We start from the raw sequence: 108,954 nt of genomic DNA, 5'->3' as shown, positions 1-108,954 counted from the left end.
GACTTCGCTGTTAGGTTTGTCTTGGAGGGCAAGATGAACAAGATTTATCACCCGAATGTCTATGCCTTGAAGACCGTGATCATGGAGGAGTGGAACAACTTGTCCTCGGACTTCATCAAGCCAAGCTTTGCTTAAGCTTTTCCCCGTATTGAAGCTTCCATTCAGAATGGAAGGGCATATATTGCATAAAAAATTTAGAAAGTTGTTAAATTACCAACTTTTGCGTCAAAAGTTTGACATAAAAATGGCAAAAAATAAAGATACGTTGAAGTGAAAAAGGTATTTAAAATATTCTAATTTTTGAGAAGTCACCCTGTATAATATAAAACAAAATATGATTATAAATATTCCAGTGCAGCAGCTTCCCAAAACATGAGAAGTGATGGATCCCAATCTAGTACTCCAACGTCACCTTTTTTATAAGCATCAAGTACTCCTTATAAAAGTGTATGATATACTCCAGCCCTCAGGTTGTACAGGTAAAGTATTTGGTCCCAGGGGTGTTTAAACTTCACAGGGTGGGATTTCTAAGCATCAATGATCGTTGTAATTATGTAATATTCTGGCAATCAAACTACTGAATGATAAACAAATTCCAACACACCCGCATCCCTGTGCATAAAAGACTTATTTTAATATCATATAATACACTACGGCCGGTTCCTTGATGCTCAGGAAGGTGGCGGCAAAGAAATTTAACATACCTTGCAGCCCAGCTTTTCACCTGCATAACACCGGCAGATTCACATATTAGAAAGGGTCTTTGGCGCTTACAAACCACGGTTTTACCACTCTACGATATTACCCCAACTTTTTTACCACAATCATTCTACCGTACAATGCCAAAATTACCTAAAACCGTTTTAATAGCCTTATTTTATAATTTTAAAAAAATACCTAAATTTATTTAAAAAATATTACTTATAACTTTGATGCAGTTATAGGTGTAGGACATACTAAAGAATAAAGGATTGCTAAATTTAATCGGGTTAATAATTCTACATGTTTTAGGGGACTATAATTTAAATTTTGCTTCTATTTATAATTAAGCTAGGGAGCATCAATATCGTTTTGGAGGGACACAGCCTCCTAGCACTTACTTTTAGCTACGGTACTGTTTAAACACATTTCATATTTGCTAGTAGCTTCTTGTAAAAATATTAATATTCAATAATAAATAGATTCGAGTTATGAATAAGTTGTCTTAAGGAGTATGATGGTCTGGAAAAACTTACTGTGGGATATTTTTCAAAAATTACACTATTTTCATGGCTCAAAAGAATTTTTGGGATGATTTCACCTTTTTGGGGATGCTTCTTAAAGGAAGAGCTGTTGTTGACAGTGTTTCAATAATAGAGATTCAGAGCCAAGGCCCAGTCAAATTATTGGGAGCCATTGGGCAAATTAATCACTTTTGGGGAATAACATCCCCTTAAGGAGATGTCTTTGAAGATAAATATCCTCAACCAGACTTTGTGTATGATATGTCAAAAAAAATTAGTTATGTAGGTGAGATGTTCAATAAAAATAAAAATATTAATTTGACCTACCTCAAGGAATTGGAGATGCCAAGAGTTCTTAAAAACTTACAAGTACATAGAAGGCAGATTGGATCGAGGAATAGTTTTTTTTTAAACTTGCATAAGGGGGCTAATAAGTTGAAAGATTCGGTTCTTAAATCTACTAAAAACAGCCCCATTCAATAGAATATCAATTTTATTATAATAAAAAACATGTATTCTTTATAAATTTAGAAGTGCGAGGTCTTCCTTACCAGGTGATATTTTAGATTTTGTATAAAAGATTTGCTATTTTTATTAAATTTACAATTCCAAGTTTTAAAAATCATGTAAAAAAATAAGGAACTTAAAAAAAAAAAAGATGAAGTAGCACAAAGTTCCACCTAGGTACAAAAAAAACCTACTAAACAGCTCTCAAAAGTGTGGCCTTAAATGGTGTAAAAAGAATAATTTACCTGCCCTGTGACATGCCTTTCTTCGCAGTAGAATGTATCAGGTGTATATGCCAGGAAAAGTCCACCCAAATGATTGAATGCACAAATGAATCCTGACAAAGTAGAGAGGAGTAGGGCACAGATTTGCCATCGTCCAAAAGAGCCAACAATATCTAAAATATTATCGAAGGAATATTTAACATATTTATCAAATGCCACATCAGTTTGAATGATGATATTCCTGCTGTCAGTAGACATAGTGTCACAGGACAACTACTAATGAATTATAAAAATTAATCACTATTTTGTTGACTTGTGATAACTCGTTTTCACCACTTCTCATCGAGAGAAAATAAGAATTTGGACTTTTTAATTTAATAATAGCTTTTAAACTATATTCACTATAATTACCAATTTTGCCATTACTTATATGGAACATCCATTCGATGCTAAATATTCTTGCTAAATATCAATTAATATAACCCGTTTGTTGTCATTGCAAATTTATCGAGATATTACAAGTCTACAAAATGATTTTTCCTTTAAAACGTGTATTTTATTTTTCTTGACTTGTAAAAACTTTAGTATTAAATTATAATTGTATGTTATAGAAAAGAAAAGAAATTTCAAGAACTATCAATTTATCAATTTAATAGTTGGATTAAATAAATAATTGTTGCCATATTTAGTTACGAAAAATAATAATATTAAATAGACTTAAACATGGCTATATGTAAGTAAAAAATGTATAACAGTGGCATCAGGAAAAGTGCCTCGGTATAATTGCTTGCTTTAAATAGGACATTGGATCTTTGTTATATAAAAGAAATTATACTATAAACTCATTAAAAGTATTGTATTAAATCTTCGAATTGAGTATAAATATGTAGCTTAATACACAAAAACATCACACACACATTGATTATATATTGCTTTAAAGTTGTATAGGTACTACAATAAACACTCGAGCAACAAAAATACGTTGCTGCTTTATGCAACTATTAATGTACTTACTCCATTATAAATGGAGCATACAAAAATATATCTTATGGTTTTGGGTAATGCACAATAATGTCGAAATATAAAAATATATAGGTGCATCATTCACAGATAAAAAGGTTACTTTTCAAAAAAGTTTGTGCCTCTACGGTGTGGATCATGACAGTAGCACCTGCCCATAGGGATTTCAGGTCATTGTATATCGTTTTGCCATTTTGTGATGTAGTTGGATTTTGATAGCTGGCTGGGGTAGCAGACTCAGTTCAGAGAGACCGTTCGTTGCGTGTGGATAGTTGATAATTTTTGTATGACTTTGATTTTCTTGATTCCGTCCCCAACGACAACTCGTGCCTTAATAACTTTGAGGTTTACTGCATGTCTCTTCCAATGTATGTTACTTAACAATGTATGGATTTGGTTTTCTTCCAACTGTGCGTACTAGTTCGCCAATTCAGAAGGCAGTTATATGTATATGCCCTTGAGGACTCGTGCCTTCGGACAGGTCATTATGGGATTCAAAAAAGAAGAGGTCGACTGTGTGGTTATGTCTTTTGCTCTTCATTTGCGTTGTTGTAGTATTCGCATATCGTGAACATGACCTTTTTGGGGTAGTGAAATGACAAGTTCTTTTCCTAAAATACCTGAAATAACTGAGTTATCACAAGTCAATAAAACGATATCTGTTCCAAATTGAGTTCTCACAAATCGACAATGGGTTATAACTTTTTTATTATAGCTAATTTCAACGTAATTCTCACATATAATAGATATCATCTTTGCTCTCAATTGGGATCCTACATTGGATAAGTTTTTAACTACAATTTTATTCTAAGAAGAAAACAGTTTTTTTGGTCTACAAAAACGGCTATAAAAATCATTAACCTTTTTATAAAAACGACGACCACGAACTAAATTTTTTCCTAATTTAGTAGGCTAGGAAAAAGCTCTTTCCTCAATTTTGAGGTACCGCATCAGTTAATCATTTATTCTTATTACGTGGCTGTAGAGTTATTCATTTTACTCTCAGCGCCTCTTAGTTGAGAAATTGTATTTATGAAACTGATTAAGTTTGGGAAAAAATTGATCATAGGGACTTTGTTTTGTTTAAAAATGAACAAAAAGATACGAACGCCTGAACAGAATATTTTCAAAAAAGAGCAGCTGAACAGAATATGTGCCACTTGGTTCAAGCTTTGATTCTTAGGTAAAAGATGGAGCAAATAAAAGAACGCTGTTGAAAGATTTTTCTATTAATTATTCAATTTTGTTTCTATGTACTAGCGTTTAGGCGTTTAAAAATGAATGGAAAGCATGAATGGAGTTTATTTGGCTCAATATGCATGCCAGGGATAAATAAGTCGGGGAAAAAAGGGACAGACGCAATAAATATTGATTGTTATGGAAATATGTTTATCCTAGATCTTATAATCAAGGTTAAGTGTGTAAAAATAAGAATAAATAGAATACTTTGACTATTAAAAATTTCTCCAGGTACTACAGGGAGCCCAAGGTGAGAAAAGTCTTTATACTGCAAGATCAAGGCGAGTCTCAAATCTTTTCTCACAAGTCCAATTCCTATAATATTTTTTATCAAGTCCTCGAATATAAATTGTGTTCATTTCATGTCCATATTGTTATTTAGTGTCCATAATCTTAAGGCTCTTCTTGTGTTTATTACACTAATCTACAAAAAGACAAAAAATATCTGTCATGGAATTTAAGAACAGTTTGACACCAATTTAAAGAGTGATACATTCAAATCTGGTCTCATATTTTCTCTAACACATTAAGTTTTTGGGATATATGTAAATAAGGGATCTGTGCAAAGGGAAAACTAAGTTTAGTGATTAGAAAAGGAAAAATGGTTGTAGCGTGTGCTTTTTTTCCCTCCTTTTTATTCATTATTTAAAACGGTGGGGTGTTAATTTCTCCCTCTGAAGTAAGTATTCTCCCCTATCTTTGGTATAAATTATTTTAAAAATGCATAATAAAATAAATAATTATAAGTTTAAATAGCATTTCAATATTTTGCCTGAACTATTTAAAATGCAGAATCTATTTTCCCCAATTTTTCCAGTCATCCCTACAGCTACATCTCTCAGAGACTTGGTAGGACCTGAGTCACACTTCTTTTTGACGCTCTTGGATTGAAAAGTGACTGGCTCATTACACCAGTTGATACATAGGAAAATAATGAAAACGATAGAACAACATGCGGGATGTTGCTCAAAGAGGTGTAAAACTCATGAGTGACTTTGTAACTTGGATTACCACCGACCAAGAGCAGAAAAACTGTTTATTTATAATTGTGGAATACCACAGAAATAAATATACTAGTTGCAAGAAATCTAATTTAAACCATTAAGAGTCAAAGTACTTCTAGTATGTTATATTGTATTGTTTTTTAGTATAGAGCTATTAGTTTTGTTCAAGGAAAAAATTTATTTTTTGTATTCTATTTTTGTATGGACATACGTCAAGTTAATAATAACTTAGAAGAATATCTAAAAAGTCAGGGGAAAAATAAATAAAAAAGTATTTTTTAATATCTTGGTTAAAATAATTAATAAAATATTCATACAAATTGAATCTCCGTATATTGGCTTTGATTTGATACCCATATTAATACTTTGCGCTAAGCCATTGGAAAGCAATAGTCAAAAGAATATAAACAATCACGTTTTTTGCCGTTTTTTAGAGCCATCAACAATAAATTTTCAAGGCCCATGCGGTAGGCAAGACCACGTTCTAAAATCCAAATGACTGGTATATTTAGTTTTTATAGACCTTGGAGAGCAGGAAAAAGTCAAATATGAAAAGTTTAATATTCTATCAACATTGTGTTTTTCATTGAAGAATATCTTAAGCTCTTTATTCATTACTAGATTAGTCTACACTTTCATATTTTTCTTTATTTACTTCGGATCATGAGCATAAGGAGAGTTCAAAAAAGTCATAACTAGTAACGATTAATTTCCTACATATCAGTGTTTTGTATTTATTATTATTCAAATAAGTAAATACATATTACTGAGGAATAAAAAAAGAATCTTATGTTGCTTACAAAAAATTGACTTATGATGTGTATACCTGAATAATGGCGATACTTGAATAAATATTTGCATTGATTTATTATTTTACCAGATAAACACACTTTAGGAGCTAAATAAATATTTACTAATTTGTACTACTTTGCCATTTTATTCCTCATATTCAGCTCTAGACTAACAGTTTTGTAGTCAACATTTTCAAAAATATTACTATTGAGTTTTTGTTTGATTGCTTAAGAAATGAAATGAATACACTTAAATCGACTAATCTGAAATTAACTAGAACCTATAGATTCTAAAATAAATCATTGCAATTCGAACTCAATGAATGACAAAAATCAATCAATCAATGAATTGAAATGTAATTTAAGATACAAAAATAAATTTAAAAGAACCATTTGGATATTATCATATACATATATATTCACATCCTATCTCGGAAAAAATAATGGTCAAATTTATAAGAAGTATGAGTCCAGAGTATTTAATTCAAAAATGATTTGAAATTTACAACAAATTATAAAAAACATCGATATTTCCTTCCATTGCACAAGAGATCAAAGAACTCTAGTAAAGATTACGAAGTGAAATTATTGATATATGTTCCCTTTGTCTTTGTTTAGGAGCTGGTAAGTAATCATTCTCCACACAAATTATCTTGAATTTCATGATAAAAAATGTTGCATACAAGAATACTTTCATTTACTAACTGTATTTTTCAATGATAATGATAACAAAGGATGGGAGGTAAAGGGTTTGGGGAGTAGATGGCTCGGGGAGTGAAATTCTAGAGTGTAAAAGAACGGGGGGAATTACTTGTTTGGGGATTAAGGGACAGGAGGGGATATATTTATTGTTCTCGTTTGATGCATGCACATTAATGTACGTGGAATATCAATTCATAGAAGCAAGTATTCAAGGTATTTTTTTGAGTGTCAATACATGTTATAAAAAAGCAATCCATTACACAATGTACTATCTATAGACAGCCTTCCCCCTCTCAAAGTCCCACGCAATGATCCTTCGATGTCCACCAAAATAAGAACTAACCGATTCAGACGTGCGCACAACTATGGAAGAAACAAAAGATATAAATTTCGAGTTCCGAATGTACTACACTGGCACATATTTACGTTAACGGTTGAAGATGTACGAGACCTTTCACCGCTTGGAGGCCATCATTGCCCTAAGGGCGGCTACATTAATAATTAAGACACACATCTATTTATAGTATTAATTTTGTTGAAATTCGGCTGTAAATAAAAAAAAATATCTTATTAAATTTTAAAATTCATAGTGTTCAGATTTTAATGGATCACTCGGTAAATTTTGAGTTCCCCATATACTGCACTGTTACATATGTACACTCATGAAGTAGATATACAAGGTTCTGCTTTGCATCAAACCTGTTTATAGCTCCCTTCACTGCACATGCCTTTTTCAATATCCTCTGCATCGCACTATTGGTGAGAGCGCTTATGACTTAGACTGTCTAAACATTACATAAGATTATAGATAATTCAATATTCCTTACTTGTTTTAATATTTTGATAATGTAATTTATTTATGGAGTTGCTTGAGCAATAACCCGTTTATGCAGTAAAGGAGAATGAAAAGGCCCAAAACCGGTAGTCAATTTTTGATTCATAGAGTGGGATAGATAAAGATTAAGGATGGGCTGAATGCATATTATAATAACATGTCGATGTGGAATTGATTTTAAAGATTAATGTAAATGAACCAAGTTGGGTCTGGTTGAGTTGACACTAGTGTTGTGTTGGTTCTTATTTAGAACCGAGGACCACGATCCAGTCTAGTCTGGTCCCATCCACTCCAATTCCACTTGTCGGTCCTTAAAGAACGATCCCTTGTGTTGACATTGAGGGTAGATGTCTTAAAAACATATACATTAGGTCTTATTTGTCTGAATAAACCATATACATTTTTAGGAAAATAATTACAAGGGCCGGTTCCAAGGATTGACAGTCATAAGGATCGGTCTACCGACTGTACTAGAGTTGACCAAATGAATAAGGATTAACACAATACTAGTTGAAACATAAGCAGACGGATTTAACTTGTTTCACATAATATGAAGTGGTGAAAAAACGGGATCTGGACAGATACATTTTTTAATTAATTTGGCTGCTCAAAAAAGCAACATTTTATTAGACATTATTGTTCTAAATTGTTAACCTTGTCGATATCTTAATATTTGAGGATAAGTGTAAATCAGCTGTAATGACTTTTTATTTAATTAGTTACACTCTGTTATAAAAGGAAGAAGATGAATAGTGATGTAAATTGTGTTTATTTTTTAGCTGGCCCTTTTTGTTTGGTATTGGATATCTGAAGAATTAATTTTCTTTACCTCAGCTATTGTCCTTATTATTTAACTCCTGAGTATTGAACTTACTTTCCTAATTAGATTCATTTATATTCAAAACCTGATTGTACATTCCTGAGTGATCATAAAAGACGGAGAGTAACCTCGAGGATTTGTTATGGAGTTATAATTGTAAGTCCTTGTTGGACTTCGAGCAGAATTGAGGATCGACATCGGAGTAGTACTTACAAATGTCCCTGTTTATTACATTAATCCTCCTCCCTGGACACAGGGAATTGCAGCTAATTTAATGAAACGTCATGAGCATTATTCCTTCTCTCCTCCAAAATATTCTTCAAATTGTCAGGGTTACCATGTTGCTTATCGGTTTCTTTTATTAATATTCCCAAAATACACACGATTTACATTACTAGATATAAACACAAATCCCACTCCATATCTAGAAAGGAAATTAGCAGGAATTACGGGGTTGATGATTTTCAATTCTACTCTGAACTCAATAAGGATTTAAACAAATAACTCATCAATAATTCCTCAATCCGAGTCGTCGTCTTTCATGCCCTAATATTTTCCATTTTAAAATGCTTAAAATTTACAACTCTAGTTAATCCCGTAGCATGTACACATGTCCTATGTATTATTTTGCCGAAAGTAATATGCCGGGCTATAATCTCAATTTGCTAGGCCTCGAGCTCCCTCTTAACCTTGCGAACAAAAGTCTCATTGAGTCCCAGAGTTCGAGAAATTATTATGTTCGCGTTCCTAGTGTTTATTCTAAGGAGGGTTCCATATCTTTTCACATATTTAGGACAACGAATTCGTCAATTGATTCAATTTATTCCAAGAGGTAGAAGTTTGAACAAGCTATCTAACAAAAGCAAGAATCAGCTCCCTAGGTTCCTACGTTTCTCCATGAGCTCCATAGCTTTCACGCCCTGCATATATGAAGAGCTATTCAACCAATATACAAGATTGCATGACGTGACAAATACTCATAAATTTTCACATTCTACGTTTTCGATCATACAATGATTAGTTGCCAGAAATTAGCCAATAGAATGTATTGCATATATGTGACCACGATAGTTGTCATATGATGTCATTCCTCTTGTAATATATATTTTATAAAATCATCGCTGAAATGAAGCTTGCCCATATGAATGTCCCATTCCCTGAAAATAACCTTACTCAAATGAGTGGACACGATATAAACAGCTGTATCTCGTTTGTTATGTCATCTGTAACGTCCGTCAAAACAATTTATAATTACTCAATAAATATTTCCGCCTGGAGTGATTGAACCGAATAATTTGGGTCTTGGAATATATTTTTCAAATTAAAATAAATTTTGAATTTACATGAATAATACAGAGGAAAGTACTGCTAGACTCGCTCAGATCTCTTCCGATGAAAAAATGATTTTGATTTCTTCAGGTCCTCGTAATTATCAGCTAATGGTATCCCTTTAGTTTCAGGGAGAAACAAGAATGTGACGGAGGCAAATAGGAGTAATATACCAAATATTACTAGAGGAAAATCTTCGTGAATATCCGTTCCAATGTCCAAAATGAATGTACATATGGCAGATCCAACCTAGGGATATTTGATTAAATGAATTTGTCAAAATACCACATATTTTAAATCACTTTACCTTACTCCAGCAATCAAGGATGGAAAAAGCTTGGCTTCGTACATTGGTTGGAAATACTTCCGGAGTGTAGATATCAATGAAATAAAAACAGGCTATTACAAGGCTCTGAAGAATTCCATAGACAATTATTCGAAATACGTCGTATTGGAGGAAAATGAAAGTAACCCCAATGACACCAGTGAGGCCATAGCAGCATAATAAATATGGTATTCGCTGAACCTAACGATACATAATATAACTTTGATCATTCAAATATGGTTCTAGGTCGAAATTCCCTGAGGACATGGTCGACACGTCTGAGATATTTTGACACTCTTTTGGGATACGACTTAATTAGGCTAAACTGTAAAAGTTTTATCGCAGGTCTTTCTATCTCAAAATTGGAGACTGTGAAACAGGAAAGTTGAAACTCAATTACCGCAACCTTTTAAATGATAGGGAAATAATCTCGCTAAGTGAAGTTAAGGGAATTTATGCAAAGAACATATTCTTGAAATAGGCAAAGGATCTCAACTTTTCGAGATATTGGGTCCATTAGCACATTGAAGGATTATCAAAGTATTTGGAAGGTCCCGTTATATGGAGGAGGTAGTGAGTTTGTCTCGTTGGAGTTACTGGGGGAAGGACTCGTAGTTGATCCGTGGAATGAGGGATAAGGCCAAGATAAAAGTCCTAGTGCCTTACATGTGAGATGTAATCTCCTCCGTCCTCATCCCTCAGTCCACGAATCAACTGCAAGTCCCTCTCCCCTGATATTTCATAGGAGACAGCGGGCCCTTAATTATTTGTATGCTCTTTAAAGCTTAAACAAAATAAGCTGGACTTTGAGCCCTCTTCACAATAGTTATCTAAAAAGTTGTTCATAATAATTGAAAATGCCTGATTTCACGTAATACGGGTTGAATAAAAATGTAAAGATTAAATTAAGTACAAATCAATAAATCAAATCAAATTTTCCAATGGTAAAAAATATTATTATCCTTATTAAATAAGTATTGAACTGTGTATCAGGAGGTTTCGTATTGATACCTACATTAGAGCAATTTAATTTTCTTCTTTTTTTGTATTTCGATTATGGGTACTGCGGAAAAGTTGTCATAGTATGAAAATTACCTATGCAAAAATTACATTGTCCTAAGAGGTTATCTTTGGATCTCACATTACGAAAAGAGACTAAATCTCTTTACTTAGTTAATATAGATACTTATAATACATTTTAAGTAATTTTGCAAAAAAAAGTTTTTCTAAACTATAAAAAGTAATTAAGTTTTTTTTTCTGAAATTGTCTCCTTTTTAAAAAAAAAAATGAGAAAAAAGTTAGCAAGATTAGATGATGATCCGTGTATTTACATTCTCAGAAAGGAAAAATCAAATTTTTCAAATATTTTTCTTTCTTATTGATCCATAGGATAGCTTTATAAAAAAAATATTTTTTTTACTCTTTTTATATGTTAGAATCTATCATTATTAATAAATCTAAAATATGGATCAATGTTGTATTTAAATCTTTATTGACGAGGTATGGAACTTTTGTCTCCTTTTAAACTTTGAACTAGACTAGCGAAATTGGAAAAAAAAAATTGAAAAGTATACAGAACTAACCTACATACTTCTATACCCCTCACCAGCCTCACAATATATTTTTAAGTATGGGTTCAGTTCCAATAATACTACCTTTTTGAATATGAAGAAGCCGACTAAGGCAGCAAAAGCTATAAGGAGATCCTTATAGACACATACGAGGAAAATATTGAATGGGATGAGTTTGGCAGCAAAATGGATTCCATAGCTAGATGTTCCTATGCAAAAAAAGGGTATCATAAGTACAAGGAATCTTCTACGAGTTTCTCCATCTTCCATTAACGGAAGAACCTTTTTGAAGAGACTCACTCCTGAGTTTGTATTACTCTTATCTTCATCTTCTTCCTTGATTGAGCTCCTGAAATAGTTTTTCAAAATGAAGAAATAGAAAATTCATAAACTTTTATATTTAGTTATATCTTTGGAAATAGTTATAATCATAAATATATCATAAATCTTACATGGCATGTCTTGCGAGATCCTCAAATATCCGCAAGTACTCTGTGGACTCCAAATCCACGCCATTAAAGGCAGCAATCCTTCTGAGTGACTTATCAGCTTCCTTTATTTTTCTATTTTTCAGAAGCCATCGTGGAGATTCACATACCCAAAGGTGCAAAGTTGAGAGGAGCGCTATTGATGCAAATGCGATTTGAATATTCCTCCAATCACGTAAGGCATAGCAAATACCCACCATGAGCAGACTTCCAAAATTCCAAGCCATGTTCATGTGGAGTCCAGCTAAAGATCTCATTTCAATATTCACAGACTCCATAATGAGAACAAATATGCTTGACCACATCACATGTGCAGATCCTCCAACAAGGAATCGAATCATTATAAATAGGTTGTAGTCATTGCTAAAAGCTGTGATGAAGCTGGCAATGCAGTGGAGTAGAGAAGATCCGAGGAGTGTGGTACGTCTTCCAAAATGATCGGAGCAAAATCCTCCAACCAATGTTGCCACAACTATCTAAGTGGATTTCATTTTAATAATATAAAAGCGAAATCTTGTAACAGCTGTAACTTACCCCAGCCATGTATGTACTTTGTATCAGGTGTAGATATAACTTGTCCTGGCAGACAAGGTTGAAAGTTGTTACCAGAGATGATGACATTACATTTTGGCTGAAAATCCATTTATTACAATGGGTATCATTACTCGACTCACAGCCACTCTGAAAGCAAAAAATTGAACTTTATTTTAAATAAATATATTTAGATTGATAAAAATCTATCTTAAGTAATTAACATATCAGCATATACATAAGATGTCTAGCTAAAAATATTCAATAAGTGTTCATTGAATCTGCATACAAACAATTGCCCCAGAAGAAATTCAACGAAAAAATAATACACAGTAAAACCTGTATTAAGGGGTCAGGTAAAGGAAACTGCTTAGTGAAGGTGGCCTATTCAACCAGATATTCTATTTTGTAAACAATTAAATGTTTAAAAAAAAGATATGGTCGCTTAGTGCGGTGACACGCTTAAAACAGGCCTCCCTTATGGTCTGAACAGAATAGCAACATTCAGTCCTTATTACTTTGAAAATACCAGAAGTTTTATCTTTGAAGTCAGAATTTTGTTTTTTCATTCTGGTGATCGAAAAAAGATGGATTACTACTACGAACACTTTAATTCAGTCTCAATGGTATGTATAAAAACAGTGACGAAATCAATAAATCAACTGCGAAAACGTAATTCCTTCATGGCACTTTTGTTATAGTGAAATTTGTACTCACAACTTAAATGTGTACTTATGAATGAGGCCGTTATACATTTTCGTCGATTAAAAACCTATATAATACAATCAACATAAGACACAAAATATTAAGATGTATTTTTAAAATTGTCAACCTCACGTCGTAGACAAAGAAAACAGAAAAATGGGCCGTAAACATCCAATATTTAGACCTGTATTTGTGTCCATCTTTTTAGTATTCAGTTCAAGTCGTAGTCCTCATGTTCTGAGATTTTCTTGTTCCGGGTACAATTTATCATGCTCTGGGGCCATGGGAAAATAAGTAATGTCTGAATGTAACTGTCTCGTCTAAGGCAAGATATCCTTTCCTGCAATTTATTCTTTAATCTTTGACGACATTTTGGGACTCAATTTAGTTTGTGAGGCCTTAGTGAGGTTACAAAGGAATAAAAGAATAATAATGACAGCTTTGGTAAATAAGAACATAAATTAAGGCAAGGAACACTTCGACTGATTCAGGTAACGGCTGTATAAAGCTGGGAACTCTTTTATAATAACATATTTGAGTCTCATATTTTGAAGTTCAAAGCTATAAGGTCGTTTTCTGGTGGAGCATTGGGCAAAGTAGCTAAGTATACTTATGAAATCATAGTTCCACTTTGCCTCTTTCTTTTGCCCTACCCCCCCTTTTCCCCTTTTTTAATTTTTGATTGATTAACTCTTGCCTGACTACGTCAATTTCGTGGGTCACTGAGGATGCTTTTGATCTTTGCCCCATTGACTCACAAAACCTTTAGATCCTTGTTCGTATGAAACGCCTTCTGATCTTCACTTTAACTTCATTTTCAAAGGATCTTGCCTCATTCTAACTCACTCGGTGGATCTCATCTTCTTTAATGGAAGGATCGTTCATTGTGTAGATGTTCCTTTACTTGAAAGATAAGACGTTGTTGTGTGAGTAATATGTCTGCCTCTGTCTCGTGAAGAAATAGAATGAGATTAATTCTGATAGATCAGTCGTATTATTATTATTTGATTTTCCAGATCCAGTTCCATATCTATTTAAATTTTCAAAGGGTCTACTATTGTGATAATTTTGCTCATAATCCTCATTTTTTTCACTTCATCGATAGACTCAGAAAACAATGCTAATTGAACCAATTCTTCTGTCAAACACAACAAACGCAACCCATTGCTTTGATAGCCGCTCATGACAATGTAAGCGGTATATTTTATATTCTAGGACAGTATGAATTAGATTTATATCATTTATAGGAGGAGAAGTTGAAGATTGTGCATTTATCCTACAAGAAAGATAACAACATACAAAGAAATGTATAAATTGAATTAGTTTTTTCAATTGTACAGAAAAAAAAACCAGTTTACTGGGGCAATGAATATATTTGACCTGATTGCAGTATCATTTTAATTGAAAATAACATTTTTGCTCTCCAGGTCTTGGGTTTTTTTTTTTTTTTTTTTTTGGTTTTTTTTTTTACAGAGTTATTTTACCAAGATAGAAGCATGTGAGCTGAGTTAATTCCTTCATGAATTATCAAATTCAAACATGTGATTGGAGAGTGAAACAGTTATTATTATTTTTTTTTTATGTGAGTGTTTTCATGTTGTTGTTTTTTTTATTCTAGGTATGTGAAAATAGCTCCACAAAGTTTATATTTTGGTGCAAAGATAAATTTTATTTTGTCTTGATATCTTGAACAATATTATTTTCTTCCTCAGACTGTTAAACATAATTTTCTAGGCATTTCTAGGCAAGAAGGGAATGGTTTCTTTCAGTTTTTAATACAAATGCAAAACTTTTTTAGTGATCTAGTTTTCTATCAATAAGAATTTTAATACAATTTTTGTACTCATCTTTATTTCTTGGAATGTTTTTTTTTTTTTTTTGTTAGGGTTAGACGGTATTTTTCTGAATTATAGAAACGTTATATCTTATTCCTAACACATGGTATTGCTTCATATTTCACTTTTCCGCTCACCCAAGGAAATTTTTCAAATTTAGGGCGTTTAATGTTTGCTAATACTAAATAACATAACGAAACTTTTTTATAGCTTGGAAATTTTGATCTCTTCTGTTGGCTTAAGACTTATCTTTTCCATTCTGTACTAACTGATTAGTATATCACCGATGCTAATAATCCTTTGTTCTTGTTTTTCTAAAAAATATGACATTGAGAAAACTTGGCAGAAAGGATTTTTTGAGGTATAACACTGATCTAAAATATCTATGTACCAATATGTACTAGATATATGTCATTGTCTAGCAAGATCAAAAGAGGTTGGGGCCGAGCGATCATTTAATGCCTTAATTTTTAATTATATTATTTTCCGATAAAGAATTCAAATAGACTCAATTCATGAATAAGTTATGTTTGAGACTCAACTGGATGCATAATTGAGTGTATGTAGTATAATTGCCACACTCAATTGATGAATGTGTTGAAACATTTTTGCTTGAGATAATTACTTTATGAGAGTAAATCGTGTTTTCTTTAACAGTAAACTACTTCAAATTTTCTTAACAAAATAAACAAAGTTATTATCTAAGTATACACAATTCATATTTTGTTTAAAAATTGAACAAATAGTTGGTACGGGATAGCTCTTAGTTTTAAAGATATTTAGTCGCTTGCCCCTATTTATTTAAAAGTATAGCTGAATATAAAATATTAGGTTTCAGTACAGGGTGTCCACGATAAATTGGAAATACTTTAAACTTCATCCAGATCCATAATGTGGATATTTGTGGTTAAATCATACTAATATAAAAGGTTGCGTGAACAATACACTATAACTTCCACCACAATTGTTTTGACAACAAACTATAGTCATCATGGAACAAGCAAGGAGAGACGCCATCCTCGAATTGGCTCGCGCTGGAAACAAGCCCTCTACTATCTACAAGCTTCTTAACTACCCCAAGACCACGGTGTACCGGATCTTCAATGCCTGGGAGGTTGAGGGGAAGGCCTGCCGAAAGGGAATTCCTTGTCCAGGTTGGCCAAGAACCGTGGAGTGAGCAAACAGCTGGTCTCCAAGGCTGTGAATGAGGACCTCGGGTACAGGTCATACCGAATTGCCAAACAACACATGAAGGCCACCAGGCTCACCAACGGTAAGCGTCTCCTCAATGACCTGAAGAGCCATGGAGGAAGAATCCTCTTCTTCTCCGACGAGAAGAACTGGACTTTCGACAGAAGCTACAACGTCCAGAATGGCAGGTGGCTTGCCAAGGAGATAGAAGAGGTCCCTGCAGTCTTCACCACAAAGTTCCCGGCCTCCGTGATGACCGTGTGTGTCATCTCCAGCACCGGTGAGGTGATGCCTCCTTTCTTCTTCAATCCCAAGGAAAGGGTTAACGCGATAAGGTACTGCGAAGTCATGGAGGAGTTCGTCATCCCCTGGATGAAGGATACGGCCGTTGGGAGGGAGTTCATATTCCAACAAGACTCAGCGCCCGCACACATCGCCATGAGGACCACTAACTTCTTCAACTCCCCCGACATCACTTTCTGGGATCGCAACACCCGGCCCTCCAACTCACCCGACCTCAATCCGTGTGATTACTACTGGTAGGGAAGTTGGAGAGAGAGGTGTGCAAGGCCAGCCACAAGAGCATCGCGGCCCTGAAGGGCTCCATTACGAGGGAGTGGTATACTGTCGATTCCGCGGAAGTCATCAGGGCATGCAAATCCTTTAGGGGCATATGGGGGCTGCTGAGGGAGAACATGTTGAATAAATTTATTGTTTAATATCATGTCTAACTTTTTCATATTAACAAATACACTCCAAATTCCATTTTTATCAAGCAGGTTGAATTTTAAGATAGTTCCAATTTGTCGTGGGCACCCTGTATGTTCAAATAATTGGAAGAAGAGAAGCTTAGACGTCATAATCCTTTATTATTGAATATGTTATCAAGGAAATTGATAATTGATACACTCTGGTTCGAGCAAGGACATCGACAGGAATAACTCCGATGTCGATTCATAATTTTTCTCGGAGTCAAACTGGGACTTACATTTTTAACCAAGGTTGAATCTTTATCCGTCAAAACGGTTCAAGCAGTTCCAGTTCTTGAACCCCTAAAATCCAAACCGACAAAGGTGAACCGAGACCGGAACTAAGACCGCAATATATTCCTTATCGGTCTCAGTTCTTTCGATCTCATTTTCGTTTGTTGTATTTTTTTGGTATATTTATAACCTTTTAATATTGTATCTCCATAATTTTATGTAAATGAAATACGTCGTTGCCTTTATTATATCACACAACCTTTCCTTAAACAAGGAAACTGAAAACTGTTTGTATCTAATATCATTTCCTTGGCCCAAATTTTATTGCAAAGCCTCTTGTTTTAAGTGCCTGCTTTACCAAACTGAGCATGTATAAAAAAGAACCGAGATCGAAGACCGGAGTCGAGACCGATAAAACTGAACCGAGACAAAACCGAAACTGGAACCGAAACCGTTGAAATAAAAGAACTAAAACCGATAGAACTGCCGAATCTGGCCCGGGCACAACCTTGCTTATAAGTCCCCCAACAAATCATCAGTGCTAATCTCCATTTTCATGAGCACAGATCTTAGTGATTACCTTATTCTTGGATGTTCTCTCTTCAAGCATTAAATAATAATGATAATAGCTTTAGAAAATAACCTGTTAATATATCACTTTTTGGTTTCTTTTTTTAGCATACCGGGAAGTCATATTTTCTACGACTATTCGGATAGTAATCATCAAGGCAGAACTGGGAATATGTATTTGCAAAACTGACACAACGACTTCAGATTCAACTCGGACTCGAGATTTGGTATTCCAATACATCCAGGGGTATGTCTAGAAGAGGTGGTAAAAAGGGACATTGCCGCCTTCATTGAGATATAAATTTATATCAAAAATAAGTTAAATTATCCCTTATCGTACCTTCACATTATTTATTAATAGCAAAATTAAGTTTATTTCAAGTGAATTGTAATTATCAAAGCAAAATACCACGAGGTGAAACAAAAACCAAGTGATCAATATTTGCCTGAAATAGCAATCTACACAACACTTTTTTTTTCTTTTTTTTTCGCTAAGAGTGTTGAGTATATTTGAACATAACTATACCCATAACTAGGGATGGGTATTATTTGTGTAAGAGGACGAGGAGAAAGAGGGAGTGAGACATATGGCATTACTGGATTAAGACCAAATCAGCTGCCTGTTATTTGATTTTTATTTGGGAGGGGGCGGGGGAGAAAATGAATAACTGCCATAAAGAGGAGCCTCTTCTACATTTTAAGTAGAATTATTGAAGGGAAAGTATTTTGATTGTATTTAAATTCATATATATACAATTTTATTATGCATTTTAAAATCAATTTACATCAATGAAAGGCGATAATTCTTCTTTGTGAGAGAGATATTAACACACACACGACTTATAAAATAATGAACAAAAAAGAAAAAAGAGCACACGCATCAACCGTTTTTCTTTTTTTAATCGCTTTACTTAGTTTTTTCTTTACACAAATCCCTTCTTTACCCATAACTTATCACTGCAAAGTGAATAAAAATTGAATACATTAAGAGGAAAAAGAGATGAAATAAAAAGTGTATTCTTGCTAGAGAAAAAAGGTTTCATGTGGACAAGGAACCTACGCTATATGGTTTATAGACAGCTATTACTGTTATTATCCCACTTGGTTGTAAAATGTTGGCACCAGCAGCCTCATGGAGTATCTTGGTTAGAAAAAATAGAAATTAACTTGGAATTTTTGATAATTCTTGTTGTTGCAAAAATAATAGTTATGAACCACTCTTGAAAAAATAAAATAGACCAATTTTGAGAAAAAAATACTTTGTAGAAACATTTTATTTCTAAAAACAAAACAAAAACCATCAAAATATCGATGGAGACCAAATGGATTATCAAAAATATGAAATCATGGGGAAAAAATGAAGCAATAATTGGGGAATTGATGGAAAAAGTTTTAGAAAGAATGGAATGGCAGGAACCAGTTTTAGAGAATAGCAGATTCGCATATATATCAGATAGGTCAATAAAAAAGAAGATATTATTCATGGAAGAGGTTTTTGATAAAAATTTTGAATTTACGGCAAATCAGATTATGGAAAAGGAAAGAATTTTAAAGAGGGTGGTTTTTAAGAGAAGAGAAATTGGCCCTAGGGATCGTTTTTTTTAAGTTTAAGAAAAGGATAGAAAACAATAGGCTGAGAATGCTTTGAGTGGGAAAATCAAAACAAAATCAATTTCTAGATCAAATCAAGAAGAAGAAAGATTTAGCTTTAATGCCTCGGTCAGGGAGATAATAAGAGGCCTTCAAAGGATTTCAGACTATCCATAATTTTGGAATGAAGTACAGAGTAGTTATTAACCTTGGGCAGTTTATATGGTAAAACATCAGAAGAGAGAACATTTTTCTCCTGTAAATAATCACTGGAGATATACAAAAAAAAAAATATTCGAGTGTACGGACATAATTAATATAATGGTCTAAGTGATTGAGTATTGTTGTTGTTGTTTTTTCAATTTTAAATTGCATCTTGTGCATAAAGATTTTCTTATCTTTATACCGGCCCATATCAAGCAGAAATTAATAACATAACTGCAACAAGCTCTGTTATATAAATTTAGATGCACAAGAACACCATTGCCTAAGGATTTTACTGTAATATTGAAGAATATTGTATTTAATGTGTTAAAAAATTAAAACTAATGTTTTTATAAAATAATAAGTTAAAGTATAGTTGTGTTTAGGTACAAAAAATAACAAAAAACAATACTTTCTATTAAAACATTTTTTTGTTAAAAATGAACAAAATTATTTATCAAACAGACATTCTATTATTTTTGCGAAAAATTAAAAAGGCTGAATCTTATTTTGACCAAAAAATCTATTTATAGCAGAATTGGAAAAATTGAGATGTCAGCCGGAAAATTTGAAAAAAATATATACAAAAACCCTCTAGAAGGAAAATCCTTATCGTTATAATATATGAGATGGATTTTAAGGCCTAATATAGGATATCGATTATGAATTTATAACTCGTACTAACGACTCAAAATCAAGTCGCACTTAAGTATCCTTCAACTTTGATTAACTTCAGACTCGACTCGGATTCCAGCAAAATTATTTGAAATTTTATAATGACTTTTAAAAAATTAAATTACATATAATTTAGTTTACGAATCAAGATCCTAATGGGATGGATGGGTATTGAGGATTAAGGATTGAGCAAATCAGATCTATTCTCGGTTTAATTTTTAACACAGCAACTCCAAGATCGTCCTCCATTTTAAGCCTCTATCTGTATTTATTTTTGATATAAGTTAATACGGAAAATGTCTTCTCCCATAAATAAGTTGAGCCAAATGGTATAAGTAAATCTAAAGTTGCAGGGAGTACTCATTCATTACAGAAATCCAGAATTTGTCAGGTGTTCTAGAAGTCAAAATCTGTTTTTAGTGTTTGGTCACATAAAAGTTCGATAAGCCCTTCTTCCATTTCAGACAACAGATTATTAGCTGTAGCGGTAAAAGGAGACCGTATCCAGTTATGTTTTTGTGGAGTACTATTTTCTGGTAAATACTTGAAGAGACTTGAGCTAATAAGTAATAAAGAATTTGAACGTTTCTAGATTCATTGTGTTGTCTTCAACAAATTCGTAAAGTTCAGGCGAAAAAGTCCATATGCCCTTATTGATCAAGCTCTCCAATTTACGAACAAAAGAACGTATTTTGTCATTGAGAGACAATATTCCTTGGATTTTCTCTCTGAAGTGAGATATTAAAAGAATTCATTTGATCAAATATTGAGGAAAGATACGTTAGTTTTGTAACCCAGACAGATTCATTTAGTTGCTCGACGAGTGGAGATTTCTGATATGTGAAGAAAATGCACACCTCCTCCCGTAGTTCGTAGAGTTGCTTTAGTACATTCTCCCACGATAGCCACCTTACATCTGTATACAACAGCAGACCCTCATGCTGAGATCCCATCTTGTTGCACAAAGTATGTAGTGAACAGTCTTGTGTTAAGTGGCCGTGATTTTATAAAGTTATTATAAAAACAGCTCTTAACTCTACTTTCAATGCTTTAAATGCAAGGATTTCTCAGTGTATTATACAATTAGTAAAATAGGCGTGAGTTATAGTTGTCGTACTTTCAATCCTTCATTCTTTCCCCAGAATTGCTCCAGCACCATTTGTGCATATTGATATTCACTGGGTCAAAAAACGTCCCCTTGTTTAGCTTCCTGTTCAAACTATTGAAAATATCCTCTCCAGTACGAACTCCCTCATGCGAGTTCAAAAACAGCATTTCTTCTTTAAGTTTCCCATAAAAATATATTTGACAAAAACAAGAAAATTTACTAATTTGGAGATGATGGTAGATTTATCTAGTTGTGAAGAATACTTCTCTACTTTCAGAACTTCAATTAATTGTCACTTAATATCCTGTTCAATGTCGTTGATGTATCGAGACACAGTCTAAGAAAAGTCTAGGAAAGAGCTGTCAAAATAATTTAAATTATATCTAAGACTACAGACTTATTCATTTATGAGTGAGCACCACCGGCAGATTAATAAATCAATCAACGATAATTAAACTGTTTATGTGTGTCAAGGGTCTATAGCGTATGCATTATATATTTCACACAGTTTCTTTTGTTTGGGGCATGTGGCCTGATATTTAAGACCATCCTCGGTTATTATTTTATTGTATGTATTTTTGTAGGAATATTAAATTATGCTCAAATAATATAAAAAAAGCGATAGGTATCAATTATTTAGCAAAATTTGGAGAGACATTATACATCCTCAAAGGTTTAGTTATAAATGAGGTGCCCTCACCTAAAAAAGGGCTACTTTGTTAGTAATAAACAAAGACTAGTTACAATAACATGCATAAAGATTTCTCGACTTATTGCAAATGCAATTTTCATTTTTCTTTTTCAAAATAATAAATAGACCTCAAAAGTGTGGTCTTAAATGGTGTAAAAAAGAATAATTTACCTGTCCTGTGACATGTCTTTCTTCGCAGTAGAATGTATCAGGTGTATATGCCAGGAAAAGTCCACCCAAATGATTGAATGCACAAATGAATCCTGACAAAGTAGAGAGGAGTAGGGCACAGATTTGCCATCGTCCAAAAGAGCCAACAATATCTAAAATATTATCGAAGGAATATTTAGCAGATTTATCATCTCCCACAGGAGTTTGAATGATGATATTCTTGTTGTGAGTAGACATAGTGTCACAGGACAACTACTAATAAGAAACTGTGTAAATTGTATAAACATCACAAAGAACAACTTTTTCTCTTTTTCTACGAGGATGTAAAGATAAGTTGCTCCCTAAAAAACGAAGAAATAAGTTACAATATTAAATATGTGGAGGGAACAATGATGTCTCTACCATGAATCTAAGATTTATATTAGCACATAAATCCACTACTTAACTGAGAAACGTGCCACATCATATCCAAAATGTAATAATCAAAAATTGTGGAAAAAAGTAAATTATTAGGGGCATGTGCAAAACATAGAATGTGAACCTGATTGACATTTTTTGTTGTTGTATATTTTTAGACATAAAAAGGTCAAAATGTAGATATAAATTTTCCATTTTAGAGGGGCTCTGCTCTCATAGAGGACCCTACGCTGTATAGGTTTTTAACAATATATATAGTATTTTAAGAAGAAAAGTTATTTTTTGATTTAAAACTTTAATGTAAAACATAAAATGTTGTACATACAACTATTGATTCAAGTATAAAAATGCTGTAATGATCCCTACATTTGCAAATTTTGTATGATAAGTTTGAAAAAGGATTTAAAAAAAAATTATATTCCTGGGTGAAAAAGTAATTTTCGGGGTAAAGTATTTTTTTTTTTTTTGCCAGAAATTAAAAATTATTTTTTCTAGACTGCTTAAAATAAGCTTTGGCATCCGAAAAGTTGGGCTAAAAGAATTTGACATACCCCCCTACTTTTAAGGACTGACAAGTGGGAATGGCTGGATGGGACGGGCCTGGACCGTGATCTTAAATAAGGTTCAACACAACACTAGATATAGCCATAGGAGGAAATCCAATTTCATAGTTGGTGGAGGAGACTTTTATATTGGAAGTTTTTTAAAAATATGTAACTATAAGGGGAAACTAGAGTTTTTTTATATAGAACTAACTTGATTAATTTTTAGATTATATTAAACATTGATGGTCTTGTCAAACTATATAAGACTCTGACTCGAATAAATAATTTTCCCTACAAAAAATATTTGAAAGAGTCCTCTAGATCAAGTCACAAATTGAAACAATTGTGAGAAATTTTATTAAAAAATTCTCTGAAATCTAATTAAGTCTTGAGGCTTAACTTTCAAGTCGTTAGTTAAGTCTATTCAGATGAAATGGAGTTGCAAGTCTTTAAAATATGAACTTGGTAGTCTTTACACATGAGACAAGTGTAAATACTATAGAGTTCATATTTTGTATCTTACATGCCTTCCTTCCTATGACACGTCTTTAATTTATTGTATCAGGCAACCTTTCCTTCAAAAACAAACATTAAAAGGACCCAAAATCAGTTGGTTGTTGGTCAAGTATCTCAATCTTACCAACTACTACGTACTTTTCAGCCGACTTGTTAAATAACTTGACCAGTTGTACAACCTGGACAGGACGCATGTGGCTTCTAAAAATAAATAAGTTATTACTGTCTTCGATTGTATTTATTAATGTGAAATTGTAAGCCTTTATTGTCCTCAATACCAACACTGTTATGAATAGTGTTGTATTGGTCCTAATATATTTAGGACCGGTGATTAGAACTGTCGGTACATGGAATTTTTCATAAAAATATCGATGGTTTACTTAGCCGAATAAGATATATGAAAATATGTATTAACCTTATTACACTTATGTTACAAAAAAATATTCTTCTTTTCATTTCTATTATAATAAAGCAAGCCATTTCTGTATGTATATAAGAAAAAATGTCACAGGATACACTGTATATAGATATATAAATAGCATGAACATATTTTGATCTAAGAAATAACAATCTAGCCGTATTGATGAAATATTGCAGGCGTGTGCATATAGTATCGAACGTGTATACAAGATGCACTATATAAAGTGTTTCCTGATGTATATTGCAGGCTCGTGCATGTAGTAGCAACCGATATACAGGGTGCACTCTATATAATGCTCCCTGCAGGGGAACAAGCTCCAATCAAAAACATCATCTCTGATGAGAAATTCCTGTTGGACAACTCATATGAACTTTGTACAATTATATAATTATAATATATGTCGTAGTTGTAATTTTATATTGTAAAAATATGTGAGACAAATCACCAGGGGTAAATATGTAGGCAGCAAATTTTCCAATGGTAAAAATCTAAAAGGCAAAAATACCTAGAACCCATTTCTTTATTGTAAAGTAGGTACTAAGATACAGTTTGATACATGCACGTAAAAGCGCACCTGCAATATAAATTTATGGATTTTTTTTCCCCACATATTGTAACTTTATTCAGAAACGAAATAAACGAAATGCTTACAAAATTGCATAAAACATAAAATTTTAAACTTAAAAAAAAAACGATGGTAAAAACAAGAAAATTATCAAACTAAAAATAAAGATAAAAAACAAACAGAAGAACAATTAAAAATTAAAATAACGTTAGTGGGATAGTCTTCATTTATTTGAAGAACTCGCCCATATCTTTAATTACTTCGATATATAACTTAATAATGGGGATGACGTCTGTAAGTTTTGGGTCCTTCTTAGTCCTTTTTGAATATATTTATTGTTGTAATAATGGCGTTGACCTTGCCTTACCCCTTTCCCACAATAGTTTCTTAAAAATTTATCTTTACCAGTTGCTGCTCTAAAATTATCTAGCAGTCCATACGAGATCCACTCATATGTTACACTTAAAGCCTGCAGCTCCAGAAGAGATTTCAATAATTAATTAAGGTTGAGTGATTGAAAATAATTCATATTTCGATATCTTAAAGCATAAACAATTAGTTATAAAACAAAAACAAACCTGAGCACTTTTGCTTACGTATAACTCGAGAAAATGACAGGTCAACTTGAACGACGATTTTCCATTCGTTCACTCCATGCAGTTGGGAGTCTCCAGGACCATTGTTTACCCCATCAGCAAGTTCAAAACGCTGGAGAGGAAGAAGGACTCTGTCAAAAAGGCCAAACTGAATACGGATGAGTTACAGCATGGGTCAATCTTCACAAGTCCATGTGGGCCTATGCTTGAGATACCGGGGTTTCACAGCAGATTGCCCATAGAGCTATCAACCCCGTCAGCAAGTTCAAAACGCTGGAGAGGAAGAAGGACTCTCAAAAGGCCAAACTGAATACGGAAAGTGAAGAAAGAGCCTTTTGAGTGTGGAGAGGCCAATTTTGACACCAACAATGAAGCAACCTTATCTCCTCCGTTGCAAGACTCTTTTGAACTCTTTTTTGAAACTTCACCAACAATGAAGCAACCCCCCCATACAGCCCTCATGCTAACCCCCTCTACTACACCTTTTGAGTGTTTGTCGAGGGCGAGGGGAAAGGATGCAGTGTCCGTCATCCAAACACCGAGGCCCTCAAAGCCACTGTCAACCAGCTCTGAGACACCATGACAGAGTACTACATCAGCAGTGGGTACAAGGCCTTCCACCACGGCTGGAAGCCAGCATTACTTCAAAGGGCGTCTAAATTAATGATTAAGAGAGCTCAGACACACATCTATTTATAGTATTAATTTTTTTGGAAATTCTATTGTTCATTTAAAAATTAAATATCTTATGTTGATTCTTAAAATTTAAGTGTTCAGATTTTAATAAACCACTTGATAAATTATGAGTTCCCCATGTACATTAGAATGTGACATATCTACATTCACAGTAATGGACAACCAAGGTTATGTTTTGAATCAAATATGTTTATGGCTCCCTTCACTGCACTTGCTTTTTTTCATATCCTTTGCATCTCACTATTGCAGAGAGTGCTTATGATTTGAACTTATTAAACCATGCATAAGATTATGGATGATTCAATATTCCTTACTTGTTTTAACATTTAAAGAATTTAATTTATTTATAGACTTGCTTGAGTAATAACCTGTTTATGCAGTAAAGGAGAATGAAAAGGCCTAAAACAGGTTGTTTATTTTTATTTATGGGCTGGGATAGATAAAGATTGAGAATTAGCTGAATGTAGATGTTGAAGTTGACTTTAAAGAATAATGGAAATAAACCTTATTGTGTCGGGTTGAGTTTAGACTAGTATTGTGTTGGTCCTTATTTAGAACCGAACACCACGGTCCATTCCAATCTGGTCCCATCCAGTCCAATCCCACTTGTCGGTCCTTAAAGAACGTAAAATTGATCCCTCGTGACGTCATTATTGGTAGATATGTTCATTGGTCTAAATATGTATAATACATCTTATATGTACAATATATATTCCAATTGCCAATTTCCATTCACACACTCCAAGCAGCTGGGGTTATTCAATATCACCGTCTATGCCGTCAGAAAGTCAGCTAAAAAGCCAAATTGGACCGGGAGGTGTTAAAAAAAACATCCCAGGTCAATCTCCTCAAGTCCATGAGGGCTCATGGAGTTTATCACCAGACTGTCTATAGAGCTATCAAAAAAAGGGGTGGCACTTTTCACACGAGCAATGAAGGAAACTCACCTCGTCTGTTGCAAGACTCGTTTGAATGAGTCTGCTGACATCTTTCAAACTTTTTTTTTCAGACTTTTGTCCCCCTGCAGCCCTGATGCTAACCCCCTTGACTACACCTTTAGGGTTCAATTCGAGAGGAAGGGCTGCAGTATCCAATCACCAAAGCCATCATAGCTACTGTCAGCCAGTAAATGGACGCCATAACAGAGGACTACATGAACATATTGTGAATTAATAAATTATATCTTGTTGAAGTTTAAAATTCAGAATGTTCAGATTTTAATTGAACACTCGGTACGAAGTTCAATAATCATAGCTCCAAGAGAAGGAAATATACTTAATTTATATGGGCTTCCAAGACAATTCAGATGGAGGAATTATCATACTATAATGTTTAATCTTAATCAGTACAACTCCATTTTTTTTATGGATACATTTTTTTTAAAGTCCAGAATGGACACTTGGTAGAATGCAAAATTCCACCCATAGTCATTTTCCTAAATGAAATAGCATTTCTTCATTCTGTTAAAATCAAAAAATATGCGATCTTGAACTTTTGTTGTCCTCATACTTTAATATGTGTCGTATTTATATTGTGTACCACAAAGAAATGACTCCAGCTCTGTATCTCAATTTGTTCAAAATTGATGGTCGATAATGATCTTTTGTTTGACTTTGATATTTAATCTTTCCTTCGCTTCTTTGCTAAATCTTTATTAAAACCTACGTAATGACACCAGTTTCAGCTCTTCCCCTCAATATGTTCGAAAGTTATTGTTGATTTTCAAGTTTTAACGTTTTGTGCTACCTAGACCTCAAAATTTAATTTAATTACAGTGATCATTTATGTATAATCTTCGTAACAAGTTAGATCAAAATCAATTTGCAACTTTGGTTGTATTCATGGTGACAAACAAATATGGAATTGTCGTAAATCATTGACAACGCGCTCGGGAGAAATTATTTTCTTGAACTCAATGTGCGTAAGTTCACGCTCAGGTGATTCCTAGAAAAATAAATATACTTTATGCATATGGACTTCACACAAGATTCCTAGGTTAGTTGGAGTACTATAATGTCTACTTTTACTAAATCAGTGCAACTCCATCTATCCAATTAAAAGAACATTTAAACAAAATTGAGGTAAAAACATAACCGACATTCAACTTCGTTAGCGGAGGTAATAAAGATGGGTACCGAGCGCTTACGTCACGGTGTTACCTCACTAATATAAAAATATACTATGGAGTGAGAGCCAAATTGCCTTAGCTCAAACATTTACATTACAGAATGAAGCTTGGAAACTCCATTCTTCCATTATGAATAATGGTATTTTTCATTTTTTAGAATAAAATGGACCTGAGAAATTTATTTCAACACTCTAAATTTATCTGTTTTTAAATGCTTACACTTCTAGGATGACATATATACACAAACAATCTAATATATTTGTATTTTGAGTGGGTTTTTTAATTGGCACTCATCCCTGATACAGTGCATTTGGTCGTCAGCTGCTTTTTTCCCCTGTCTTTTTTCTCAAAATTCAAAGTTTATTCATTTATCGCATAGAGCCCATCGAATAGACGAGAAAATTGAACACAAATATAAACAAAACACAGATAATAAATACCTGCACACACAACTTGACACATATATATAACACACACGCACAAACACAACAAAGCAAACCTGACAATATATATATATATAAAAAGACCCATTGGAAAAATATAACACATAGAAACAAAAATAATACAAACAAATGATATCACAGCGTAATAGTTAAAGTTCAGAAAACAGATTGCCTGTTGTTTATATAATTCAAACTCACTAAGAGCTATTTTTACTATTTCAGGGAAGTGCCATGGACATCAATGCATGGAGTCGAATAAGTTTTGATGTGTTTCGGTGGTTCCTTCAAAACCGTGTGGAAGTTCGTGTGAAGTAGAATTCCATCCAATCCTCTTCAGTATCCTGTTTCCTACGGCTTCCATGGTTTTATTCAACAGCTTTTATTCTTATTAGTATTTTGAACATTGATGAGCTCATTTGAAGCTTTGAACAATTTCCAACAAATATTGAATAATACTTGCAGAGTTGGTAAGAAATGTCTATCTACCACCAATTCATTTTGCCCCTTTTCTCCTGCTTTATTTTCGAAGGAATAGTTGCGTGATCCAATAAAGTTAACGACATCACGTGTTCCCAACATTCCAACATTTTATTTCACAGACAATTAACTTTCCTTCTCACATAACCTCCATAAATATTTTGAATGGAACTGCTTTTGGAGCTCAGCCGTGTTTCTTCTTCTTATCACTATACTTAGTTTGTCCTTTACACACATCTCCTCTTTAATTATAAAAGATCATATTTGAGGAAAAATTAATTTCGTATTTTTAGCTTTATTTCAATGCTTTATAACAAGTCTTACAATCATCCAATTTAAGCCACGTATGCCCTGTTTTGTTTGATAACTTGTTGCCAACGGGAATCCAACTTCATAATGCCCTTGTTGTAGAAGCCCTTGTCCCTTTTGGCAAAAAACTCGGACATCCAACTATCAAAGGCCTGTATTAAGGCAAAATTTGACCCTTAAGCGCGTTGGCTATAGACAGATACAAGTATATACTAGGTCCATACTGTAAGGTGTATGCATAATAACTTCACATCTGAGCTTCTGGCGCGTTATCAAAGATATGTACAGCCTGACGTTGTTTTGATAATGTCTTGTTGGCACCTATGCACCAATGCATGTCACATTAGAGGGAAGACTTGAGCGGAGGAAATAATTACTTGAACCACTATTGTGCAAAACGAACCAAAAGATTATCGACCCCGTATACATCCCAAATTTAATTGGTCGCTTTTGACAAATATTTTCCATTTGAGATAGTAAAAATGTAAAATATGGTGAATTTCTTCCCCTGACTTTTTGCAGGCTGTGACGTAGACGCTGATGTCCTCATTGATACTGGACCACCATAATTTAGATCACGATATGGCCTTCATTTTCACAATGTCACGGTGCGCCAGGTGCAATTCCTCCAATACCTTATGTTGCAGAGACTTTTGACTACCAGCCGAATACCCACCACAGCAACTCATTCTTGATAGAGAAACAATTCCTTTTCCTCAAGAGAAAACGCATCACGAATCTCAGTCCCTTTGACATGTTTGATTTTAAAGTTGAGCATAGATAACTCGATAGCAAAACGAGCTAGTCTTGCAGTGACAACTTGCAGAAGTTCCTTCTTCGGACTCATGATGTCTTCCAAGTACTTGTGGTCAGTCCTGATGGTACAAGGACGACGGTGTTTACATCTCTCGAACTTTGAAAGGATAAACATGATCGGTATGAGAATATTTTTTCTCAGTCGATTTAATATAATTACATACATTATACAGTATCCCTCCCTCTTGTTAGTAAAATATATTCATAACTATAGATGAAAATAATATCATCCGCAGGTATGTTTCAAAAAACACAAAAATTAAGGTGGTCACCCTGATAATTTGAAAAATATTTGGGAGATGAGCAGCTTAGTTGTCATTAAGTTTCAAAATGATTTATAAACTATTGTCATATTTACAAGGCTCTTGTGGAAAAGTTTACAATTTTTTTAACTTTATTCAACATGAATCGAATGGAACAAACTTAAGGAGACTTTATCTGTTAAAATTTCGAGACAATATAAAACACATTTTCCTGTCGTGTTGTTATATTTTGAGTAGAATAGTCCTAAATGTTTTTACAAATAGTATTACGTACATCGATAAAGTCGTACATTTTGTTTGAAACTGAGCGCCAATGGGATAATATATAATAAAAGGAAGGATTAAACTGGTTGAACTTGCATCCACTATCTGCTTAAGATTACATATATAGTCCACTTCTTGAAACTTAATTGTTACTAGCGATTGAGCCCGGTATGGCGACGAGTTATTAGGCGTCGATAAACATACCAATTTTGCAGAAATAATATAAAAGATAACACTGCAACAAATCCTTGATGTCACTCTCCATTTTTCATGAGCACTCTAACACGGATCTACTCACTCAATACTTAGTAGTGATGTGTCGCTCGCAAATGAAACGGCTCTATGTGCCAGCTATTTGAAGTGAACGACGGGGCTCCCCACCAATCAGGAGCCAGTTCATCCGAAATTATGAATTTCTTGCCTTTTTGTTATAAAATTTCTTCGTCAGGATTAAATTTGAAGTGAAAATAGGAGGAAATTTTTGGGGGAGATTTCTTTCCTACAAAAATCATTCAAAAATTTTTCTGATAAAACTGAAGATTAGTTTAGGAGCCGAAAAGCCGGTTCTCTACAAAAAAAACCCGGAATTCCCATTACTAATACTTAGACATATCTCCTCAAGAATAATAAGATATTGAGAAAAAAGATATCAGTATGATTTGATGAGGCAGGGAGTCCTTTAGCTCGCTGCTGAGCCTCATTTAAAATCTTATATAAAGTATTTCTCGCTTCTTTAATTTTGTTGAACTAAACGCATGCGAGATTTCCTTTATTTTATACAGTATTTATGAATCAGTTTAGAATATCTATTTTCATACAATAATAAAGTATTTTATTTTTTACTCGCTAGATGGCTCTTACATTGAATCAATACTACGTGTTAAATACTTTTTCACGATAGTAGCCATGTTTTTTGCAAAAAAAAAAAGAGATGTGTCGTTCAATTCAGTAAAATTGTATCAACTCCTTGAATACTCAAATTGTATATCATGGTCACATAATGAACTTCCCTAATTAACTTAATAGAACATCCTTTTAGATTGAAGAAAGCAAGAGTCGATTCGATTTTATTTTAAATATCCAGGAGGAGTGTATGATTCTGTTAAATGAGTATACATACGTAAGATGATGATAAGATTTCTCGGCCTAAAAATTTTTCAACTAGATCTGACCAATTTTTGACTTGCATATTTAAATAAGGAAAAGGATCACTAAACAGTAAATGCGTCTCTTCTTACAAGATATGATAATACCAACTCAGGGGCGTCCACAAGATAATATTATCAGGAGGAGGGGATAGATTTTAGGAATTTTTTTGAAGACAAAAATCCAAATAATATAATTATTGGAAATAAAAAAATATTTTAAAATGTATAATTTTTGTAAAAAAATTCTACACTGTTCAGAAACTTTCAATTTTTTTTTTTAAATATTACATTTTTGGAAAAACAAATACAAAGATCTACTGCTGTTCACAATTATTATTATTTTTTTCTGGAAAAAAAATTGAAATATTCGATTGGCGACAAATTATATTCGTTCCCACTTGATACATAACAGAATCTATAAAATAGTTCCCCAAAATTCCTGGAATTCAACATTAATATTCAACGAGTATACTTTAAGGACTCAGATTATTTTCCAAATCTTTTCTAGATCTTAATAATTATAACTCATAAAGTCCAGTATAAATTAATTATAATGCATCCAAGTAATGGCCACAATCAAATCTAAAATGTTAATATTTAACATCTTAATCTTAAAAAAATACATTGACGGAGTACTTCATATCCTCAGAACAAATTATTATGATTGTAAGAAAATGTGTTAAAAAATATAGAGTATTAGTTTTTGATACAAGGTCAAGTCCCTATATCTTAAGCTCAAATTGAGTCTCAACTCGTTAACTTTGAACTCAAGTCAAGTATCAAATCTTCAAAATATAGAATAAAGTCCACTTTGAGTATCCAGACCAAGTCCCAATCTCTGCTCAACACTAAAGAATCCTTGAAGTATGTAAAATATTTCAATTTCACAAAGAATTTAGATAAGATCTGGATATCGAGTCAGAGCTTAGAAATCTTTCAAATGTAATTAAACAAGTAGCATAATCTGATTTTTTCTCTTTTTGAGACAATAATGATCATAATTAGTATGGTCTTTCGTCCAAATCCTGAACATTTATTTTTGTTCATAAGATTAATTTTTTAAATTGGCCAACAATTCCAAAAATAATTTTTAATTAGATGAAACTTTTATTTCCAATTAAATTTGTGACACTTTATGAGTAAGAATGATTGTTATATTTTATATAAATAAGAATAAAATGTAATTGAATGGATACAGGATGTCATCCTATTGAATCAAAATTTTTGCAATGGCGTCCAAGGAGTGGGCTGAAAGGACTGTAGCCTCCCAAAATTAAAGTTATTTTTGCTTTTTACAATAAATATTTGGCCTCATTCGGACAAATTATGCAGTTTTTAATATTTCATTTTTTTCAAAAAACTCTTTTGAAAAGTTTGGATTTTGGAAATTTTTTTTAGCTGAATTTTTTCCAAAAAATTTTAATTTTCCAATAAATATAATTTTTGAATTTTTTTTCAAAAATATAATTTTTTAATTTTTTTCTACAAATAGCTTTGGATTTTTAAAAAAGTTTAAAGTTTCAAATTTTTATCCAAAATTATATTTTAACTGTTTTTTCCAAAAACCAAGCAGACCTTTTTTTGTTGCAACTTGTACAAAAAAAAGTAGATAGTACACAAAATCTATATATTTGTATATTTAAAATATTTTTTAGTTATAATGTATAAAACAGAAGCTATTCATATTTGAATGGTTCCCAACATAATATGAGCTAATTCAAGCAATCAACATTCAGAACACTAACAAAGGAAAAAGAAGTAGAAAAATTGACAGCTGAAAACAAAATAAAATGTAAGTTTATATGTAAGTGAAGTAACATGACACAGGGTTTCCAAAAAAAAAAAAAAAAAAAAAAGAGTCCGACCCTTAAAATATGTGGCTAGACAATGTGCAACCGTTACACCTCTCACTGAGAGATGAATATATAATTAAGAGTGCATTTTATGAAAATAGATGACTTAAAGGCCATATCAACCCTATAAAGTTCAACCCAGAGACAAATAATATAAGTTATTTGACTATATTTCTCAAAAATAAAGATTTTAATTCTACGTTTATGGATAAATGTAAGAAATACAATGAAGAAATAATTGAATATATTGTAAATATAAAATCCGAATATATATAATATAAAATGTACTACTTGGAATAATTTCAAATAACATTACAGACTCTGGATGTGTAAATGGGTTAAAAATGGAATCAAGGTCTTAATTTTACAGTTGTACATTTAGAAAAGCAGGTCTATTCTAAGATTAATTTTGGACACAGCAACTCGAAGTTCATCCTCCACGTTTAGCTCCGATCTGTATTTATTTTGGATATAACTTAATACGGAAAAGGGATTTTAACATAAATAAGTTGAGCCAAATGAGGTGGGCATCGAGCGATTGGAAGGAAAAGACGGGAGTTATTCATATGGTACTATTGATTAAAGTTATGGTTTTGGAGGATAGAATGTCACGTTATTCTGGTATGAAAATGAGAATCTTATACATTTCAAGAGTGAAGAGTGAAGAGTTAATATAAAAAGTAGTTGAAATTTTCAAATTTAGGAGTCCCTGATTTTCTTTGTGAAAATCATGAAAAAACTTCCAAATTTCTATAATATAACAAATATATAAATATTAACAAATATTTATAAAAGTCGCTAATTATAATAAGTCACACAATGAGTAATCAAAAACTTATGAATCACTTTACCCGTAGCAGTAGATTACTGGTAAATTTATAAATTAATGTATTATAACTTATATTTGTGATATTAAGTTAAAGAAGTATGGGTAAAATAAAAAAAACACAACTAAAAAAACGATTAACTATTGCAAGAAATATTAATCATAAATTTTAATAGTAGTTATACACAGAAAGTCAAACAAATTAATAATGACAAATTTATGCGAAATTAAAGTTATTAATTGTAAATATTACAAATGGATTCAACAAATTATTAGCAACAAATGTAAATTATATATATGCGAAAATATATCATTTTTATACGGACATGAATTTACTAATTAATTATTAATATAAATAAAATCTGTCTTTTACTATTATATTTCAATTTTTTCAAATTTAAAGCCCTTTGAGACCATTCAGGAAGTTGTTCTTGTCCATATTAAGGTAGTTTCTTAACACCTTATCCCGGAGATTATGAACATTGTCCACATATGATAATTCTAAATTTGAAAAAGTAGTTGTTTAATTAATTGTAAGAATAATTCAATAATAACTTACCCAAGTCTTTACCGAAAGAAACTGAGGTTAGACAAACTCCTAGCACGCCATTTCAAGTTAAGGTCCCTTTGAGACCATTTAAGCAGTTGTTCTTGATTATATTACTGTATTTAGGAATAAATGTAATTTATTATAAAAAAAGTTATTTGATAAATCCTTACTCTTGTGAATCTAATATTTAATTATTCCATTTTATAATTAACATATTCTTGACACTATTTACCGATAAACACGACCTTATTTTGGTATGAATTGCTCTCTACATGCTGAAAATCCTGTTTAAGTTATAATTTACAATATGTGTATTTCTGTAAATTATCTTCTCAGAATTTTCTAGGTCTCGCAAATCGTTGAACGCTGGATTTTCATCTAAAAATGTATTTAATTTGATTTTGAATAGAGTCCATGAGCTACACAAGTAATATGTTTCAATTGGAGGTAGCTTTTTTTTTAGGTATTCCCCCGCTTTTTTACAATAGGACGCTCCATCCGTGATTAAAACTTTTAAACTACTTTCATCAAAGTCCAAATCAAGAGTTTGTTGTATACTATGAACAACAAAATTTGCAAAAATTCATAGCATTGACAACATTTATGTCTATCATATTGATTAGATAAGGACGACCCAAGAAACGGCCATTCAAAAGACCCATCAAGAAAGTTGCCATTGATAGTCCTGGGTTGTTTTTAGTCTCATCAACAGCTATGAAGATATCCTTATAGCCAATGATTTCTTTAATTTTGGAGATTACATCCTTTCTCACAACCTCCATTAATCTATGTAGAGTTCTTCTACTAAGGACGGTTCTATCGGCATATTTCTTCATAAACTTTGAGAAATTGGGGTTCTCCACGGTGGAAAAAGGTATGTTACATGAAACAAACATCTTTAAGAGGTCCGTGTTAAAGTTAAAATTCTCAGAATCATTATGAGTCAAATGTTGTTCGTATTCGTTTATATTCTCGATATGGAACGAGGACATTAAGTGTCATTAGACTCTGGATGGGGGACTGTAAGATTACAGTTTGGTTGTTATCCGGTAGGAAACTTCAAATTTCATGGCCTCCATTAGTTTCAATCCAGAGGTAGGGACAAATTTTGTAGGCATTTCAGTAATTTTATTGTACAAAGGTAGGTGGCATACTATAGATTCTTCATTAGAGGAATTGTGACCACAGCAATGATTTGAGAAAGAATGAATAAATAAGAAAAAAGAGAAAATAATTTAACAATCGTTTTTCCTTTTCTAATCTCAAAACAGTAATTTATTTGACATTACCCTTGAATAGACTCAACATGCCCAGTCCAGTAATAATTGGTGAATCATATAAATTATAATGTAATTTTTTATTAATACTGACAATCTTGACGTCATTAGTATCAATGACGTCACTATTACTCAAGGTCCTGGATAATAATTATTAATTATCCACTACCTTGCTATTACTAACTAACCAAACTAACAGAAGGATTCCATCGACGGAGGACATATGCCTTTAGATTTGGAGATTTTGATGTAATCAGAGAATTGATTTTATCTCATCAAAATAAGTTCATAAATGTATAAAATGATTTCTTAAACAAAGCAATGGGATCATCATTTAATACAATTTCGAAGGTCTTTGAAGATAATGTCGTACAAAGTAGAAACTATGATGAAGTAGCAACTTTCGTTTGATACTATCTTTCTCTTGGAGATTGAGAGTTGAATATAAATCATTCCTCACAATGTATAGATTTTATATTTTATGAAATTGTTAATATTGAGTAACTTACTTCGAATGATAAATATGGCTTCTTTTAAAAGAAAAGATAGACTAAATAAGTCAGAATTTGTTGTACTATCGTATGAAAGAGGGCTTCTGACCAACTATCTATGTACACCTTCACTGATAATTAATATGAATGCCATCTGGGGAATGAATTTATGAAAAGCTATGAATCAAAAAATGCACTTCAAAATAAAAATCAAGATTATATTCTTCTGTATCATTCAAGAGAAAAAATTTTTTATTAAACTTTTAAAATTCACCAACATAATTTTATAGTTGAAATCTCTGAATCTCTTTACAAAAATCATTTTCAAATAGCTATAGTCCTATCATTTTCTCTACAAATGGAGTGCCTTAGCATCGTTTTTAAATATTGCAACTTAAATAATGTTAGTATGATCCTAGAGACCTAACAAAATCAACATTCAACAAAAAAAATACATAAAGATACCTTATAGGCTAAAAAGAGTTAACGATCCAATTCAGTGGAGTCTACCAAACAATAAAACACGAATCCTACTTATAATTTCCTGGGACATTTAATCTACTAATATCAATAACTAATTCTCGTTATGTGAATTAGATTGGATTAAAAACAAACTAGATCCCATTAAGTATTCAGATGATTTGGTAAAAGAGATGCCCAGGAATCAATTCTCCAGTGCAATGTTTGTTCTATTTCGAGTATGAAGTCGCAGTTTAATGTAAAATAAGGAATAATCGAATTGGATTCGAGTTGCAGTTTCTTATAACTTGCGACTTGAATTAAACTTAATTAATATGTGTCTCAGCATGTTAAGATTCTGATTAATAGATTTTACTCGTCCAAGAAATAATAATTGTAACTGGAATAAAATTATATTGAAAAAACGCCCTTATTTGAATGAAATGTGGAACAGATGTTATATAAGCTAAGCTAATCTTTCAACACGTCAAATGTTAAGCTAATCTATCAATATAAATTTTAAAACCAAATATGTTCTAACATAACTTTATATAGATCCTCGTGGATATGTTAATGATAAGTGTATTTAAAAGACTCTTGGACAAAATTACAAAAAAGGAACTCTATTTATTTGTTATAATTTACAGAACAAAATATTATACAAATCCACACAAAATAGATATAAACAAGAATAATTCTTTTTGATTTAAACTTATGTATAACTCATAAGTTTCTTCTTTAATTTTCTTCTCCAACATAGGAAATTATTTATTAATAACAATTGTTTTACAGCAAATGGGCGGATTCCGTTTCAACATATAAAAAAAAAGATCTGAAACCTATGTATATATATATATATATAAAACATAATTGATTTTCTCTACAATAGTTATAATTATAACAACTGAATACGATAAGTAATTGAATGGGAGGGAATCTTTTTAATATTTTGTTATTTACTTAACTTTATCTCCTCAAGATATATAAAAAAAAACTCGTCTAGGAATGGAGAAAAATGCAACATAAACAATAATTCCATGCGAAGAAAACCTTGATTCAGAGTACCCAGAGTTGCATATACCTACAATTAATAACATAATAAATAAATGCCAATTGGTCATAACCATAATAATAGTACACAGAAATGCAGTGAAATAAATGTGAAAAAAAAGTTAAAAAGTAAAGTTGACTTTCACGATTCGACTCCCATATGTGCTATGTTTGGAAAGGAGGGAAAATGCATAATTATGTGGCAGTAGCTGCTGTTTCAATCTTTTGGCTACCCGCGCTCAATCCAAAACCAAATCCTTTGGGTCCAAAGTTTTTGCCATAGCATGCTAATAAAAGAAATAAACCAAAATAATTAATTAGTAACTGATAAGAAAATCCAACATACCTTTGCAGAAAATATCTCCATCACGTTCACACAAATTGGATGAGTCCACTCGCTTATTACAAATATTACAAGTGAAGCAACTCTTGTGCCAGGCCTTTCCAGCACCTCTCATCAACTCAGCTATAAATACCTACATAGAACATTCAAAATATTAATTTCCCCACATTACTAAAGTATGAATTCAACTTACAGATCTATTACAACGAGGGCATATTTCAGCACCTCCCCATTTGGGAACTGGCTTCTTGAAAGGCTTAGCATCGGAAGTTTTATTCACAGAATTACCATTGGCCTCAGTCATCACCCGTCGAGGAGCAATATAAGCCTCTGCTTGATGATCTACTTTGTTCATATTTGTTGAATATCCTTTGCCATCATCCATGCTCAGTGTTCCGGCACCTCCTCCAAATCCGTATCCCTTAGGTCCAAAGTTCTTACGGTAGCATGAGTTGCAGAACATGTCTCCATCATGTTCAGTTATGCTTCCAGAGTCCAACAGTTTCTTACACTTGGCTATAGATAAAAAATACATTCAAAACAATATTTCCCTGTTTTCCAAAGAGTTTCAAGGTAAATCAAAGGGTAATATCTTAGAAAAAATTAAAACCATTCATACACAAAGTAAAAAGGCAGCAATCTCTCAAATTAAACTTCTGTATTTTTGTAATTTGATATAATTATACAATAAACAGAATATGTGAATAATGAAATTCTTTTTCTTCTAACACCAAAGTTTTGATGGAAAATCCTATAATATGAATGATACAAAGTGGCTCTACCAGAAAAACAAAACAAAAATATAAATATATATATGGGGACAGAACATACAATAATTATAATAGAAGTTAAAAATAAGTAAAGTAAATATCCAAACCATCCAATGAAGTTAAATTTCAAAACGTTCACAGACAATTAGGATATTTGTTTAGCTGCGTGTTTGTCTGACATCATAACTTGATGACGAAGACACTGTTTTTTGGGTAATAGTTGATAGAGAAGTCCCTTGTTAGTGTTCAATATCCAATGATTATAAACGTGGAAGGACTTATCATCAATATCCTTTCTAATAAGTTTAATAGCATAGGGCTCTTCCCTCATGGTGGAAACAGGGACTTGCTCCGGAGTGGAACAAATTCTTTTAAATCTAACTAAAAATCTGACACAAAGAATAGCGATCCTAAAAGATTTCTTCGCATTAAATAACAAAACTTTATTGGACACAAAGGATTCATGCTGTAGGGCCTCTTCAATAGTGAGTCTATCCTTTGGATTGACGGTCAGGAGACGCTCTATAAGATCCTTAGTTTCATTCGTTATATTGTCCCACTCTGAACAATTTTTTGAGTATTTACCCTCCATAATGGATCTTATCATGAGGAGCTGCTTGCGATGGTAAAAGGGCGGTTTACCCACGCACATGGTATACATGATGACTCCACATGCCCAGGCATCCACTTCAATATTATAACCAGTGCATTTGTTGCGATCCACCATTCCCGCCATAAGGACTTCAGGGGCCAAATACCCAGGTGTTCCACATGTCTCAAAAAGTCGATCCGTATGCTTAATCTTTCGTGCAAATCCAAAGTCCGTTAATTTCACTATATTATTATCATCCAATAAAATGTTTTCTGGCTTTAAATCCCGATGAACAATTCCCAGTTTATGACAATGTGCAACGGCCTCGAGAATCTGCTTAAAGATGATTTTACACTTTTTTTCAGAGAGAATGACAGAGTTATTGAGGAAATCAAAGAGCTCCCCCTTGGTGCAAAGCTCAAAAATGAGAAAATAGTGAGGGCTGGAGCAAAAGACTTGATGGAGAGTCACAATGTATTCATGATTACTCACAACCTTGAGAACATTAATCTCAAGCTGCACCTGCTCCTCAATCGATCGACCCTCAGCATCCACCAGATTCTTGTCATCAGAGACATCCATGATTTTCACTGCATACTGCTTTCCGCTCGATTTTTCCACACAGCGCCTCACAACGGAGCTAAGGCCCTTGCCCAGAACTTCCATCGTATCGTAATACTCGTAAAAGTCATCCTCATCGGGCATGGCGCTCCCATTCCGCTGCTCTTCAGGGGGTACCTCATTCCCATCCTCGATAAAGTTATAGAAATTAAGATCGTTTTCTGGGAGTTGCACCATGATGATCGATCTCCCTCAATAGTATTCCAAACTTGTGGAAGAGAATCTTCCTTATATTCCCACCCAACCAATCAGGCAAGGATTTTCCTCACTTTTTATTTATTTAAACGTTGCTTTATTAAAAGTCTTAGGAGCTGCAATTCACGACACAACAGAAATTAACTCAACTGTCTAAAGAGTGAAGGAAATAAAGTTTTACGTTTCAAAGCCTCATATACGATTTCATCACATGGCATAGAGGACAAAGTGCAGAGAAACTCCGCCCCCACAACTTCAAAAATTGTACAAATGCAAGCTTTCCCTTCCAAAATGAAGATTTTGGCAGGCCGGAACACTAGACAACAGTCAACATAAGTCCTGCTCCAAGAAACACAACGTCAAAGTGTCTGCCGAATGAAAGGAGCGAGCAACAGAAAAGAAGAAAACATTAAATACCTAAATGCAATCCTATAGTATTGAAATTTGTATCACGAATTAAAGATAAAACACGATATTTAAGTAGATATTTTAAATACTTATATTCCGCTATTAAACTGGATTAAAGCTGTTTAAAAGCATTACAAAAGAAGGCTGTCAATTTATCTGGACACATTGCTCTTCTAGGTCTTTATATATTTTTTTCCTGCTCCGGATTGGGAACGAGCCAATGTCTCCTTCTCTCAAGCCTACAAATATTAGTAGTGCGTCGACAACACTTCATCCATCGCTAATAATGTCCTTATTTATTCAGTCCAGTCTTAGGACGGATCCTATTAATTTTTTTCTTCATTATAATACAAACATACTATGATGTTGTTACTTTATTATACAATTTTTACCTTCTCTAAGAATCGACAAGTGGGACTAGCCTGGATCGCAGTACTATGTCCGAAATATGGGCCGACAGCAAATTAATCACTAATATAATGTCTAGATGGGCTAAAAGTAGAGACACATAACAGTTAACAACAATAACAATTGCTGTTATCGTTCTTTTTTTCGTCATGCGAGTGTGATGCTATTATCTTACTCAGGATGATGAATTCCAGCCTAATTTTAGCATTATTTATTTCAAATGCATAACAAATATACGTATGTGTTAAATATTATTTTACAACATTTTCCCTTAACCACTTATGTTTAAAATTATGAAGGTTCTCCTTTCAATGGGGGTAATATATATTTTCCACCTTCAAAATCATATAACAGGGAGCTGATGTTATTAAGGGCCTTAATTCATTTAGTAGTAGTAGAATAAGTTTTCCTCGCAAAATGCTCATCTTTACTTATATAAACAAAATTGTAGGTTCTAAACTACGAATATGTATGTGTATGAATGGTATAAACATTTGCAATAAGACACTTTTAAGTATATACAACATAGAAATGAGTATAAATAATTTAAGGGGACAGAGGAATAGTAAAACATGTTATTTTATTATTGTTTAACTCACCACAGACAAAGCAGAGCTTGTGCCAACTCTTTCCAACAGCTTGTTTCTCTTCAGCAAAGTATACATTTTTGGAGCAACGTGGGCAGATTCCAGGCATGATTCTTGCTTCAAATTACTTTTCCGTATTTATTTATTTCAAGTCCTTTAAATCAGCGAATGAGCGAATTGACAGAAGGGAACTGAAATAAATAATAAATCAAATGATTATTTGAAGCCTCGCGAGTGAATTATGAAGAGTACATAGAAATATTATTGAGAATTTGAGGAAGAAAGAGGAGAGTAAAAAGTGACTGTGGGATCCCAAGCTTTGCTTCTACATCTTACAAAAATATTGCATGTGAATATTATAGAAAAGTTGATTGATTTGCACTTCAGGGCTTACATACCGAGTAGTGAAAACTCTGATTGAGACGTGGGCCAAACATAACGTACATTAAAAGGATATCTCCTATCGGCCCTTAAAAATTTTCATAATAGTATCGATGATTTATTTACACTAATAAGATATATATCAATAAAATTGCACATTTCCAAAAAAAAAACATTAATTTTTCCATTAAAATGCATTATAAAACAAATGATATTTTTACTTCGGTTTATAATCTATTCGATTATATATATTTAAAATAAGGGGAAAAAACCTAAATTACTTCACAAGGGATAAATATTACCTTCTTTAAGAACTGAAGCGGACCACGGTCATAAATAAGGACCGACACATCACTAGTTCTCATACATTCAATACCCTTCGAAACAGATTTCATCATGGGGAAATAATGCTGACTCAATCGTAAATATTCCATAAGGAGGAACGGTTATAATTATTAGTTATAACTATCCCAAGTAAAAACGGCCTGATTCATCACACAGTTATGACATAAGGATAGCTAATTTGTATATCGATATTTAATTTAATTCGTAGTAACAACAGTTTGCTTTCCCAAAAATTTTATATGATTTCTTTAATAAAAGTGACTTTTTGCATCATATCATTTTGTCCTAGGATTGAAGATGCATTTGAAAATATTTGAGGTAGAAATGTAAATATAAAAATTTGCGGTATGTTAAACTTTTTTACCGTCCAACATTTTCCATTCACAACGGATGTTTTTCCATCATTCATAAACATCCTTATTAGTAGACTAAGGATTTTAGAAAGATTTTTTTGGTCAAAATGAACAAAAAATAACATATTTAAGAAATGAGCACCAACATATCAAAATTGAGGAATTTGTTATATAACTAAAATATAGTTATATAAGGATAATTTACAATAATGAGTCTTTTTTATGTTAATAATTACGATTTTATAAAAAATTTATTCCGTTAATTTTTGCCTTGGGTCAGTTTTAGTAGATTTAAACATGTTAAAATACCATTCAACATCCATATTTGTAGTTGAATCAAATTTGAAGTTGACGAGACCTCCAGGAGTCTTGTTAGAAGGAGTAATCTCATCATCCCCACCACTTATTATGTGTCAAACCTTTTTCATTAATCGAAGATCAGGATTCTGCAATTTTGCAAAACAAGTATTTCTCCATTTTTGGACAAATTTCTCCTTCCTCTAAATGAATGTTGTCAGAATTTGATTTCCTCACAAATTCAATCGTGCAATCATAACCCTCATTTCATCATATACATAGTTTTACCTCCAAAAAGAGAAGTTTATGAAGGAAGTGGATTTTCCCTCCAAAAAAACATCATCCAAAGCTATTGTTTAATTAAACTGGAATCCAAATTTTCTATATTAATTTCATACCAGTTTAGAAAAATGAGCAATTTTCCCACACGAAAAAAAAAAGGCAAAATGAACCATTTTTTGAGCCATTGCTCACAAATCTTAAGTCTGCTAATCAGTTAATTTACAAAGATAAATGACTTAAAATAATTATTTGTTAATTCTTCCAACGCAGAACATATCCTTAGAAAGATGAGACTTTAAAACATATGAGATTGAATTATAATTTCAAAGACGACACTGAGTGATATATAAGTATATTTTTTAATAAGTCTTGTATAAATATTATATCATGACATAATCCTCGGGAGTGTGTCTCATTTGTCAATATTGTCTTCCTAAGCAAGAAACTACTAGAAGCAAAACATGACATTTATTTATGATAAATATTTGTCTGTTTTCTGTTAAACAACATAATTTTTAAAATCAAAACAACTACATACGAACAAAAATGACTAAATAACAAACAAGTCTATGAAAATTTCTCTTTGAACCCCCGGAATGATGATGGATTGAGCAATTCTACCCATTTAAGCAGAAGAAAATCTTTCCACCATAGTACTAAAACACTCACCTAAAATAGAGTAGTTTATAATTATTTTTCTAAAAAAAAATTTACTAATAAATCTAATATGTATAAGAGACGGACCCCCAAATATATTGGAATAACTCTTCCCCTCCCCCCTCTCCCAACACCTTTTCAAATTGTATTAACATTTTTATTTCGTACCCCCCTCCTCCCGTGAATCATTTACCGAATAAGATAATCAATTCAAATACATTTTGAACATAGATAACAATAATTAATATAAGTGTATCACGAAACAGACTATATTGTATCTCGCAACCTTTCCATAAAAAAGAATTAGAAAAGAAGCCTCAAAATAAGTTACTAGTAAGTAGTTAGCAAATAAATTTGATAATTTCTTTGAAGCCCTGTTTGATTTCATGTTAGTGAGGGATAACGATGTGGTTGAAATTATCTCTTCATAATAACATGGATGCATTAAACTTTGGATCTATGTCGTGTCTATATCCGAGTAATACTTGCATCGGATTACAAAAGCAAAATAAGAAAGCAATTAGTTAACTCGTTTACATATTTATATAAATACTTTCATACATAGTGATGAAAATTGTTAGCATTTTAGGCATGTTACAACACAAAATCAACATGGTAATCCTGACGTTTTGAAGAATATTTTGGAGGAGATTAGCTCCTCTATTATCATGCTTTATTAGATCAGCTATGCACAAGAAGAAGAGGGGGAGAAGGAAATAAATATGGACATAGGCAAGAATTATACCGATGACAATTCACAATTCTACACTGTGTAGAACAAGGGCTTACAATTAGAACTTAGCAAAATAACCTCAGGATTACAAATTTTTCGTTCCGGTTTTGTATATAATTGTATGTAGTAGAGAAGGAAGTTCACTCCTTCAGAATTAAAACATAATGGCTACAGCTTAGGAAAACAAAAGACACTCTTCCGCAGTGATGGATAAAAAATGAACCTGCCTGTATTTAAAAATAAATCAAAGCTGAACTCAGTGTATTTGAAGAATATTTAGGGTGGAGGGCAGCTATGCTGTTCTATTAGATCAGCTACAAGCAGTCGTGAGGAAATAAACACAAATCAAGGACATAAGCCCTGGAATTACTCTGACGTCGATCCTCAATTCAACTTTGAGTCCACAAGGACTTAATTAACTCCAAAATAAACCCTTATTATCTACCTTTCAAGATCACACGCACTAGGGATTACTTTATACTTAGATGTTCAGTCTTCAAGAATTTAATGATAATAACAGCTTATGAAAAGAAAGAATCATGCTCAGATTACCAACTAGAAAAAGACGGTCCCGCATTCCTTGGTACATATTGTATACCCCTTTACTTTTGAGTTTGTCAATTTAAAAAAACAAAGAGGGCGAGCAAAATAAGAATGTGAGCGATTAATATAACAGCTCCTGCAGTAGAAAAAATAAATAAAAACAACAGAGTGCGTGATGAAATAATCCTCACTAATATTTCGCAAAATTTACATCTATACAATCCAAATATCTATATATGTACGTACAATGAACATATGTAGGTAATTACTTGTGATGAAATGATCCCAAAAAAAATCCCGATGCCGATTCTGATGCAATTCTAGTAAAAAGTTAACAATTCCAATTCTTTAATTTATCAAATGATAGCTAAAAATACCCTTTTGCTTTCAGGGGCGTCCACAGGATTATATATATTCACAAAAAATTAATTTTTTGTTCAATTAAATTTTTTTAAGAATAAATAATTATTAAAAGAAAATTAAATTTTTTTGGAAATTTTTAACAAAAATTAAATTTTCTAGTAAAAAGCAAAAATTCCTTTATTTGTTTTTTGCGGGGTGGGCTATTTTTGTTTATAACTTAAAAAAGTAATAATTAGTTAAATACCAGTAATAAATAAGAATTGGAATCACAAATTATTCATTATTTTCCCAATGCCGATTCCAGCAAAAACACCCGAATCTCCGATTTCGATTGATCGTCCCATCACTAATAATAACACCATGTTTGCCATATTTTGACTTCTTTCAAAATTACATTTGTCACACAGATGGATGCAGCCTTAATTATAGTATCAGACTCCCTCAAAAGCAGATGCCATAGTGTAAGTATGCATGTATATGCATAATTCCAAAAACTTGCATTTTTCATACACAAAAATGATTTTAAATGGTAGATGGCGGGTGCACCTTAAATTATTTACAACTCAAACAAGGTTAGAGACATCATTGTGATAAATTTTGATTCATTTGTCAAGAAAGCTTGCTAAAAAGATCCATATATTAAGTATGAAAAGAGAGTCAACCAAAGAAAGAAATTTTGTAGTTTTATTTAAATATGAATCGTCTCACAAGATTGCTTTGAGTGATTATAAAGTTCCTTCAGTTGAGGCCAAATTTAACTCACAAAATGAGCGGATTTAAGCAAATAAAATCAGAATCAGAAACCAAGGCCTTTGATCATAAAAAAAAGTTTTTTTTTCTCTTATTAAAATACTTTATCAAAATTGGGATTTATAAATAACAAAAATATTATGTCAAAAAAAGTCAAACAGTCCCGCACCCTTTGTTGGAAACGACCCGGATGACGTCACTATTATAAAATTTGCTCCTTATTTCCAAATAACTTTCAGTGCCAGTGCCTGGGGTACTGTTAACAGGTCCAGGAGGATAAACCTTATCTTTATGCTCTCAGGGGTAAAAAATTAACAACGTTGAGTAGTGGACACCATTTTGGAGAAAGATCTCCTTCTATCAGCCAATTTTCATTACAGCAAAGAGATTAATACTTTCCTCTCACACGTCCAAGGTAGCAGAAGACTAATATCTATGGATTTTGGAGCTGCAACGTTTTGCTCAAATCCAAATTTGGATGTACAGAAAACAGTTGACCTTTCTCTTCCTTAACAGATTCCAGGCTAAAACTTCTGCAAAAGGAGACCATTTTGCAGAAGTTTTAATTACATGTTGATGTAATATCCAGCAGTATTCATAAACTTTTTTAGGTTTCTAATTATAGAAATAAAACAATTTTATACAAGTATTCATTTGACTATATGTATGGCCCACCCTGTACTTATTCAATTATTTTCCTGTCGAAAGAGATTGAATTAATGTGTTCACAATATCTACAATATAAGTACATATGAAAGCAAGGACAGTCCATATATATATATGAATACATTATACACTATATAGGGAGCAAAAACAAAAGAACTTACATAAAGGAGCCATTATATATATAATGTTTTAACCTTAAAGAAGGTTCATTATCAAACAAAGGTGGCGGCGAGAAGAGTAAAAAAAATAATTTCAAGTTCAAAGTTTTTTTTTGGAAAATAATTGAGTGTAAGATATCCAGTGTTATGCATAGCAGATAGGCCTAGGTTAAGGTTAAAGATTACCCTTTATAATTAATGCAGTGATTTTTTGCTCCCATATATATTTTGCAATGATAAAATGAAAATATAGTAATAGGCCGAACAGTGCGGATAATATCCTCCACAGATATAGCCAATGGTTGATTTAGAGATTGTTAAAAGACACCTTGTATTGACGAGTGCAACGAACTATACATATATATTTTTCTATTCACAAAAGTTGTTGGTCAATTGTGAATTGTATTACATCCAATGGGCCATAAGAGGAAACCCCGAACTAGAAGGGGTTTGATTGACGTCACAGATTGCATCATTAGCCGTAATCACCAATATGTTAGGGGCATCTAATTGATGTACGAATTGATTAAATAGGGACAAGGAGAAACTTGATCGAATGGCTTTAAAAATGAGAAAAAAACCTTAACATTCTTATAAAATACATATAACGTATGAATTTGCTATAGAGCATTGCCATATGTCAGTATTGTTGATGGCGGCCATCTTGTTAGCTTTAGTGACCATATTATATGACTTGGCGTAAAAGAAAAACAGTGATAACTTGAAAAAAATAAATCAAATAATAGACACTGAAACCCCTGTGAAATGATCAGCTTGTTACAATTCGTTTTAGTTTGAATTGATTAAAGATGAGGAAAGTAGGACAATTAAAGAACAAAATATTATTCCTTCTATTGCAATTACATATTTAAAATTCGTAATAGGGTCTGATAGGTCATAGAATTCTAGAGACCTGGCATAATCCCACATAACTTTTACTCCCAAATGAGGGAAAATAAAAGAAGTAATTGGTTGAAAGGGAAAAAAGAGTCTACGTCATTTATTACTCAATTCCTTCATGAGGGGAAGGAAAGAAAAATAACCTAAGCTGCATGCGTGATTATTCCATATGTCTAAAGTTCCATGGAATTAAATTAATACGAATAAATCTCAACATGTTTTTCCTTAATTCACCTCTTGACAAAATTGAGAAAAAAATGACGTTGATTCTTTCCCCCTTTTTTATCAACCAATCACTTATCTTATATTCTCCACATGTGGAAATAAAAATGCTGCGTGATTATTCAAGTATTTTTTCCTTAATTGGGATATAACAACGAATCTCCATGCAAAATCCTAAGACTTGGCCTCACCACTCTGTATCATAGACGCGCCATTATTGATGGGATTATGCTCCACCGAAGTGATAACAAACATATCAACCTACTTCCCTCACCCTGAATACTTAAAAAAGGCTACCTCTTCCACAAACCAGACTCTCTGTTCACAACACTATCTACCTCCCAAAATCAAATAGAGACATTCTCAAGCATAGTTTTTATTATAGATCGGCTAGTCTTTGAAATTTTATTCTTCTATGCTTTCGTAGAAACAATATAGATTGTGACTTCCGCCATCTGGAGGTCATCATTGTCACTAATTTAATTCTAACACATCTATTTATAGTTATCATTTTGTTGAAATTATTTTGTTAATTAATAAATTATATCTTGTTGAGGTTTAAAATTTAGAGTGTCCAGATTTCAATGTACCACTCGGTATAGCAAAGCCCGGACTAATGTGAGTATTGTTGTATATGCTCATTTTATCTGGGAGTCGTCATAACATGACATAAACCAGGGGCAATATATGAACAAATAATGTGTATAAAGATAAAACCACAGAAACGTGCCCCCTGCTTCCTTCTTCTTGAAAATTAATGAAGCCATGAGAGCTTGAGAAATAAAAAACAAACAGAACTACATACATACATACATAACAAAACAACAATCCTTGACAGGTAATTATTATTATTATTATTGTTGGTATTATTACAAAGGGGAAGGTTCGAAGTAAAAATGAGCTTTAAGAACATATTTAGGGTAGAGTCGTACTATTTAGTAAAGTTTATATAATTTGTTCCCAATGTCTCACTAACTCCCTTAAAAATACATTTTGCTAGAAATATACCGAAAAAAGTTAATTTAGTTACTACGAAGTACAATAAAGAAGGAGAAGGGGTCAAAAAATGATAACAACTCGCGTATATATCCAAGGGGAAAGTAAACATTAGGAACTCATTAGTGTTGTGTCGTCCTTAATTAAGCGGTCCAGTCCGCTCCCATCTAGTCACATTTTTCGGTCCTTAAAGAAGGTAAAAATATAGCCCTATTGACGTCATTCGTATTATATTTTACTATAATGCAAGTATTAATATTTTTTCCAAGATATGTGCAATGGCTGAATAAACCATCAACATTTTTATGAAAAATTCAAAGTACCGCCAGTCCTAAGAGTCAGTACCAAGGACTGATATGACCGGTACTAAGACTGGACTGAACAAATAAATACCCACACAACATTAGAACTCCACACTAATTATTTTTTGATCTATTGTTTTGGAAATAACAAAAGTTGCGTCACTCTTAGCATAATAACTCAAAAAACAAATTGTCATTACATTTTGACAGCTGTCTTTTGAAAGTCAGTAATAACTGAAAATGAGATGAATTAAAAAATTGGACAATTCGAGACTTTACAACCCATGTGTTAAATGTGGGTTTTAGCGGGCAGACATACTGTTGCAGAATTACTGTACATGATAAATGGCAAATTCTCAAAAAGTAGGGTGGTCATAGCGCCCCCCCCCCCTCTGTTGCACAGCTCCTAAAAAAACTCTTTATGACATGAGCATTAACGTGGGGATTCTTTATCATATTTTTAATATAATCATAAAACAAAATACTAGGGAAAAATGAGCCTAAGTGTATATTATTTTCTACAACATATACAATAAAACCATCATAATTAATGTTCCAGGAATAATGTCAAGGGACGTCCGCAAGATTATATGTATTTTAGTTAATGGATTTTTTTTTTTTTTAATAAATTCCAAAATTGAAATTTTAAGAAAAAAAATATTCTGAAATTAAATTTTTGGGAAAAAATTTATGAAAAAAAAATTCAAAAATCCACATTTGTTCCGAAAAAAAATTAAATTTCAAACATTAACCTCACAAATCCATTGGAAAAAAATTGAAAATATTAAATTTGCTAGTAAAAATCAAAAATTCCTTAATATACTGACGCCCCTGAAAAACTTGATAAATTTAAATTTTGTAGCAACGTATTCTTAAAACAACCCCGTTCTACCCTAAAACATTTATTAATTATAATATATTATATCAATTTCAGTAACATTCCAAAGCTCCTTTGTACTGTATATCAGAAATATACAATATAGGTATTAAATAACTCTTTTGTATCTTTTACTCATGTCCATGATTAGAATGGACGAATGATTCTAGGGTGCAGCGTGATAAATGAATCGCTCAATAATTTATTTCAACAAAATAAATACATTCACGATGGATAAATTGAGTGGAACAAATACTAATTTAAATTTTTGACAGAACGGCGTAGATTCCCCATTTCTTAGTATGTATATATATACATATAGATGAATGTAGAACGTAGTTATTCGTCAAAGAAATATTCATTAAACATATGTTGTACATACAGGGTGAGGACCCAAAATTCGAAAATTTTAAAAAGCTGTTTTCACTTCTGTGTATTTTTATTTTGAGCCATTTTTATAGCATTATTCAACAATTTTGTACACTTTTTACACAATATGCCCCCCTCCCGCCATTAAGAATAAAGGCTACAATACGGGGACGAACAGAAGCACAGCTAACCTTGATGAAGTCCGAGGACAATGTAATTTGTTCCACTCCCCCATAATCAGGGCCTTCAAGGAATTGACATTCGAGTGAGAAGTCTTGTCTTCCAAGAGGCTCCAAATAGCGAAGTCTAGGGACTTCATGTAGGGTGAGAACGATGAACCGAAGTTTACCGGGAAGAAGGCAGCCATGTTCCTAAAACATGATGACGTCACTCAACTTCATTTCTTCTTCTTTTTAATCAGTTCCAGTACGGACAGTCCGAAGACTGAACTAAATAAATAAAGGCTGACGCAACATTTACCTCAGATACTAGTAACTATGAAACCGTACAATTTGTTATAAAACAAATTCTATACAAATGAGAACCTCCTTAGAAATACTTATGCATTAGAAAATAAATAATTGACAGCATAATTACAGAACTCAAAACATTCGATGAGATTTAGAAATAAAATTCACTAAACTGACTCAATAAAAATATGAAGACGAATCGTTTTTTGATCTACTTTTTGGAATTTGAAAGTCAACTCACCATTAGAATCAAGTCAACAAATCATTGACTCATGTCGAGTCGAATCAAGTCTTTGCCAAAGAATGTACAATAATTTGTTGAACTTGACACAACAGTCATTTTGAGTATACCAAACATTAAAATGAAAAGAACACTTGGAATTCTTTAAGCAGAGTACATACAACAAAATGAATATAGTATTCAATCATTAAAACGTAATTATACTAAAAAGGTTACATCAAAAATATATGGTAAAATACCGTATAACCCCATTTGAAAAGATATTAAGATATTTAAAGGTTCCAACGAAAACTACCACCACAAAATGAGCAGCTCAATCATTCCTTAACACATCATACATAAAATGGGCTCAAACAGTTACTTTGTGGGAAGATTTTAAATGGATAGGCATATAACTAAGGAAAAACAGTTTGCTGGGATAATAATACTCATAGTCATTGATGTGGTGATTGAAGTCGATCCTGGTAGAGAGGGCAATTTATCAAGGTCTAGGTCTCGTTTTAATTCCTTGAATGTCTTGACAAGACAAAAAAACTGGATAATAAAATCCAGATCCTGAATAAATGTATTGTGTCGATTTTTTTGGTTTTATTTAATAGTATTTTGATTTTCAAAATGACTTCCATTGGCCTCAATACTCCCAGGGAATGTTTGACAGGCTTTAATCATTTAGTTCATTTCTGGACTCACCAGCCTTATTTCCTTCATAGTCAATGTCAAGAGCCTTTACCCTCTTGTTTGAGTACAAACCCATAGCCAACTGATGGTGGAGCGATGGATAGAGTACTTTTTCGCCAACAGATAAGGGGGCCTTGGATGAGCCTTAATAGATTTTTAAAAGATTGCCTTGAAGATATGAGCCTCCTTCTTCACCTAAGACCTCTTCTGGACATTCTTAATGACGCTGCTAGAGTTATCCAGCTTCATAACGACCCTCCATACTATGTCGGGAGTAACTACCAACTGATTTAGGGTCTTTTCCCAACCGTTTTTTTTTTAATGGAAATATTGCTTTACACAATGAAGGTAACGGTGAGTCATCTAATTTAATAAAAGGATATCAGAAATAATTCATATTATAATAAATGCAATTCATTATACATTTGAAAATAAATATCAATTACCATCCGAATGTGACTTAATACTTTTTCTTGCAAGAATAAAAAAGCCGTTTCCTCTTGCAATGTTTTGAGCATGCTTTGTTTTTTTTCTCAGAAAGTTCAAATATTTTTTTACGACTTTATTTTAAGAAAAAAAATCTCATGAAAGGAAGGACACTCTGAAATATTGCAACATAAGCATTATTCTGCAAAAAATAAACCTACCAACTTTTCCACTACATAATATGTATTTAAACAAATTAAATTGTAGGGTCTTTTTGAACAGTGAAATATTAGATAAAGTAAAAAGAAATCAATTACTTTTTATTGAATAAAACAAAAGATTTGTTCAACATAGTTATATGATTCAAATAAACAGAGTGTAGTTTCATCTCTTATTACTATTTAAAAAATAATTCCATTACTCCTCTTTAATCAAAAAAATTGTATAAGCTTTTAATAAGTCTAATTTTGCATTTATAAACAGACATGGGCAGAAAGAGATGTTAATAACTTTGTGGTAGGTCTAGACTGCCTAGAAGTAGAGTTGAGTGGCTTGTAATAAAAAAAAATGAATGCTAGGAGAAGGCGAGACATATGGTACACTGGATTTAAGACCCTCTTTAATATCAGCTGCTGTCATAGGTAATTTATTAATTATTTTGGGGTGGGGAATGAATTACTGCTATAAAGAGGAACACCTTCTAAATTAAAAAGTATTATTGCAGGGAAAATATTGTTATTCTTTAAATTCCTATATCTATAATTCATAAAACAATTTACATCAAAGATATACGAGAATGCATACTTCAGAGAGGAAGTTAACCCCGCGACGACCGATTAAATAATTACCAAAAAAAGAAGAAAGTGCACACAAATCAGCCTGTTTTTCCTTTTCTAATTTTAAAAGGTAGTTTTTTCATTACAAATTACTCAACTCTACCTATAAGGTGGATGTATAAGAACTAGTATTGATATGCGGTCCAAGACCGAACTTTCATTTCAGTCTTGTCCCAAGTGATTTTTTATACCAATATTTAGGCCAAGGCTGCGTTTGAAACCGTAAACTCAAATGTTAATGGTAAACCGTTTCTTTCAATTTTTTTATATATTCTAAAAAAAATGTTACATAAGTTCAGGATATATTTTTTTTTATACCGAATTTTACTATGAGATCGCTTCAGACAGAATTTGTTTAAACTCTAAAAGTCTGTGAAAGAGGTAGAAAAGGTACTGCGGATATGAAGAACCCAAATATGGCATAGATGAACTTTTAATATCCGAAAATATCCCAGACTAACCTACTTCGGGTACTCCAACTTTTACGGATAATAAAAAAAATTATAAGGGATTCCTAGATCTTAAAATGTTAACTGTATTGGTGTTGCTTAATACTTAATCCTACTTAGGAACTAAGTATATCAAACGAAGTAACTATATTTATCTTGATAAGTACTTGGAGCAACATCTACATTAACATCGAGTGGTTATTCTAGACGGCGTTATCCACCTCAAAAAGACAAAAATGTACACTGTATTTGGTTATTAGCTGTCAATTTGTCTTCTTATTTCCCTCTAACCAGTGTTCTTAACATTGATTAGTAGGATACGAATTAGTTCTGATTAAGCTGTGACCAATGACAAACTATTACTAAATAGTAATTAATTCCATATTTGGAAGAACGGCTAACTACCAACTGATTTTGGGTTTTTTCCGTTTCTGAGAGGTTGCGAGATACAATAAAGATAACAGCGCGTCCAATTTTATTATAATAATAAAAAATCATCATATTCTAATTGAAATAACATAGGATTATCCATTGTTTCGACATTAGTAATCAGTAAAAATGTAAGCGTAATCTGGAGCATATTTTATTAACTGCGGATAAATTGTACTTTAAGTTTCAGAAAGTATCCGGCTAATTTTGTATCAGATCTTGATCCAAAAGTTCGGCTACAAGAAATTAATGTCTGAAGATCCGAACCTACTGGGATCCAAGAAAATGGGAATCCGTCCTATCTTCAGTCTCAGACCGTTATAGGATTTCTAGGCCAAAATTCAACACAAACAAGAACCTTGCAACCAAAGCTTTAGACCAGTCAAAAAGTCAATATATCTGTGGGCTGGTGTTGTCCAGATGGAGCGCAATTCTCCTCCTATTGGCCAAAAGTGGCCCATTCTGAGAGATTGATTCTTTCAAACGGTCCAATTACTCACATTAAATTAATAACTCCCATCTGTTCCTGTCTAAATCTTATTGCTAAACATGATATGATATAAACTAGTTTCCCACATTTTGTCATAATTAAGAAAAGCACCTTTCTGTGGTTTACCTATCTACTCAGCTTCAATATATATTTATCCCTATTCATTAGTTTGCAACTCCCAAAGCGTTTATTTTTAGATGTTACCACCTTTGAAGAGCAGAGAGGAAAATAACAACAGAATCATTCTTTTTTTAAGACATGCATACATATACAGGAAACGGTGAGTCCGGAATTCATTTGTATCTAACCGCATGTATTATTTGTTCATGGCCAATCCATTTGCAAATCCAGTGGTTATATTTGGAAATGGATATAAGCGTAATAGTATTTCACAAAAATAAATAATATGAAAAGAAACTTCTTGTCAGTGTGCGAGGTAAAAAGACTGACTTGACTTAAAATCTATCTGGATTACTTTAGGGTGAATATTTTAAAATAATAGGTTGCGTTATTAAAATAAGAGACTATTCCGGTTATTTTTTAATATAAAAAACTTTCAAAAATAAACAGCTGTCAGTATGTATCCGGAAAGGGTATCCGGGGTGTTATTTACAAGATTATTATCATAGTCGCTTCTGGTCAGAGCCTTGTAAAGGTCCCCTAGAAGCCATATAAATAGGTAAATCCAGATCATGGAGGACGTGGACACTACAATCACCAGAAGTCCGTTCAAGTCGATGAAGAAGCATGCCAAGGATCTCTATGTCTGTCATTCGACTGTGAGGAGTTATGTGAAGGATTCAGGGAAGGCCTCTTATGTACGACGACATCGACAACTGCTTTCAACTGCAAATAAGATTAACTGAGTCAAAAGAGGCCAGAAATGTTCACTTTGCCAAAGAATAAAGTCAGTTTGGACATTCTCCTCCCCAGATTGGTCTTCCTTCAACTATGCCATTTGGGGTGTAGTCGAGAAGAGATCCTGTGCTAACCCTTACCGAAATTTGGATGCAACATTAGGCGGTCATGTCTGAGGCCTTCATCAAGAAGTGCTGCGTCGCCTGTATGCCCGAGTTGGAGGCCATGGTAGCAACCAAAGGAAATCATTTTTAAAATAGAGATACATCAATAAAGAAGTCTGTGACAAAGCCTCAATGTTGTACTCCTTTTCATTCCTGCAAAAGTTAACCCAATTTGTTCTTTATCAAAAAGTCAACAAATTTACCTCTCACACTGTACAAAGGTATTCATCACGTAAGAAAGGTTATTGAGTATAGATAATTGCAATGGATTAGTTCCTGACCATTTATGGGGATGGCGCCAAATTTGAAACAATTGATGGGGGTATAAGATCAAATTATCTCACCAATTCTCATATTTTTGAGTGTATATTTTTTAGAATTTATTGACAGGAATCGAACAATTTATAATTATATGTATACATTTATAAACAAGATAATGCACATACTTCACGAATCTCCAATAATGTAATTTTATTTAAGACATAGACCCTCTTCCACAACGTCCCAATTTATTGGCATATAATTTTGCAAGAAATATATTTGATTTATAGCATGAATTTATTCAACATTGGCAGAAGAAACTGTAATTTTGGAAAGTTTAAATACATAATTTTATTTAATGTGCCATCCAGTGCCTCACTTACGAAAAAGGCACTCAAGCAAGAATTTACTACTGCATATTTATTAGTTCCTTTCAGTATTTTCTTTATTTATACAATTGTTCAATATATACATATATTAAAGGCTCTATTGTGTAATGAGGAAAGTGATTTCTCACAAGAGATTATGGCATAAGTACTGCATATTTTAAAGTACAGTGTGTCCCAGCGAATCGAAAACAAATTTTCCCAAGCTCAACTTTATCAAGACTATCAAAAAGTACACTTGGCCTCTACTATGTCCTCGATCCTAGGCCTGAATACTTGCAGTTCTTCTTCGCATATTCCTCTTTTTAAGCGTGCAAGGATACAATCGTAAAATTTAGCATGTACAAGAGTTACAACTTGTAAAAACTACACATGACTGACTTGCAACTTGTACCCACAAACATTTGACGGAATTTTTTTACCCAAACAGCCTTAACAACTAACATCAGGTAGTCTATGATGAGTCTGGAAACTGCATTGACCACCCTCTCATCCATACTCTACATTGCTATCAGTTACTATCAGGTGAATTAAGAGGTTAAACGTTTTTGAGCTAAAAGAGTATTTACACCATTGTTGGGCATCATTTGCAGCATGGGCATTCATGCATGCAGCTTAGCTTACATTTCTTTATTTCCCCTCTTGAAGGATTGAAGTAAAAAATGACGTTGAATCTTTTTTTTCCTTCATTTAACTCATATAATATATCCCTCATATGGGAATAAAAACTCTGCGTGATTATTACAGGTCTTTAGAATTCCATGGCTCCATCTTGCTATCACAATGTTTCTAACTAATGTAAAGAAATTTCTTAGCAAAATGCTTTAAATTTGATGACGTTTAAGTTAATGATATAATTCTGGACCGCTATGAACAATCGCAAAAAATAAATAAATAAAAAATATAGAAGATTCATAATTTAAATTCATACGGCTTAAAAAAATAGAGGAATCCATGAGAAGAGAAGGACAATTTATCCTATGTCATGAACAAAAAGGTAAAATACACAATGAAATAAACAATCCATCATTCCTGATTATAAAAATACATACATCAAACAGGGGAAGATGCTCCTCAGCACAAAAGCAAGCTAGGATTAAGTTTAACTACTAAGTGATTCGGGATTATCTTTGTATTCTACATCTCTATAATTATCTTACATTTCAAATTAATTAACTATTCTGATGACGGAAGTGCCATAAATTACACTCAAAAACGCAAAAATGACTGACCACAATAGCAGAAAAATAATTTAATAGTTGATTCTACATAATAGGTCATATCGAAAGAAAATAGATTATATGGTATCATAGACCAATTATTTGATTAATTGCAAGAAGTACTTAATGTTTTAAAGGTCGGAAAAGTTCCGAAATTAAATATAAATAAGTCCATTAAATGACTTAATCTGTCATAGAGACTACTTAAATACATTGGATATGAAATACATTTAGATTAAGATTAATTTTGCTGCCACTAAAATTAATAATTATTTATTAAAATTAGTCAAATAACTTACTTAATTATGTTTCATTTCGTAAATGTATTCACACAACCTAACATTGCTTATTTATTAAATATTATGTAAGAAAATTAAAAGGTAAACTGTAAAAAATCAATCAAAATGGATTATTTTTTACGGCAAATCTTTTTAAGTTGTAATGTAAGGTTTATTCTTTAGTTTTAAGAATAATAATAAAAATCTTCAATATACAGGATTTTGTATGATTAAAACACATTTTATAGGAACTGCATTCAAGATAACTTAATAAATATTTTATCCTTTGAATCCTGGAAATTTTTTTTTAGTAATTGTTATTACTTTAAATTTTCATTTATACAGTTATTTAATTTCAGAATATAGGTCTAAATCAAAATCATTCTCTAAAAACGGGATGTAAATAAATAAAAAAGGCTTCTAAGTTCAAAATTACCTTCGATTGAAAATTTTAATGGTCATTTTCGTCTTTTATGGCATAAATAACAATAATTGATGCGATGAAACGCAAAATTGTTGTTGTGTATTGCTATTTGTCAAAGAAGGTAATATGTAGGTAAATCACTCAATTAAGAGACCATTCATTCTAGCTACTTTTGTGCTGACGGGTCAGATATATAATATATATTTAAGCTTGTTGGAAATTTGAGAAGATTTTTATAGAATTAAATGATAATAGAATACTTATGTCTAATATGTATTCTATTCATTACAAAATCCTACATAAACTCTACAACACAAATGTGGACTCACTTAAGCAAATAGAAAGTGTGTCTGGAGGAGTTGTGACTCAAGTCTTTTATAATGGATTTTTGAAGAAGAGAAAAATATAATTTTATTATTTTTTGAGTTGTTTATGGGTAGAAAACACAGTTGACTCTATGTCTATTATAATTGTTAACATGTGTCACGATACTATTACCATTGTTATCATAATATAACTTTATGTTCCTTAGTATTATCAACATCACGGAGTCATGCACATGTGAATGCTAGTAGATTCAATTGAAGATAATGACATCATATGTAGCCAGTTAACATAAAAACAATCTTGAACAAAAATCGGGAGAATATGTCTTAATTTTTTATAGACATATTTTGGTTTTCAAATATTCAAATGTGTATTCAAATTTTTGGGATGAATTGAGATATCTAAGAATGTCAGGATTAGTTATAAGACTTTGAGTCATAATTTGCCCCTATATAGTACATTTCAAATAACATATCAAATTTTCAATAAGGAATGACCAAACTAAAAAATATATATTATCCGCAAGTTGGCGTGATAGTATGTAGAGCTTAGGGATTGCAAAATAATAAATTAATAGGCAGGAGCGTTTTTTTCATAAAATTTTATTTCTAATTTTATTGTTTTCCAAAATATTTATTTTTTTGTGATTAGGTATGAATTATTGATAAAAGCTATGGATTTTTTAAATCATTTTTTTTTACGTCATATTAAAAAGGAAAATACTTATAATTTTAGGTTGTAAATACGTGCTAGTTTTATTCTTGTTGGCCACCTGAACTATGTTTATTTTTTATTTTCTCAAGATGTTATTATCATTTTTGAGGAGAAAACATCTAAGTATTGAGTAACTACGCATGAGTGTGCTTATAAAAAACGGAGAGTAACACTAAGGATCTGTTGGGAAGTTATCTTCTAAATTAATGTAGCAAGTTTGTCAGTTTATCAACGTATAAATACTAGTAATAAATATATCTTAAATAATATTATCGTTGAGGGAGTTGCATTATTTTGCCGCATGATGGAGTCAATATGTTTGCAACATCTTCAGAGGGTTAATAGGAATTTTTTGTTAATAGAAATGAACGATAACTACACCGGGGAACACTATTTTTGTACAAATGAATTCGAATGTATTATGGAATCCATTTTGAGAAATCTCATACTAGCTTGCTTTTGTGCTAACTGGCTACAATTGTGATATGATATTTCTTCATATATAATATATATATGAAGGGAAAATAAATTAAAAAAGAATATTGCATACATGTTAAGATATAGAACTTGGAATGACTGCCTGTCAAAATAAATCATGCGACTTTATTTTTAAAATAATGGGGCTACGTATGTAGGTTATAGATATGGTTTAAAAAAGCAAGGAAATGTTTTAATTAAAGATCTACAAATACTGTATCTCTCAACCTTTCCTTCAAAATGTCAATCTTATTAAAAAAAATCATATACACCCTAATCTTTCAGTCAATTATGGGCTTTATACTCAACTTTCTGGTATGAGATTAGGAACACAAGAATGTTAACTATAGTATAAAACTTTGATTTTATTTATGAGACTTAATTTGGCTCCAATATGGACTTTTATATAATATCTATTAATTTATAATTCTTTCAATGTTAGTTCAATGTTTTTAAAGTGCAATTTGCCCTTAATAAAAAGAATTTGTAGATCAAAATAGTTTAACTTTTTGAAGAATACCTATATAATCCACATTCAATTTTTGGAAAAAAAGAGAAAATATATTACACATTTGCGTGTTTTTTGTAGCACAATGATCCTCCAGGTTTTTAATACCCAAGATCATAATGGAAGGCATATTTTACTAAAGGTTTCTTTATGTAAAGATTTCGATGGGTCAAAATGATGATTTAACCTATTGTTAACGTTCTTTTATTATTAAAATTTCCACAGGTTGTTTTTTTCCCTTCCTACAAAACCTTTGTCCTCAAAATGGGTCACAGAACAAAGAAAAAATATATTTGTATCAAATTCAAAATATAAATTCCGTCAATACAAAAGACAGCACTAGACTCTATTTTTCTTAAAATTGAGTCTAGATAAAATTTGAATTATTCCACGAATGAATTATCATCGTCAATTTCTTTCAATAAAAACCTTCTGATTAATCCTTTGCACTTATAGTTCGCAAAAATGCATTGTTACAGTGAAAAATTAGAAATGTATAAACTTTTTGATTTACGAACATACAGTGTGACCCATAAGTCTTAAGACAACTTCAACAGCCAAGAAAGTACAGAAATATTTATTTCTTAAAATATTGTTTTACACCTTTGCAATCATTCCTTCAAAATGAGTGTCAGTTCATTCCACACGGCTACCATTTATCGGCAACAACAGTTCTCAGACGCTTCCGAACTGCTTTACACGCTTGGTCATCTCCGATGATTTGTCCTATGCATACACTATGGCGCCCTTCAAGTAGTCGATTCTGTGGTATTAAGTTACAATACTCTCCCTCTCTAGAATAGACTATATCGATAAATCCATTACGTCGAGATCTGGGATAGAAGGGGGCGCATGTCCTTGCTTTAAAAGTGCTTGAAAGTGGTTTGGCTCACTTTGTAGTATGCGAAGGCTCCCGACCCAGTGCTGTTTCTGGATCCAGGGACAAAGTTACGATTGTAATATGTCCAGATAAGATACGTTGATTGACATAAACACCCTCGCAAATGAAGATCAGGGGTGTCTTCATTCCAGGGGAGGTGACACACGCACAGACGATCACTGAGGCCGGTTTTTAGCCCCTGAACACGCTGCACTCGTGAATCATATAAAAAACACCGAATTAAAAAATAAACCTACGTCTAGGAGAAATATTAAGTTGAAGTTGCTGTCATAAGACTTATGGGTAACCCTCCCTTTATAGGGCCAAAATAAGTATCATTTATTCCAAATGAAGGTTCTAAAATATAATGCCCATGTTTTGCCAAACTATATATCTGCAAAATTTTCAATTTTTAAAATAAATAAAATATTTTGGGGGAGTTTTATCATTTTTATTAATATTTTTTCAATGTGACGTCACGTGAACTCCTTCTATTTGTAATTGTTGAGCATCCCTCAAATGGATTCTATATTTTTCACGCCGTGAACAATGCAATTTTATGTATTAAGTTACTTCGTAATATATCTTAAAATGTATGCATATATATGTACTACAGGAATAACTTACATGGCAACCCTGAACCGTCTTCCCTATTCCGTTATCCCCCCAGCCCTCATATCCCATGATGCATTCACTTACTAAACCCTTATATCTTCAAACAGATGTTTACGAGAAATGGGGTCATGGTTAAAGACTCATAGGTAATAATGATAACTCTCGCTCCTTCTTACTTTTTGAGTCATACACTTCAAGCCACCCATTCACTGAGTATATACATACATATATGAAGGAACTGATATGGATATGAAATAGGGCGTAGGAGGTGGTTGAATGTAGAACTATAGAAATGAAAATATAGGGACGTATAGTTTTCGAAGATTATTCAGAATAGTAACAATGAGGACACTTCTGCATATAAACATAGAAAGAAAGACGACATTAAGAGTACATTAATCGTCTTTTAGTACTCTCTATCCAATTTAAAATCTATAATCATAAAATATATTTGTAGGATAAATCCTTTGGGGCAGTGAGGGAAGTAATTATGTCCCAATATTTTGGACTACGACCAAAGACTTCTAAGCCTATGGCAGAGCACTATGAATCATTTTTTGCACTTACTTTTTTTAAATTATCTGCAGCATAAAGTTTTATTAAATATTTATGTAACTCTTGCAGAGACCTTGACGATGTTCTGCGGAGAACAAAGGCTACACAAAGCTAATTACCACTTTTGAAGGATTCACAAAATGTATTGAAAGGTCGCTCAGTCATAATGAAATAAATGAAGTCTTTAAAATTGAATAAAAACTATGAGGTTAAATGTTTAGTAAACTGCACGCCTCAAAGAGTAGCCAGATCCGCCCCGAAATTTCATTTATAAGCAGATTAGAGTCACTTTAATGACTCACTATTAATAGAGTCGAAATATACTACCACTGGTAAAATAATGGGGACATCTGTGATTAAGACACAGTGTAACACACGATTTTCGAACGTAACGATGGGTTTAGCTATCTCACAACAATGCACTCTGGAATATATACAAAAGATTCATAAGAGCCATACTGCAAGCAACATTACTAGATATTCCATATAGAACTCCACTCCATATAGAAAATAGAATATAAAGCTCATAATTGATCGAAATATTATGTCAATGAAATATGAGGGATATATGTTTGTGCATGTGTATAAAATATACTAGGTGGATTTCTCATTTATTGCTTTTGTAGGTACATATTTGCTTTAATGGTGCACAAATATACTTTTGGGGAGAATAGAAGAGTCTATTATTGATCGATAAGAAGGGATGGTTGTTAACCTTTGTCGTCGTATCTACCTATGTACATTGTATATATATATTTTTTTTTTGACCTTATAGGAATGTTGAAGGACCTTATTTCGTTATTTCTTTTTTTTTTTTGGTGGATAAATGAAGAAATACCGATGGAAAGTTGGATAGGTACATACCTGAAAACAAAACATAAGAAAATTAGAAATTAGAATCTTATACCTATAATATGTATATATATATTAGGGATTTTCTCCCGGGATTCCTTTATTTTTAATATTAGGATAATCCCTTTATATCCTAAATGAATTATATACTATGTAGTGTTCTGCCCTACCACGGTACTATAGTGGTAACGGAGTACTGACGCATTTAAATCAGACCTATGCTAAACGCATATTGAACCTTGTAATTGCAGTAGTATTGTGTCATAAACAATTTGTCTTACCGATAGTGTAACCCTCTCTAATTTCTGAGCTAAAACTTTATGTTTGATCCCACAAAGAAAAAATCTATAACCTCATCAAATTTCTGAGTTAGTCCCCTCCTCTCCTTTCCAAACAAAAGTCCTGTGGATGCCTTTGTTAGTTTGCTATGTGAATTCCCTTTAAGTACATTTTTGTTTTATAATTTTAGTGGATTAACACGAGCGTCTACAGGAGTGGGTTGGAGAGACTGTAGCCCCTTTTTACGCGAAAATAGGGGTATTTTTGTTTAAAATATTTATTTTCTTACAAAAAGGTTATTCGGGGAAGTTATGGAGTAGCACAAAAATAATAATATTCAAATTATTTTCTTCAAAAAATTGAATTGTTGGTAAATAGCTGCGGATTTTTTTCTTATTTCAAAAAATTAACTTTTTGTGAATTGCTTTGGATTTTTATAATTTTGTTCGTTAATTTAATTTAACTTTCTTTTTTAAATATTCCTAAAACCTAAAAACTCGTTTAGGCCTATATGAACCAGTGTTTTTTTTTTTCATTTTTCGCTGAAATTGGCTATAAAAATGTGAATAGTCTTATGAGTTTCTATTCTAAGTTGTACTTCAAGCTATTTTATTATACCAAGTTAAATTCTTAATTGTTCAAGTCTAAATAGGATGTGAGATATACATAATATTATCAAGTATTTGATCCCCTTGCCGATTTTGTAAGTTTCCCACTGACAAAGAAAAGAACAGTCTATAATTTTAATTGTTAGTTTATCTAATTTTTTGTGTAAATAATGTAAATTGATTACTTTTTATGAAATGTCTCATAGACAAAGGTAGCAATTTTTTTAGTGCCCTGAAATGATAGGTCTAAGAGTGTGTATCACCAGGAGGGCAGGGATGGTAGGACCAAGTAGGGTACAATAAATAAGATCTCAATTTTTTAAATAATGTCATAGATTATTTTTGGATCCTTTACTTACGATCTTATTTTACTGGCTGATAAAAAGGCTGATTGTTTTTAATAAACAAGGAAGCCCGAATCTCTTAAAAAGTTGAGGTTAAAGCAAAGAGTAATTATTATCATTAGTATATATTGTCAGGTGATTAAAACTATTTAAGCAAATATATATAAATTTTAACTATCTTACTCATTATGAACGGAAACCTCAGCCTCAGAGGCCTCAGAACGTAAAAATAGAGGTATACTTTTAGGGAACCCCTGTAACAAGGGTCCTTTTTAATTTTAATACTATCTATATTAAAACTAAGCAAAATTTATCCGTCTCTTTGAATGTGGAGAACAGGTGTTGACGAAAGTGTGTTACTAAAGCTCAGCGCCTTATGTTAAAAAGAAAAAAGAAGTAAATATTTAGTGCATATTTTAGTCAACATAAAAATAATCTTGAACAAAACTCAATAAAAGGAAAAAATAACAATTTTTTTAAAAATCAAATATACACACAGTCCAATATTTCATAAAGATAACATGAGAAAAATTAAAGACATTCTGTTCAAATCTGCAGGACGAGTTAAAGTACCCAAGAATTTCAACTATTGTTAAGAACCTTTGTTTGATTTAAAAGGCTTTTATGCGCCCCGATATGGTCTTTCAAATAAAATCTATCAATTTATAATTCTTTTATTATGACAATCAATTTATGCTACTTTAAGTACAGTTTGCAGCACATACAAAGAGTTCATTGTTGATAGAAATTGATGATAATTTGTCGTATTCGAAATATTTATATAATCCCCAATCGATTTTGAGGAAATCCTTTCTATCTTGCCCTCGTCTTGACGGGGCACATAAATGAAATTAAATAATAATAGCAAAAAGCATGTGTAGCTGAAGCACAAGACATCATATTAAAAAATAAATGGGAGTACCCCGTTCATATTATGGATATTTTTAAAGCAAAGTTTATCGACGCTCAATAACTGCGACCAATGTAGGTTACTCCCTCTTAAACTTATATTTACAACCTCTGACTATACTGGATTAGTTGTCATGTCGTGGGACCAACATTAGTTTTCATCGTTGCCTAAAAACTTAATTCTTCCATGTTTGTTTTTGTGTTTTTAAAGTTCAAAAATGAACGATGAACGGAAACTTATCAGAAAATGGTAAAAAGGCACAATCTTGCTAAAATGGCATTCCCTAATATGTATAATTAATGTCAAAAAAATGTTGTTGAGCGGATTGGATCTTATATACATAGGGGAAAAAACTATCCCGTTCTGTGCATTGTTTCCAATAAAACATGATAAATATTACCACAACAAAGTACATACAATTTTTAATGAATTAGAAACAAGATAAGATATTGTATATGATATAGAAAGTCGACCCACAAAAATGAATGTAGAATTATTTTATCATGAACAATTACCTAACAATTGACCTATGTGACCTTTCTTGCTCTTCTCCCTCACTTCATTGTACTTACATATGTTCATATGAAGATATGTATGGAAGTTACATTAAATTTTAATGTCATTTTTTCCAAGACAATGACACTTGAACGTGATCGATAATTTCCATTCGCGCACTCCTTGACGCTGGAAAACCCCCGACTGAAGTCTCAAAGCAGTTGACCGTCTCGAGGACCATCGTCTACGCCGTTAGCAAGTCCGAAACGTTACAGAAGAAAAAGGGGTATGTCAAAAAGCCCAAAACTGGACCCAGAAAAGTTAAAGAAAACAGCCCAGGTCAATACCTTATGTGAATGAGGGCCCATGCAAGATATTTCGGTATTTCATACCAGTCTGTCCAGAGAGTTATTAAAAAAGGGGTAGTAAGGAGCCTTGTGAGGGTGGAGAGGCCACTTTTGACACCAGCAATGATAGGAACCCATATCCTCTGTTGCAAGACTTTTTTGAATTCTTTTTTGACACTTTTGGCTTCCTACAGTCCCGATGCCAACCCCCTCGACTACACCTTTTGTGTGCATCTTGAGGAGAAGCCTTGCAGTGTCTGTCATCCAAATATCAATTTCCTCGAAACCACTATCAGCCAGCACTGGGACACAATGACAGAGGACTACATCGGCAGTGGGTGTCAGGCCTTCTGCCGACGGCTGGAACCCATCATTGCCACTAACGGCGTATATATTAACGACTAAGAGAGCTCAGAGACACATCTATTTATAGTATTAATTTTTGTTAAAACTCTATTGTTAATTAATAAATGATATCTTGTTGAAGTTTAAAATTTTAAGTGTTCAGGTTTTAATGGACAACCCAGTCGACACATTCCAAAAAATTCGAGACATCTAAGAAGATGAACTAGAGGTCTTCCAGAAAATAAATTCATAATTACATTGTAGCTTGGGCGTTGGGGGCAATTTACTAGGCTCTACGCATTAATGTTGAAAAATAATTCGATGTACTTTTTGTAAATAAAAGATATCCTCATTGATCATTTAACAACGGGCCCATATAGAAAATTAAAGGAAGTTTAAAATAAAAAATATTGATTGTCACTTAAGACGGAGTTTTGCAACGAGCGTGTGTAGGTAAAACACATAGAGTGAGCGTTCTAAAGACTAAAGTACTCCCTGGCTCATCACATGATATTAAAAAAAAACTCTTTATTAGTTTTGTATTGGTCCCTACTTAGAAGTGAGGACTGCAGTCCAGTTCCACTCTTCGGTCCTTAACAATGTAAAATTGCTCCCTCATGACGTCATTGAGGTTGTTTTTCATTTTTTTTAAATTATTCTGTTATATATCAAAATAAATTATATAGTTAAGTAACAATATATTATGTTCGTATCATATCTTATTATAATTTAAAAAATGTTATTTTTTTAAAGATACGTGCAATAATCTTAATACATATTTCATAAATATAAAATTGGCTTAATAAATCACCTATATTTTTATGAAAAATTCCAAGGATAATTCCCAATGAGTGACAGTTCCAAGGTCCGATAGGACCAGTCTTAAGACTGGACTGGACCGAATAAATAAGGAAAAACACAACACTAGTCATATTATACCCCTTTTGTCAGCTGATACATTTGTTCAATCATTCGCCCATCATGTAACCTCCATGCAATTTTCTCTCTCTATGACTCAACAGCTTATATGACGTTCCTCAACGTATCACTTGAGGGAACACGTTCGTTTATTATTAATGGTACGCGTATCACAGTTTGAGAACCACTGATTTATATAATAGATATTATGTAGATGCAGAAACAAAAGATATGATTTTTACTTTTGCATGGTCAAATCTTTGCATATAAGTCTTGGAAGTGATCATTAAGATGCAGAAATAATGGATAAAAGAAATCTTCTCTAGGTTCTTAGTATTAAAAAAAAATACAATTTATCATTTTTGAATGCATAAAAATTATTTGCACTTAACATGTGGAGAATCATATTATGTATATAGGTAATGTGTGTCTTAATAATAGATATGATGAATTGGAAGGATACATGGATTATGATGGAAACTCCTTTTAAATTTCCCCCATCTCAGTAGCGTAGAAGTTAGAAATATATATATTATGTCGTGTACAAATTGCAATGTGTATAATAAAATTGTTCGAGTTGCAACTCAACAATGAAATGGAGGATAACAATTTAATGTACTTGTGTAAGCCTGTCTCTACTGGGTAGAGGATGTGGAAGTTCTTCTACACTTTACAAATCTTGTTGTGACTGTCAGCTTGTAGTTAAAAAAAAAAATTCAAAGCACATTTTATGTGAGTAACATACACCAATATTTTATAATAAACAATATTATCATTCAGGGCGTTGTATTATTTTGTCCCCTCCGTTACATCTATGCTCATAAATACTAGTGTCAGTTTTCGGCCTGCAAATCCTGGACTGGTCTAAGACCGTTTAAATATATAATTTTTGTAAGACCACCAAATAAGTTGATGAATGAATTAACAGGTGTCGTATTTCCAGAAAAAAAATCACATAACATTAAAAAAATCAGTTCAAGACCGGGTCTCAACCGCATTAAATACATAATAAGAATGTAATATTAATAGATAAATATGGAATTATAGCATAATAACGCACAATAACGCCGTAAATTGTAATTAAAGATCGACAAAATTATCAATCAGTTAATGAAAAAAAAAGATTAAATTTGAAAGACCAAATCTGAACTAAATAAAGTCTCATGTATCAAATGAAGGCTATCGTTAATATTGTTAAGTATCTCCAAAAATCCCAAAAATTAGTATATGAAGGTCATAATTGGACAAAAAGGTATATCAAATAATGGGTCATTTATATTGAGGAAGTAAAGCAATAAATTGGGAGTTTCTCATTTACTTAATTATTGTATAAGGTTAATTTTGTGTTGACACACAATATATATAGAACAGAAACCCTGAATGACTGAAATAAATACATAAAGTGACGTGTAACAACAAAATATATGTACATCATATCTAATTGATATTGAAAGTCTAACTAGAGAAACGAAGGAATGTGTTTGATATGAGCCAGAGCAAGAGTCACTCACTCAGTCATAGGCCAAGAAAAACAGTCAACTCACGTTTTTAGAAATCCTAACAAAACAAAAAAAATAATTATTTATTTAAATTGGAAAATAAATTATACTATATATATATGTAGCATGAATTTCAAATACCTACATCACTTATATCAATAAATAAGTCAGAATAGAAAATCACTACTATTCGAGAAAGCAGCCAACATACTTAAAGATTAGAGGTGTTTCGACTCGACTAAGATTGTGAGTTGATTTTCCATTACGAACTAGCAAGAGTTGAACTCATATTTTTTACAAAAGTTAATAGAAATACAAGGTTATACTATCATCAGTGATGTGAAAGTCCCGTGTATTTTTTAGCTGTTCGTTTTTTGTTTGTTTTTTAGAATTGACAATCTGAAGAACGAATTTTATTTTCCTTAGCAGTAGACATTATTAAAAATTCCTGAGTAGTGAACATCCTTTCATAAATAGATTCGATTATATTCAAAAAATGATTGAAACGACGGAGCATAAACCTGAAGATTTGATGTGGAGTTATAATAGTTATATCCTTGTCGGACTCAGAATAGAATTTGGGATCGACATTGGAGTAATTCTAGCAAATGTCCATATCCTTTTCTCCTTCCTTCCTTTGTCACAGCTGATTTCAACTGATCTAATGAAATGTCATGAACATTATTCATTCTCTCCTCCAAATATTTTGCAAATTGTCGGTGTTACCATGTTTATTTTCGGGGTTTTTTTAACATGCCCATTGTACACGGAATTTTTATCACTATTTATACACTTCTAGTCATGTCTACATAGTTTTTTTTCTAATTTATCGACTATATCCAATCAAATTAAGTTAACACAACACTATTTTAGATACACCTGTTAGTACAAAATATGTTCCTACGATGATGTCAAACGCTTAAAGTGAACGGATATACATATAGGCAATATACAATTGACTAAATAACTACTTTGTTTGACCACCATGACATTAAAAAAAAGCTATAAAATATATTGATAATGATCTATAGGATATATCCTATATTAAAATGATGATCAACATTAGGGATTTTCATACAACAGATAAAAGGAAGTCACGACAATATTGGATCAAATGAAACATTACAACATTCATTATTAGTAAATTCACTCTAAATTGACGTCACCATATATTAACCAATCAAGGAAGGCCTTATATATTTGTATGTATATCTATCTTTCTTTCTTTAATTTATTTTCTCTAAATAGAATCCTCTCATCTTTTAATAAGGAATTATTTCATAAAAAAGAGAAATTTTAAATACATATACTTCCGTTAATTCTTGAATAACAATAAGTTAATGCAATGCTATTTACCCAATAGGTAATGGAGTTTGATCTCCTACAATGTGACGAAAGATACCTTTACAAATCAGAGGCGTCCATAGGGGGTGGGTAGGCCCCCACCCAAAATAAGGAATTTTTGTTTTTTATTAGAAAATTAAATAATTTTTCTTTGAATAACTCAGGACTTTTAAAATTTATCAACAAAAATTTTAATTTTTTTTTTCCAAAAATGTTAGGCTTGAAATTTTTTTTTTTTTGAGAAAAGCTATGAATTTTTGAAATTTATTATTTTGAGAAAAGCTATGAATTTTGGAATTTTTTTTTGTGAATGGCTGGATTTTTGTATTTAATTTAAAAAAAAAATTTCCAATTGTTTTATATTTTTGGAAAAAAATATACCAAAAACCCCTAAAATATAATTTTGCAGACGCCCCTCATATGTATGTAAATTAGACTGCCTCATATTTGGGTGTTAAAGGCTCCTCCTCACTTCAAGAATCAAGAAATTGCGACTAAAGTTGGACATGAAAGCTAGTTTATACTGAACTCGAGAAAAAACTTAATGCTTAAGTTATTATGAATTTGAAATGAGCTCAAAATAAATCTGAGGACTCGATGAAAAAGTTCAAGGACTTGTGAGCAACGACTTAATAGCATCCTTATATGTGGGAAGGTACAAAAGACTTAAAAATGACCCATTTCGACCCAAGAATTCAATTTAAAACAAAATTAAAGTCATCTGAGAGGCATTAAGCTATGCCAAAGTTAATTTTTTTATAGTTCTCAGCAGAAAAATTATTTGTCAAGAGAGAGGATATTAACCCAAAAACGGGGCAGTTTTATGTAGGTCACGGCTTTACCTAGCTAAAACCAAAATATACTGTGTATTTTGTTGTCGGCTGTCAATATTTCTCTTTATTTTCTTCTAATCAGTGTTTTAACGTTGATTGATTGAATTAGAATTAGCTCCTTTTAAGCTCTGAACAATTTCCTAGCAATTATTGAACAATAATTGCTAAGTATTAGTGATGAAAATTGCGTGTTTTTTTTAAACAGACTTGCAAAGTAGAGAGTGAATTTTCTTTTCCTAAACAATTCTCATTATTATTCAATCCCTGATGAATAAACTTATATTTATACTATATTTAATTATATTTAAAGCCTGATCGAACATTTGTGTGGGCTCATAAAAGACGAAGGAGAGTAACCTAGAGTATTTATACAATCTTGATTCGCATAAGTACCAGGTGGTCCATTGAAATATGAACCCTTAATAATTAATCAAGTTTGAGTGATTGAAATTAATTCATATTCCGATATATTAAAGTATAAACAATTAGTTTTAAAAAAAAACTATAGCTCTTTAGGTTACGTAAAAGTTACGTAAAAATGACACTTGAACGTGATCAACTAATTTCCATTCGTACACTCCAAGCAGTTGGACGTCTCCAGGACCACCGTTTACCCGTAAGCAAGTCAAAACATAGGAAAAGAAGATGGGCTCTGTGAAAAAAGCGAAACTATACCTGGAAAATTGAAAGAAAACATCTCAGACCTATTCCCTCAAGTCCAAGAGGGTCCATACAAGAGATTTCTGACTGTCCAAAGTCAAAAAAATGGGTGAAAAGAGCCTTTTGAGGATGAAAAGACCTTTTTTGACATTAGCAATGGAAGAGACCCATGTCCTTTGTTGCAAAACTCTTTTTAACTCTTCTTTTTGACACTTGTGGGGCCCCTACACCCCTAATGCCAACGCCCTCGACTCCACCTCCTGGGTGCATGCCGAGAGAAGTGCTGCAGAATCCTTCATCGAAACACCGAGGCCTTCAAAGCCACAGTACTGGGACGCTATGACAGAAGGCTACATCCGCAGCGGGTGCCAGGCCTTCAGAGCTGCCTCGAAGTCATTATTACCGCTAAGGGGGTCTAAATTAATTATTAACAGAGCTCAGCCACACATCTATTTTTAGTTCAGATTTGAATGGATCACTCGGTATACCTACCACAGACACACAACATTCTAATACATGACTTAAAGGATGGGCAGACGATTCTTCACATTCTTAATTAATAATATATGTATATACTTCTTGGTATGTAAAAATATAGATACACTTTTCAGCGTATGAAAAGGTACCCTGCGATTATACATAATATGTATAAGTTATTAATTCTGCAAATAGAAAAGAAGCAACACAGGAAAATGAATGAGTAGGAGGTATTAATTAATTTATCCGATAACGATCTCTCTCAAAAATTTTGCACGCTCACAAATATAATATATTGTACATATTATCTTCTTTCAAAAACAACATGAGAAAACCCAAAAACACATTAAATAAATGTCTTTAGGATGCTATAAAGACGACCAAAAATGTGCTATTAATAGATTATCATCGTTATCAAACATTATATTATGCAGACGTTCTCAAAACTTTTTCATTCAATTTTCCACACTTAATTAATTAAATTTGTAAACTCTCTCATTGGAAGTCCTCTTCAAAATTATTGGGTTGAGTTATAAACAATTTGCATGAATGATAAAAACTCGAATAATAGTATTAAAAACCCTATAATAACTACAACCATATAATTTAGTCACTCTTGGATGATACTAACGTCCAAGACGTCATCTTCTTCATTGCTCGCTGCACACCAGACAGAAACTCTTCAGTGCCGTCAAAATTGTTCTCTCAGGGAAGACGGTTGATCTTCCTGAACAAGAAAAATTCATTCATTTTTAAGTCTGAGTTCTTTAACGCTCAGAACAACTTTAATGGTCTGTTCTTTCTACAACAGTTTTCGGGCTATCCATTTACTTACGAAAAGTTTGTAGTGTTGTGTTGGTCCTTAATTAGAACTGTGCAGTTCAGTCTCGATCCGGTCCAGTTCAGTCCTAAAACTTATAAAGTTCAGTCCTTTATGACGTCACTTAAATGTATTTCTTTCTTTTTTTAAATCAATTATAGTACTGACAGTCCGAAGCACAGATAGAACACCGATCCTAAGACTGGACTGTACTGAATAAATAAGGATTGACACAACAGTAGCTGTTTGTACCCTAGATTGTCTGTCAGGATACGATAAACGGTTTTTAGTGATGGACAAACGTCTGCTGCAACTTGTCAAGTGCTCAACCGAATGTTTGAATGGATCATGTCACGAACACGAGTGATGTTGTCAAGACTCCAAATCTATGGGGACGTCCTAGATTATCATTCTTCTCCTGAGTGAAAGTGCCATCCACCATGGCTCTAGTCCAGTTTAATACAGTGCTAAGTATTCTGGTTCGGTGTATATCTCCGTGACTGATTTTTCCATCTTCCAGCGGAGGTAGACATAGCTGCGAAAACAAAGATTATCCAGTATAAAAGGATGAAATGACTAACTAATGCATTTGACCCACATGTACCTAGACACTTTATACCCAAAGGAAACAAACATTCCCGTCATATACTCAAGGGCGTGAGAAAAACGATGATGACATAATTTTTCATACAGAGTTTATGGGGAGAAAAATATGACACTTGCAAATTATTTATGACTCAACCTAATAACATTAAGGTAAAATATAGATGAAAAGAGGACCTATGTCCTTAGTTTGAGAACCACTGGCTTAGAAATAGAAACGATTGATATGTGTTTAGATAAGAGAAAAACAATCTTGAACAAGAATCAAGAAAAGAAGAATTGCCAATTAATTCTTTATTAACATCATACACCACACATGCCAATATTTCATGAACATATTTCGATCAATTATAGAGATTGTATTAAAATTTATTAGTATGAGTTGAAGTACCCATAAATGTCAACTATAGTTTAAACCCTTACTTTGATTTAAGAGACTTAATTTGACCCCGGTATAGCCCCGTTCAAATAGAAGCTATTAATTTGTATTTCCGTTACTGTGTCAATGATTTTGTATTAATTGAAGTGCAATTTGTGACAATCAGAATAACTTGTTGATAGAAATTGACTATTGTAATTATTCGTCGAAGAATATAAATCCTGACTCAAAATTTGGAAAGGATTTTCAATTCTATTATTAGATAGATGCTGATCATAATTTCTATTTAAAAACATCATTACAGGAACTTGAGATTTTCAGAGTATATTCGGGAAACAAAAGGGAAAATCCCCATTTATTTTCTCATATTTTGAAGGTAAATATTTAATTACCCATTTCACAATATTTATTCACTACATGATTTGGAGGAGGATTCTAATTCTATAAATATAAGTTTAGGATGACGAAGCATTATTTTTCTATAAAAAATATCATATGCAATAAAAACACAGTACAGGATTGTCTTTAATCCAGAAAATATACACAAATAGCAATCATTTCATTATAAATCCAATGTAAAGATAAGTTTTAATGTTGAAAATCGGTTCGAGACCGATTTTTTTCCGGTTTTGTCTGAACAAATATTTTCTAAATCTTTTTCACTTTCAGTCAATAAATCTATTGAAACCCGACCTCTTATATTAGTGTTGTGTCAGCCCTTATTGATTTGGTCCAGTCCAGTCTTAGGACCGGCCCTATTAGTCCTTCGGACTGTTAGTACTAGATCTGATTTTTTTTTCAAAGTTTGGGACGTCATGAAGGACCAAACTTTATCCGTTTTAGGACTGCACTACATGAACTGCAATCTTCAGCCCTAAAAAGGGACACAACAATACCGGATATAAGGGTTGCTAGTCCTTATTTAGGACTCAAGACTGCAGACCCTTCCAGTTCAGTCTCGGTGCGGTCCAGTTTAGTCCCAAAAACTTATTAAGTTCGGTCTTTGATGACGTCACTCAACTTAGTTTCTTCTTTGTTCAATCAATTCTAGTACTGGACTGAACTCGACCTAATAAATAAGCATAGACACAACACTACAAGTTCCACAGTTATGAGACACTTGAAACTACATGACATCACTCTAACAATTTTGTCAAATTGGAAACTCAAATGACGTCATCAACAATTCATACCTAAACTCAGTCTAGACCGAATTTCAAATGAGATCGTTCAAGACCGAATTTCAAATGAGATCGTTCAAGACCGAATTTCAAATGAGATCGTTCAAGACCAAATTTTACATGACCGGTCCAGACCGAACTAATAGTCAAGGCTGACGAAATTAACACTGCTAGTAAATAATAAGTACTCTTCAATCAAAAGAACCACAAATTATATGCCATAAAGGAGCCTGTTCTCTAATGACTTAAGACTCATTACAACTAACTTAAAACTTGTACACATTAAGAAATGGGGGCCATAAAACATGGAAATATTTTAAGACTTGTTGCAAATATTATAGGGGGGTAGTACTTCTTTGAATCAGTAAGTATGTAAAGAGAATGTAAATAATAGTCTAAAAATAAAACTAAAGAATCAAATGACAAAATAAAAAGTACTCATGTGTAAAACGATGATTTAGGTTAACGATTTAAATAACTACAAATGAATTCGTAATTATTTTTTACATATACATAAAGCCATACACAAAAGGCTCCACTTTCGAACGTTGTATATATACAGCACACATAAAATCACTATAAATTGAGAATCCAGGAGGTAGAACGAAAAAGGTTCTTGGTTTTGCAATGATTCTTTGCAACATTACAACGGTAAATAAATGAGAATGGACTAAGAAATCCAAGAATATCAAACAATATTTCCTGCTCTATTTCATCCTCGTCAATTCTACATTTCTCAAAAATAAGTTTGTAGTTCGCTTGATGGGGATACTTCCTACCAACAGAGATTAAAAACAGTAACTACTCTTCTCTAATTAGTCTCTTGAGATAGAGTCATTAGATGAAAAATACTAATAGCGAATTAATTGTGTTACATAAATATATCTCTTTGTGAGAAATTATCCATTAACAAAAACGTTCCAAAGTCGGAGTCCATGACATAACCGTCAAAATACATCTTTTTATTCTCAGCGTGTTTTACTCCAATTCTTTTTGCAGCAGTCATCGTTAATTTCATTGTAGTAACTATTAATGATTATATATAGTATTTAATATTGCGTAAATGAAATAATTCAACTGAATAGAAGATGTAACGAACTGCTTTAAGGCTTCACTAACTGCTGGTCTTTTACGGTGTAGGCTTTTATTTATATACGACTATTTTCCATTTTTTGCTAGGATATTTTTGCGCAAGAGAAGGAATAACTGAAAAATAGGTACACATTCAAATTGATATAGATTCGTTGATGACTACTCAAAGTTAGTAACTCCAACGGTTAGAGGAAAGAAAAAAGTTGTATAACAATGTAAGCGTACGTTTATACATAGGATCGACTCAGCGTAGACAATAAAACTTATACTATGAAAAACAGAATTGAGGGGAACTGAGTCAGCTCCAGTTTAAAAATGTACGTTATTAGTGTATTTCTCTTATTATTGGAGATGCTACGAAAAAGTTCATATTTTAAGAAACAAAAGAAAAAAATACATCCACACTATATAATATGCAGTTCGAATCTCCCTTGAAAGGGATAAGCTCGTTTTAATAAAAGGTGCGAGTCAAAATACAACTAGACAGATGATGCAGGATACACAATTACAAAAGTATGTTTGTTTTTAAAAAGGCCTCTTTTCATAAAATATTGAAGTCTTCTCTATTTGAATATAAGAGCACAAAGTAGATCAAAAAACATTTGTGAAAATGTGAGAATCAAGTTATTTGATGATGAAAAAAGTCACCTGTTGCTATCATTGACAAAGCAAGGAACTGAGTCTTTCATTTAGTTATTTTTTGAAAGAGCAATTGTATTATAAATAACTTCTCTGATTATTTTTTTATAAATACACAATTTCGCGATAAATTAAATTAATTTACAATTTTTTTGGGTAGATTGAAAAACAAGTTTCACACGAAGAGGAGATAAAGAGAAAATGAAATTTTTAATAGAGTCTGTACCTTAGTTATGAATGTAAAGTCTCTCCTTCCAAACACCAATGAAGAGCTTCTACTCGTTACTTAAGAAATCAAGTTTTGATTAAGTATGTTGTTTTGTAGTAGTACCCAAATAATATGTAATTTTGAACAAGGCAACGGTCACAACGGTTGATATGCGAAGACACAACTAGTTACAATTATTCCGACTCCTTTGAATAACTTATGTTATGTTGAAGGGAAATACTGAGTAGTACATACACTCAGAGTTTAATTCCTGCTCCGCTCTCGAGAGGAGCGCGCCTTTTTCTACGCCTATTAAAGGATCCCTGTGTGTACGTCTACAAGTAGTACAACGGATCATGGGGATTACGTAGTTAGTAGTCATTCTACCGCGTTCTTCATCATCTCTTTGAGGAAGAGAGATACATATAAAAATAGGGAAGTATTTCATCGTTAGAGGGCGCTCCTTTCCAATAAATATCATAATATTCAAGTACTATATTTACAATTTCTATTTATATAGAATCCCTCTTACTGGGGGTTGGGATTGAAGTCGATGCAAGGGCCTCGGGTCGAAAACGAGTAGGTAGTTAAATACGGACTACTAAAATATAGTCGTTGTCGTGGAAGGACAACCAACAATGGCCGATTTATTTTGTAGGTCAATCCCATTTGATCCTTATATATAATAATAATATATTGTTTGTTTTTTCAACCGTTGTAAAGTTAGACATGTAATAAGATGAGACAATGGGAAAGGTTTATTTTGATATAAAACAATTAACCTACCAAACTATTTTATGGCATTTTCCCAAGCACTAATTTCACAGCAACGCCTCTTTCGATTTCTCCACCTTAATATATTTCCTATTTTATACATACCTAGTGAGGTCGATTATTTCTATTTTATTCTTCACAGCAACCCATAAAGCCTAGCTATTTGCAGGGAGAAACAAGAGAACATTAACTCTTCCTTAATTTTATATACATATTATAAATGAAAGACTCAGTCAAAACATGGAATACAATAATATGCTCTTTTGTTTATTTTTATAACTGCTGATATTTATACGTACGGGTCTGGAAACATTTTTACGAATCAATCAATGTGCAATATTAAGTTTATTATTATTTATTGTATAAGTGGGTGTATAGCATAATTTTATTTATTTCAAGTTAGCAAGAAAAACTAACAGATAACCTATTCTTTTATAGTATTAAACAAGTTGAGATTTTGTTTTGTACGATTTGCACTAAATAATGTGTACCCAGGGGGGTCTGCAGGATTATATGGGGGGCTGATGATCGGTTTTTTAAACGAAAAAAAAAAATTCAAACGTTAATATATTTTTTTTTAATTTCAAAAATTATGTATTCAAATATTAAATCTTTTCGAAAAAATATTTCAAAATCCTTAAATATTAACAAAATAAAATTTTGTGTAAAAAAATTTTAAAAATTCACAGCTGTCCATAAAATATTTTAAAAGTTATATTTTCAAATATTGAATTTTTTGAAAAAAAAAATCAAGAATTCTTTAAATATTGACAAAAAAATCAAATTTCTCGCAAAAAAATTTCAAAAAATCACAGCTGTTAACAAAAAGTTTAAAAAATTGAATTTCAGACATTAGATTTTTTGAAAAAAAAAAAAATTCAAATATAAATTTTTTTGGAGAAAAGTTTCGAAAATCCATAGCTATTCACAGAAAGTATAATTTTTTAGAAAAAAAATTGAAAAATTAAATTTCAAATATTAAATATTCTCGTAAAAGTCAAAAATTTCTTAATTGAACGATTTACCTAAATGATGTGTACTCAGGGGCGTCTGCAAGATTATATTGGGGGGAGCGAAGGGGATGCCTGGTTTTTGGAATTTAAAGAACAAAAAAAATCTTAAGATTAATATTTTTGGAAAAAAATTATATTTATTGGAAAAGATTTCAAATATTAAATTTTTTCAAAAAAAAATTAAAAAATCCTCAGATATTAACAAAAAAAATTTATAGTACAAAACTTTCAAAAATCTCAAAGTTTTCAAAAATTGAATTTCAAATATTTGATTTTTTCGAAAAAAAAATTCTAATATAAAATTTTTTTGAGAAAAGTTTCAAAAATCTATAACAATTCACAGAAAATTTAATTTTTGGAAAAAAATTTGAAAAATTCAAGTAAATTTTAAATATTGTAGTAAAAAGCAAACATTTCTTAATCGGGGGAGGGGAATAGTGGTGTGGGGTCCTTATTTATTCGGTCTAGTCCAGGATAGGGGCGGTCCTTTTGTCCGATCCTTAGGACTGTCAGTCCTTGGGACTGGTCTTTTACTGTCGGCCCTTGGAATTTCTCATAAAAATATCGATGGTTTATGAAGTCAAATAAGATATTTTTCATGATAATACAATACAAAACGAACATATTAAATTGTTACTTAGTTATATAATTTAATTTATTATATAATTGAATAATTAAAAATAGGATAAACACCCTCATTGACGTCACGAGGGATCGATTTTACCTACTTTAAGGACCAACAAGTGTGACTGGACTAGACTGAACCATGGTTCTCGGTCCTAAAGAAGGACTGACACAACACTAAGGGAGGGGTGACCCCCCTCCCTATCAAATAATTTTTTTCGTCAAGATGAACATTTTTTACGAGAAAGTAGGGGAAAAAATTCTTTTCTAAGGATTTCTTTTCTAAAATGATTTTTTTTTCACAAAAAATTCAAAAACCAAGCCCCTACCCCCAAAAATTATATAATCCTACGGACTTTCCTGGTCTCATAATGGCTTATGTAAACTAATTATACGACAATATATTTTATGTACTTCCTATAAATGTAACTAGAATGGGCACTCGGTAGAGCGCAAAACCTCCACCTTAAATCAAATTGAGTTATGCATCTCAATTTATTCCAAAGTTATGATCGATTAAGCATTTTTTACGTTTTGTGTTATCTTGACCTTTGATATTGATATCACACAATTTAATGGCCTGCTTTAATTCTGGTGACTAACGAAGAAACAAGCAGAGGCAAAAATATAACCTCAATTCATCATTGTTAGTGGAAATAATAAGGATAACAGCTTTGAAAAATAAAAAAACAATGTTTAGATTGCAAATCCAAAGAGTATGGCGCTCGACCAATGTCATATTATTGCCAACTCTAGTTATCATCAACAAATAACTACTTATATTATTATAAGCTCTCCAGTTTGATGGGGCTGTCTGTTCATGTGACCACTAGATTATAATTTCAATATCTGCAAAAAATCCTAACATTTGATGGAACATTTACGAAATAAAAAGGATGCATATGATTAATTAGCAAATGGTTACAGAATGCATAGCACGGCGTTACCTCACTAACAAAATAATATAGAGTGTATGTTTTTGGTTGTTAGCTGTTGATCTGTCTGTTTCTTTCTCCCATAATCAGTTTTCTGAACGTTGATTGGTTGTAATATAATTACCTTGTTAAGTTGTGTACAATTATTCCCAATTATTGAAAAATAAATCCATAGTCGGGAAGAATTGGTCCAGAATTGGCTAACTACCAACTGATTTGGGCCCTTTTTCCCTATTTCTTTTCTTCTGAAAAATTGCGTGATGCAATAAAGGTAACAATAATATAGCAATTTTTTTTTTAAAGTTAGCCAAAAAATAAGTTAGTTCCCATGAATTACTTATAGTTAGAGTAGTATGAAATATGATTTGTCATTACCTAAATATATAATAAATTCAAAAATGAATTCGTATCCCTGAAAGTCTGAAAAATGTTTGGCATATGAACAGTTAATCTATGATGATGTTTTATTAAACTTGCGCGAGCAATGAAATAATGACAATTCCAAGTCTATAAATTTCAATTCTATTCCGGGTCAAACAAGGACTTCAGGCCTCTTCAAATTTAATATGCAAATTGGTATGATTCCCATATAGCAAGGTCTATACTAATTGTAAATATACTAGGAGTAATTACTTTGATTTTTGATCTTGGCTTTGTCTGCCTCAAGGGTGATGTTAACGGTTTTTTTGTTTTTTTAGTACTGGGATACAACTATATTTGATTTTATTATTATATTATGAATCATATACAATGTAGAGGTAAACTCGCACCTAAAACATTGCAACAAACAGACACACACACATTTTTTTTTATTCATCTCTCAATAATTTGGACATAATTATCAGACATTGGCGTTCTAGTGGATCTGAATTGGTATAAGATGTCTTGAACTTTTTGTTAATAAAAATAATTTCTTATTGATTAAGGCCAATATAAAAATATGTAAAATCTTTAGTATTTAATAATATTTTAAAATTCAAATAAAAAACACCTTATGTGATCCTAGACATTTGATATATGCTCACATTTAAATAAAAAATGCCTAACCATTTCCCGTGATGCCTTACAAAAGAAGCAAATACGTTCTTCAATAGTCTTTCTATGCACACCATCCAGACACAAGTTGTTAGGAAATGGATACATTGAAAGTAATAATACATGAAAACTAATAAAAGTTTCTTGAATACGGTAGTAAACATTTAAAAATTTTGTGAAAATTTTAATTCTTTTTGATTTAGAAATAATTGGGACAAAAAAACCAAAAAATCAACTTGTCAGATAGAATGTCACTGATAGGTACATGTATTGACGATTGTTCAATATGGCTTTCTTGAAACTTTCAAATTTGTTTCTTTAGTATTCAACGACTTGTAGTAAGCAGCTGCTCTTCTTTAGATCAGTTTTAATCCGAGGTTACCAGTTCATAGTCCTGATGCTTGTACAGTAACTTATTCTTCATTAGCTGGAAGAGCTGCAATGTCCTCCTTTTATATGTTCTATTACTAATAAACAGAGATCGACAGCTGACTGGCAAATATATAATGCATAATTGTTGGCATACTTGTGGATGCTATTGTAAGGTAGATGAATGGTTATTACTCATTAATTGATAATAATTTGCTACTGTAGGATCTGGCTTGGATATATGTAGAGTGGAAAATGTGAAAGGAAGGAAACAAATCCCACTTTTTATATAGCAAGGATATATAGGCTGTAATTTCTCTGATGTCGATCATCGATTATATTCCGAGTCAAACAAGGCTTAACTCTCTGTCTTTCATGAGCACACTGACTATACCTATACTACTTTAGCTCCCGCTTTGTAGGACATATATTTTATACACTTCTTTTGCTCAAAAAATGTTTTTTTAGTCGACACCTAATAACAACTATGACAAATAAACATCTTATAATAATTCATTATTATAAGATGTAATTGAAGTTTCGTTGTTTCATCAGAATAACGTGGGCGAGTTTGCAGGATTATATACAAATATATATACCAGGATGCACCTATGAAATGAGACTTTAAAAGAATAAATTGAACGTTTATGTTGAAAAAATGGTTACAAATCATCCATCAATCCATTTTTTTTGGGCTTCAGCGTTAGAATCGAAGCGTAAATCATTGAGTGTCATGCCCATTGATGCAGACAAGTGATAATCAAAAGGTTCAAGGTCTGCTGAGTAAGATACATGAGCAAGAGGTTCCCAGTTGTATTATTCAACAAGCTGTCGGGTGGCTATAGAGCGATGCAGTCGTGCGCTGTTTTCAAGAAAAATTATCTTATATTGGTTGGCTTCATATTTTGGGCGGTTTTGGTGCATAGCATGATTTAAATCGCCTTCTTTCCTAAGTGATCGGGCCTTACGGTCGGTTAAGCCTTGCCGCCACGGTAAACATATGATATTTTCGTTTCAGATTCTTGAAATTGACCCACTTTTTCGCCAGTTACGATTCGATGCAAGAACGACATCCTTTTGTACTGGGTGAGCTGCATTTCACAAGTGTTTTTTTAAGTTTTCTTGCTGCCTTTCATTCAGTTCATGTGGGACCCATCTACCGATCTTTAAAAAATTTCCAATTGCTTTGAAACGTTTTCCAATGGTCTGACGGTCAACAACCAATTGCTCTGGTAGCTGTTCTTGCGTTTGGTCATCATCTTCATCGAGTTATGCTTGCAATTCGGCGTCTTCACTTCTCATGTAAAAATCACAACTTTGGAATTTTTCAAACCACCTGAAGCATTGTGCTCTGCTTTGAGCATGCCCACTGTAAGCTTCCACAAGCATTTGATGGGCTTGAGAAGCGGTTTTGTTCAATTAGTATCAGAAAATCAATGATGTCCGCACATCGTAGTTTGTAGGCACAAAATTAGACATTTTTACGAGCGAAAAAAGTGCATTGTTGAACGAAACTATACAAACAATTAAATAAATATTGTTGAAGCATGTCAAAATAAGCATTTAGATTTTTGGACCGGTTTATAATGTCTAATTGGCGACACCTAGGGACCAATAGCCGAAAGTCTCATTTCATAGGCGCATACCTGATATATTTATATTTTTTTAAATACTAAATTTTTTCGAAAAAATCCTTAATTATTCAGACAATATTAAATTTTTATTTGAAAAATTAAATTAAATTTAAGATATCTAATTTTATAAAAAAATTAAGTTAAATTTCAAATATTAAATTTTCTAGTAAGGAAAAACAATTTCTTAATTTGAGGAATGGGGGCTACATCCCCTCTATCCCAACCCTGCAGACCCCCTTAGACGTGCGCCCATATCTGATTCTTACTCTAAAACAATACCTTACTCGGGTAGTCCAATCCTTATCAACAACAATGATTTGTAATATAAAGAATAACAATAATTGATTAAGTACATAGCTCATTTAAATATGGACATCATTTGTTAAACATTGGAATGGTATAAACAAAGGGGAAAAAGAGTTAGAACGTAAATTTTCAGTCTACCTATAATTTATGTTGGGTCATTATAATCTTTCTTTCTTGTTTTTTTTTTTGAGTAATCATTTTGCTCGAGATACATATCTAGGCATCATCCAAACCAATGTACCTCTTTATGTTTTTGTTAATTTTGATTAATTCAACTAATTTATCAAAGTTTCTATATATGTGGATGTGTGTTTAATAAAAAAATATACTGTTCTGTAGGAACTTTGTAAATAACTTCGTCACGAGTCTGGTATTCAATTTCATAGAAAAACAACAATATCCCAGACCAATCCCCTCAACTCCATGAGGGCCCATGCACCAGACTGTCCAAAGAGCTATCCAAAAAGTGATAGAAATAGCCTTTTGACAACAGTAATAAAAAAAGAAACCTATCTCCTTCGTTGCAAGAATCTTTTGAATTATTCTTTTTAGTTCTTTTGAACTCTTTTTTTGACATTTTTGCCCCCCTACAGTCCTGAGGCTAACCCCCTGGACTACACCTTTTGTGTGCATGTCCAGAGGAAGGCCTGAAGTGTCTGTCATCCAAACACAGATGCCCTCAAGTCAGACAGCACTGGGACGCCAATACAGAGGACTACTTCCGCAGCGATTGCTAAGCCTTCTACTCCTGACTGGAAGCCATCATGGTTGTTAAGGGCGGCTACATTTACGATTAAAAGACCTCAAATACACATCTATTTATACCATCAATTTTGTTGAAATTCTATCGTATTATTAATAAATGATATCATGTTGAAGTTTAAAAGTCAAAGTGTTCAGATTTGGATGGACCACTCTGTAGATTTGTGTTGTTCCTAATTTATTCAGACAATTACAGTTGAGTTTTATGACCAGTTATTCTTTAAGACTCTAAGTCCGTAGACCAGTCTTTAGACTGTTGGTCCTTGGTACCGGTTCTTAACTGTATATATCTATTAAGGTCATTACAAAAATAGTCCCATTTTCATTATAATACAATATTATTACGAACATATTCTGTTTTTAATAAGTTATTTAATTTGCAAAATCATATAGAAAGACATCTTTTAATTAAAGATGTCTTCGTATCATATAACAGAATAAATAAAAAAAACACCCTCAATGACGTCATTAGGGATTAGTTTTACTTTTTTTAAGGACCGACAGGTAGGACTAGACTGGACTGGTCTGTTGTCCTTGGTCCTATATCAGGACTGACACAACACTACTCTGAACGCCCATAACTATCAGACTTAATTCAAATTCAACCAGTTGACGTTAAGAGAACACTGATTAGGGAAAGGAAGCAGATACATCAACAGCTGACAAAAAAGAAGAAAAAAGTAAATTTTTATTTAGTCAAGTAACGCTGTCTGTTTTGTACGTGAGGAGATTATTGGACCTTCAAAAAGTGATGAGCAAAATAGCATTATGATGTCATATTAAAACAAAATCCATTAATTTAACAGAATATGTATTGCAATTTTATGGTGAGGTGATAACTAACTTTAAATTTTGCAGTCAAGACCGCCTTACCCTTAGCCCAAGATGATGCAAAGGCTCAGAGTGGTCAAACCCAGTGGGTATTTAAGAGATATATTGGGTCTATTAGCCATAAGGCTCTGAACTTGATCGTAAAAATAAACTCTCATTAAATATACTTTAGATTTTTTTAATAATAAGATTCGAAATTAATAACATGTGCCTGTACTGATTGTATGTTTTTATATGATGTGTAGAAAAAAAATGTTTTAATTAAAAAATTGAAAAAAAAGATTCTAAAACAGACGGATCACGAAAATCACATTACTATGATTAAAAAATACTCTGCATTCTTGTATTAAGCTTCGATTAGTCTACTATTCATTCTTTTTATTAGTGCTCTGAATGTTGATTGGTAGAAAACAAACTAAATTTTGTAAAGCTGATCCAATTCCATACCATTAAATTTAGAATGGACAAACGAATTTTAAGGATTTGTTCGCCTTTTCATTGAGAAAATGCTGGTTGAACGATGTGATCTATATCTGTGTTTCTCAATTGGTGTATTTCGACCCAAAACAGTTTTCTAATTATTTTTTTTCACAGAGATTTGATCTATAATATGAATAATTTGTAATATTCAAATCTTTAAAGGCAATCATTATAAAGACACTCTAACAAAATTTTATTCTTGAGCAATACCGCTGGACATAAAAATTCCAGATGTCAGAGACGACATAAAGTCAGGTGAACAATATATATAATTGTAATGCTCTGTGTAGTCCGGATTAGATCTGACCTGATATATGTACTGTACCTACGATGTTTCCGTCGAAGGCCCTTTTAATAAAATTGATTTATTACTAACAAGTAACTAGAACATACTATTTTTTCATACCAGCTACAGTATTAAGCACTCCGGGTTCAAACAGTCCGTATATCTTCAAAACAAAACTGAATTCCATTTAAAATAACTAAATATAATTCGAAACTACATGTGACATCATTTTTTAAGATGTAGTATTTAGTAGCCGATTCAAAGTGAGTCCTCAATAGTCACACTGTTTGAAAATACTTTTTTGGTCAGATGACGTTAATGGCTCAGTTTATTTCCTCTAAGATGTTTCTTGAGTTAAAATGGATGAGATAGTAATTCATAAATAAAGTCATAAAAATCAATAAAAATATTTTCTGTTTACTTTTTGCTTTTCCTTCATATTTTGGTCAGATAAAAAGATGATTATTTGAATATTTTACAATAATTGCTTAATTTAACAGCATTAATACGCATCAAATACTGAAACTGATGAATCCATTTCCAATGAGTATTGATCAGATTAGATGAGTAAAAATAGAGGCCTCTTCATGAATGAAATAATATTTACAGGCTCTACGCACTGTTTTTGAAACATGATGTTCCAATAACAATAGTTTGAAAAAAACCTTTTTTTAACTGCTATATTACATAAAAAATTCTCATAAAAATAGGGTGGCAAGGTCCCTTCCCCCCCCCCACCTCTGTTCTACAGCTCCTATATGTAATTATTTATGTAGCTGGTGGTCCATTGAAATCTGAACATTATACAATTAATGTTGGTTAAGTGATTAAAATTAATTCATATTTCCATATCTTAAACCATAAACAATTAATCACAGAACAAAACAAACCTGAGCTCTGTACCTTACGTATTAGTCGAGAAGATTAAGCTTGAAGGTCATTGACGAATTTCCATTGGACCTGGGCGGGTTAAATCCCCTCAAGGACATGAGGATTCAAGCAAGAGATCTTAGGGTTTCACAAAAAAGTGACTGGGAAGAGCATTGTGAAGGTTGTGAGGGGGGTTCCTTTGTCACCCGTAATGAAAAAACCCCCTCTTCTCCATTGTATGACTCTTTAGAACTCATTTTTGACACTTCCCCCCCCTCTACAGACCTGATGCCAACTCCCTCGACTACAAATCCTGAGTGCATGTCGAGGGGAGGGTCTGCAGTGTCCGTCATCCAAACACTGAGTCCCTCAATGCCACTGTCACCCATTACATCCACAGGGGGTGCCAGGTCTTCTGTCTCCGCCTGGAAGCCATCATTGCCACAACGGACGGCTACATTATTGATTAAGAGAGTTTAGACACACACATGTATTTATAGTATTGAGTTTGTTGAAATTCTATTGTTAATTAATAAATTATTTCTTGTTGAATTTTAAAATTCAGATTCTAATGGAACACTCGGTAAAATAAATTATAGAATGATTATACAGGTGTGCGCATCTAAAACTGAACACTCCTTTAAATTTTACGCCATGCACATATTCGTGATTTTATTGAGTTGAAACCGGTTTATACTTCGAGGCAAGGGCCTTGACTAGTTATAAACAAAATTCCAGTAAAATCTAAATTGCAACAGTGAAACAACAGCCGATAATATGGAGAGACGTCGAGTCGCAATTTTGGAACTTTCCGCGCGGGGAAAAACTCCACTGTAATTGCCAAGGTTCTGAAATGCAGCTGCACCACCGTTTACAGCGTGGTATCCAAAGGGACACCTGAGGCAACCACAAGATCTAAGTCAAGGCCTCTAAGGTCGGATGAAAGGGTTGCTGCTGTGAAAAAGTCTATCGAGGAGAATAGAGGCAAGGTCCCCGTCAGCAGCCTCTCCAGGGAGTTCAACTTCAGCAGAAGGGCCATGAATCGGCTAGTTAAGAAAGATCTTGGTCGTAAGGTCTACCTGAGAACCCCTCGTCAAGCCCTCAAGCCTGTAGACAAGGAAATATGCCTAATATTTAAAGAAGTATTCAGTTTTAGACGTGCACACCTATATTGGACGGGAAACAAAAGTTAAAAAAGGTTTCGTTAAAAAGTTGGCAGAACGGTAATTCATGACAACTCTGTATATGTGATTTCAATGAAGAGACTATTTCAAAATATAGACAACACCTTGATTATAATTAATCTATTGTCTCTCTCAATTTATAATTGATTTTATTAGTGAATTCATATAATTAATCCCAATTGAGCCATGTAATAATTCAAAAATTGACTTGGTAGACTACTTAAAAAGCAATTTCAACAAAAACATTTACTGTGTACTAATCCCAGCAAAACACTTTTTTAAATATTTACTTGGTACATAATTTATTAATTTTTTTACAAGATTGTCTCAATCCAAAGGAACTCATGAACACAAGGAGAAGTACATATTGTTGTAGAACATCCCAACATCAGTTCTACAACACACATTGTATATATCATGTGAAGTGAGTCAACGCCAAAAGCAATCTCGAACAAAAATCATCATAAGGGATAAATACCCACTTTACTTTTTAAATAAATAAAATTTTATATATATTATTTTTGAAATTTTAGATGAATACCCAGATTAATTTTTAAAGCATTTACAGTCCAATATGTCATATTGGAATTGACATATGTTGGTGAATAATAGACTTTGTGTACAACTGCCATGGATGCGTTGATATATCCAAGAATGTTAACCATAGTTTAGAGCCTCATTTGATTCATGATACTTAATTTATCCAGGATATGGGCCTATTAAATAAAGTATATATATTTCTAATTATTTCATTGTATATATGTTTTTTAGCAGTATCTTGACTACATTACAAAAACGTGATTTTTATGAAATCAAGAAAAGACCAAACAAAACTATGTAATTCGTGGCCAGTTTAAATACTATATTTAGCTGTATTTTTTATTAAATATGTCTTCCTACTTACAAGCAATAATAGCCTCGACACGCGGCAAATAGATTGACGATAAATGCCGTGATCATGGTGTACCACGCTACCATAATTGCAGCCTGGAGCAAACCCAAATTTGGATGAGAGGTGTGGCTGACATTCTTCTTAAAGTAACCCCAAAATTCAAAGTCCAGGGGGTTGGGGTCAGAGCTGGAAGAGGGCCGCATGGAGGCAGAACAGGAGTCAGCCATCTTGTTTCATCAGAAGTTTTGGTTCTTCTTGAATGTATAGGGCTGCAATTGACATATTGATAAGGCAGTTCGATAGATGCCAACGGTTAGTGTTGTGTTGATCCTTATTTAGGGCCGAAGACTGCAGTCCTGTACAGTTCTTTCTTGTTATTGTCCGATTCAGTCCTGCATATCAGTCTTAAAACTAATTAAGTGCGGTACTTGATGACGCCACTCAAGTTTATTTCTTCTTCTTTAATTGGTTCTAATGCTGATAGTCTTAAGAACTGGTGACAAGGGCTAATAGGACTGGTCTTAAGACTATAATGGACTAGACCAAATGAATAAGGACTAAAACAGTACTACCAATTGTCTCTACAACCTTCTTGGCACTGACAACGGCGCGGAGGAGATCACACAAATGTTGCTTTTTTGTTGTTTCTCCGACATTTTTATACTTAGAGACAGGGTATAATAACAAAACTTGTTTATTTTTGTTTCAGCTATCGTTTGGATGCGTAACGAAGCCTTACAACTGAAAATAACGGTGATAAAATATTAATTAAATGTGACCGAGTGTTTTGAGTCCCCACTCCGTTGTGTCAATTGCAACGCCTCAAAGGAATTTATCAAGACAATTTGTTAATAGAAATTCACGAATATTATTCGTACAAGAATACAAATTTAATCCAGATATATATCTGATAACAATTCCAGCTTACTTTTATCTTGACAATTCACATATATATTATAAAATATAACTACGTAGATATGTAAATTTATTATACGCTATTTTGTCTTGAATTTATGAATATTGATACCTATTATAGAGTCAGGCAAGTATGCCATAACTTGGGATAGACGTTAAGGGTATGCTTATTTAAATGAGCCATCCAAAATGACATAGTTTATATATAATTTTTATGTATGTATACCGTTAGAGCAATGAAGGTCTACATCCAAATATAGGGAGTCTGATATAATTAGCTGAATATGTGTGTTCAAATAGTGTCTACATATACGTGTGTATAATATATCAATGCATTGATTCTCCAACGCAAAATGTGACTCATATATTGTATTAGATTCAAACATTGCTGAGGTTATTTAGATAATCTATAATAATTATTTTTTGGCGTTGGCGAGTAAGGTTCATGATTGTAAAATCATATTTTGATAAATAGTTAATCATGCGGTCAACATTGCCTTTGTATAGATAAAAAACCAGTTCAAATAGACATTAATTCACCCTGTTGTTACTAGTTATGTAACAGTTCAGCATCTTGATCCAACAGTTATGCAACGATATTGTGGATGTATAGAATAAATAGACAGTAAAATGAAATATAAAAACTTAAATATACTGTAATGAATTAATTAATACAATAGTTGTATGATTGCAAGTCCCCTAATAAAACACACAAGGTATTTATTTCAAAAACAGAGATCGATGCTGACTTGAGACATGAAATAAAAGTTGTCAAGAATTTTGAGTTACGTATCTCAGGCCAAGTTTCATTCTGATCAGACCAGATCCTTGGGTTCTGGAAAGCTAGTTTGTTTTTTCACTAATAAGTTGATTTTTTTTTTCATAAAACGAGATCGATTCCCCGTATCTAAAAGTTTTTTTTTTTTAAATATATTGGTTATCAATTCGACATTGAACCAAAAAAATAAAATAAAAATTATTGTACTAACGGAAAAAGTGAGAACGTGTATTGAATACGAATTAAAAAAGGTAATCAGGAAGAGGATTAGCGAGTGAGTCTTAGTACTTTTCTTCACAATGGTTTAGTATTTCTAACTATAATGGCCAAAGGGATAGAAGAACATCAAATTTGTCTATCAATGAGTTTTACTAAATTTTGGAGTTATTTAAAGCAATTTGAAACAAAATATATAATTCGGGTATAACGTATACTTTAGATATATACATAAATAATGAAACTATTGGCTTTCTGCTGCCACACATTTCTCCAAACGAGACCAGAAGCTATAGAAGGGACGCATTATTTCTTCTGGATCAATTATGGCCCACTCCAATTTCTCAACCCATTGTCCCTATTGAATCTGTTGAATGAGAATCCATCAATTTGGAGATAATGTCATCCAAATCATCACTGGTATGCTCTCAATTTCCTAAAGGAGCACATTTAACATTCCTGTGCACCCATTTTCCATTCCGGAGATCCCGTTGGATCCAAAAAATTGCGCTTTACGAGAGGCTAACGACTTCCTTTATTGTCTCAAAATCAACATATGGGCAAAGTAAATCAAGTCTTTGATGTTGTTGTTTTGGCATCTTTACATCTACTGGAGTGAGTCAATCCTCTTTGGAAAACTCTAGAAAATACTGTTCGATTGATGTCATTTTTTTTAAATTTGACCAATAGACAATATATAATTAAGGCTATAAATTTACTCTCACTTTACGAGCTGCACCGAGAATAAACCGGATGTATAAAAAGTACTGAGACCTGCCTCTAAGTACTAATAAAAATACTCATAATTGATCAAGATGATGCTGTACGTAGAACATTTTATTTTATAACATTTTTTACTATAACAATACACATTAATTATGAATTGGGCTATCATCAGAGTCAATGATAGCCTCCAACTGTCTCGGGTATCCCTTGCACACATTAGCAACATAGTCTCTTTCATGATCCTCCACTGCTGGTTAATGGAGTTATTCAGACCATCAATATTCGGCTGGCGAACTTTGCAGCCATTCTTCTCAATTTGTCAATAAATGGAGTAATCCAGTGGATTAAGATCTGAGCTCTGAGGGGGCCAAAGTTTCTCAGACCAGATTTTCATATTGGTAACTATCCTGATGCTGTTGGTAACATTGTCAACCATCATTTTGCTTTTTGTAGACGGGGTCAACGGTAAAGGTTTTTTCATCAGAGAAAAAAATTGTTCGGTTCCTCTTGTGCTTCAGATCATTCAAGAGTTATTGACCTCGCTGAAGACGGATTCATTTTGACGTTGGGACTGGAGTGGCCTCTCAATTCTTCTAAGTGACCTTCCTCCAGCCTTTTGAATAGCCTTACCCACAGTACACCGATTCAACTTCTTCTTTTTGGCTTACTCTGACATCTTCAGCGTTGGGTTAACCTTAAAGGCCTCCATGATGTCTTCAGGTTTCACTTTGGCGGGTCTTCCACTCTTGGGGTTGTTCTTAAGGTTGTCCCCATTAGCCAATTGATTTCGGACTCGATAACACTGTGGCCTTGCTATCATTTAAGGCCTTCATTATGCTTGAAGTTTTCTTCCCGGGGCTGATTAAATTGCTTATGATGCATCTTATTGCCTTCATTGCAACATGTACAGAATTTTTGTTTATAACATGTACATCAATCAAAGGCTTATAATCTAAGCTGTTCAAAATAATTGGAACCTTAAGATTTAATCAACAAAACCTAGTCAAAACTGTATTTTTATAAAGGTCTCATTACTTTTTCTACAACCGGTATATATTGTCATATTTACAAACAAGTAAGGAATGCTAATGCTATAGTTTGTATCAACCCTTAATACGGAGCTCAAAATCGGTCCCATTTCAGTTATCGGTCCTTCAAAAACGTTCCAAACTTTAAAGCACCCTCTACAATGTATCATTTTTACGAATATTATAGTACTATTCACAGTAAACAACGCTTATGCCCTGTGATGTTTTTCAGAAGCATTTTGGCCATGTTAAAAAAGAGAAAAGAAACCGAGAATCAACATGACATCATATAAATTTTAAGAATATTTGGGAAAAGAACAGCTTAGCTGTCATAACGTTTCACCAGAAGCTAAAATCAACTGTGACGATGGGATGGGGAGAAGGAAATAAACAAGGAGATGGGGAAAAATTTATCAGCTGTTTATCCTCAATTCTATTCTGAGTCAAAAAAGAACTTACAATTATAACTCTGCAACGAATCCTCAGGTTTACTTTTTGTGCATACTCGTAGGAGTATGCATTTTCTTTTTTGGAGTTATGCTCATATGTAGAGTTGTAGAAAAATATTACCTTAGACAATTGGAATATAACACACTGCGCAAGCTAGAATCATTTTTGTCAAAATTAAGTCTGGATTACATTTGTATTATTCGAAAAATGATTTTCTATTTCGAACTACAAGCTATTCAGATTAATCCTTTTGAGGTGTTCTAAATTGCACTTAAGTGGCAAAAACTCATTGACACATTTTTATGAGTTACCTATTGGTGGATTTCATTTGTAAGGTTATATATGTATATATAAGTCTCATTCATCAAATGAAGGTTTTTAAGCATAGTTGACATTGTTTGGTATCTCAATTTTAATACTAAGTCTATGATGGACCAAAATATATATATTAAATATTGGGCTGTACGTTAACATACTGTAAAAAAATTTAATTGGACATTTGACATATTTTTTCTAAAATATGTCTTTTGTAAATATAAAAAGGTCATTTTATTTTGTCTTTGGAATTTTTTTTTCTCCAAAAAATTGTAAATGTTTTGACTTGACAAAAAGTAACCTCCAAAGATTAACTTGTCACGATACTGATTTCGAAGTGGTCAAACCATTGGATGAGGTAGATTTGCACATCCAATAATGCATGTTTGCTTCAAAAAGTTAATTTTTAAGTTATACCAGAGGTGGAGAAAAGTGAAGTCTTAAGTCCTTCCTCAAATGTCCAAGTCCAGAAATATTTTCAGCAAGTCCCCAGAACTATAAATATACTCTAAAGAGTACTTTATATCCCTTGAAAAATTTGAAATGGCTTTCAAGTCAAAGTGGAGTCTAGAGTGGTCTTAGGGTTCGAGTAAAATCAAGTCTCGAGTCATGGATTGTGTGATCAAGCCGAGTCGATAGGGTCGAAGGCAAAGTATATAGCTCTTTGCTATGTGAATTAGTGCTTCCAAAGACTCAAAATTTCCAAGTCGTGGTATCTGTCACGAGCATTCTAAGCTTTAAAGGTGGCTAAGTATATTCAAATATTTTCTAATAACAAATAATATTTAAATATGATTGAAATCTTGTCAGCTTTTCTATTTTCAATTTATAGTCCTTTTCATTCAGTGTCTTATATTTTCAAGAGACTGATCTAACACGAAATAATTACTCTTGAATGTAAAACTTTTCAAGACCATTTTATTGGCTCTATCATTTTAATTAATTTATCATGCCACTTATAAGTAACTAGGTAAGATAACATATTGCGAAATAATACTTTTTTTAAATTGGAATGGGGAGACATGAGTTAACTAACAAAACATTATTTCCCACAAGATGGCGCTGAAATCTTGAGACTAGTAGTAAACAAACGAACAAGTAAGGAATGCTAATGCTATAGTTTGTATCAACCCTTAATAGGGAGCTCAAAATGGGTCCCATCCCAGTTATCGGTCCTTCAAAAACGTTCCAAACTTTAGAGCGCCCTCTACAATGTATCATTTTTACGAATATTATAGTACTATTCACAGTAAACAACGCTTATGCCCTGTGATGTTTTTCAGAAGCATTTTGGCCATGTTAAAAAAGAGAAAAGAAACCGAGAATCAACATGACAACATATAAATTTTAAGAATATTTGGGAAAAGAACAGCTTAGCTGTCATAACGTTTCACCAGAAGCTAAAATCAACTGTGATGATGGGATGGGGAGAAGGAAATAAACAAGGAGATGGGGAAAAATTTCTCAGCTGTTTATCCTCAATTCTATTCTGAGTCAAAAAAGAACTTACAATTATAACTCTGCAACGAATCCTCAGGTTTACTTTTTGTGCATACTCGTAGGAGTATGCATTTTCTTTTTTGGAGTTATGCTCATATGTAGAGTTGTAGAAAAATATTACCTTAGACAATTGGAAGACTTTTGTATTTGCAACCTGAACATTTTTTTTTTTCTATATTTAAGGAAGGTAAATCCAAGTGTAATGCGAAAGACGAGTGTGTTTGCTCATGAATGACTGAGAAATACACTGATGATTTTTTGGAGAGTTATAAGTCCTTTTTGGATTTAGAGTGAAATTGAGGATTGACAACGGAGTAATTCTTGTCTGTGTACTAGATAGACTGAATAAATATGAATCTATAATTTGTACCTTGAAAAATAAAATATTAGACCTTTAGAATAATAATTAATCATCTATTGGAACTGTAATCATTGCTTTATTCTCATCATAAATCTACAATCAATTCTTCATTAAAATATTATAATGATCCATCTCGTTTTTATAGACTTTTACCTATAGAATCAACTTTTTCTATTTAATAATTATAACTTGTACACAACACAGGCGTTACAAATAAACGAAATATATATTCAATACTATTGTGGGAACGTCTGGACAGTCTCTGCATTCTACATAAACATATTAACAAAAACAAGTGATAAAAGATGATTAATATTAATATAATCTTAATGAATTTGAAACTGAGAAGAAGTAACATCTTATAATTGATATTTATTATATTATTGTATTGATAGGTACAACCTATGTGCATGGCTCGTATTTACCGGGTGGCCCATTGAAATATGTACAGGGTAGGGAAGCAAAACGTGGACTCGGTAGATGGAGTTAGAAATCTATGAATAATTTTATTTTTCAATAATAAGTAAAAAAAAATCTTAACAAAATATGTAGACAAGGTTTGTGCAAAACTTTTTAAATTCAATTTTTTAAATATCTTCATTATCAATCACAGCCTATACACGTTGCCTGAGGGCCATACAGGAGTTGATGACAAATTCTTCCGAAAAGTTGTCCCATGCAGCACCAATGAGGACTTCAGTGAGTCCGCATTGGGTATGAGGTCCTGTTGGTTTCCCTCTCCAAATTGGCCCATATAGAAAAGTCCAATGGGCTCAAATCTGGTGAGGAAAGGTACCATATCTCTTTGGACCAGAATTGAGCAATGTTTTTAGGCAGAAATAACGACACTTGGCAGACGTGTGGTAAGGAGCACTGTCCTGAGTCCAGACGTGGTTACCCTCCGGGTAGTTGGTGTTCAACCATGGGAAGATGGTGTGACTAAGAAAGCAGCTGTAAAATTTATCAACTGTAAAGATCTTCTTGTCCGAGAACATTTCTACTATTGACCGATTTGCCTTGATCCATGTGACGATTTTTTGCATATCTCTAGACTCCTGACTTTCATGCCGTCAGTCATAAGGTGGTATGGTGTCCTTGTGAACGAAGCTAATCCCAAGTTTTCCTTTATAGCCCTCTTGATGGTCCTAGGAGCCACAGATAAGTCGTTGGCGAGGCGATTCATCTACTTAGTGGGATCTTCCTTTATATTCTTCTCCAAACATAGCAAGAACTTCGTATCCCTCTTTAAATTATTCCCTCCACTTTCTGACATCTTGGAGTGGTCTTCTACCATTTTTTTCATCTTGGCCAACTTAAAAAACCAGGCTTCTAGAACACTTCACAATATCCGTAATCTTCATCAGATAAACTCCCGCATCTAGAAGATCTGAGATACCCTGCCTTTTTGCTTGTTGCTTGTTCATCATGATGAACTGACTAAATGATTAGTATAGTTTGTTTATGTAAAAAGGACGGCGAAAACAGAATATCAAAAAATAATCACTAAGTGTTTTCATAGTAATGAGAAAATAAACATTAATTAACAGTCCACGTTTTGCTGCCATCTTCTCTACACTAACTAGTTCAAAAATTAATGAAGGTTGAGGAATTGAACTTAATTCATATTTCTATATATTAAAACATAAATAATTAATTACAAAACAAAACAAATATCAGCTCTCTAACCTAGGTACAAGTCGAGAAAATGACACTTGAACATGATCGACGAATTTTCATTCGCGCACTTTAAGCAGTTGGGCATCTCCAGGACTACTTTTACGCCGTCAGCAAGTCTGAAACGTTGTAGAGGAAGAAGAGTTCTGTCAAAAATCCCAAACTGTACTCAGAGAAGTGGAAAAAAAACAGACCAGGTCATTCCCCTACAAATCCATGTGGACTCATGCAAGTGATCTCAGGCTTTCACACCAGAGTGTCCAGAAAGCATTCAAAAAAGTGGATGGAAACAGATAATGACACCAGTTTGAGCTCTTTAGCTTAATAAGTTCAAAGTTATGGTCTATTAAGTATTTTTAATGTTTTGACCTCTCAAATTTTAAGGTCCTTTTACTGTTACCATAATTAATCTTCGTACCAAGTTAGATTATATGATCGATATGTAACTTTTTCTATATTCCTGGTGACAAACAAAAATACTAAAACGTAGCCTCTGTTCAACTTAGTTGGATGAAGAAATCATGTGTTTTCTCAGAGATATTTTAATTATGTCCGAATAGGGATACACGCTTAATTTAAACCGACAATGAATATTTGTCACCCTGTGGAATGTACTCGTAAGTACCTATATACATACATACATAAATTCAAAAACACAGACCATATAAAAACTATTTATATGTATTTTTATGTACATACATATTTTCTTCATTCACAGCTAGGAGATAAATGATACTAAGAAATTTGAAACAAAAGGCACAAACAACAGACAGACATTATACACTGTTATTACTTGGATATGTATACCCTATATACATAGGTACATATTTATAAATGAAGTTTCATGGGAAAATTAAGTTGAGTCATTACACGTTATAACTCCAATCTTCAAAATGGATAGACATATTTAATTATAGATACTCGTATAAATATACATGGGCTCTTGGTTGATAGATACTGGTGATGGGACGAGTAATCGGAATAAAAAAATAGGGTGTTTTTGTCTGGTATCGGCATCGGGAAAATAATGTTTTAATTTGCGATTCATATTGTATTGAACTGTTTATTACTTTTCTAAGTAATGAAGAAGAAAAAAAATAGCCCCTCACAATTAAGGAATTTTTGCTTTTACTCAAAAATTTAATATTTGTTATTTAATTAATTTTTTTTATTCAAAAAATTAAATTTTCTGTGAATAACTACGTATTTCTGAAACTTTTCTATGGAACTAATATTTGAATATTTATTTGAAAAATTTTAAATAAGAAATTTAATTTTTTAAATTTTTTTCTAAATTTTTTTTAAAATTTTTTTTACAAAAAGCAAAGGGTAGATTTCTGATTTTTTTTGAAAAAAAATCAGAAAACTAAATTGTATTTTCTAAATATTATTTAAAATTTTGAAGAATTGGAATCTGCATCAGGATTTTTAACTTATATCGCATCAAAATCGGCATAGGATTTTTTTTTAATCGTCCCATCACTATATAGTCAGAAATTGTTATGATTCTAAGCATTAGATATAAGTTTTTTATAGGTATGATGTTCGTGTGGTCACGATAGCAATGTCTTCCTACCAGTTGAGGGCTGTACCTAGATAATTCATTTTCTACGAAAATGAATTATAATTTTTAATTATGAGAAAAAAGTTGTATTTTTCACAACATAAAGTCAAACCTGGTCTTTTTATGGACACTTGTTATAAGTGTGTTACTAAACTTAGCGCCCATATCTATTTATCAAATTTAGCCTGACTGCTTATTAAAAGTTTGACTGTAATTATGTATTTTAACAAGAAATGCTTCCGTTTACGCTAAATATTTCTCACGAGTCCTTCTTTTGATACTGGCAGTCAACAGTTTTGCAATAAAGTTGGTATCGGTATATTGATACTTTTTCGTTTACAATAAAAATCTTTTATGTTTATTCTTATAACCAAGTATTATGCTGCCACCTGGCGGATGATTTTTAATTTAGTTTGTTCTTACTCTCAGTAAATGAAATATTTCTTGTAAAAATCATTTTTTCTGAGTAATTTCTGATAGGAGTATAACGTCGAAAAATCCCAGGAAAATGTGAATCCGAGAGGGTCACTTTTGTTTATAATTACAATGGGTAAAATACAGGCATAAATACAAAAAAAATATCGTTATACTTCTGCAATTTCCTCGTACGAACCCCACACCCCTCTACCACTTTCTCTCCAAATCAACGGATATTGAAAGTAAAAGTTTCATGCATTGTCTAGCATATGTATTGTGTACAATGTACATCTCATTATTGGTGGTGGTGGACAAAAAAGGCACACATTAACCACAGTCATGTACATAAGCATGTCTCGAATCTATTAATATACATATATATGTATAATATGTAAAGATATTACATTGGAATTCAAAAAGTTAAATACTTTTAAAAAGTCGTTATAAAGGATTTATTTAAATTCTTAATTTAAATAATAATATATTATTTGATTTTTTTAAATACTCGTGTTGTATTCGAGTGTTACTTGAACTCGAAACAAACTTGACCTCACTAAAGTCAACCATTTTCTGAGCTCGCCCATAATATTATTTAAAAAACTTCACTAAACTTAAACTTGAATGATGGAAACTCGAAATATTCGACTACAGATTAATTTAATCTAAAAATTAAGATAATATTGAAACCAAAAAATAGAGTTGGTAGTGATGCAGTTGTGATGATAGAAACCGCTGATTGGGCATCAAAAACTTGCTGTAGAATGGCTAAATTACAAACACCGTGATTGTTATGAAATCAAGAAAACACCACTCAGAATCAATTTGTGATATGTTTAAACACTTTATTTAGGTATATTTATTATGCAATATCCTCATTCACAATTAATTAAAGCCTCGACACGCTGGCCAGCAGATAGGAAGCTCTTGACAATGATGGCCGTGTCTATGGCGTACCACAGTCTTATGATGGTAGCTGGGAGCGAATCAAAGTTTAGATGAAAGTTGCAGGAGACATTTAACTGCATAGGTCAGGGCTGGATGAGGGTTACATATAGACAGGCCAGATGTAAGTAATATTGTCACTGAAGAAGTTTTTGTTTTTTTTGCCTGTAGGGGTCTGTAATGAACTTCTTCATGTTTTAATCAGTCTGGATGGAGATGCCAACAGCCTCTGCAGTTTTTTAGGAACTGAGATTGGGGCAGAGGAGATCGCACACGCGTTGCCTTTTTGTTATTGCTCCGACATTTTTATCCTTCGAGAGATGGGATGAAAACTATTTTATTTGTATTATTATTATTATTTTTTTTTTTTGCTTCAGCAATCATTTGGTTTAATAAAGAAACCTTGTATTTAAAAATATCATGGATAAAATCGTATTAAAATGCTACTGCCAGTTTTGCATCCCCACTCAGTATACATAGTGTTGTGTCAGATCTCATTTATTCGATGCAGTCCAGTCGTGGGCCAGTGCTATGGATCCTTGAAACCTATCCTTCGATTGGGAATAAAGTTTACTGACGTAATCAAGGACGTAACCTTATATGTTTTTAGGACTGATATGCAGGACTGAACTAGACCGGATCGCAACTGAACTGGACGGCACCCTTCAGTCCTAAAAAAGGACTGGTACTACACTAACTATACATGGTCCAAATGGCAGCTTAAATTAATTAAATGGTTTCTCTGTTGTGACTAGCGTTGTGTCAGGGCTTATTTAGGACTGAAAGTTGTATTCATGTCCAGTTCAGTCCTGCATATCCGTCTTAACAAATAAGATGTTTACTCCTTGATGACTCAATTATATTTCGGCTCAATATTCAATTACTGGAACTCGATAGTTATAACTAGAATCCAACACCAAATACCAACATCTAAATAGAAAGATAGAGGTATAACAATTACATTAATATTGAGAGTTAATATTTTTATGATGCATGGAAGAGGGTCAAAGGAAGCCACAAACTGACCACATGGTGATATTAAAAAGGTCATTTGTTAAAAAAATAACATTCAATCTATAATTTAAAAATAACTTATAATATAATGTATGATATAGAATATAATTGAAATGAATCTGCACGTTTCAAATCCATTGAATTAAATAAAAGTTTAAAGGCTTCTTTTTAGTTGAAAGTACAAAGTACTTTAGCGGATAACATTAGATTGGTTAAACCTTCGTTAGTGTACTGAGATTTTATCAACCACAAATGTTATAAAATGCTTTTAAATGTATTTAAAATAGATTTTATAGCCATATCTTTTTAGTAGGCGTGTTAAACATCTTTGTTGTAAAAATGTATTTTCTTGGAATAATTGGTAAATTTTGTAGTTAACAAATAGGTTAGGTGAATTTTATTAATATATTTGCTTTTAAATCGTTATTTTGATTTTATTCTTCTTATTATTTAAAGTATACTTTTTGCTGCTAATATGTAACATCAGCTGTTCTTCTATATATTGCACTCAACTTCCTCAAAATTAATAAGTACATTTTTAGTACCTAAAATTTGTTAACAATAGTTAATATTTCTAAGAAGTTTTAATCAAAAATTATATTATAATGGTTTAACTACAATATCAATAATTTAATTTTTTTATTCAGATTAATTAATTAAAAAAATGTTTCTATTCATTTTAATTGATCTAGCGCAAAATGTATTAAATAGTTGAGAAAATATTACAAATTTAAAATGCGTAATTGTGAGTCTAATTCAACAATATTTAATGGTTCTAAGTAAATTTATTCCTCATAAATTCATTCCTTGAACATTTTATTCCCATTTTGGTAAGATATATTTCGTGACGTCATACAATTTATGTTTCTAAACTAGTTTGTAGTTTTTGTGTAGCAACGTACCGTGAGGGCCCGAGGATTCTGCTGATTGCTTACGTAGATTTGAATTTTGAGGAGAGAAATAAAAGAGACAAAGGGATTGCGGAATGATGTGAAGGAGTAGCAATGGGGATAGACGATAACAGGGGAAGAGCAATGCCGTGATTTACTTCCATCTTCCAAACTCAATTTCCGCAGATTCCATTCCTAATCACTTTTTATTACATCTAATTACGTCAATTTAAAATCCAAAAACAACCATAAATCATAGCCGTCTCCAATCCATCACTATTCATCTCCAGTACCGACTCCCCAGGCTTCCCTGTACAGCAATACACACAAATTACTTACTAGTTGTTCCAAAACATAAAACGTATGACGTCAGAAAATATCCCACTTCAAAATGGGAATAAAATTTCCGGGGATGAATTTACTAGGAATGGAATTCATATAATAAAACTCGTTTAGTATTTGGGATTTTGTTTCAACCCAGTTCACTTACTACGTAAAAAAAATTATGTTAATATTACAACATTTATTATCCATGTGATACGAGCTCCAATCACAACAGAACGATTTCCAAAAAAATTGCTCCAGATTGAACTAAAAAAAATAACTAAAGACCGAACGGGAAAAAACCGTCTCGAACGAGTTTTAACAATTAAACTCATATTCCACCCAAAATTATTATACTCTCAACCTTTTCTCCTTCAAAAAAAAAAAAAAAGAAGCTACTCTACACTCTAATAATAGAAGCTTAGGAAAAGAAAATTCAGTTGGTACTTGCATGTGCCGGTGATTATGATACAGCTGTCTGATGGAGTCTCTATCTATCAACAAACTTTAGTAAAATTTTGGGACATTCTTTATATCATGCTCCAGATATAAACAAGATTGAATTTACTGAGGAAAAACTTCTTGGCACCGTAACAATTATTTTTTGACCATTAAAAAAACAAGGAGATTTCAAATTAGGAGGACTCAAATACGACTGGAGATCGCTAGAGATTGGCCACAGGTCTGGTACCTTCTCATGCCTCACACAGGTGGCTCAAGTGGTTTAGTGAGTACAATTTATATATATATTGAATTAAATCTTGCATAACTTTGATGTAAGATGTGGATTATAACCAATTATAATACGTGATTTAAGCTATATCCATGATATACATATTTTATGTAATACTTGGATAAATAATTTGAATCCTTTTACTATTGTCGAAGAATCATCATTATATTTCATCATAAATATAAATAGTCTGTACCTTTTTAACCTAAATTAAGATCAGCAATGGTAGCAAAGGTTCATTGTCATTTTATATTGAGGAAGGTAATGAATGGTATTGTGGTAGAATATTTGACCTTTAAAAAAAAAATTATGTTTTTAGATATTACATATATAAAAGGCCAAAGATACTCCATAGATGAAAATAACATGATAAGGGAAGGGTGGTGTATGGAACAGTTTATTGTAGTTGGTAACTGAATAGGTAGAGGATTTTATTATTTCAAAATCTGTTATTATCGTAAGTCCTTGTTTGACTCAGAGCATTATTGAGCATCCACATTGTTATAATTCCTGGTTATATAATTTGCTAGATACGTAGGGTGTCCCTAGGATTATATATATATATTTATTTTTTTGGAATGGGGGACCTTGGTTTTGGGAAATCCATAGCTTTGCATAGAAAATTTAATATTTTTTGACAAATTATACTTTTGGGAATTTTGTTTTTTCAAAAATTAAACTTTCAAATACTAAAATTTCGGTTAGTCACAAAAAATTTGTAGAACAAAATTTCAAAAATCCATAGCTATTCTTAAAAAAAATAGTAAAAAGCAAAAAAATCCTTCATTTTTTTTGGGGAGCTATAGCCTTTTTAGCACGTAATACGGTGTGGGTTTTGTTTTTATTTTTTATTTTCTTCATGTTGTAGCTTTTCCCAGCTAAGTTAATGAAACGTTATTATAGCTACGCAGCTGTTTTGTTCAACAAAAATATACTTCATACTGCCAGGGTGTTAATTCTTGTTTTGTTTTTAACATACCAGCAGAAAATGACCACCTTTGTGTTTTTCTTTGACCCGGATTTTTTTTTTTTTTTTTTTGCATCCTGTTGGGAGTGTCCGGGGACTTTGTTATAAATTAATTAAAAGTCCGGTTTTTATGGGTTAAATACAACTTTCGAAATGACTTAAACTAAAGTAAAAAACAATTTAAAAATAAAGGAAGATCGAAATTAAACAAGAATCAAAATTTATTAATACTTTATGTATTCTTAAAACTTACTCATTTCAAAATATTAAAATGATGATGGTGACACATATATTCTTTTTTGTTTAATCAAAAGATACCCATTGGACTTTAATATGAATGTATAACGTATTAATAGTGATCAAACAGTTCTTTGCTATAGAAGTTTAAAATAAAAAAATTAATACTCAGTCATATTTAAAACTTGAAGATACACATTTACAATTAACCTGTACATTTCCCCCGTCTCAGTTCTCAATATAAATGAGTTTTCTCTAGTTGACCTATTCGCTCCAATACATATCAAATACCTACCGATTACATTTCTAAAGTTTTCGGTCCAATCTATAAAAATACCAATATTATCGGTCCTACGACATACCTTTTTTTCTTAAAGATCGGAGCTGAAGCAATTTCGACTGGTGAGTTAACTTTTTGTTAGTTATAGTTTAATGACAATTTGTTACCCACTTTAAAAGATTGAATTAAAGTACTTTTATGCATCGACCTAATTGATGCCAAATAGCTTCCATTCCTTTTTTTTTTATTTGAAAACTATTCCCAATTGAATTTAATATATTCAAAAAGCATACTTATAGGAGGAATTTTTTGTGTCCAAATCCAAATAAAGACAAGTTAGTAAAAAAGGAGATTGAGTTAAATAATGATCTTTTTCATTTACTTGACAAATGTATAGCTATGCTTTTTATAAAAAATAACATTAATTAAAAAATGGCAACGTTTTTGTCTACTAGGGGCGTTGAGTATGATAAACTAGCTAGAGAGCCTTGTTGTTTCTCATCACTAGATCCATCATTTAAAAAAAAAAATGCAAGTTGTATTATCACTCATTTTACTAATTTTCCAATCCCTACCGGGTCCGGTTGAGTGTTGACTATTGCCACACATACTATCCTCAGGACTTCGGCTATAACAAGCTCTACCTTGAAAACCTCCCTCATATTGGCCAACGTTGAGACCAACCATTCAGAGGGGCTCAGTCTCCCCTTATAATGCCTCCAGATCTCTCTCTGCCTCAACTACTTTTACCACAGAGGAGATACGAGAGTAAAAGTAGAAGAGATGGAAGGAAGTCTCGATATTAGTCCAACAAAAATGGTACATCCGCTCCTCGGGGATATCTCAGCTCTTGTTGGTACAGATCGACGAAGCTGTCAATCTATACACAAACCATTTTTGTAAATATTATCTTCAAATAAATTTACACTTAAAACTGCATTAAGTGGTCAGTAACGGGAAACTGGAAAATGTACTGCATGGAGCGGGTAATCTCTTAAGCCAGGTTTCCTATTATGTAAAAAAATTTAATTTGAAAAATGAATATGACTGCTTAGTGCAGGGACACACTTACATGGTGGCGTTTAGACTAAGCTCAACTTTACTTCTAACAATACTTGTTTCCATAAGTACATATATGTAAATAGATTTAATTTGATATTGGTAACTAAACATCACATAATACATATATTGTGTACAAATAAGTGTTTTTGGCAAAGGGTATCAACAGAGAGATAAGGTGATACCTTGACATACGAGGTGAATCTGTTACTGGACGGCGATCGTTATTCAAATCAAAATATCCTAAAATGAAATAACTAAAAAAATTAAAAAAGTACAGGTTAGTGCAGGTGATTTCTTCAACCAAGTTTCCTATTTTGTAACAAAGTTAAATTTGAAAACTGGATATGACTACTTACTGTGGTAAGACACTTAAATCAGCTTGCTGTTAGACATGGTTTAAGCTTACTTCTAATAAAACTTATTTCAAAACTACGTGAAAAAAGCAAAGTTTATCTCTCTGTCTATATGAATGTCTGAATATATGACAACGATAGTGTCCTATGATGGATACTATACACATATTTTGATCTTAGAAATAACAATATAGTCGTATTGATGAAATATTGCAGGCGTGTAATTATAGCATCGAGCATGTGTATAGTGCTCCCTCATGTAAATTATATAAATATTTAGAATATAAGAAATTATAATGTAGTCGTATGAATGAAATATTGCAGGCGTATTGTACATTAATGCTGGTTTGTTAAATTTAATTTGATTTATTTTTGTTAGTGAGGGCTCTAAAGACTAAAGCATGCATGAGTCATCCCAACATATTTTTTTTCAAACTCTTAGTATTATTTTTTTTCATTCTTGAGAAGAGAAGACGTCATATGAATATATATAAGTATTGAGTAGTTAATTGTGAGCGTGCTCATGAAAAACAGAGAGTAACACTGAGAACCCCTAATTACACTATCGTTATTAGATTTATAAGGTAGGGATTTATGTCCTATGATATTGATACTTAGACATCACGTAATACATGCATTATGTATAAATAAGTGTTTTTGCATTCATTATTTATGTTTTATAGCGGAAGCCCTGCCCTAGATATTAAGTTCTGATTAAGAGAGGAAGAGACGAAAATAATATTCTCATACATGTCCTACTTACATCTCTTATGATATCAGATAGTCTATTGAGTCCATTACTACATATTTATAGTAACAGATGCGTAGAAGAGAATAAACCAACTTTTTACTCGTAGATGGATAAATAAAAATCAAATAAATATCTACCAACTCTTGAGATTGTCATATTTATACATATATTCTATTTTCTTTCTAAACTAATTAGTTTTAATAGATACAGCCGCCAGGTGAAGGATTAATTATGTGAGATTTGTATGCTCCAAAATAACAATTGAGATTAATCTTTGTATTACATATGCTATATAGTTATTTAATGGTGTTTATTGATTTCAACCTTTTAGAGTATGATGTATGGTAAATTAGAGGTGTCCCGTTTGATATTGAAGTTTAGATATCAGATTGTATTAAGGATTTTTGTGTTTCATCAAACTATTTCTAAAACCACCGTTTTCAATTTTCTGCTCAACAGTCTTATACGTTGTTTCTTAATTTGCAGGTTTGGTTTTACATTGAGAGAGACCTGTGGTAAATGTGCAAGGCTCTTTTCTTTTAATTTAATTTCGAATTGGTTAAAAAAAAAACACACTTTTTTTTAAAGAAAATATAATGCAGACCGGATATTTATATTGTATAGCAAATTAAATTTTTTATGAAAAAAAACCTAATATTACATTTTTCGGAAAAAAGTTTAAAGAATCCACAGCTATTCACAAAAAATTTCAAATGTTTATGGGCATTCTCAAAAATTATTTTTTTTGTAAAAAAAATTTCAAAAACTTAATCTCAAATATAAAATTTTCTGAAACAAACTTCAAAAATCCATAGTTTTACAGAAAAATTAAATTTTTTGGATTAAATTTCAAAAATCAAGACCTGTTATTTTTATTAAATCAAAAACTGATATTTCTTTTCAAAAAATTTATAAAATTAAATATGAAATATAAAATTTTTGAACTCTTTTTTTTAATATTAAATTTATAGGAGAAAAATTACAAAAAATCCTTAATTTTGGGGAAGGGCATGTTATCCAAAATGGTAACCTTGACCATTGGAAGAATGTTTTTGGGCATAGAAGCTTAGGATAATGGCATTTCAATAAATCATGCTAACAAAAAAGAAATCGATAATCAACATGGTAAGTCTGACAATTTAACAATATTTTGTAGAAGAATAGCTTAGGTGTCATTACGTTTCATTGTATGGGGGGCAGCCCCTCCAGCCCACCCCCTACAGACACCCCTGTAATTGTATGCAATAGAAAAGGGAATTTCACTGCTCAAGAATTAAATGATATTGACAAATTCTCTCTTCAGTTATCCAACTCCAAAAAAAGGCAGACCAAAAAAATCCACCCGATTTGAATCACTACAAATATCTCTAAACAACCGGCCC

General features: G+C 32.3%; 3 protein-coding genes and 2 long non-coding RNA genes across 7 annotated transcripts; all 5 read right to left on the bottom strand.

Moving 5' to 3' along the window:
• Window positions 1-9,659: 9,659 nt before the first annotated feature.
• LOC121114115 (solute carrier family 22 member 3) lies at window positions 9,660-22,611 on the bottom strand. Its single transcript, XM_040707970.2, has 6 exons — window positions 22,334-22,611; window positions 12,614-12,760; window positions 12,044-12,555; window positions 11,676-11,940; window positions 10,002-10,220; window positions 9,660-9,943 (listed from the first exon to the last, which is right to left on the bottom strand). The coding sequence occupies exons 1-6, from the start codon at window positions 22,568-22,570 to the stop codon at window positions 9,734-9,736; spliced, it is 1,590 nt and encodes a 529-aa protein (XP_040563904.2). The 5' UTR covers window positions 22,571-22,611; the 3' UTR covers window positions 9,660-9,733.
• Window positions 22,612-34,760: 12,149 nt separating this feature from the next.
• On the bottom strand, window positions 34,761-36,968 carry LOC121114116 (uncharacterized). 3 transcript variants are annotated; one of them, XR_011779212.1, is made up of 3 exons: window positions 36,456-36,639; window positions 35,176-36,328; window positions 34,761-35,117 (listed from the first exon to the last, which is right to left on the bottom strand). It is a non-coding gene; the product is annotated as an uncharacterized lncRNA (long non-coding RNA). The 3 variants fall into 3 exon arrangements; XR_005863205.2 differs by having other exon boundaries at window positions 35,176-35,279; window positions 35,337-36,617; XR_011779211.1 differs by having other exon boundaries at window positions 35,176-36,968.
• Window positions 36,969-38,000: 1,032 nt separating this feature from the next.
• On the bottom strand, window positions 38,001-78,387 carry LOC121114119 (cysteine and glycine-rich protein 1). The gene is made up of 5 exons (XM_040707972.2): window positions 78,099-78,387; window positions 42,380-42,558; window positions 38,980-39,302; window positions 38,790-38,919; window positions 38,001-38,730 (listed from the first exon to the last, which is right to left on the bottom strand). The coding sequence occupies exons 2-5, from the start codon at window positions 42,474-42,476 to the stop codon at window positions 38,639-38,641; spliced, it is 642 nt and encodes a 213-aa protein (XP_040563906.1). The 5' UTR covers window positions 42,477-42,558; window positions 78,099-78,387; the 3' UTR covers window positions 38,001-38,638.
• On the bottom strand, window positions 39,430-41,597 carry PhKgamma (phosphorylase kinase gamma). Its single transcript, XM_040707971.2, has one exon. It carries the CDS (start codon window positions 40,944-40,946, stop codon window positions 39,702-39,704), a length of 1,245 nt encoding a protein of 414 aa, XP_040563905.1. The 5' UTR covers window positions 40,947-41,597; the 3' UTR covers window positions 39,430-39,701.
• Window positions 78,388-89,468: 11,081 nt separating the features above from the next.
• On the bottom strand, window positions 89,469-90,685 carry LOC121115411 (uncharacterized). Its single transcript, XR_005863479.1, has 2 exons — window positions 90,088-90,685; window positions 89,469-89,899 (listed from the first exon to the last, which is right to left on the bottom strand). It is a non-coding gene; the product is annotated as an uncharacterized lncRNA (long non-coding RNA).
• Between the last annotated feature and the right edge of the window lie 18,269 nt (window positions 90,686-108,954).

Source organism: Lepeophtheirus salmonis, chromosome 3 (assembly GCF_016086655.4).
Source record: "Lepeophtheirus salmonis chromosome 3, UVic_Lsal_1.4, whole genome shotgun sequence".
In the NCBI taxonomy this organism is placed as follows: Eukaryota; Metazoa; Arthropoda; class Copepoda; order Siphonostomatoida; family Caligidae; genus Lepeophtheirus; species Lepeophtheirus salmonis.
The sequence above is the reverse complement of the archived record's forward strand: the minus strand, read 5'-3'. Positions and strand labels throughout refer to the sequence as shown.

Bases quoted from the DNA above. Each gene is read 5' to 3' on its own strand.
- LOC121114115 (XM_040707970.2), bottom strand. From the start codon at position 22,570: ATGTCTACTCACAACAAGAATATCATCATTCAAACTCCTGTGGGAGAT. The intron at 10,221-11,675 runs GTAGTATTATTG...ATGTATCGTTAG, and splicing joins GCTTCTTCATATTCAAAAAG to GTTCAGCGAATACCATATTT. The intron at 9,944-10,001 runs GTAAAGTGATTT...AAATATCCCTAG, and splicing joins TCCTTGATTGCTGGAGTAAG to GTTGGATCTGCCATATGTAC.
- PhKgamma (XM_040707971.2), bottom strand. From the start codon at position 40,946: ATGGTGCAACTCCCAGAAAACGATCTTAATTTCTATAACTTTATCGAG.
- LOC121114119 (XM_040707972.2), bottom strand. From the start codon at position 42,476: ATGCCTGGAATCTGCCCACGTTGCTCCAAAAATGTATACTTTGCTGAA. The intron at 39,303-42,379 runs GTGAGTTAAACA...TTTTATCTATAG, and splicing joins CAAGCTCTGCTTTGTCTGTG to CCAAGTGTAAGAAACTGTTG. The intron at 38,731-38,789 runs GTATGTTGGATT...TTCTTTTATTAG, and splicing joins TGGAGATATTTTCTGCAAAG to CATGCTATGGCAAAAACTTT.